The 113,101-nt window shown below is 39.7% G+C and overlaps 3 protein-coding genes and 1 long non-coding RNA gene across 8 annotated transcripts; 3 read left to right on the forward strand and 1 right to left on the reverse strand.

Annotated features, from left to right (window-relative positions):
- Positions 1 to 7,517: 7,517 nt before the first annotated feature.
- On the reverse strand, positions 7,518 to 25,774 carry lcat (lecithin-cholesterol acyltransferase). Of its 2 annotated transcripts, none has more exons than XM_061969901.1 (8): positions 25,671 to 25,774; positions 25,104 to 25,263; positions 16,185 to 16,341; positions 15,889 to 16,004; positions 14,113 to 14,208; positions 10,592 to 10,816; positions 10,319 to 10,514; positions 7,518 to 8,384 (listed from the first exon to the last, which is right to left on the reverse strand). In XM_061969901.1, exons 2-8 carry the CDS (start codon positions 25,252 to 25,254, stop codon positions 8,009 to 8,011), a joined length of 1,317 nt encoding a protein of 438 aa, XP_061825885.1. In that variant the 5' UTR covers positions 25,255 to 25,263; positions 25,671 to 25,774; the 3' UTR covers positions 7,518 to 8,008. The 2 variants fall into 2 exon arrangements, with proteins under 2 accessions (XP_061825885.1, XP_061825884.1); XM_061969900.2 differs by lacking the exon at positions 25,671 to 25,774 and adding an exon at positions 25,350 to 25,589.
- LOC133612473 (uncharacterized) lies at positions 22,143 to 29,331 on the forward strand. Its single transcript, XR_009816123.1, has 4 exons — positions 22,143 to 22,957; positions 23,741 to 23,845; positions 23,918 to 23,995; positions 28,938 to 29,331. It is a non-coding gene; the product is annotated as an uncharacterized lncRNA (long non-coding RNA).
- Positions 29,332 to 30,020: 689 nt separating this feature from the next.
- On the forward strand, positions 30,021 to 50,632 carry uba2 (ubiquitin-like modifier activating enzyme 2). The gene is made up of 17 exons (XM_061969898.1): positions 30,021 to 30,274; positions 34,867 to 34,950; positions 35,085 to 35,155; positions 37,831 to 37,895; positions 37,975 to 38,075; positions 38,196 to 38,317; positions 41,049 to 41,116; positions 41,234 to 41,355; positions 42,303 to 42,402; positions 42,567 to 42,718; positions 43,976 to 44,069; positions 44,146 to 44,258; positions 46,160 to 46,315; positions 46,563 to 46,659; positions 46,891 to 46,996; positions 47,088 to 47,230; positions 49,557 to 50,632. The coding sequence occupies exons 1-17, from the start codon at positions 30,134 to 30,136 to the stop codon at positions 49,763 to 49,765; spliced, it is 1,944 nt and encodes a 647-aa protein (XP_061825882.1). The 5' UTR covers positions 30,021 to 30,133; the 3' UTR covers positions 49,766 to 50,632.
- Positions 50,633 to 54,947: 4,315 nt separating this feature from the next.
- ca5a (carbonic anhydrase Va) lies at positions 54,948 to 86,888 on the forward strand. Of its 4 annotated transcripts, none has more exons than XR_009816121.2 (8): positions 54,948 to 55,417; positions 63,440 to 63,637; positions 67,097 to 67,215; positions 70,218 to 70,313; positions 75,815 to 75,877; positions 82,936 to 83,094; positions 83,185 to 83,704; positions 86,409 to 86,888. XR_009816121.2 is itself a non-coding variant. In XM_061969896.1 (7 exons), the coding sequence occupies exons 1-7, from the start codon at positions 55,273 to 55,275 to the stop codon at positions 83,353 to 83,355; spliced, it is 951 nt and encodes a 316-aa protein (XP_061825880.1). In that variant the 5' UTR covers positions 54,948 to 55,272; the 3' UTR covers positions 83,356 to 86,375. The 4 variants fall into 4 exon arrangements, 2 of the variants coding, with proteins under 2 accessions (XP_061825880.1, XP_061825881.1); XR_009816120.1 differs by lacking the exon at positions 86,409 to 86,888 and adding an exon at positions 85,518 to 86,375; XM_061969896.1 differs by lacking the exon at positions 86,409 to 86,888 and having other exon boundaries at positions 83,185 to 86,375.
- The last annotated feature ends 26,213 nt before the right edge of the window (positions 86,889 to 113,101 follow it).

Below are 113,101 nucleotides of genomic sequence, written 5' to 3' on the forward strand. Positions count from 1 at the left end.
GACTCATAGAGGGATTCAATATCAAGCATGTCGGGCTTTTCATAACTTGTTGGAGGTTCAATTAGCTGATCTGCACGGTCCTCCCCTGTGTGCAGATCGGTCAGTTTTCCTGAGGCTGTGGAGTGGTCCTCCTCGCTGGACAGTCACGACGTGAATGGCCTGGAGCATAGCACTTGAAGCAAAGCCTCTTCTCCCGGCAATGAGAGAAAGCACTGTGACTGTCATCTTTGCAAATAATGCATGGCACGTCAGTGAACCCGTCAACTCTGTTCTCAAGACACCTGGGTGGAGCTCGCTTCCTTACTTGTGACTGGTTAGAGGTCCCACACAGCAGAACCTTTTCCAACATAGCCATCACCTCCGCTAGGGGGACATACTGAGGGCTCTGGGTCTGAGGTGCCTCGTGACCACTGCGGTCAAGGGCTGGACTATGGCTCACCTCAGCTGCGTGTACTGCGATGTCCATCCTCTTCACAGTGTGTACTGGGGTAGTTGCTTTGCAGCTCATCTCAGCATGATACTCGTTCAGCACCTCCAGTACTTCACATGCTGACCATTTGTCGATAGTTTTGGATCTGAAAGTGAGGGCCAGGTCTTTGCATGGACAGTTCCGAATAAACATGCGAGTCACCTCCATTTCAGGGTTGTCCAGCGTCTTGCCATGCTCTCTCAGACAGTCAATGGCGAGGTCAGCTGCCCTGTTCAGTCTCAGCCAGTAGTCATAAGGGTCTTCCTGGTCTTTAGGCAAAGTCGAGTAAAAGTCAGCTAAGGGAACAGAAGAGTACCTAGTACAGCTAAAGTGTTTTCTAAGTAGACCATAAATCAGGTCGGGCTGAGCATGCATGTCAATATTACTGTTCCTAATGCCAAACTTCGCTACATCCTTAGCTTTTCCCCTCAAATGCATAAGGATCTCCTCAGCCTGCTCTTCGACTCTCAGATTACTCCTCTTAATGAATGTTCTCATCAGATCTTCCCATTCATGCACCTTAATTGAATCCGACCCATCTCCTACAAATGATGGTGGTTCCTTAACCTTCCTATGTGTGACAACCTGAACCTGAGATACATCAGACACATGGCTAGGCTGACTCAGTGTGCTTGTTACATCCTGTGTGAAAGTTGAAGCAGGAGTTACTGTGTTATTTGGCTGCATACGTGACATGATGCTATCAGCTAACTGTTGACCTATCCCCTGAATGACAGTCCTCATCTGGTCAGCTACACACTCAGAGACGCTACCAATAGGATTTGGTGTAGACGTGACTTGAGGCAAATAAGAGCTAGTGCGTTGGTTAGCTGCATTATGTACGCTAGCATTGGAAACTGCCTCTAATGAGGGTAAACTAACACCTGGGGCAGGACTATCAACAGAAAAGGGGATGGGAGTAGGCATACCCCTGCCTCTGCCAACTTGAATGGGTGTGCCAAACCGTGGAAAAAGTGGATTACTCTGAAAATACATGTTTCAAAAATGTCTGCCACAATACAGTACAGTCCACCCCACTTTGTGAAATCATCAATAAGAAAATGGCAAATAGAATCAAAATGATTAAACAAATCAGCAGTCTGTGTGACACGTTACTGCTATGCCACATAAAATGATCTGTGCCGCTGTGACACACTATAATGAGCTTCACTGCAATATATGCTACCCTTGCAAACTGTGAACACACAAATACTGTGAACTGATGGCTTCATGGAGCGATGTGGTAGGCAGGACGGTCACCGGTTCGACGAACTTGATAGAAGTCTCGAGTCACGGCACCAATGTAACTGCTGTGTACCCGTCCCGCCAAGAACCCACACACAGGCTGGATTGGATGATGTGGTTCTTTACTGGTAGCTGCAATGAGTGATCAGAACGCACATACACACAATATGTGGTTAGCACCTCTGCTGATTTCGATGTCATTAGCTGAGAACAGGAAGTCTGCCCAAGTACATAACATTTTCATATTTTTACAATTACATGAAATACAATTACAGATGTGACTTAATACAATGGCTTTTAACAGTATACTTTTTAACGTGTGTGATCGTATAGTGGTTTTAACTTCCTTTTATCTTTACTGGTATTACAATCAATTAAATACAAAATATTTTACTTGGTTTTTAACCAACATCATCCTTTTTTATATATTTATGAAATAGAACATAGAAAAATACAAAATACAATACAAGACATGACACAAATAATTAAATTGACTTTTAGCACCCTCTGGTGGTGACTAGCAAAAATGACAGACCACGTTGTTCGCATGTTAAAATGGCGAACAATACAAATTTAAATATTAACGTCTTGACACGTAAAACGCACATAGTGCAACAATTATTACCTGCAATGAGTGATCAGAACGCACATACACACAATATGTGGTTAGCACCTCTGCTGATTTCGATGTCTACAGGGGGAAAATAATATCGACTTCAGTGCAAAATAGTAATACATCTGACGTGAGCAACAACCAATTCAAAATGAAAATTCCACAACGTAGCATTTCAACTGCTATTAAATAACTGTGTATCTTACAATAAATCTCACGTAAACTTTAGTGTAATATATAATATTTTGCGGAGCAATATCAGAACGTGGCTTACCATTAGCAGAGAACAGGAAGTCTGCCAATAAGCTTCCGGTTTGCGGTCATATTTACAGACTTTCAGGTACCAGCAGATGGCGCAATTGGACCTCTCATTGCATAACAAACAATATACATATTTTAGCAGGAATTTCACTCAAATAATCAAAGTATTTCTTATACCCGTTACATATAAAAGAAAAGAATAGAAAGTACTTTATTGATCCCTGGGGGAAATTCAGCACCACAGTTCGCTCACAATAGACAATAATAATTATAAATAATATAATATAATATATGTATAATATATAAATAATATAAATATATTCTACATATACTCTACATTTAGGTGCAGTCAAGGAACATATGCATTATACAGTCTGATGGCTGTCGGTATGAAGGACCTCCTGTGTCGTTCCGTGTTGCATTTCGGGAGTTTGAGCCTTCCACTGAACGTGCTCATTCTCCCCGCAAGGTCCGAGTGTAGTGGGTGGGAGGTGTTGTCCATAATGGCTAGGAGTTTTGCTAGACTTCTCCTCTCTGACACCACCGCCAGAGAGTCTAGCTGCACTCCCACCACGTTACTGGCCTTCTCTACCAACTTGTCCAGTCTGTTTGCGTCCCTCGCTCTCAGTCCGCTGCCCCAGCAGGCCACGGCGTACAAGAAGGCACCCGCCACCACCGACTCGTAGAACATCTTCAACATCTTTGTGCAGACGTTGAAGGATCCTAGCCTCCTGAGGAAGTAGAGGCGGCTATGTCCCTTCTTGTAGAGTGCCTCAGCGTGTTTTGACCCATTCAGCTTGTTGTCCATGTGTACACAGAGGTATTTAGAATCCTCAACGATGTCCACATCGACCCCCCTGATGGAAACAGGGGTCGCCGGAGTACTCCTCCTCCTTCCCAGGTCCACAACCAGCTCCTTGGTCTTCGTCACATTGAGCTGGAGGTGGTTCTTTCCACACCATGTGACAAAGTCCTCCACCAGTGGCCTGTATTCCTCATCATCACCATCCTCAATACACCCCACTATCGCAGAGTCATCAGAAAACTTCTGAAGGTGGCAGGGCTCTGAGTGATAGTGGGATACAGGTAAACAATGGGGGGGAATCGGTCTAAGCCTGGGCCCTAGCAAAAGCACACATCCCTCTTACATGTGTGTAAGAGGGAAACATCAAAGAACACAAAAGACATTAAAAGCGCAGAGCTGATGCAACCAGCCACGTCTACATACAGCTATGAATAAAAAGTAAAAGAAACATACACACTCTGGTGGCCTCTGCGATGTTCCACGCCATCGTCTGCTGGGGTGGAGGGAGCATGGCCAAAGACAGGAGCAGACCCAACAAAGCAACCAAGAGAGCCGACTCCACTATATGTATATTACACACACACACCCGTATATACACAAACATAATTTACTTTAATATATCCATCCATCCATCCATCCATCTTCTTCTGCTTATCCGAGGTCGGGTCGCGGGGGCAGCAGCCTAAGCAGGGAAGCCCAGACTTCCCTCTCCCCAGCCACTTCGTCCAGCTCTTCCCGGGGCATCCCGAGGCGTTCCCAGGCCAGCCGGGATATATAGTCTTCCCAACGTGTCCTGGGTCTTCCCCGTGGCCTCCTACCGGTCGGACGTGCCCTAAACACCTCCCTAGGGAGGCGTTCAGGTGGCATCCTGACCAGATGCCCGAACCACCTCACCTGGCTCCTCTCGATGTGGAGGAGCAGCGGCTTTACTTTGAGCTCCCCCCGGATGACAGAGCTTCTCACCCTATCTCTAAGGGAGAGCCCCGCCACTCGGCGGAGGAAACTCATTTCGGCCGCTTGTACCCGTGATCCTGTCCTTTCGGTCATGACCCAAAGCTTATGACCATAGGTGAGGATGGGAACGTAGATCGACCGGTAAATCGAGAGCTTTGCCTTCCGGCTCAGCTCCTTCTTCACCACAACGGATCGATACAGCGTCCGCATTACTGAAGACGCCGCACCGATCCGCCTGTTGATCTCACGATCCACTCTTCCCTCACTCGTGAACAAGACTCCGAGGTACTTGAACTCCTCCACTTGGGGCAAGATCTCCTCCCCAACCCGGAGATGGCACTCCACCCTTTTCCGGGCGAGAACCATGGACTCGGACTTGGAGGTGCTGATTCTCATCCCAGTCGCTTCACACTCGGCTGCGAACCGATCCAGTGAGAGCTGAAGAACCTGGCCAGATGAAGCCGTCAGGACCACATCATCTGCAAAAAGCAGAGACCTAATCCTGCAGCCACCAAACCAGATACCCTCAACGCCCTGACTGCGCCTAGAAATTCTGTCCATAAAGGTTTTGAACAGAATGGGTGACAAAGGGCAGCCCTGGCGGAGACCAACCCTCACTGGAAACGGGTCCGACTTACTGCCAGCAATGCGGACTAAGCTCTGACACTGATTATACGGGGAGCGAACCGCCACAATAAGACAGTCCGATACCCCATACTCTCTGAGCACTCCCCACAGGACTTCCCAGGGTACACGGTCGAATGCCTTCTCCAAGTCCACAAAGCACATGTAGACTGGTTGGGCAAACTCCCATGCACCCTCAAGGACCCTGCCGAGAATATAGAGCTGGTCCACAGTTCCACGACCAGGACGAAAACCACACTGTTCTTCCTGAATCCGAGGTTCGACTATCCGGCGTAGCCTCCTCTAATATATAAAGATTAAAAACAAACATGATTTTGGAATTAAATCTTCATTATGCCTTGTGATGGAGTCACTAGGCAGCTGTTGTTTTTCAGGGCTAGAAGCTGGTAGCTCTCGTCAAATGATATGACACGACGGCATCTCTGACCAAGTTGCATGGCACACGTCCCAGGACAACTTCAGCCACTACTCTGACTACAAATCCTGCTATGTAGAATGACAATTGTAAACTCAAATTCCCTGAGGGCCCGCCTCAGGAAAAGCCTGATCCCTGCAGCTATAGCCGTCCTTAACAGCAGGCCCGGCCGACCTGTCTGACAAGCCTATAAATGTGTTGGTCATGTATGATGTATTTTTGTTATTTTAGTTTTGTGATGTGTAATGTCTATTGTTTAAATGTACGGCAGTGAAAATGAATTTCCCCAACGGAGACCAATAAATCTAAATCTAAATCTACAAGAGCGGATAGATGATTAGTTTGCATTCATGTTTTTAAGAATGTGATCAGTTTCCAATATAAAATATACATTATATTTTATTTTTGATCTGGCATGCTTTTCTTACTGTTGCTTTCTGATGCTCAAAGAGGAGTAGATGACCGGGTTAAGGTGGCGGCCGAATTACCTGCGCCCCAGCACCCAATGCAGCGTCCATTCATGTATGATGTCTATGGTTGGAAAGGTCTTCTGACATAGAAATGCTTGCCAAAGCTTTCTCACCTGAGATACACAATTTGTTGATAATGACATGTTAATATGTATATTTAAGTATTGATATTGTGAGTCTAATGTGGAATGTTAAAAGGAAGGTCTCTAAGTTTGGTTTACGGAAGGGACTATTGTTCACAGAAATATGTTTTCAACATGAACAGTGAACTCCCTACACAGGACACCAACCAAAGTCATGCTGTCAGAGAAAGAAAATAAAAGGGTAAACGTGTGAAGAAAAAAAAAAAAATATATATATATACGTATATATTCAAGGTTTCTATGGTTTATCCATTATACAGTGCTCAATACCGGGGTAGAGCGGAATATTTTGTTATGTTACAGTCTCATTCCAAAGTGGAATACATTAATTTTGGTCCTCAAAGTCTACACACCATACCCCATAATGAGAATGTGAAAAGTTTTTTCTCTAAAATTTTGCAATTTTATTCAAACTAAAAAACTAAACAAATCACACACACATTACTATTCACAGTACGTACGCAATAATGTGTTGATGCACCTTTGGCAGCAATTACAGCCTCAAGTTTTTTGAATACGATGCCACAAGCTTGGCTCACCTATCTTTGGGCAGTTTCACCCATTCCTCTTTGCAGGACCTCTCAAGCCCCATCAGGTTGGATGGGAAGTTTTCATCCAGGATGTCTCTGTACATTGCTGCTTTTAGTCTAGTCTGGGAGGTGACCAAGAACTCGATGGTCACTTTTTGTCAGAGCGACAGCGTTCCTCTGTTGAGAGAGGAGAACCTTCCAGAAGGACAATCTTCTTTGTAGCAATCCACCAATTAGTCCTGTATGGTATTGTGGCCACACGGAAGCCATTTCTTAGTAAAAAGTTTGCCAAAATACACCTGAAAGACTCTGACCACGAGAAACAAAATTATCTGGTCTGATGAGAAAAAGACGTTAGTTTTTGGCGTGAATGCCAGGCGCCATGTTTGGAGGGAGCCAGGCACTGCTTATGTCAATACCATCCCTACAGTGAAGCATCATGCTGTGGGGATGTTTTTCAGCGGCAGGAACTTTGTAGACTAGTCTGGATAGAGGGAAAGATGAATGCAGCAATGAACAGAGACATCCTGGATGAAAACCAACGCTTCCCATCCAACATGATGGAACTTGTGAGGTGCTGCAAATAGAAATGGGCTATACTGCCCCAAAAAAATGTGTGCCAAGCTTGTGCCATCGTATATATAAAAAGACTTGAGGCTGTAAATGCTACCAAAGGTGCATCAACAAAGTATTGAGTAAATGCTGGAAATACTTAAGTACGTAGGATTTTTCAGTTTTGTTTTACTAAATTTGCAAAATTAAAAAATAACTTTCACATTGTTATGGGGTATTGTTTACAGAATTTTGAGGACAAAATTGAATATAATTCCATTTTGGAATAAGCCCGTAACATAAATGTGGGGGGGGGGGAAGCATTGTGAATACTTTCCAGCTGCACTGTATACATTCCAGGCAGATTACATTTCTTAGGACTATGTTGTATCATACACAATGTCAACAAATTGCAGCTGTTTATCATAGATGTATTTGTGCTTGACAGTGTATAGCTTTCTTAGTTTCAGTAAGCATGTTTTACAAATAATGCTGTTGAGAACATTGAATTATTAAACACAACTAAAACACATAATTAAAAGGCCACATACAATAGACAATCTTTATACATTCCATGTTACACTGAAAAAGGAAAAAATACAAAAAAGCCTGACTGAAACTTTCAAAGTATAGTTGCAGTCTTAAATTTACATACACACGTGTATCTATGCCATCAATTTTAGGCCCTTACTATGAATCGTTGCTTCTCCAGGGTGGAAATACAACAAACATGTTCAATGACTTTTAAAAAGACGACTAGAGTGCACAAGTTTGAATTTATTAGAAATGTTGAGTATGTAAACATCTGACCACAACTCTACATAATCTGCTCGTTTACAGGCTTGGCGTCAGGTTTACACAGTTTGTTATACCTGCTCGCATTTTAGCAACAAGACTGTTTAACTCCTAAACGCTTGTTTCATTCTGTCCAGATCTGAGGTCAACCTCTTTGGGTGTTTCTGATATACCCTCTAAGATTTTCTGGATTTGAATAAGCACCTTTTCGTTGAATACAATATCCAGATGTGGCAATCCTCTGTACTCAGTGACGTGGACGGGCTTATTCTGCTGTCCCACCCATCGTTTGCAAAGACTCATGCTGCGTCTGTCCACCGTGTCGTCCCCGTCATCGTAAACAAAGTCTATGGGGTCTGCGTTGGGAAAGTGCTCGTCGTAAATTTGCGTCACTGCAGTGGGGATTCCAACGCCGTACATGCACCACACTTCTACACCAGGAGGGTGGAGCTCACTCGTCAGGTTCTTGGAGTCTTCCCACATGTACCTGAAACAGACAAGTGCACATCTGGTGGATGTTGACATTTCACTTTCATTTGCGGACTTAAAAGTAGAGTTGTTAAAAGTATCGATACCTGCTTTTTTCAGAGTACCGTACACTTTTACCTCGGCGGGCCAGTTCAATTCTCACCGCGTGATCACTGAAGAAAAACGTCAGCTGTCCCAAATATTTACTCATTCGTGGAAGGCTGTGATGAAAGCTAATTTGGTGCTTCCAGTTTGTCCTTGCTCATAAACAATGCACACTGCAAATTATTATTGCCACGAGTTACAATTTTATTTGCTGAGATAGGCTCCAGCACTCCCCGCGACCCCAAAAAAGGGACAAGCGGTATAAAATGGATGGATGGATTTTACATCATAATCTTAATTTTAGCGTGAACAATTATGTTGTCTATTCTAGCAGCTGAGATAGGCTCCAGCACCCCCCCCCCCCCCCCCCCCGCAACCCCGAAAGGGACCAGCGCTAGAAAATGGATGGATGGATGGATGGATGGATTCTAGTTTGAAAATGTTACAATTGAGAAATGTATTCAGATTTCCCCCCACATAGAAAATCCTGTTTAAAGATTCTGCAACATCTCGAGGATGATCATTTAAGAATTGCAAGTTGAATAAGGCTTGTTTTCGGAATACTTATTTCAATCTTATGCTATTCCAGCTATACAAATCTTAATTTAGGATGTCTTATCAAGTAAAATTAACTAGCTGTATGGACAGATAATTGTATTTATTTATCTAATTTATAATTTTTCCTAAAATGTATTGCTTTTATATTTTTTCAGCTCTTTTTTGCAGTGTAAGCATGGCAGCATAGCAAAACTTAACTCTGCTTCACAACATCTAACACGTGGTCAGAGAATAAGACATGGCAGAAATGATTTGTGATGCACTTTAGCGACTTGGTTGCTATATTTACTATGTAGAGCTACATATAACATTTTAAAGAAGTATATCTGGCATCATGCATTTATTCAGTAATCATACACAGGCGGTCATGAAATGATCCGCCACCACAAGTCCAGGGAGTGTGCATTACCACAGTGTGCAACCCAACCTTTATCACTTCTAGAAGTGCTAAGAAAACACTGCTTAGAGACAACATGTTTTAGCCTTTTCATTATCCATCCATCCATCCATTTTCTACCGCTTACTCCCTTTGTGGTCGCGGGGGGTGCTGGAGCCTATCTCAACTACAATCGGGCGGAAGGCAGTGTATACCCTGGACAAGTCGCCACCTCATCACAGGGCCAACACAGATAGACAGACAACATTCACACTCACATTCACACACTAGGGCCAATTTAGTGTTGCCAATCAACCTATCCCCAGGTGCATGTTTTTGGAAGTGGGATATTTCATCACAAATTACATGATGTCACACTACCACCATGATTTGATTTGATTTAAAATATTAACAATGTTTTATATACAGTACTTGCAGGCTCCACGCCACTGTTTTTTTTTTAGAATATTCAATCCTGCGGTATTGTTAGTTTCGATATACTAGGAGGCTATGGACCACTGCTGTTCACCTCTTGATACTTGCTTATACTGCAAGTTGTTTTCTGTGCAAACAGCTGTTGAAGCACAGCAATCTTAAATATTTGACTGATTGAATCAGTTTTAATAAAATATTGAATTTAAAAGTACATGGGTTTAGTTTTTCAATTTGAATCGTGGTATAGAATAAGTCGAGAATCGTGGAAATTAATGAGTATAGAAATTCTGCCATTGTCACAACCCACTTTAAAAATGTTTGATTTGTAAAATTGGAATATGAATTTCAAAACGCTTGACTAACGCGGGAGTAATTTAAATACTGCACAATAATTAATATTTCTTCAGTTACTTTGTTTGGCTTTATGTCTGCAGAACTATTGCCACTAAAGGGGCTGAAACTAAAATATGTTACTCTACCAGCCATCCTCAAAGTGGATATCTGTGAAGTAGCGCCGGTAGTCTTGGTAGGTGTAGTTAAAAGTTGGTGTGGAAAGGAAAACGTGGTCCTTCGGCCAGGTTTTCTCTGTTGGCAGCATCCATGGATTTGTTGTCGCCATCCTTTGCTCCTCCCGAATCTTGATGTTGGAAATCATTGGGATGCCGTCATTTTCACCTTAAAAGAAAGGCAACATGCAGTGAGAAGTCTCTTATATAGCCTTCTAATATATGACACTCTTTACTTGACGTTACCTGATGCCATCACTCTGAGGACTTTAATAGCGCCCCCCCATGGAGCTGCCAGGGAAATGAAGCCCCTGATATACTTGTCCTTCCAGGCCTGAGGCTGACTGTTGAGGAAGTAGAGGACATAGTGGCAGCCCATGCTGTGTCCCAACAAGTAAACAGGCTGCAGGTACTGATTATACATCTGCTCCACCAGTTCCTTCAACTTCATAAAGTACTCTGCATTCTGATCTGTCAACATAGTGAGGAAATGACATCTTCATTTATTGCATCATTATCATTAGAATTGTCACTCATGTCAAAATTGGAACATTTACTTAAATACATTAAAACATTGGTTCGCAAACTTTTTTCACCAAGTACCACCTTAAAAAAAACAAGGCAGATGTTTTATTTACCAAGTGTACTTAATTTTTTTGCCCACAGTTTGAACAGAAACAATGAATATATAAAAATAAAACACTGTACCTTAACCAAGTGATTCTTTGGCGTACCACTAGTACCACAGTGTTGCACTTAAAAGGCCCATTTACCGTATTTTCCGGACCATAGGGCGCACCGCCGATGAATGGTCTATTTTAAAAAAATCTTTTTTCATATATAAGGCGCATCGGATTATAGGGTGCATTAAAGGAGTCATATTATTATTATTATTATTATTTTCCAAATGTAAAACACTTCCTTGTGGTCTACATAACATGTAATGGTGGTTCTTTGGTCAAAATGTTGCATAGATGATGTTTTACAGATCATCTTCAAGCCGCTTTCTGACAGTCGTTTACGGATGTGTCGTTTTGTGGGCGGTCTTATTTACGTGCCTCACTTTTGGCAGCGTCTTCTCCCCGTAATCTTTGTTGTAGCGTGCAAGGACGGGTGTGGAAGAAGTGTCAAAAGATGGAGCTAACTGTTTTAATGACATTCAGACTTTACTTAAGTCAATAACGGAGCAGCAACAACCACACAGGAATTGTGTCCCGTGAAAAACCGTCCGACCGGAACTCTAAAAAAATAAAGTTCCTTGGGTGAATAATGTAAACTCACTACACCGGTATGTTTTAGCATTTTCATGGCGAGTTTACTGACAGATATAAGTAAGAACTTTACACTACTTTATATTAGAAATGGCAACAGCGGAGGATGAATGTCCCATAAGAAGATAGAGGGAAAAAAAGAAGCTAATCGACTACGGCGTTTTTCAGGATTTACACAGATCCCAAATACAGATCAGAAGGTAACAGAAGGTAAGAAAAGTTGCTTTTACATAATATTGCGAAACAAAATGGCAGATAATATGTCTTACCTTATACACACACCATAATAATACTTGTATATTTAATGCGCCGACAATCCTTCAAGTACGACTTTTCATAGTTTACCAAAGTCGTACTAAAACATTTTGATAGATTTTTGAGCGCCGTGTGTAATGTTCTATATTTTTAATGGAACATTTAAAATGTTGGTGTTTACTTGAGATCCATCATAGTGCAGGCTACACTTATCTCTTATGTTTGACTGCCATCTATTGGTCACACTTATCATTACACCATGTACCAAATAAAATAGCTTCGAGGTGGGTAAGTTCAACCAAACTTATTCCTTACGTTAGGCGCACCAGGATAAGGCGCACTGTTGAGTTTTGAGAAAAAATAAGGATTTTAGGTGCGCCTTATAGTCTGTAAAAAAGGTATGTTGGTTTCTATGAGGCAATTTTTCCTCTGGGGTAAAATGCAATATTCAACAAATGCTGATATGCTGAATGATAATCTGCTCATAGTAGGACTGCACAATCATTTACATTTTAATCCCGGTAATGATGTTGGCTGCCATTAATAATGAAAAGTGATCTTCTGCGATATTAAAATTCAAAAAGCAGGCTACTCTCCATATCAAACCAAGCCTTTTTCCAGTCCACAGTGGCAGGAAAGCAGCAGCGGCTCATCTTGAAGCCCCGTGAAGTAGATAAAACTGTTACCAAGTTTTGAGCAAATAACGTGCATTTCAAAAAAAGGTCCTGGATGACATTCTGACAATAATGGTAAATGGGTCGTACTTGTATAGCGCTTTTCTACCTTTTTAAGGAACTCAAAGCGCTTTGACACTATTTTCCACATTCACCCATTCACACACACACATTCACACACTGATGGCGGAAACTGCCATGCACGGCGCTAACCAGGCCCATCAGGAGCAAGGGTGAAGTGTCTTGCTCAAGGACACAAGGGACATGACTCGGATGGTAGAAGGTGGGGATTGAACCAATAACCCTCAGATTGCTGGCACAGCCACTCTCCCAACTTCGCCACGCCGTCCCCAATAGAATTGCATTTGTGTCCAAATATTGCGGTCTTTATTAAGGTAATTTAAACTCTGCAAGCGAGAAATAACATGTGAATAATCATGATTAATCTGAATTCACAAGTGATAAAAAGTAATGTGACTGCACTTAATACAAATAGTGAACAAAAACAAAGATTAGTCTTAAAATGTGCAGTGTATTTTTGAGCACAATAAGTGAACACATTTATTAGTAATTGCTGGAATGTGATATGAAGAAGGGGTAAGAGTAAATAAGCTCGGCTTCTTCCTGATTCCTTACAGATATGTTTAACTTTGAACTGACAACAATTGTAATGTGACTTTGTAAGCATGTTAAAAATAAACTACGACTAAATATATGTATAATGTTGATTTATCCGTTGTATTAGACTGAAGTAATCCCTCTTTGGTCAGAGTTAATTGGTTCCGTACATGACCGCGATTAACGAATTTCCACAAAGTAGGAATGAATGATAATTTTATTCACGCGCACACATATATAAGAAAATAAATTAAACCACTTAATATAGTTTATAGCTAGAGCATAAAAAAAATTAATGACCTTTAAAATAAGTTTTTTTTCTCAACACTATGAGAGCCCTGTAGACATGAAATAAACTTAATCGCCTTTACAATCTTTTAATACAACATATCGATGCTCCTAAGGCTGAGCCAATCAGTGGCCACCATACTGAACAGTGCACTCTAATTGATTTCGTATCCTCTAGAGACCATCCATTTTCTACCGCTTGTCCCTTTCGGGGTGACGGGGGATGCTGGAGCCTATCCCAGCTGCATTCGGGCGGAAGGCAGGGCACACCCTGGACAAGTTACCACCTCATTGCAGGGTTAACACAGACAACATTCACACACTATGGCCAATTTAGTGTTGCCAATCGCTACAGTAATATTGATATTTTTAATTCATTAAGCACATTTCATGCTTGAAAATGCTTAACTTTGGCCCAAAATATGTGGTCAAGCCACAATATTTGAAGCGGGGTGTGGCGAGGGGCGACGATATCCCAAGTACATTTCTGATCTGTGTGAAACACTGTTTTACCAAAAATTATAAATAATTAGGATTAATATTTGTGATTTCAACACTGATAAAAATAATTGTAATTATTTTGGCATCATTATGCAGTGCTGGCTCATACAGGTAGATGTAGTAAATACACTTCTGTGTGAACAAGGTTTTGACAACTTACTCGGAGTTAATCTCCAGTCATACGGTGCCCCTCGTACGGTTTCGTTTCGCTTGTAGCCAATGTTGACTAAATGCTGCACCATAGAGTGAAAATAACCTGCAAAACACAAAAAAAACATTTGACCTGTATGTAAATAGTATGGCAATATGAACACAGTGATTGGGGAACTGTACCAGGCGACTTTGATACAGTACTATGTTATCACGATACTTATATACTGTACATAGGAAATTCATATCATGCAAATACACCTTAATCTAACGTATTCATAAAAGTACAGAGTTAATGCGCACAATGCTAAAAATGTTTTTATGTTAATGACAGTATGGACACAATGATTGGACAGACCGCAAAATTGGGTAACTGTACCAGATGACTTTATATTGTTGGTTTACAGCGCAATACATATACAGTGCATCCAGAAAGTATTCACAGGGTTTCACTTGAAATTCATTTTTTCTTCAAAATTTCTACAGACAATACCCTATAATGACAACGTGAAAATGTTTAATTTTGCAAATGTATGAAAAATAAAAGACAAAAACAATCACATATACATAAGTATTCACAACATTTGCTCAATACTTTGTTAATGCACCTTTGGCAGCAAATACAGCCTCAAATCATTTTGAATACGATGCCACAAGCTTGGTACGCCTATCTTTGGGCAGTTTCGCCCATTCCTCTTTGCAGGACCTCTCAAGTTCCATCATATTGGATGGGAAGCGTTGGTTTTTATCCATGATGTCTCTGTATATTGCTGCAAAAATCTTTACCTCTATTATGACTAGTCTCCCAGTTCCTGCTGCTGAAAAACATCCCCACATCATGATGCTGCCACCACCATGCTTCACTGTAGGGATGGTATTGGCCTGGTGATGAGCGGTGTCTGGTTTTCTCCAAACATGACACAGGGCATTCACACGACCAGATAATTTTGTTTCTCATCGTCTGAGAGACTTTCCGGTGTATTTTTTACTAAGAAATGTCTTCCTTTTGGCCACTATACTAGCTTGATTGGTGGCTTGCTGCAGAGATGATTGTCTTTCTGGAAGGTTCCTCTCTCTCCACAGAGAAATGCTGTAGCTCTGACAGAGTGACCATCGGGATCTTAGTCACTTCCCTTACTAGACTAAGATGAATATAGCAATATACAGACACATCCTGAATGAAAAACAGCGCTTCCTATCCAACATGATGGATCTTGAAAGGTGCTGCAAAGAGGAATGGGTGAAACTGTCCTAAGAGTGGTGTACCAAGCTTGTGGCATCGTATTCAAAAAGACTTGAAGCTGTAATTGCTGCAAAAGGCTGTGAATACTTATGTACATGTGGGGGTTTTTTTTGTTTTTTTTTATTTAAATACATTTGCAAAAAAAAAAAAAAAAACCTTTTCACATTGTCATTATGGGGTATTGTCTGTAAAATTTTGAGAATAAAAATTTATTTATTCCATTTTGGAAAACATAAAATTTGGAAAAAGCAAAGTGCTGTGAATACTTTCCGGGACCACTGTACAGAGGAAATTCAGGATAACATGCAAACAGCTAAATCTAACTTATTCGTACAAGTATGGACTTAATGCACACAATGCTCAAATGTACTTATGTAAATGATAGTATGGCAAAATAGACAATGATTGGGGAACTGTACCAGATGACTTCATATTGATATTGGTGTACGGTGCACTAATTATATACATTCGAAATTAATAATCTAACCTATTTATACAAAGAACAGGGTTAATGCACACAATGCTCAAATGTATGTATCTCACCTGCTAACTTGTTATTGTCAAGAAACTCAATGGGATAGGTTTGTCCAAACCCTGGCACTCGCACCTGCACCCCCGGCGAGTTGAATGATTGCCTCGTTGTCCTGTTGTACACAAGCCTGAACACAGACATTTGTTTTCACAGCTCTAAAATTATTCTAACCTATGATATGTCAAATGTCTTGTCAGGGTTTTTTAACCAGTTATAGATTATTTGGGTTAAAATTTGGGGAACAGCGTAAACCCAAACAACAACATTATAAAACATGTACAATGTACAGTAACGTGAGCCAAAGTACCTAATGTTATCGATCCAGCAGTCTACACCGATGGGCATGAACATGTTGAGATCAATCCACAAGGGGAACCAGTGATCGGTTTTCCTGTAGCACATCCAATGGACAAGATGTGGCTTGTCTATCTTAGCTTCCAGACGGTTTCCCAAGTTTCCTGGTACTGGACAAACAAGTGCAAGGTGAGCATCCAATGTAAACATTAAATCCCTTTAGATATGCATTAATATAAGTGCTAGCTTTATAACTGAATGATTTAAATGAAAGAAAAAAAAAAATCTTTACAAAAACCCTAGCCAAGCCATGATCATGTGGCCCCATTAGTAGTTGTGAACTTTCCAGCAGGCACAAGACATTCAAACAATGTTGAGAACTTGTTGAATTAGGTCCTGAAGTTGAGCAACTCAAACGTCAATATGTGTATTAGCAAATTTAAAGTCGAGGGGATAGAAAAAAGAAAAAAGGACAGAGGGAAATTGCAGGGACAACAAAAACAACATCAGCAAATACGATATGTACAAATATGATACGAAAAAAGACAGCAAAGAAGCATTTACTGAAGTAGATTGTAATAACACAGAAATGACTAGGAACAGTATTGCACTAAAAATACCAATAGAAATACCACAATTGATAATGAATAATAATTCCCTCTTTTATCAACAATACAATTGTTTCAAATATAACAATATGTAATAATTTGAAATACAAAATAGCAGATAAATGGAGTGGAAGAAAGAAGTGAACTATATTAACCTTGTAAATTGTTATAGTAAAAATAGATTAAACGGGAACTGCACTTTTTTTATTTTTTTATTTTGCCCATCATTCACAATCAATGACGACGATGGATGTTTTTTTTTTTTTACATTTCAAATATTAAACAAACATTAAGTCCGCTTACAATGGAGCCTATGAGAACCGTTCTGTTCCGCCTATAAAGCCCTTAAAAAAAAACATCCAATCACCTCCATTAAGTTTTTCTTTACATTATGTAAGTATATGTAATGTAGTAACAGGCACATTCATAACATTTAATATTTACATATTTTAAACATACGCGGCGCCATTGGCGTTGTTAGGCCTATTTTAGGGGGGCTCAAGCCCCCTTAAAATATTCTTAAGCCCCCCTAAATAATTTGGTGTTATATTTATTTACTGTATTTATTTTTCCATTTTATTTTTTTTACAAATACATGCCGACATATTCATTATAAAGTGGCCCGAATATGAGTTTAAATAAATAATCATATAACCTGTCATTATTCACTCAATTTCCCCTCACTTCATAGCGTAAGGTAGAGAGCCCCTTTAGTGCGTCGGTATCCAATCCATTCCACTTGTTCATATAGAAAATGCCCACATCACTCAAAATCTAGTCCGCATTTTCTCTGCGACCTTGCTTGCGGTCCTTGGACTTGTTCATATAGAAAATGCCCACACCACTCAAAATCCAGTCCGCATTTTCTCTGCGACCTTGCTTGCGGTCCTGCAGTTGTACGAAGCACATTAGCACGCAGCACTGCAGAACAAGAACGTGAACGGATGCAAAATGGACACAAGAAACTTTTTCGAGAAAGTAAGTATTCATCACTGCTTGTAGTAAAATGTATTAGCTCCACTTTACACCAGGTCTGTGTTTGACAAAAAGTTACATTCCCGCTCTAAAACAATGCTGCTACTTAGTTAGCTAGTTAGCCTGAAATGCATCATGAAGGTCCTGGTTATTTATAAAGTTAAATGTGCACTCTTTTTTACCATTTGCTATCTTTGGGGTAACTTCCTTCTGGAGCATCAGCTGTGATTCTCACTTTACACATGGAGAACAGGAGCTGAGCTCATTCACGTATGACTATCATCAGTAGATAATAATAATCACTCCACAACCCCTATTGACCTGTAGGAGTCAGGGCAGAGGAGCACAGAAAGTGAGAGGGGAGAGGCCTCTACTGGAAAGGTGAGTAGGAGAATAATGATACATATACTGTAAATATATATTAAAACATTTTTTTTTTAATGGCTTATCGATAAGCCATTTGTTTTATTTATTTCTGGGTGGATCATGTTGCCATTTTTTATTTTATTTTATATATATATATATATATATATATATATATATATATATGATTGTATTTGTAATCTACTTTACAATTGATTCCAAATCTCAAAGTGCTACAGAATTACAACCATTGGCTATATACTGTGTAAACCTACTCAGTGGCCTAGTGGTTAGAGTGTCCGTCCTGAGATCGGTAGGTTGGGAGTTCAAATCCCGGCCGAGTCATACCAAAGACTATAAAAAATGGGACCCATTACCTCCCTGCTTGGCACTCAGCATCAAGGGTTGGAATTGGGGGTTAAATCACCAAAATGATTCCCGGGCGCAGCCACCGCTGCTGCCCACTGCTCCCCTCACCTCCCAGGGGGTGATCAAGGGTGATGGGTCAAATGCAGAGAATAATCTCGCCACACCTAGTGTGTGTGTGTGACAATCATTGGTACTTTAACTTTTTAACTTTAAATATATATATATATATATATATATATATCCTTATGTAACATCACCAGAATGATTGACAATTAGGAGGACCAATAGTCAACATGATCCACAACATCCTCTCGTATACCTTTAAGTCTTTCATTAATATACAGGTAAAAGCCAGTAAATTAGAATATTTTGAAAAACTTGATTTATTTCAGTAATTGCATTCAAAAGGTGTAACTTGTACATTATATTTATTCATTGCACACAGACTGATGCATTCAAATGTTTATTTCATTTAATTTTGATGATTTGAAGTGGCAACAAATGAAAATCCAAAATTCCGTGTGTCACAAAATTAGAATATTTCTTAAGGCTAATACAAAAAAGGGATTTTTAGAAATGTTGGCCAACTGAAAAGTATGAAAATGAAAAATATGAGCATGTACAATACTCAATACTTGGTTGGAGCTCCTTTTGCCTCAATTACTGCGTTAATGCGGCGTGGCATGGAGTCGATGAGTTTCTGGCACTGCTCAGGTGTTATGAGAGCCCAGGTTGCTCTGATAGTGGCCTTCAACTCTTCTGTGTTTTTGGGTCTGGCATTCTGCATCTTCCTTTTCACAATACCCCACAGATTTTCTATGGGGCTAAGGTCAGGGGAGTTGGCGGGCCAATTTAGAACAAATACCATGGTCCGTAAACCAGGCACGGGTAGATTTTGCGCTGTGTGCAGGCGCCAAGTCCTGTTGGAACTTGAAATCTCCATCTCCATAGAGCAGGTCAGCAGCAGGAAGCATGAAGTGCTCTAAAACTTGCTGGTAGACGGCTGCGTTGACCCTGGATCTCAGGAAACAGAGTGGACCGACACCAGCAGATGACATGGCACCCCAAACCATCACCCAACCATGCAAATTTTGCATTTCCTTTGGAAATCGAGGTCCCAGAGTCTGGAGGAAGACAGGAGAGGCACAGGATCCACGTTGCCTGAAGTCTAGTGTAAAGTTTCCACCATCAGTGATGGTTTGGGGTGCCATGTCATCTACTGGTGTCGGTCCACTCTGTTTCCTGAGATCCAGGGTCAACGCAGCCGTCTACCAGCAAGTTTTAGAGCACTTCATGCTTCCTGCTGCTGACCTGCTCTATGGAGATGGAGATTTCAAGTTCCAACAGGACTTGGCGCCTGCACACAGCGCAAAATCTACCCGTGCCTGGTTTACGGACCATGGTATTTCTGTTCTAAATTGGCCCGCCAACTCCCCTGACCTTAGCCCCATAGAAAATCTGTGGGGTATTGTGAAAAGGAAGATGCAGAATGCCAGACCCAAAAACACAGAAGAGTTGAAGGCCACTATCAGAGCAACCTGGGCTCTCATAACACCTGAGCAGTGCCAGAAACTCATCGACTCCATGCCACGCCGCATTAACACAGTAATTGAGGCAAAAGGAGCTCCAACCAAGTATTGAGTATTGTACATGCTCATATTTTTCATTTTCATACTTTTCAGTTGGCCAACATTTCTAAAAATCCCTTTTTTGTATTAGCCTTAAGTAATATTCTAATTTTGTGACACACGGAATTTTGGATTTTCATTTGTTGCCACTTCAAATCATCAAAATTAAATGAAATAAACATTTGAATGCATCAGTCTGTGTGCAATGAATAAATATAATGTACAAGTTACACCTTTTGAATGCAATTACTGAAATAAATCAAGTTTTTCAAAATATTCTAATTTACTGGCTTTTACCTGTGTGTGTGTGTGTGTATATATATATATATATATATATATATATATAAAAACCCAGACACCATCTTTGTAGTCATTTTTCTCCTGCGTGGACTTCCGTTTTCCTTTACAATGAGTGAAGCTGCACGAAACCTTGTGTCTGCAATTGTAAATAATTTAGTTTTTAAGTTTTGTGTTTCTTGTAGAATCCATCCATCCATTTTCTACCGCTTATTCCCTTTGGGGTCGCGGGGGGCGCTGGAGCCTATCTCAGCTACAATCGGGCGGAAGGCGGGGTACACCCTGGACAAGTCGCCACCTCATCGCAGTAGAATCCATATAAAGTAATATACATTAGCCTATTGTTAAAATAATGAAAAAAAACATAATTAAATATATTTGTTTTATTGTATAGTTACATTAATAGCTGTTGTATTATTATAGGATAGTTTGTTAAACATTTCATAGGATTTTCAGAGGGAGGAAAAACCAAGACATTTAATATAAAATGTAAAATTAATAAATACATTAAAAGAAAAAGAAAAAAAAAGGTTAAAAGCCATCGTCCCGGGGAGCATTTCATTTCGTCCCGTGCATTTTTTTTACCGTCCCCGGGACGACGGGACTACGTTAATCTCAAATCCTGGAAGTTAAATTTTATTGTTTGAATTATTTGTTTCAGCATTGCCCTTTGAAGATGGTCCCTCAGCTCTTTGACAGCTTTGGCTCTTTTTCAGATGAGCAGACGGACTCCAAGTTTTTCTTATTTACAGTATATATAAACGTTTCTCATTTCTATTCAGACTTCCATATATATTTTGATGCATTCTAAATAGTAAATAAATGCGACCAAAACTCTGTGCACAGTGGAGCCTATGGGAGTCGCTCTATTCTGCCTATAAACGCTTTAAAAAAACACCCAAACACCTCCATTAAGGTTTTATATACATGAAGTATATCGGGCATATTCATTATAACATGCAATATTTACGTATTTTGCTCATTTTAAGCATACGGTGGTGCATTAATTTCACATACGCATCACGCTTTTCCTTTCACAACATCACTGATTACTACTCACTGCAGACATGACAGCCAACAAACATAAAACGTCTCTCATTGGGGATGCCGACTGTTAAGATGTTGATATATTCCCATGTAGATGAAGAATTATTTAATCATAATCCTCACAAGGAAAAAAGGGGGGGTGGAACAAAGCGTCTTTTCAGGTCTTTTTTGCCATTTATGGGTCTAAATTGGCTGTCAAAGTTGACCAACTTCTCGGTCAATGTCCACATCATTTTACTATCAAGGTGAGAGGCATGATTTAATTTGCGAGCTCCGAGAAAAAAACCCACTGAGAACACTCAGCAGTGGATCACTCAGCTTGTGAGTCAATGAAGGACACAGCAAGCTACGAGAACTAATGTGAAATAATATTCAAGTCACAAAATGTACAGTGCAGGCCAAAAGTTTGGACACACCTTCTCATTCAATGCGTTTTCTTTATTTTCATAACTATTTACATTGTAAATTGTCACTGAAGGCATCACAACTGTGAATGAACGCATGTGGAGTTATGTACCTAACAAGGAAAGGTGAAATAACTGAAAACATGTTTTATATTCTAGCTTCTTCAAAATAGCCACCCTTTGCTCTGATTACTGCTTTGCACACTCTTGGCATTCTCTCGATGAGCTTCAACAGGTAGTCACCTGAAATGGTTTTCACTTCCCAGGTCTCATAGTTTTGATGCCTTCAATGACAATCTACAATGTAAATAGTCATGAAAATAAAGAAAACACTGTCACACCGCGGTGAGGGATGTCTTGTCTTGTTTTTTTGTCTTGTGAATTCCATGTTTTATTTTGAAAAGTAACTCTCTTCTCGTTTCAGGTCACTTGCCTTTCCTCTTGTGTTATCAGTCTGACGTCATCCCTGATCCCTGATTGTTTTCACCTGTTGCCCATTACCCCCATGTGTCTTATAGTCCGCGTCTCCCTTTGTTCTGTGCCAGAATGTCTCGTTGCAGCGTGCATCTCCAGCACCATGCCCAAGCCTTGTCTCGTCTTGTTTTGATTTATCCGGATCCTGAATTTTCAAGTTGGTATTTTGAGTTTCCCTTTTCTCCTCTTAAGCAGAGTGATTTTTTTGTTTGTAAAGTTTTCAAGTTGAAGTGGTGAGTTCAGTTTATTTTTTACAGTCTTGTCTTTTCATCATTATTGAGTGATTTTTTGTTGTTAATAATTTTGCTAGACCAGAAACAGTGTAGAAGTTTTATAGCCCATTGTTTTTCCCTCCTTCTGGAGCGTTTTTTTGTTCTTTAAATTTCATAGTTATATTCCTCGCTAGTGTAATTAGAGATTGATATTTTTGTTTCCTCCTGTGAGTGATTTTCTGTTTTTCACCTTTCTTTCAGTTGACAGAATTCATAGCCGTTGTTTTATTGCCCTGACTCAAGAGTGGAAAAGTGATCATTTCAAGATAAAAGCCTGTCTGATTGTTCTCCACTCTACATCTGAGTCCTATTTCTGATCCAGGCCTGACAAACACATTGAAATGAGAAGGTGTGTCCAAACTTTTGGTCTGTACTGTACATGGAGTATTGTTGATGGGCCCGGTTCTGGGGGTCCTGTTGCTGGCCGGCCCTTGTTCCCTGGGTACAGCACCTGGCTGATGATGTCAATATAGCCGCATAAGCTTGTTACTTCTCTGCGATCAATACGCCACTAAAAGTAGGTCCTCAACGTTAGTGCTTGTAATAACAATATCGCTAATACTTGGTTAATATTCAGGTCACGAAATGTAAATAGAGTATTGTTGGCGCCTTTTGGATATTTTTTAGTGGGTTATATTTTCGTAATAGACACAATGGGCCCCATTCAGCAATAAGTTTCAAACTTTTCCTCATATCTTTCTTCCTAAGAGTCCATTCAAATTCATGACGTGTTCTTAAATGGCCAAATTGTTACCACCTGCTGTTCTTAAGTTGCTGAATTCCAAATGGTTAGCGCGTGCATGTCTATCATAATTTGCATATAAACACACCCTTATTTCCCCAATATGCATATGTAAACACCCTTATTTGCGTAATTTGCATAGGTGAACACCCTTAACTCCCCATATAAGGGCACAATTCCGGCGGAAAAGCCGAACATCAGACACACGGAGAAAACACAAACCGATTACGGAAGAGAAATGTGTATTATCCCGCAGGGGAAATACATAATGTCAAAACGAAAGTTCAAGAAAGGGGGGACTGCTGAGGATAGTCCAAAGCGTTCAAATAAATATTCGTCACTTTGGGTAAATATGTCTACATGGTGGTGAAATATGCGCTCCCTCCCCAGGGCACGATCTGTGGCATCTTGCAGTAGCAGCAAGATGTTGGTCTTTTAAAGAGTCACCAATCACTAAATCAACACCCCGATAATTGATGATTGTGTGCGTACACGGTATTTGGAAATGTCTATATATTGCTCATTTTGCTATATGTCTGTCTGATCTCTATCTATATTATAATATAGGAAGGAGAGAGGCAGCGTCACAGGTGCAGCGCACGCTGCTTGGCATGGGGGAATTCCGCCCTCAATGAAGACTTCCAGGTTTGATGGCAAGGCGAACTGGGAGGCATTTCATCCCACTTCTGACACCAAGTCTGACACTCTTTTTCAACTTTTATTGAGCAACCTATACTAACACAGCTCAACTTATCTCGTTCTTTCCACACGCACGTCTATCCTCACTCCTCATTTTCGCAACAGCAACGCTTCCTCCTTCTTCGCCAATCACCTTACAGGCGTGCTACGTTCACAACAAAGAGGATGCAGGATAAAGTGACAGAAATTGACATTTTTGCATTGTATTATACATCAGGAAGTGTTGTGTAAGAAAGTGTTAACAATAAAACCATCAAAAGCCATCTGCTTTTGTATAAAGATAAGTTAGGTTAAATGAAAATATTATTATTATTTATCTAATGGTATATCAAAAATAATTTGAGCAAAATGTAATTGAAATATTGTCGTGTGGCCCTCCAGCAGTGCTCGGGTTGCTCATGCGGCCCCCGGTAAAAATTAATTGCCCACCCCAGATCTATATAGATAGGCTCCAGCACCCCCCGCGACCCCAAAAGGGACAAGCGGTAGAAAATGGATGGATGGATATATAATATTAATTTAACATTAGACAGTAGAAGTAAGGGAACTTGTCACACTTAAGAACAAATAAACCACCCTCAGAGTGCTCTGGAGCACTCGAAGATTTAGTTCTTACCTACGAACAAATCCCAGCTAAGAAAACATTGGTGAATACAAAAATCTCCTTAAAAACTTCATAAGTGGGCCTAAGAACAAAATTTGTTCTTAAGAACGATTGCTGAATGGGGCCCATGGCTCTCATCTGTTTCATCGTAAGCAGACTTTTATTTAAGTTTATTTACAAGTTAGAACACATTAAAAAGACGTGTTCTTGTCTCTCATTAGGATTGTGAATTATAGGCAAAATTCCAATCGTAACATTTATGTGTTTTTGGCTCTCCGCTGTCCAGTGGTAACTGGCATTTGCAAAACCCTCTGACGCCTCCGCCTGGCAACGGGCAGTCAGGCAAAGCAGTGACATTACTGTCTGAGGGTGTGCTTTTCACAGAATGTACTCTACAGTAGCATGCCTTATTTTCCTGAACAACAATGGAAAAAAAAAAGGCAGACTTACCTATAATCAGTGGTGGTGTGCTGTTGCCTGGGGCTTGAACTTTCGTCTCAGGAGGAAACACAACGTTGAGGATCCAGAAACATGAGGCATGATGAAAGCCCAGCAGAAGTACAAATGTCACAGAAGGCCATATTTGCACCAAAGAGCACATGTTGCTTGACTGGGGGGGGGGGGGGGGGGGAGAAGTAGAAATGTTACCTTTGCCACAGTCAAGTGATACAAACTTTTTAGCAGCCTCTGACACACCTGCTTTGTGGGATGGATGATTAATTAAACTGTTTGCTAATCAGCCCAGGCCGGTGACTCACAATCACCACAAACCCCACAGAAAAAGACAAATAAACGTGTTGTTTGATACCCACTGCCCTATTGATTTGTAGCTATTTATTTACACAAACGCACTGAAAATGATTGACCATGCCGGCCGGGTAGGAGCATATTGTACAAACGCTTCGGACACGGAATTGGGATCAACCATTGTTTACGTTTGGTAGCATTGTAGTTGACTTTATAAAAGTACATTTTACAAAAGTGTAATGTAGAAAAAAGATGTTTGAGGTGACTTACTAGAAAAGGGCTGCTATGTTGTCCTCTCGCTGGAGTCCAACAGACAATACGGAGGCGACGAGAGGTGGATCGACTACAAATGTCGACACTCAAGTATTATTGATAGATGGTCGATACAAGCGTGATGAGATCGATATTTTCTAGGTTTCTCCTGGAAACGTTTATTTTCACGTATAGTTGTGGTATATTGGTAAAAACTCAGGGGAAAGTTTTTGGAGGCAAAACTGATTTAAAAAAATACTTATAATGCTCTATTGACTTTATTTTTCTTTAACAATTGTATGTATTAAAAGGGGATTATTGTATTAATTATTTAGTTTATATTGTCACATTGTCTAATATTGTGGGACATAAATAAATATTGTTCTAATATAAGTTTTGATTACATTATTTTTGACTACCTAAAATCATTGATATGTGTTTTATTCTGATCATAATCATGATAAACTAATTGAGGACACAAACTAATTCAATTATCGCAAGAAGGAAAGAAAAAAATCAAGTACAAAGTATCGGTATTGATAACTAAAAACGTGCTGTATCGCTCACCTCGAGAGGCTACTCTGGATGAACCAACCACTTTCCGGTCAGCTGCTGTTGCCTTCAGGGTCCTCGCAAAATGTCCGCTATTTATCATCATGGATTGTGGAGAAAATAACTTTAAACAGAAACGAATAGAAACAACAATAATAGTTTGATTGTAAATAGGTATACATAAATATTTGCTTTAGAATTATGTCCCCAATAATTCAGTAACAATTAGTGTACACGTCAATTGACATTTTTGATCTGCCACTCTTTTGACTTACCCATACACACACACACCATTTTTGATTTGATTTGATATATTTTATTTAAAATATGCAAAAAACAAGAACAAGCCTGATCCAATACAGTGTTATAGACTTAACAGCCATTATAACAAAATGAAAACAATGGAGAATAAAAACGAAAAAAAAAAAAAAAAATGAGCAAAGGACTTTATTTTTTATTTTTTTATATTGTTTTTACACATTTGAAAAGGAGTGAGAAGAAGTTTACACTTGACTAGTTTACCATTAACTACTTTATCTTTTTTAAATTGTTTTTTAGTCTTTAAGAACTGTTTAAAAACATTTTACATATTGTTGCTATGGCTTTGTTTTCACGTATGCCAGTACATCTATCAGAGGTTAGTATAGGACAACAGTTTATAGTTCATTTACTTTTAAGTAGGCCAGATGACCATTGCATTGCATCATGACTTTATACTGGGGACTGACCTAAGCCAGCCTTAGACGAGTTTAAATCCAAAAATATGGTAGTCCAGAAATGCACAGCGGAATGGTAAAAAAAGACACATTTAATTGTGAATTGGTAACAGTGACGTGCGGTGAACTATACACGAGGTGAGGCATAGATACTTTTGGAGTTTTTTTCTTCTTTTTTTTTTTACTTAAATTCATATGTGCAGCTTTAATCATTGTTGATTTAGGTTGCACATTAGAATAACAGGAACAAGAAGGGAGTCATTCGCTTTCATAAAAATGTTATCATAATGAAATTATGCTATGATAAATTGGTCCAAAAAGTCTTTGATAAAGTTGTTATTAAATACTTTTTGGTCCCATTTGCTTTTAACAAAATAAATCAAGTATTGTGAGTGTATCTTACCCTTGGGCGCCGAAAAGGGGGGGGGGGTAAAGGAGACGGATTCTAGGGGCCCATGATGGAGGGGGGCCCAGAGAGGCCCCTAATGATGATGAAATTATAATACAGAAAAAATAATGACACTGTGTTGGGGGCCCTGTAAAGATTCTTTTCATGGGGCCCAAAATCCCTAGCGGCACCCCTGATCTTACCTTTCTGTATTTGTATCTGAAGCAGCAATAGCTATCCTCCATGGAAACGTACTTTGTATGATCACATTCATTTTGTCTTAGAGTCCGGTTTAGAGAAGTATTTAATCTTGGATACAGTATATAATCCTCCATATTGGCAGACACATTCATTTATTTCAATTTCATTCCAAGCAATAAAACAATATTTTTGCATCTGACAAAAAAACACCCACAAACGCTGGCTTACTCTAAAAAAAATGCCATGTTTGTAATAAATACATCCATCCATCAGTCCATCCATCCATCCATTTTTCTACCGCTTGTCCCGTTCAGGGTCGCAGGGGTGCTGGAGCCTATCTCAGCTGCATTCGGGTGGAAGGCGGGGTACACCCTGGACAAGTCGCCACCTCATCACAGGGCCATTGTTATATAGTTAAAATTTTTTTTTACTCATTTACTTTTAAGTGGGCCAGATGACCATAGCATTGCATCATGACTTTATACTGACCTAAGCCAGCATTAGACGTGTTAAAATCCAAAAATATGGTAGTCCAGAAATGCACAGCGGCATGGTAAAAAAAAGACACATTTAAGGGGACGGCGTGGCGAAGTTGGTAGAGTGGCCGTGCCAGCAATCCGAGGGTTTCTGGTTACTGGGGTTCAATCCCCACCTTCTACCATCCTAGTCACGTCTGTTGTGTCCTTGGGCAAGACACTTCACCCCTTGCTCCTGATGGCTGCTGGTTAGTGCCTTGCATGGCAGCTCCCGCCATCAGTGTGTGAATGTGTGTGTGAATGGGTAAATGTGGAAATAGTGTCAAAGCGCTTTGAGTACCTTGAAGGTAGAAAAGTGCTATACAAGTATAACCCATTTATCATTTAATTGTGAATTGTTAAATAAAAGGCCTACATTTTGCAGGGAAAATGTGTAATAGATAGATTCAATTATTTATTTATTTATAACCAACCAGTGCAATAAAGATGCGTTGTGTGTATAACAGTAACCTTAAAATAATTTATGTATAGCTATTATGCGCAATAAAATGGATGATACGAATTAAATAATCAAAAAATAAACACGGTGAGAGAGGGGTTAGTGCATCTGCCTCACAATACGAATGCCCTGGGTTCGATCCTGCGCTCGGGATCTTTCTGTGTGGAGTTTGCATGTTCTTCCCGTGACTGCGTGGGTTCCCTCCGGGTACTCCGGCTACCTCCCACCTCCAAAGACATGCACATGGGGATAGGCTGATTGGCAACACTAAATAGGCCCTAGTGTGTGAATGTGAGTGGGAATGTTGTCTATCTATCTGTGTTGGCCCTGTGATGAGGTGGCGACTTGTCCAGGGTGTCCTGGGCATGACGTTAAAGTGCATCCGGCAGTGGAAGCTCCTCTAAGGGGTCTTGAGGCACTAGGAGGTTAACCCCTTTACTACTGTTACCCCAGGTGGCCCTTGGCAAAGGCCTAGTACCTGACTGCCTCCTAGCCAGGGATACGGTGAAGACCTCAACGGCGGAGCAGGCGCAAGAAGGCACCCCCACATCCATGTGGGCCCAGTTATAGGGAAATAACAACCCAAGACCTCAACGGTGGAACAGGTGGAAGATGAATGCTAAACCTATGGAGCGTCACAACAGCTGCGATGGTGGAAGAAGGCTGCAGCAGAAAAGGGTCTCCAGTCGTCTCGGACTCCATGCCACTGGACCCTGACCCGGATCTGTCAAGGTTCGTGTGGTGACTGTCTGTGCACCAGTCTGCCCCCGTTAAACAAAGTCACGCACAGGCATCCTCCATAAAGGGATACACCCCTACCAGGAGGATCGTCATACTCGTTCGAGTGACCGCCGATGATGATGAACCCTAAAATTATTTATGTATAGCTATTGTACGCAATAAAATGGATGATACGAATTAAATAATCAAAAAATAAACACGATGGAAGAGGGGTTAGTGCGTCTGCCTCACAATACGAAGGTCCTGGGTTAGATCCTGCGCTCGGGATCTTTCTGTGTGGAGTTTGCATGTTCTCCCCGTGACTGCGTGGGCTTCCTCACACCTCCAAAGACATGCACCTGGGGATAAGTTGATTGGCAACACTAAATTGGCCCTAGTGTGTGAATGTGAGTGTGAATGTTGTCTGTCTATCTGTGTTGGCCCTGTGATGAGGGGGCGACTTGTCCAGGGTGTACACCACCTTCCGCCCGATTGCAGCTGAGATAGGCTCCAGCACCCCCTGCGACCCCGAAAGGGATAAGCGGTACAAAATGGATGGATGGAAAAAATAAACAAAGTCAACGTCCATCCATCCATCCATTTTCTACCGCTTATTCCCTTTGGGGTCGCGGGGGGGCGCTGGAGCCTATCTCAGCTACAATCGGGCGGAAGGCGGGGTACACCCTGGACAAGTCGCCACCTCATCGCAGGGCCAACACAGATACGTTTGTTTGTTTAATGGGGCTTCAAAAAAAACGTTCCGCTCCGTTGCCAGTGAGAGCGCTGTTGAGCCAAAATACAAATAAAAACATGCAGAGGAAGACGCGAGGGGCGGGGCGTCACTCCTTCAGTGGTGGAAGACAAAGCTAATCACTAGCGTCCCGGTGCTACGCTACAAGGCTCCAGCTTTGGTACGACCCATCCTCAACATGGTCCAACTTGTGGGTGCTCTCCGAAAGGAACTGGCTGACTCCCTCTTGACGTGCAAGGTGCTGGTGGTGGGAGCGGGAGGGATCGGCTGTGAGCTGCTCAAGAACCTCGTCCTCACCGGATTCAAAAACATTGAAGTGGTTCGTAGCACTCACGTTTGTTTCCCTCTTTAGCTATCATGCTAGCCCGGGCGCCGTTTGAGAAGGCGCAATGGCTAACAGGCTATCATGCTATGGCTTTGTGCTAGAGCTGACTCGCTTGTTGTTATTATGCTACAACTTTGTACTCGACTGGCTATCATGTCTTTGCACTAAAGCTGACCAGCTTGCTGTGATGCTCGGGCTTTGTGCATGAATGGGCTATCTGGGCTAGCCCTGACTAGCTTGCTATCATGCTAGGTCTTTGTGCAGCACTCTAAGGCTAATTCTCAAGTCTAGCCAGGAAATATGTTGTATGATAATTCTTTACACAACATACTCAAACAGATACGTAGAAACAATAACACGACGACAATATTATAAATACGCACACGCTGAGCGCCGAAAACGGTATTTGGTGCCACTAATATTTACCGAGTTAATCCTCCAATAAACTGGTTATCTTATAATATGTCCAATGTGTACATTAAAGTGTTTAGTGGATTAATATGCGTTACTAGTAGTGGTGTGATGGGTCAGGTCTTCAGCATTCACAGGGTTTGAGTTCATACTAATTTATAAAATATGCAGGATAGGTATAACAACAATTACCACCACATTACACTCTCAAATAATCACTAAACCGGCTAAGGTTATCCAGGGTAAATCCCACCTAACCTTATCCTTGTCCACACACAACAATGCCACCGTTTAAGACCCCCTCCGTCCGCCGGCGCAACGCTACCTAGTACGCATGCGCGAAAAATGCATACGTCATAGTCACCTCCAGTGTTGCTTTGTGTGCAAGTTCTTAAATTAAAATAGTAACTTATCTGAACAATATCCAGTGTTGTGGTATTTCACTTACCGTATTTTCGGACTATAAGTCGCTCCGGAGTAGAGATGCGCGGATAGGCAATTATTTCATCCGCAACCGCATCAGAAAGTCGTCAACCATCCGCAATCCACCCGATCTAACATTTGATCAGAACCGCATCCACCCCGCACCCGCCCGTTGTTATATATCTAATATAGACGATGCAAGGCATTAGTGAGGTTATAAAGCTTTTGCCTGTTAAAGAAAGGAGACTGATCCAATGCAGCACAGACATTCGCGTGCCACGCTGTCACGACCCAGACGCACACCAGTGCGCTATCATATGGGAGCCGCGCTGAGCGCACCTCCAAGCGCGTCTCGCTGCCGGCGACGGCCGGGTATATGGGCCCGACGCTCCAGCGCCATCCATTTTCAGGGCTAGTTGATTCGGCAGGTGGGTTGTTACACACTCCTTAGCGGGTTCCAACTTCCATGGCCACCGTCCTAGCTGCTGTCTATATCAACCAGGGTGAGCCCCACCCCTTTCGTGAGCGCACTGCGCGCGGAGTGACCCCTGTTACGCGCCCCCGGCAACAGGGGTGGCGGGCAGGTAAGCTGCGCGGGCGGAGCGCGCGGAGTGACCCCTGTTACGAGCCCCCGGCCACGGGGGTGGCGGGCAGGTAAGCTGCTTACTTGCTGCGCGTGACGCCGGCCGCGGCGAAGGCGGACGAGGCGGGGTGTCGGTGCGGTGAGCGCGGTGGTGACCCTGGACGTGCGTCGGGCCCTTCTCGCGGATTGCCTCAGCTACGGCTCCCGGTGGGGCCCTCTCCGCTCCGTAAAAGTGTCCATCTCTTCTTTTTTCTTTTTTTCTGTTGTGGCATATGCAGCAGGTGCCTGCTCGTTTTTCGTATGTGGGTAACAACATTTAACTATGTATATATATTTCCGAATTGGTTTAACTGCCACCCGCCTGAATCTATTTAAAATCTAATTTTTTTTAATTTCAACCACCCGACCCGCGGATAAAATCAAATTTTTTTAAATTTCATCCGCCCGATCCGCGGATAATCCGCGGACTCCGCGGTTGTGCCCGCAAACCGCGCATCTCTACTCCGGAGTATACGTCGCACCGTCCGAAAATGCACAATAAAGAAGAAAAAAAACATATACGTCGCACTGGAGTATAGGTCGCATTTTTGGGGGAATTTTATTTGATAAAATCCAACACCAGGAATAGACATTTGAAAGGCCATTTAAAATAAATAAAGAATAGTGAACGACAGGCTGAATAAGTGTACGCCATATGATGCACAAATAACCAACTGAGAACGGGCCTGGTATGTTAACGCAACACATCATGGCAAGAGTCATTCAAATAACTATAACATATAGAACATGCTATACGTTTACCAAACAATCTGTCACTCGCGATCGCTAAATCCGATGAAATCTTCCTCCTCGGTGTCGCTCCTGGTATGCCCCGCTAGCGTCCATTCTTTCTGCTGCTCGATCGCCGTTTTCTGGTGCATATTTCACTACGTCCAGCTTGTAATCTGCAGTATATGATTTCCTTTTCGGTGCCCTTCTCAGTTTTTATAAGTTACCGCCAACGTTGATGTGATCCATTTTAATAGCTCCGGCAGTAGTGTATAGCATATAGCAGTTAGCATTCCAAAACCCACAATGCACTTCTGCCATGACCCTACCCCGCCAAATTCTTATTGGTTGGCGTGTGAGTGACGATTGCTGACGTGTGTGTGACGATTGCTGACATTTGCTTCGTCGCTCACACGAATGAGATAAATAATATTATTTGATATTTTACGGTAACATGTTAATAATTTCACACATAAGTCGCTCCTGAGTATACGTCGCACCCACGGCCAAACTATGAAAAAAACGTCGACTTATAGTCAGAAAAATACGGTAACTGGAATCCAGTGTGCTGTGGGGCCCTATAGTAGTGAATCACACCTGAGCCATCATAAAGTAATACAATCTTTATTAGACACGTAAACAATGTGATAAACATTTTACATCAATCAAACTATGGATCTATATATCTGGTCAGGACGCTCCACTCTCTTTTTGCCTTCACCTTCATTGTCCGTTAATTTTTGGTGACTTTATATACTCTGGACCTAGACGTGGAGTCCGTGACATACATGGCGCACAATAACTGATACAGTCTGCTTTGCCAGTCCAAATGCATTCTCTGTTTCCCGTGGTTTTCACTCGACGGCCAGGTAATACAAAGCACACGCTACCTTTTTTATCACATGGAGCCCGCATTCTCGCTGACTCTCCTTCGACTAATGGACAAAGTTTTTCCCTAAGTAGAATCACAGCTGACCTGGACATTAAAAAGTTCTCTTGCCGTCTGAAATGTGTAGTAACTGAAATAGCTGCAATCACTTTCTCTTAAGGTATTCATGTGTAATTTCCACAAGCGCCTGTACATGTACAAGGAGGAGAAACACGGACATCTCTGGATGACTCGCCTTCATATTTCCAGTGGTTAGCTCCGAGTTACGAAACCGCTTTATTATGAAGCTGGCTGTGGCGCGTTCTTTCTGACGTCACTTCCTGTGGTGGGGCGCTGTCTTTCTGGCGTCACTTCCTCTCCGAACTCAGTTTGTAAACGATCAATGAGTCCATACAAAGCTAAGAGCCGGAGATTCAAGAAATACACGGCGCATTTACCCGTGTAAAAAATTGTCCGAGTAGGGGGACCTTGAACGATGGTTTAGTGTGGCTGAAACGGGGCTTAGACTAAATAATCATTCGTTTAATGCAGTGGTTCTTTACCTTGTTGGAGGTACCGAACCCCACCAGCTTCATATGCACATTCACCGAATCATTCTATAGTGGAAAAAAAAAAAATTCAAATTCAAGACAGTTATGTTTTTGGTAACACTTTAGTATGGGGAACATATTCTAAGTAACAAAGACTTAATTTAGAGTTATTTAGTTAGGGTTAAAGGGTTAGGGCCAGGGTTAGAGGGTTAAGGTTATAAAAAGGCCATGCCGAATAAGGCATTAATAAGTACTTAATAATGACTAGTTAAGAGCCAAAATGTTACTAATTTGCATGTTAATAAGCAACTAATTAATGGTGAATATGTTCCCCATACTAAAGTGTTATCATGTTTTTTTACTGGTGCACAAAATGAACCGTGCATGAACATCACCTTGTTCAAAGAACAAAAACCAACACAATGCATAAACTCACAACAAATTACACACCTGCAAATCAGTGTGACTTCTGCTGTTGCCGTATCCGTAATACGCCGATAGGGAGAAGTTTTTATTTACACGATAAGTCGGTGTGTTTTGACCTCCGCCAAACCCCTGAGCCCGACTCACCGAACCCCGAGGGTTCGATCGAACCCAGGTTAAGAACCACTGGTTTAATGGGTTATCCGGCTTAGTGTAGACATAGCCTAATCCATGCATTATAGATCTCAAACTAATATTTACATTTAAATAATTATTTAAGGCCTACCATAACTCAGGATCACTTTAGCTGCTAGTAGAACTAGTTAGTTAATTTAGTTACATGATTCAACCGGTATTCTGAAGTGAATACTTTGTGCAGCCCAGATTGGACCTACAGTGACCCAAAGTTAAATTGCATTCGAGTCCCCTGATATATGGTATATAAATAAGATATGCAAATGTATGGACCTGTTCACATAGTCTTGTGTGTAGCGATCGCATAAACCTCAGTGACACACTGGTGTGGGATTCATGATATCACACAATCATTTCTTTGCAGATTGACTTGGACACAATTGATGTCAGCAATCTGAATCGCCAGTTCCTCTTCCAAAAGAAGCACGTGGGCAAGTCCAAAGCACAGGTATGTTCACAGACACAGCTTAAGATGGAGTTGCTGCTCCAAGTCAAAACAGATCTACACCTTCTCTTAACAGTTGCTTGCATAAGTTTGTCACTGTAACTTCCCTTCTTGTGTTGTGTATGTATTTATTCCAGGTGGCTAAAGAGAGCGCCTTGCAGTTCTGCCCCTCTGCAAATATCACCGCATACCATGACAGCATCATGAAGTAATTCATTTTTTTAAATAAATCACTGTAATGTTTAGGGGTGTAAAGATTTGTATTAAATTGATTCGATATTTGTGGCTGCCGATACGATTCAGGAACGATCTAATTTGTTAAATAACCATTCGATCCAAAATGACTCAGTGATTTGAAATTGATTCAGTAACTTTTTTAGCAAAAAAACAAAAATCAAGCAGTGTGACAGTGAAATAAATACTAGATACTGGACACTGCATGTGGAGTTGACTATATTTCTGTTATTTCTTGTAAGGGAATTGTGTATACCGTATTTTCCGCACTATAAGGCGCACCGGATTATTAGCCGCACCTTCTATGAATTACATATTTCATAATTTTGTCCACCAATAAGCCGCCCCGGACTAAAAGCCGCGCCTACGCTGCGCTAAAGTGAATGTCAAAAAAACGCTGCGCTAAAGTGAATGTCAAAAAAACAGTCAGATAGTTCAGTCAAACTTTAATAATATATTGAAAACCAGCGTTCTAACAACTCTGTCCCAAAATGTACGCAAATGTGCAATCACAAACATAGTAAAATTCAAAATGGTGTAGAACAATAGCAACATAATGTTGCTCGAACGTTAATGTCACAACACACAAAATAAACATAGCGCTCACCTTCTGAAGTTATTCTTCATTCGTAAATCCTTCGAATTCTTCGTCTTCGGTGTCCGAATTGAAAAGTTGGGCGAATACGGGATCCAAAATGGCCGGTTCCGTCTCGTCGAAGTCACCGGAGTCAGTGTCACTGTTGTCCAGCAGTTCTGTGAATCCTGCCTTCCGGAAAGGTCGGACCACAGTTGTGACCGAAACTATCTGCCCAGGCATTTACGATCCACTGGCAGATGTTGGCGTATGTCGACCGGCGCTATCTGCCCGTCTTAGTGAAGGTGTGTTCGCCTTCGGAGCTGTGTGAAAAAAGCCACCCGGCCTCTTCGCGTAAACTTCCCTTAACCACTCGCTCATCTTTTCTTCATCCATCCATCCCTTCGAGTTAGCTTTTATGATGACGCCGGCTGGAAAGGTCTCTTTTGGATGGGTGGAAGTTAGCATGGCAAGCTAGAACCACAGTGAAGGATGACTTCTCATTCCCTGTGGAGCGAATATTCACCGTACGTGCTCCCGTTCCACAGTGCGGTTCAGTTGCTGTGAAATACGGTAGTAATCCGTGTGCGGATGGAGAGATTGCGTCTTTTTATGAACCGGATCGTTTTGTAGGAGCCATTTTGTGGTCTTTACAGATGTAAACAGGAAATGAAACGTACGGTGATATCCGCGCGTTTTTTCTTCTTCTTCCGGGGGCGGGTGAAGCGCTTCCTGTTCTATGGGGGCGGGTGAAGCGCTTCCTGTTCTATGGGGGCGAGTGCTTTCCTTGGCGGTTGCTTGCGTAGAAGAAGAAGCGCTTCCTGTTCTACCGGGAAAAAAGATGGCGGCTGTTTACCGAAGTTGCGAGACCGAAACTTTATGAAAATGAATCGTAATAAAGCGCACCGGGTTATTAGGCGCACTGTCAGCTTTTGAGAAAAATTGTGGTTTTTAGGTGCGCCTTATAGTGCGGAAAATACGGTAAATGAATTATGGATACAAACAAGCTACTAAATACAATTAATGGCCAATGCATTCACATCTTATTTAAATAAAGTGCAACCTACACTTTAGGTTTAATTAACAAGAGGAAACCTTTTCTGCTCATGTTTTTTCAACATTCAAGCAATTTTCAATAAAAGTACAGTAACCCACATTTTAACAGATTTACCTGCTAAATAAAGTTTCCCGACCTGGCCATGCTGTATCTGTTCTCCCCCCTGGCGTCACCGATGATGGACAGCGTCCTAGGTGTGCGGAAGCATGAATGTCTCCTCATCCTTGTTGGTGTTGCTTGCTCGCTTCCTAATTTACATAGCCTCCTTCACCCATCACTTCTCTTTCTAATGAAACGGCTTCTCCTTTGCTGCCAGTTGCATGTTGTTGTGTTCTGGAAGTCAGTGGGTCCCCATAACATGCTCCTGTTGTGTCATTCTCGTCTATTGTGGCTAAAAGTTGGGTTGCGGCTTTGAATTATTGTGTTGTCGTTTGTCTTTGTTGTGGCTTTTACAATGTGCTGTTGCTGAACATTTTTGTATGGTAATTGTTGATATTGCCTTGATGCATTTGCGTTTGTTTTGACCTTTCTCAGCTACCATAGCTATCCCCAATTTTTGTTTAGATGAAACACTCATTAACGTCACTATCAGTAAAAGTGCTAAACTTCATATAATGTCTGCAGTTCTTAAATCCAATATTTTCCTTTTTCTTGTATTGATAAAATTGTATTTTTCTTCAAGTCCGTAGCAATCTCAAATGTTGTTCTGCCAGTATTTGGCACAGGCCACAGCTGATGGGGTAGGTTCTGCCAGGTCTTCTGGACTGCACCAGGGGACATTGTCTGCTTTGATCTACAGCTGCACGTGTCATATGCTATGTAGTTCCAGTTGATAAAATCGATCGATTCCCTTTTAAAATTATCTTGGATTGATACCTATTTTCCGGAAAGCAAACTTTTTGAGCACTGATCGATATACTTGAAATTTAGGAAAATAAATCGATATATTGATCAATCATTACACCCCTACTAAAAGTGTATTAAGATGTCATTGAAAACAAATGTATTCCCCCAACAGTCCTGACTACACTGTGGAGTTCTTTAAAGATTTCATTCTTGTGATGAACGCTCTGGATAATAGAGGTACGCACGTCTGGACCCGTTTGACCTTTTTACATCCCTCTAAAAACTGAAGATATAACATTTGTATCTGTATCCTCAGCGGCCCGTAATCATGTAAACAGGATGTGTTTGGCAGCCGACATCACTCTAATAGAGAGCGGTACAGCAGGATACCTTGGTCAGGTCACAGTCATCAAGAAGGTATCTAAATTCAATCCCACCTTAAAATGTCCATTGACTGTCAAATTTAATCAAGCTTAGAGGTGTAGTACCTTGTCTAGAATAATGTTTAACATTGTTTTATTTCTCCTACTCCTTCAGGGAATGACAGAGTGCTACGAATGCCAGCCTAAACCCACTCAAAAAACCTTCCCCGGCTGCACTATCAGAAACACTCCGTCCGAGCCCATTCACTGCATTGTCTGGGCAAAGTATCTCTTCAAGTGAGTAGAATTCAAATAAAAATTCCAACTTTATTCTTGTACAGGGGTCGGCAACCTTTACTATCAAAAGTGCATTTTGCTCCCACTTCCACTGTAGAAAAATAGTTTAGAGCCACAAAATATAACACAGCTTTTTGTTTTATTTAGATTCAGAAAATGTTATTAATCCTCGTGGGGAAATTAAAGGTTACCTATGTTGATTGTAATCTACTTTTAAAACACTTCCTTGAGGTCTAGATAATATATATTGGATATGTATTGGTGTAAATTTTGCTCCACAGTCCCTTTTTTATAATCCATTTTTTAAGTCTATCTGTTCCCAGATTGCTAATGAAACCATGCCCTGCCCTTTCCAAAAGTATCATGATTTATCTTTTGAAAATATACATGGTTTAAATTGGGACTGGTAGATATGACTGATAACTTTCACGATATGCGGTAAGTGTTTTATATTGGTCTATATCGCCAATTTTTTTATAACGAAAATAAGGACCAGGAGTAAAATATTTTACATGTAAGCATTCTTATTTAAAATGTAACCTTTCTCTGATTATATACCGTATTTTCCGCACTATAAGGCGCACCGGATTATTAGCCGCACCTTCTATGAATTACATATTTCATAATTTTGTCCACCAATAAGCCGCCCCGGACTATAAGCCGCGCCTACGCTGCGCTAAAGTGAATGTCAAAAAAAACGCTGCGCTAAAGTGAATGTCAAAAAAACAGTCAGATAGTTCAGTCAAACTTTAATAATATATTGAAAACCAGCGTTCTAACAACTCTGTCCCAAAATGTACGCAAATGTGCAATCACAAACATAGTAAAATTCAAAATGGTGTAGAGCAATAAATAGCAACATAATGTTGCTCGAACGTTAATGTCACAACACACAAAATAAACATAGCGCTCACCTTCTGAAGTTATTCTTCATTCGTAAATCCTTCGAATTCTTCGTCTTCGGTGTCCGAATTGAAAAGTTGCGCAAGCGTGGGATCCAAAAATGGCCGGCTCCGCCTCGTCGAAGTCATCGGATTCAGTGTCGCTGTTGTTGTGCAGCAGTTCTGTGAATCCTGCCTTCCGGAAAGCTCGGACCACAGTTGTGACCGAAACTATCTGCCCAGGCATTTACGATCCACTGGCAGATGTTGGCGTATGTCGACCGGCGCTATCTGCCCGTCTTAGTGAAGGTGTGTTCGCCTTCGGAGCTGTGTGAAAAAAGCCACCCGGCCTCTTCGCGTAAACTTCCCTTAACCACTCGCTCATCTTTTCTTCATCCATCCATCCCTTCGAGTTAGCTTTTATGATGACGCCGGCTGGAAAGGTCTCTTTTGGATGGGTGGAAGTTAGCATGGCAAGCTAGAACCACAGTGAAGGATGACTCCTCATTCCCTGTGGTGCGAATATTCACCGTACGTGCTCCCGTTCCACAGTGCAGTTCACAGGAATATCAGTTGCTGTGAAATACGGTAGTAATCCGTGTGCGGATGGAGAGATTGCGTCTTTTTATGATCCAGATCCTTGTCGCGTAGTAGGAGCCATTTTGTGGTCTTTACAGATGTAAACAGGAAATGAAACGTACGGTGATATCCGCGCGTTTTTTCTTCTTCTTCCGGGGTCGGGTGAAGCGCTTCCTGTTCTATGGGGGCGGGTGCTTTCCTTGGCGGTTGCTTGCGTAGAAGAAGAAGCGCTTCCTGTTCTACCGGGAAAAAAGATGGCGGCTGTTTACCGAAGTTGCGAGATCGAAACTTTATGAAAATTAATCGTAATAAAGCGCACCGGGTTATAAGGCGCACTGTTAGCTTTTGAGAAAATTTGTGGTTTTTAGGTGCGCCTTATAGTGCGGAAAATACGGTAGTCACCTCCGCTATCAAGGCAGAAAGGAAACGTCAACAAAACCCTCAATGTAAACAAATTTAAAATCACATTGAACACTTTACAATAACCTCTTACAATTAGGTGCAAAAAAACGGCTGATTCTCTTCTCAAAGCCTTCTACTACTGTAATGGGTCACAGAATCCGAGGGAGAATACCATGCTGGTAAATCCAGGCCTTGAATTTGCCAGGAAGACCAGACTGGTCCACTTCGGCTAACTAGTTCTCCAGGTCTTGGTTGGTCGCTTCTATGGAAGCTGCGTCCTTTAGGCTGCAGCTGAACACCTTACCCTAGCTCTTTACGGGTTTCTCAGCAAGTGATGGTATTTTGGTGGTGCTAAGTGAATAGCCATGTTACATATTTTTATGAACATGTCTGTTACTACATTGTTTATAGACTTGCAGTGTGTATATAAAACGTTGATGGAGGGTTTTGACGTTGTCTTAGAGTGCTTTGAAGACTACAATGGTGACTCCTATTAGCCGCATCTTGCAAACGTTTTTTTATCATCTTTAGAATCCTAAAAAAAAAAGACGTGTGTTCTTGTCTTTCATGATAGGGAATGATAGGCAAAATTCCCTAAAAAGTGCACTACCCCTTTAATTGGCCGTAGTGTGTGAATGTGAGTGTGAATGTTGTCTGTCTATCTCTGTTGGTCCTGTGATGAGGTGGCGACTTGTCCAGGGTGTACGTCGCCTTCCGCCCGACTGCAGCTGGGATAGGCTCCAGCACCCCCTGCGACCCCGAAAGGGACAAGCGGTAGAAAATGGATGGATGGGTTATATTGCTAAAGTTATAGCAATTAATTGATTGTAAAAATATGGATGAAACTTACTTAAAATATTGTATTTCAGCCAGTTATTTGGAGAAGAGGATGCCGATCAAGATGTATCCCCTGACACGGCCGACCCAGAGGCTGCATGTGAGCTTTTCTTTTTTTTCTTTTTTGCAAAATTTACCAAGGAGTCTTTTTTTATACAATGTTTGATATTTTACGCAGTAAAACCCACTTTGTGGAATATGTGTTCCTTTTATACAGGGAAACCGGAAGAAACAGCAGCCCGCGCCACGGCTGCAGAAAAGGACGGAGGCATCATGCGCATTTCAACTAAGCAATGGGCCCGCACTAATAAATATGACCCTATCAAAATCTTCAATAAGGTACTAGTCTTTTAAAGCTGCTGTAGGTCACTGGCTCCAAAATTAAAAATGTTTAAACCAAAAAAGAACATCGCCAACGGCTAGCATATATCACCAATAGTAGGATGGATATTTGGTAAGGATCTTTGTCAAGAAAATTTCATTTTCAGCACAAACCAGTTTAAGAGCAGCCACACATTGCACAGGGTAACAGAACAGGACTGCTGATGGGTCGCCTTTTACCACACCCCATGAAAGGTGGGAAGAAGGTGGACAGATGAGTAAAAAAAAGTTGATCTCAGACTGGGCTCCTATGGGGGGTGGCAGTCTACGGTGAGGAAAATAAAACTTCATAGCAAATCACATTTACATATTACGACTTACAACTCGAGACTTGCAACGAATGATGGTACCAGCCACTCGGTGCGCTGTTCAGTTTTCGGTAGTACCACATGGGGTGAAGCGTCAAAGGCGTGTGATGGAGAGTAGAGTGCGTGCGTGCGTGCGTGCGGTGTCTTTTTTCCGTGGATGCATGTGTGTGTAAGCCGCGTGTATCTGTTATGCGACCTTGGTGCTCTCGCAAACGTCTCATTTAGAAGTTAAACTTTGTAAAAATAAATTGTCAATAAGTTGGCCTACATTAAATGATTGGTGTTCATGGCCGTCAATCTGTCTCGTGCTGGCATGCCTGCTGCAAAATGAGCGGATCTGAAAATGGGTGCTATGCTTGCTATATTGATGTTGAAACGGTGAAGACATACAACAGCTACCAGAACAGCCATGCATGTTAAAGGTTATTTTCAGCAATGTTAGGTGAATATTAAATATATTTATATTTATATCTGAACGTGTTAATTTCTGCATGTTGTTGGGGGGATTTTTACAGGGACATGTTTCCATGTCAAGTGAAGTTGTGCTTTCCAAATATAGTGACACAATGTGACAATTACGTGGCCTGTTTTTTGCAGCTTTTCAAAGATGACATCATGTACTTATTAACTATGGACAAGCTGTGGAAAAAGAGGAAGGCTCCTACACCACTAAACTGGCAGCAGCTGGAGAACACTGGTAGGTTTATTGTGGATACACCAAAATAGTGCTGGTGACGGTGTTTTACCATTTGTTGGCCGTTGGCAAATAACACAATAACCTGGTCTATTCCTTTTTATTATTATGGTATTTGCTTTGCAAATATTCTGTGTTTGAGTGACTCTGGCTATTGTTTGTTGTAGTGTGTCCTAAGGAGGATTCAACAGGTTCGGGTTTAAAAGACCAGCAGGTTCTTGGTGTTTGGGGCTACTGCAAGCTCTTCCAAGAAAGTGTGGATACTCTCTGCTCGCTGTTGGATGAGAAAGGGGATGGTGCAGAGCTCGTTTGGGACAAGGTAACACATTTCTAAACCTCTTACAAAAATGATTGTGGGAAAAAAAAGTCTAGTTCCTTGGACATTAAACACATTCTTGTCTACTTACATTAATGTTCATCATGTTATAGATTATTTTTTACGCAAACCCAAGTGTGTCAGTATTTAAACCCATGCAAAGTCCACTGATTTAGATTTGACTAAATGGATGGATGGATTTGACTACGGTACTTTTAAAGAAAAATCCTCCGTTACATCTTCAGTCAGTCACAGTCAACACATATCATTAACTGCATCAAGGGGGTCAAATGGTTCAAATGTATCTGTCAGGATTAGGGAGTTACATTCTGACACAGGACCCAAACGGGTATTTTTGAAACGAACCATACCCGAACCAGTACCTACAAATTGGAAAACATACACATGTTGTCAATGCTTTTTTATTTTTATTTAATTTTATGACGCGCAAGTTGAACCGTGAAGTGATTTAAACACATCAATTATTTTAACTAAGTATTACATTCCACAATATGAAATACAAATCACAACAAATTGGCATATTTATTTCAGCAATACAGAACCCAGAGACAACAAAACAACAAGGACCTGCCTGTGTTGTAATGTTGATGTTCAAAATTCTGGGGTTAGTGAATGCACCTTGTTCGCCATGACTGTAATTGGTGCATAATGCTTAGGGTTGTTGTTTTGGCTACTGTTGGATCTAAGGACTGCTGTTTGTGTGTTAAGGTCAGCAATAACGTTTGAAAATAGCATTAGACCCTGTGTGTCTCTGTCAGTAGGCTACATTACTCACAAGACTTGCACAATATCACCTTCAAACACTTGTTTCAGGTGGCTGAGTCTGCATTCATTTAGCACTGAAATAAATTAAGCTACTGAAATAGCAATTTTTTTCTGATCTGGTTATTGGCGTTTACATCGTCACCGGCGCCATTATGGAACTCTTGGCTGAACAGTGGTCCACATTGAAGGCTGTCGTCAACATTATTTGGCATTCCAAATAACTATGTGCCTCCAGAATAAAAATGAAAAAGTGCAGGACATGTTTGTAGAACCTTGTTCTATGACCATTTATTTCTAGTTGGTCTCGTTGCACAACATCAAATCTCCAAATAATAGCACAGAAAGGGCCTTTTTTTTATTAGATTATGACTTTTTGGATTTAATTCATCTACTCTATGTGCACCTTATTGAGCCATATTATGATGTGGTGTTTTGCTTGACTGATGTTAATTAAGCATTTGCTTGTCTTGTCAGGATGATCCTCCTGCCATGGATTTTGTTACTGCAGCTGCCAACTTAAGGATGCACATTTTCAGCATGAACATGAAGAGTCGCTTTGATGTCAAATGTAAGTTGGTTGTGCCACAGTTTTTGAAATGTCAGTAAAAGGGGGAAATATGTTAATTCTGTATTTGTCACATCAGCCATGGCAGGCAACATCATCCCAGCTATCGCAACTACCAATGCTGTCATCGCTGGACTGATTGTACTGGAGGGTCTCAAGATTCTGGCAGGAGAAATCGAATCCTGCCGCACGGTTAGTTGATCACCTTACCAATTATGCGTAAGACGTTTGAACTTTCTTTTTGCGCATAGATTTAGAGCTTGGATAGCTTTTTAACTGTATCCAGTTCGAGCTATTGTAAAATGTAGGGCAGTCTTTGATTAAATATTTTCATAGTCAAATCTGATTCAGCCATTTGTATGTAGTGATGAGCCACTGCTTGAAGAAAGTTAGCTATTTTGGGAGGAAGATGTAGAGGGCTAGTGGCACTTATTCTGTAATTAGGTGCAGTGAAGGAGGAGACAGAAGTACATACAGGCGATGTTGAGGTACTATTGCTAGCCTGATCAGTAGTAGTGGGAGCAGAAAATACAGCTGAAACAGTCAGCTGACCAGCAATAGGTTTTATCATTTTCCTCTGGTATTTATGCGTTCTTCTTTCCCTGCTTACTATCTCGTCGAAAGCAGCATGTATGCACAAACGCCATCTGAGCATAGTAAAATAGTGACTGCCAATCAAATGTTTTTTCGTCAACCCCAATGGACTATGTTGTTGATACATTACAGCACATCCTTTAAACCTTTAAACAGCATTTACACCAATAAGCAGCATCAAGCAATACTGTATTTTTCGGAGTATAAGTCGCTCCGGAGTATATGTCGCACCGGCCGAAAATGCATAATAAAGAAGGAAAAAACATATAAGTCGCATTTTTTGGGGAAATTTATTTGATAAAACCCAACACCAAGAATAGACATTTGAAAGGCAATTTAAAATAAATAAAGAATAGTGAACAACAGGCTGAATAAGTGTACGTTATATGACGCATAAATAACCAACTGAGAACGTGCCTGGTATGTTAACGTAACATATTATGGTAAGAGTCACTCAAATAACTATAACATATAGAACATGCTATACGTTTACCAAACAATCTGTCACTCCTAATCGCTAAATCCCATGAAATCTTATACGTCTTGTCTCTTACGTGAATGAACTAAAAATATTATTTGATATTTTACGGTAATGTGTTAATTTCACACATAAGTCGCTCCTGAGTATAAGTCGCACCCCCGGCCAAACTATGAAAAAAACTGCGACCTATATTTAGAAAAATACGGCAGCGTCTGTATCTTTAATTGTTGAAATAAAATCTGCGATGACTGGCTAGTTGTTTTGATAGCGGCTAAACTAGCATGTTGCGATACTACAGGCCATTGTGTCTGCTCAGAGGGTGGAAACAACGCTTGTGTAGTCTACTGACAACAAGGTTTCTTTTGCTCGTTACTATCATCTTTTTAACAGGAGTTGTACACAAAGTATTGATTATTATGGAGGAAATTCAGTGCGTCCCTTGGTGGAATGGATAGTGAGTTTTCTGCTTATTTTTAGATTTGAATGTGTGTTAGGTACACATCACTGTTTTTCTTTAGTGGGATGTCTCGTGACAGGCAGAAAAGTCTAGATTGAAATAAAACATTTATACATTCTTCAAATAAATGGGAATATATGACCATTCTGGCAGTCGGCATGCTAATGACAGCTGACATTGTAGAGTAAATGGTTTTATTATGTTTGTTGGCTCTTATGAAGTATGCAATGAGTGTTAATCAGTGATGAAGAAAAAAAGGCAAACGTTGTGATGCGTTATTACATGTTGTTATAAAGGTGCCTGTCACTACATTACATGTATATAAAACCTAAATGGAGGTGTTTGGATGTTTTTAAGGGCTGTATAGGCGGTATGGAGTGGCTTCCATTGTCTCTATTGATTGCCTTTATTTAATATTTAGAATGTAGAAAAAATAACATCTGTCGTCATGTCTCTCATAATTGTGAACAATAGGCAACATTTTTTTATTAAGCTTCTTTCTCTGTTCACAAATAAGAGGACTGATCATTGATCTTTCATGTTGGTTTGTCTCCTCTCCAGATCTTCCTAAACAAGTGCCCTAACCTCAGGAAGAAGTTGCTTGTTCCGTGTATCCTTGACCCACCCGTGGCCAACTGTTATGTGTGTGCCAGCAAGCCTGAAGTTACCATCAAAGTCAATGTCCACAAAACAACGGTGCTCTCTTTGCAGGACAAGGTGATATGATAAGATTGGCAAAACCCTCATGCTTATTGATTGCTAATCTAGCGACATTTATGTCAATGAGCTCAACTAATCCTCTTGACATAACTATTATTAATGCTCTTCTTTGTACCAGCTTTTTTGGTGGGTGGGTGGTTGAGTTGTCCCACTCTTATTTATCTCCTTATAATACCCACTAAAAGGGAAGATATGTACTATTCTCTGTTGTTTATTATTTGATTTCTTGTCTATCCATATCCAGATATTAAAGGAGAGATTTGGCATGGTAGCTCCAGATGTTCAGATAGAAGATGGAAAAGGAACCATCCTCATCTCATCAGAGGAGGGAGAGACAGAAGGTACAGAAGAATGATCATCAATCTCAAAGGGAAACTACTATAATAGCCATGATACATAACATGATGTTGTTGTCTTAAAAGGTTATACGAAATGATCACCTTGTGTTTGAAGATTTTTTTTTACTTGAACCATTTGGTACATATTTCAGTTGGATGATTCAGACAAACCATGCCTGCATTCACATTTATATCTACTGTGGCGGTTGATTGCTTTTTTGTCTCCCTTAAAAGCCAACAACAGCAAGTTTCTTTCTGACTTTGGAATTCGAAATGGCAGTCGACTACAATCAGATGACTTCCTCCAAGACTACACACTCCTCATTAACGTCTTGCACACGTATGTCACCTGGCACCTCAATTTTTTCTGCTGTTTTTTGTGCATCTCCATACATAACACTGAATATTTTTGTGTTTGGGTTCCATTGCAGTGAAGAATTAGAGAGGGATGTCGAGTTTGAAGTAGTTGGTGAAGCTCCAGACAAAGCACCGCAACCCCAGAGCAACAAGGAAGAGGTCAACAGCATCACCAATGGTAACAAGGACTCTGCCCAGCCATCCACTTCCTCTAAAGGTCAGCATTTGGAAACCTTTTGTCTTTTTTTCCATGTCTCACACACAGCAAATGTCAACAATACAGGATTGTTCCAGAGAAGGCATATTGCAATGGTTTAGAGGCAAATATACAAGCCAGATGGGTAAAAAAAACTAGCTGAATAAAAGAACGGAATGTGTTAGAATGAATAAGTAATCACTTATTGCCAACAGTCAATGAATGTTACGTATTACTTAATATTGTAGAATCAGTCATAATATATGTTATTTGTGCAGAGTTTTTATTGTTGACTTCAGATGCAGCAAGTCTTTGTGAGGTGTCTTTTATTTCCCTGTAGTCGCGATGATGTCATCTTTGGTATTTGTCAAGTTCCTTGATGACTTTGACAATAAGTACTTCGTCACCTGCCTGTCCTTGGTGTAGGTTCTTGATGACTTTAACAATAAGTACTTCGTCACCTGCCTGTCCTTGGTGTAGGGTTTCAGTTGGTGCTCAGAGACCTAAATGTAGTCTGCTTCCTCAGTTTACGTGTCTTCTTGGTGATGTCAGCGTTGCGTTTTGTCAGATGCTCACTGATCTAGACCAGGGATATTCAACTACATTGTTTTATGGGCGACATTTTCCAAAAGCAAAGGACGGGACTTCTCCCTTTTAGTATTATTCCTAATTTGTTTCTTCCGTAAAACCAGCGTCCTCTACAGTAGTCATCTAATTTTGTTCCATTTATTTTTGTCAGTTACAAGAGCGCTCTGCAGTTTTTAAAGACATTCTGCAAAATAGGTAGTCAAGGATCATCTCTTTGACAGCACTCTAGTGTTTTTAAGAACCTGCTGCAAAATGTGAGTCTCACACACGTGTTTTGAACTGAACTTCCAGGCCACCAATTAAATAACCCAAATTTTAAAGATGAAGAGAGGAAAGGATGTAAAATTTTACCTTGAGGAACACTACTAAATAATCTGAACAAATGACTGCATCTGAAGTAAACAAGTTACAGCAACGACTTGGTTAAATAAATTACATTACGGATAAATGTGGAACTTCCAAAAAGGAGAGGACTTAAAGCGGTGCCTTTAAAGAACGCTTCAGTTATGTAAATCAAACGTTTGGATCCCAGTGTTTTATGTTTGCTAGCAAAGTTAAAAGTTCAGTGCAAGGATCTGCCAATGTGTTTACAGTGGTCCAAGTTCCTCTATACAACAGGAATACTCAGGGTTTGTTTTTTTAGGAATTTGCTGCAAAAATGTTTTCTTTCCCAAGTTTTGAACTGAACTCGGGAGAGGAGGTGGTCTGTATGGTGTCATTCCCAGCTCGGATTTAAGACTTTGGTTCCTTTCAGCTGGACTTGCTGCCTCAGAAATGCCATTGTGCTTTTTTGTTGGTGAACTTTAATAACGACAATGTGTGAGGTGTGTGTTATTCCTTGTAGACCTTGGTATGCATGTTTTTTTTTTAAGAAAATGGAAATCTTTAGGCTCTTCAAGATTCGATTGATTACGATTCAGGGGCTAGAATTTCATTATAAATCGATTATTTATACATTTATTTACTATATTGTATGTTATAATTTTTAGGGGTGTAACAATGAATTGATATTTCAATATATTTATTTATATTCCTAAGATTCATCTCTGATTAGCAAGTTGGCCTTCCGGAGTATAGTATCAATCCAACATCGTTTTAAAAGGCAATATATCGATTTTATCAATACTAGAAAAATAAAACATTGGATTGAAGAATGGCAGACTTTACATCAAGTTTAGCACTTTAATGATCAGGACTTTAATGTTATTCAAGTCTGTCTGCCCGACACATTCAGTCATCAAAACAAGGATGGCCAAGAAAGGTCACAACAAATGCAAACGCTACAAGACAATATCATAAATTACAACACAACAACTTTCAGCCACAGCACGATTGCAAAAGCCACAACAGATACACATGCCACAACAGAATAATATAAAATAGCAACACAACTTTATATATGCCTTCGGTTTGATAAAAGTTAACACTGCACTAAACTTAATATTGGCACTGCTGGTTACATTTCTATGTAATATGAATTTGAGCTTAAATGAATTTCACAAGATTTATACATACCGTATTTTTCGGAGTATAAGTCGCACCTGCCGAAAATTTATAATAAAGAAGGAAAAAAACATAAGTCGCACTGGAGCCCGGCCAAACTATGAAAAAAAACTGCGACTTATAGTCCGAAAAATACGGTATACACCAAGCGCACCCCATACTGTCTTGAAATCAGTTGCGACCTGATGTTTTACAGATAGCTTGTATTTTGTTTTTAAACTTTAACATTTTAATATTCTTGTCTGACAATTTTCAGTCCTGGCAGATAACGATGATGTTATGTTTGTGGACTCTGACAACGAGGTCGAAGCACCGTCCAGCTCCGCATCAGTAACAAGCAGCACCAAGAGAAAGCATCCCGATGCGGAAACGGGCGAGGCTTCTACCAAGCGCCAACGGACAGATGTGTCAGGTGATGCAGCGGCTCCCACTGACGACGACGATGACATCATTGCTTTGGACTAACCCCACTGCTGGTTTTCTGGTAGCATCGAGAACTATTTGAAAACTTACCATTTTGTATGACGACAGACAAACGTAACTTTTCTGAAGAACTGTTAACTGTTCAAGGTTGTTTTGTGCTGATCCCACAGCCAGTTGTACTCCTACTTTCATACTCCCCTACCCTAATCACGTGTAAATATAGTTGACATTTGGAAATACTCAAATGTTTTGTTATTGTCCACTTCTAGTATCTTTGAAATGCATTGGTTGAGGGTATTAACAAAGGCTTTTTGTATTATGTTTGCTGTACTTCTCATACTTAAGCCCGGGGATGTATGCTTTGCCAATTTACATAAAAAGATTTAAATCAAAACATTTTCTTGTTATGTAATGTTTGATTGATGAATTTGACCAAAAACAGACTCGTATGTCTGGCGGATGCCTGCCTTTCTCAGTGGAACTCTTTGGCTTTGTCTCTGTCCTGCATTGCTATAGCAGAGTGTGTGCCATGAATGTATTATGTGCTTCCTACCTACGCTCTGTACATCTAACATGTAGGGCTGCAGTCATAAAGATACCATCCGTAAGGCTTACTCCTTTTGTGTTTTTAACTCATCAGGTATTACAACAGGACTAAAGTGAATACCTAAAAACTGCCTGTGGTTTTTGTAATACAAGCTCAGTGATTGTTTAAGTCTAGATTGTTTCAAAGGTTTCATATGATATTCTTAGCCTCATGTGAAGTGATCCCTTTCCTACTAAGCAGTGCAAATGGCGGTCCTCCCCAGTGACCAATATAATACTGTATTTGTGATCAGATATGTTGAAAAGGCCTTGAAAGCCTTTCTGGACCAATAAATAAGCATTTTTTGTTTTGTCTTAACTTTATTTTGCCTCAGCTTCATACATTGTTTCCTTTTACAAAAATAATATTGAATAATACTATGTTATTACATTGTTACATCTATACAATTAAAAACAAGAGCATTTTAAAAGGAAATATGTTTTTAAAATGACTGATTTTTCTCTAACCAGGTAGATCGGGGGTGTCAAAACTCATTTTTAGCTCAGGGGCTTCATGGAGGAAAATCTATTCCAACGTAGGCCGGACTCTTAAAATCATGACATAATAACTTAAAAATAAAGACAATTTCGGATTGTTTTCTTTGTGTTACTTTGGCCAAAAATAGAACATGTACATTTTGAAAATGTACATATCACAAATAATTCTCTTGACAAAACATGTCAAGTTAGTTAAAAATTCAGAGGGGAAAAAGAAAACACAACACAATGAACTTAGACTTTGTCTCTGTATCTGCAAAGACATAAAATGTAAGTCCAATTTAGGATTGAACAAAATAAAACAAATTTAGGTATCCTATCATAATTTACACATATAAATCCTGTGCTAACTCTACAAACGGAGGTAAAAAAACCATCCAAGGGGTTGAGTTACACTCTGCATCCACTTTTCTCTTTTTGACAGACCTTTTGGGAAAATGAGGGTGCCAAAGAAGAGGTAAAACAGCAGGTTTAGTTTCATTTGGGTCGATGGGGAAGAGCCTCAGCCATGCTTTACTGTGTACCTTTTGCTTGTGTACCGGGTATAAACTGTTTGCGTAACAGAATGGCTATGGCGACATCCAGTGGGCACATTTAGAACAGCAGCTTCTTTCTTTAAAAAAAAAAGCAGACTCATTTTTTCGCCAGCTGTTTGACATCACTGATGTAGATGATTAAACACAGTGTCTTTGCTTTTTTGTCAATGCCCATCTATAGAGCAGTGGTGCCCAAACCATTTTTAGCAAGGGCCACATACAGGAAAATTGAAGGATGTGTGGGCCACTTATATTTTGTTCATTTAAGACACTAAAAGCAATATAATTTGGGCAATCTACCTGAACAAAACACAACTTTGCTTTCTGTTAAAGGTCACAATTGGTCGAAACATAACTGCCACAAATTAATTTCCATGAAGTAGGAATCATTATTTATAAATCAAACATTTTCGTGGCTAGTGCATAAAAAACATGTTTATGACCTTCTAAATACAGATAGACATGAAATAACACCCTTTAGTCACCTTTTCACCAATGGCACCACCAGGCGGTGGCCACGGCTACCCCACTCCTCGTGGTTAGAGTGTCCGCCCTGAGATCGGTAGGTCGTGAGTTCAAACCCCGGCCGAGTCATACCAAAGACTATATGAATGGGACCCATTACCTCCCTGCTTGGCACTCAGCATCAAGGGTTGGAATTGGGGGTTAAATCACCTGAATGATTCCCGGGCGTGGCTGCTGCTCACTGCTCCCCTCACCTCCCAGGGGGTGATCAAGGGTGATGGGTCAAAGGCAGAGGATAATTTCACCACAACTAGTACCAATCGTTGGTACTTTAACTTAACTGGCCAGTGTGAATTGTAGTGAAGTGAATTAATTAACTCATATTATATATGTTCTACATATGGTGAATGTTTATATTCACTTTGGAGAAAGCAAACCACCAAGTTTAATTAAATAGTGGTATTTCAGTTTGAGCACATAACAAGATAAGGCCCTTTAGTTTGATATCCGCAAGTTGATTGGGTCACTTCTCATAGGAAAGAGGCCCTGATTGGGACTTCGGAATGCAAAAGTGATAACCATATCCTTGAGAAGAGACTACCTGTCTAGCTCAACGCCAACAATTAAGTTATGACTTGAAGCAGTTGTTTTTCAGACACTTACACACGAACATCTCCTTTTATGGTCAGGATGTGCTCTTCTGACCCAACGTGCACACACACACACACACACACACACACACACACACACACACACACACACACACACACACACACACACACACACACACACACACACACACACACACACACACACACACACACACACACACACACACACACACACACACAGACAGCAGGTAGGAATATAAGACTGGTGGTTTGGCTTCTCTCCATTTTAGGAGGCCTTCATTTTTTTCACCTAGGTTCCTCTGTGTACTGCAGACCTGTTTAATGACGCTCGCTTGCAATAAAGCAACCTTTGGTTCCGTAAAGGTGAAATACACTTCAGTAGCAGCATCAGTTGCATTTCATCTCAAATGCACAGGCAGGCAAGCCTCAGCTCTGTGCCTTTGCTGTGTCAGGTTCAAACACACACACACACACACACACACACACACGCACACACACACACACACACACACACACACACACACACACACACACACACACACACACACACACACACTCACACACACACTGGTTATCATCTGGAATAGGGACCAAGTTTTTAATCATCACTTGTGGGGACCACCCTTTCTACAGGTTGTGGAGGCATAAAATATTTTTGGTAAAATGTCCACTGCCCAGTTAGCTTATACACGTCTTTAAATCTCTGGATTGATGAAGTAATGTGCTGATCATTCTTACTGGGCATCCTGGGGAAAAAGAGTTAATATGGTTCATGTGGACCAAATTTAAATAATTTTGCATAATTCACACAAATTTGTACGTGGCTACTGAGGACCATTAAAAAAAAAAAAAAAGTTCAAATGAAATATGACATGATCCTCAGAATACAGCACTACAGCTGTCCTCTTATAGGAAGTTTCACCACTTAAATGTTAAAGCAAATCCTGCATCTTCTGTGACATTACTGAAAACTGCCATTTAGCAGTAATGAAGTTGTCCGCAACTCCAACTACCATATATAGAAGGATGGAAAATTCTGAATGTGAATCATACTTTAAGGTAATAATGTTTTATAATCATGCTGTATGAAAATGTCATCCAAAGGACCACTAAACCAGATTTTGTTTTTTGGAAAAATATACTGTATTAGTTTTAACTAAGGATGGATACCATACAGAATCACAGCAGCACTAACTCTTCCGGGACGCTACAAGGTGTGTGTGTGTGTGTGTGTGTGTGTGTGTGGGGGGGGGGGGGGGGGTATTTTGTAGCGTCCCGGAAGAGTTGGTGCTGCAAAGGGTTCTGGGCATTTGTTCTGTTGTGTTTATGTTGTGTTATGGTGCGGATGTATTCCCGAAATGTGTTTGTCATTCTTGTTTGGTGTGGGTTCACAGTGTGGCGCATATTTGTAACAGTGTTAAAGTTGTTTATACGGCCACCCTCAGTGTGACCTGTATCGCTGTTGATCAAGTATGCGTTGCATTCACGTGTGTGTGCGTACAGAAGCCGCACATATCTTGTGACTGGGCCGGCACGTTGTTAGAATGGATGAAAAGCGGACGTGACGACAGCTCGTAGAGGACGTTAAAGGCAGTGCTTTTAAGGCACACCCCCAAGAAGACTACGAGATATAATGACTGATGAACACCTTCGTTCGATAATGAAGGTTGCCTCAGCTCAAAGCCTGAGCCCCGACATTAATGAACTAGCATCCAAGAAAATATGCCAGGTATCTGGCTTGGGTACATCAGATTAGATCAGTGTGTTGCAAACTGAGCAGTTTAAAGTCCTGAATGGTTGGTTTATTCATTGTTATTTTATTGTCAAATTTATTAGCCTGTGGAAAAAGTTAATGTTGATATTTACCTCAGAAGGCTGCAAATAGAAAAGAGGCATTCCATTTTTATTTAAATTGTATTTGATATGCCATTGATATTTTTTAATTATTATTATTATTATTTGAAACTCGATTTTGCATGTCACTATAAAGTTATAAGCCTTGCTTGTTCAATATTCAATGCAAAACTTGTTTGGGTCCCTATTAAAAGGTTAATTAGTTCAACCTTGGCCCGCGGCTTTATTCAGTTTTAAATTTTGGCCCACTCTTTTTTTCGAGTTTGACACCCCTGACATAGTACACTTTTCGCTTAAATGACCACTAAATGGTAACACCCGAATAAGTTTTGCAACTTGTTTAAGTCGGGGTCCAAGTAAATCAATTTATGGCATAATGATGTCAAAAGACTGCCATCCACAGAACCGTATAGCATTTATACACATATTTAGTGTAGACTTCGAATAAAAGTGTGTATAAATAAAATGATTTTAAAGAATGTGATGATGTTGAGCCATCATCACTGATGACACTGACGCCCCTCGGTGGGTCGACGCTGATTGGTCCACACTAGAGACCCTCTCCCTTCTGATAGGTCCACACTCACGACCCTCCCCTTTCTGATTGGTCCACACTAGAGACCCTCCCCCTTCTGCTTGTGGACAAACACTGTACATTAGTGCTCAGGTCCCGTGTGTGTGTGTGTGTCATCGACTTTTCTATTTGCCTTTTTATTGTGAAATTCGCGACAAAATGACGCTGTAGCTTTACAATAACACTTTTATCTTTTCCCCCTCGGTATTTTTGTGGCAGCGCCTGAAAGCAGAAAGCAGACTTCCCCCGCCTTCTTGACACATTACGGAAGCAAAGACACACCAAGCTTGGCGTCTGACTGACAGCTAACTTTTAGCTAGTTCAGCTAACCTTTAGCTTTCACATTCCCGGGGAAAAAAGAAGGCGTCCCAGTGCGAGGAAAGCGCTTACTAAGGAAAAAAAAAGATGGTGATCCTGTCTTCAGTTATTCGACCTCTGGCTGCTCAGCTTCATCGACAGCTCTTCAGACATGCAGGGAGGAGTCAGCGGCTCATCCCCGTCCGAGGATGCAATCTGACGGCGTGCTCCAGTAGATTTGTGCTGTCGCAAAGTGAGTAAAATATTAAAATGTGCTTTAAACCACAATGTGTCACTATTGACTGAAAAACATGTGCAGATCATTGTAAATCTAGGTAAAATAATATTTTAAAATGAATGCCAGTCAAAAGGAGTTGCAAGTTATTTCCCTAATCTCTTTATCTGATTCTTTGTTTTTCAAATGCACAACTTCCTGTTACGTCACATGGTCTACTCCAGTGTTTTTCAACCTTTTTTGAGCCAAGGCACATTTTTTGCGTTGAAAAAATCCGGAGGCACACCACCAGCACAAACCGATAAAAATGATGCCAGTTGACAGTAAAAAGTCGTTGTCGCAATTGTCGGATATGAATTCAAACCATAACCATAACCAACCATGCATCACTATAGCACTTGTCTCAAAGTAGGTCTACTGTCACCACCTGTCACATCCCGCCGTGACTTATTTGGAGTTTTTCGGTGTTTTCCTGTGTGTAGTGTTTTAGTTCTTGTCTTGCGCTCCTATTTTGGTGTTGATTGTCATGTCATGTACGGATGTACTTTGTGGCCGCCGTCTGCTCCACACGCTGTAAGTCTTTGCTGTCGTCCAACATTCTGTTTTTGTTTACTTTGTAGCCAGTTCAGTTTTAGTTTTGTTCAGCACAGCCATCCCTAAGCTTCAATGCCTTTTTTTAGGGGCACTCACCTTTTGTTTATTTTTGGTTTAAGCATTAGATACTTTTTCACCTGCACGCTGCTTCCCGCTGTTTCCGACATCTACAAAGCAATTAGCTACCGGCTGTCACCTACTGATATGGAAGAGTATTACACGGTTACTCCGCCGAATTCTAGACAGCACCGACACTCAACAACAACACATAGTTTGCAGACTATAATTACTGGTTTGCAAAAAATATTTTTAACCTAAATAGGTGAAATTAGATAATCTCCCACGGCACACCAGACTGTGTCTCACGGCACACTAGTGTGCCGCGGCACAGTGGTTGAAAAACACTGGTCTATTCTACATTGGCAGCCACTGTGTGATGTTGCATCCTTTTTAATAGGGATGTCCGATAATGGCTTTTTGCCGATATCCGATATTCCGATATTGACCAAACCCTTAATTACCGATACCGATTTCAACCGATACCAATATATACAGTCGTGGAATTAACACATTATTATGCCTAATTTGGACAACCAGGTATGATGAAGATAAGGTCCTTTAAAAAAATATAAAATAAAAAATAAAATAAGATAAATAAATTAAAAACATTTTTGAATAAAAAAGAAAGTAAAACAATATAAAAACAGTTACATAGAAAATAGTAATTAATGAAAATGAGTAAAATTAACTGTTAAAGGTTAGTACTATTAGTGGACCAGCAGCACGCACAATCATGTGTGCTTACGGACTGTATCCCTTGCAGACTGTATTGATATATATTTATATATAATGTAGGAACCAGAATATTAATAACAGAAAGAAACAACCCTTTTGTGTGAATGAGTTTAAATGGGAGAGGGAGGTTTTTTGTGTTGGTGTACTAATTCTAAGTGTATCTTGTGTTTTTTATATTGATTTAATAAAAAAAATAAAAATAAAAAAACGATACCGATAATAAAAAAAACAATACCGATATTTTCCGATATTACATTCTAAAGCATTTATCGGCCGATAATATCGGCCTGCCGATATCTCTACTTTTTAACCATGCATGCTCTTTGCTGCAACATCAGAACCGTATTACTGTATGTGCTGGAGCTCTTGAGTTGAGCCATACAACCTCCCCCAGTTTTTCACCACACCCAATAACTGGATTTTCTTGTTCTCTAATGCCAGGCTTCAAACCTATTCAAACCTTAGCCTGGGCTGATCATATACATAAAGGATGACAATCAAAAGCAAAAATTAACTGCTTTTAGACTTAGACTTAGACTTCCTTTTATTGTCATTCAAATTTGAACTTTACAGTACAGATAAGAACAACATTTCGTTGCATTAGCTCATTGTTGTGCAGGATAAAAGTGATTGGTTGATTGATTGATTGAAACTTTTATTAGTAGATTGCACAGTACAGTACATATTCTATACAATTGACCACTAAATGGTAACACCCGAATAAGTTTTTCAACTTGTTTAAGTTGGGGTCCACGTTAATCAATTCATGGTACAAATATATACTATCAGCATAATACAGTCATCACACAAGTTAATCATCAGATTATATACATTTAATTATTTACATTATTTACAATCCGGGGGGTGGGTTGGGGCGGGAGGGTTAGGTTTGGTTGATATCAGCATCAGTCATCAACAATTATATCATCTGAGAAATGGACATTGAAACAGTGTAGGTCTGACTTCGTAGGATATGTACAGCGAGCAGTGCACACAGTGAGCTCAGAAAGCATAAGAAGTGAAGTGAAGTGAATTATATTTATATAGCGCTTTTCTCTAGTGTCTAAAAGCGCTTTTACATAGTGAAACCCAATATCTAAGTTACATTTAAACCAGTGTGGGTGGCACTTGGAGCAGGTGGGTAAAGTCTCTTGCCCAAGGACACAACGGCAGTGACTAGGATGGCGGAAGCGGGGATCGAACTTGGATCCCTCAAGTTGCTGGCACGGCCACTCTACCACCCGAGCTATACCGCCCCAAAAGAGCAGTGAGGTGCAGTTATAAATAAATAGATAACTGTACAGATAAGTATATTACACTTTTGCATATGCATCCACATTTATGTTATATTGTCTTTATCGGTATATTCCAGCGAGTTAATCCATTTTTGGGGGTAATTGAGGGGATTATTATGATGCGTTCAAGAGTCCTATGGCCTGAGGGAAGAAGCTTTTGTAGCCCTGATACTTAATCTTTACAGTTGTTAGAATCTAGCCACGTTCTTGTCAAAGGCTGGGTCTTCTTGGAAGATGTCACAAGTATTACTTTAAAACTGGTCACATGTAAGTGGTCTCACTCCCGCAAAATCGTTATCAATTGCGTATGTAAACAGCCCAAGTGGGTGCCTCAGTATCAGCGAGTTTCCACAAAAGTGAGCCCTGATTAATCAATATAATCAAATGACAGCAGTCATTTCTATGAGATTATTTTCTAATATAAGTGTTCTGGCCTACTTACAATGACAATAACAAAAAATATGTTTCATGAGCTGTGTACTAGTGTTGTATGTCTGGGTGGGGTTCCTGCTTTGGAAATAATTTGTACCCCTTTCAGATATCGCATTTAGTTCCCACTAAAACATTCACATGTTGCACAATAAGATGTAAACGTGTGAGTTTACAAGATGTAAAGGTGATGTTCATGCACAGTTCATTTTGTGCACCAGTAAAAAAAACATAACTTTGTCTTGAATTTGAATTTTTTTTTTTTTTTTTCGTCTAAAGAAGGGTTCGGTGAATGCAGATATGACACTGGTGGGGTTCAGTACCTGCAACAAGGTTGAGAACCACTGTTTTAGAACAATACGATCTGAAACGATTCAGTGAATTGAAATTGATTCAGTAACCTTTTAGCCAACAAAATAAATACTGGACACTGCAGGTGAAGTTTCCTGTATTTTTGTTACTTCATGTAAGGGAATTAGGTATAAATGAGTTATGTATACAAACAAGCTACAAAACAACAATTAATGGCCAATGCATTCCCATCTTATTTAAATATAGCGCAATCAACACTTTAGGTTGACTTAACAAGAGGAAACATTTTCTGCTCACATTTTAAACAGTTAAGCAATTTTCAATAAACGTACAGTAACCAAAATTTTTAACAGTAGATTTACCTGGTAAATAAAGTATCTGTTCTCTGCCCTGGCGTTGACATTGAAGGACAGCGGCCCAGGTGTGCAGAAGCATGTATTTCCCCTAATCCCTCGCTTCCTATTTCCAAAGCCTAATTGATCCATCTTGTGTATTTCTTTCTTTTTGATTAAATGAATTGTAGCTGAGATAGGCTCCAGCGCCCCCCCGCGACCCCGAAGGGAAATAAGCGGTAGAAAATGGATGGATGGAATTATCCATGGACGCCAGTTGCATGTTGTAGTGATGCGTCACTGTAACTTTTTCCGCTGTCATTTACCTTGTGTTAGTCATGTCTTTTCTGGCTTAAAGTTGTGTTTTATCTTTTTATTATTGTGTTGTGTTGTTTGTCTTTGTTGTAAAGCACCAGTTCCATTAGCAGCAAAACAGGCACAGAGCATAATACTACCCCCACCATGATTGACGGTAGGGTTGGTGTTCCTGGGATTAAAGGCTTTACCTTTTCTCCTCCAAATATATTGCTGGGTATTGTGGCCAAACAGCTACATTTTTGTTTCATCTGACATCACATGGACAAAGATAAGACCTTCTGGAGGAAAGTTCTGTGGTCAGATGCAACAAAAATTGAGCTGTTTGGCCACAATACCCAGCAATATGTTTGGAGGACAAAAGGTAAGGCCTTTAATCCCAGGAACACCATCCTACCGTCAAGCATGGTGGTGGTAGTATTATGCTCTGGGCCGGTTTTGTTGCCAATGGAACTGGTGCTTTACAGAGAGTAATTGGGACAATGAAAAAGGAGGATTACTTCCAAATTCTTCAGGACAACCTAAAATCATCAGCCCGGAGGTTGAGTATTGGGCGCAGTTGGGTGTTCCAACAGGACAATGATCCCAAACACACAACAAAAATGGTAAAGGAATGGGTAAATCAGGCTAGAATTAAGGTTTTAGAATGGCCTTCCCAAAGTTCTTACTTAAACGTGTGGACAATGCTGAAGAAACAAGTCCATGGCAGAAAACCAACAAATTTAGCTGAACTGCACCAATTTTGTCAAGAGGAGTGGTCAAAAATTCAGCCAGAAGCTTGTGGATGGCTACCAAAAGCGCCTTATTGCAGTGAAACTTGCCAAGGGACATGTAACCAAATATAACATTGCTGTATGTATACTTTTGACCCAGCAGATTTGGTCCCATTTTCAGTAGACCCATAATAAATTCATATAAGAACCATCCATCCATCCATCCATCCATCTTCTTCCGCTTATCCGAGGTCGGGTCGCGGGGGCAGCAGCCTAAGCAGGGAAGCCCAGACTCCCCTCTCCCCAGCCACTTCGTCTAGCTCTTCCCGGGGGATCCCGAGGCGTTCACAGGCCAGCCGGGAGACATAGTCTTCCCAACGTGTCCTGAGTCTTCCCCGTGGCCTCCTACCGGTCGGACGTGCCCTAAACACCTCCCTAGGGAGGCGTTTGGGTGGCATCCTGACCAGATGCCCGAACCACCTCATCTGGCTCCTCTCCATGTGGAGGAGCAGCGGCTTTACTTTGAGCTCCCCCTGGATGGCAGAGCTTCTCACCCTATCTCTAAGGGAGAGCCCCGCCACCCGGCGGAGGAAACTCATTTCGGCCGCTTGTACCCGTGATCTTGTCCTTTCGGTCATAACCCAAAGCTCATGACCATATAAGAACCAACCTTCATGAATGTTTTTTGTGACCAACGAGTATGTGCTCCAATCACTCTATCACAAAAATTAAGAGTTGTAGAAATTATTGGAAACTCAAGACAGCCATGACATTATGTCCTTGACAAGTGAATGCAAACTTTTGACCACGACTGTATATGAATACAAACTTATAGATACTTCATGACATTTTTACTTAACAGCTTATGCATTTGATTGTCGTATATATTTAGTTTAACAAACTGATAGATAACTCGCTTTGAAATTAGAAGTTATATTGACATGTCAATATATATTTTTTATCACAACAAATGCTTGGAATATTTTGTTGTAAAATAATAAGATAAGCATTTTTCTGTCAAAATCATTCAACTAAAAATATGAAGTCATTTATTAATGCAGATTCATTCTAGGCTTTTTTGGGCCATATAAAATGATCTGGTGGGCTAGATCTGGCCCCGAGCCTTGAGTTTGATAAATGTGCTGTAGTTCATCCTCCTTATATCCAGGCTAAAAAATATAAGGTTCTGGATCATCATTTGTTCTGAAGTCGTCTTTCTTTTGCCTCTAATGAAGTTTGTCATGATTATAGCGTTGTCGTTGAAAGGAAAAGCCAACGTCCTGCTACTACATTACATATACTGTATACTTACAGTGTGTGTACAAAACATTGATGGAGGTTTTTAGATGCTTTTTACAGGGCTTTATAGAACAACTACCATTGACTCCATTGTTATTTGGCTTTTGCTAACGTTTATTTACAAGTTAGAATGTATTAAAAAAAACATGCCTGCTTGTCTCACATAAGGATTGTAAATGATACGCAAAATAAAAAAAAAGAAGTGCAATTCCCCTTAAAAATAATATACACATTAACACTGATCAAACACACTGTAGTGAACAGATAAATAAAGGCAGGATACATCTTCCAGTCAGGAATGCACACTTTCAGCAACACACAGGAGCTCTTTCAAGCAGAGCACCTGTTTATTCACCTGTCCCTCCAACAAGAAGCACTGTGACCCGCCCCTTTCGATGCTCTGCCAATGACAAGGCTCTGTCAGGTTCTCCGTGATTGGTTGAGAGCCCATTATCAGCTAATAGCAAGTTTGTAAGTGTTTGAATTGGGAAACATTTGATTGTTTTGTAACGTGACCAAAACCCCCCCAAAAACAAGCAGTAGAGAGATAAGCCTATCTTACAGCTCAAAAACCGCAGGTTAACAAGATACCTTTAGTACCAGTTTAATTTAAAGGCATCATAATAAATTCTACATTTAAAACAATTCCTTACGGTCTACATAACCTAACATGTGATGTTGGTGCTTTGTGAATGCACTGTTCCGTGGGCTGTCTTATTTATGTGCCAAAGCTCTCCTCCAGGCCGAACCCCCTTCTACTGCGTCTCCAACTTGTAAGCCATGTTGTAGTTTTTAGCCTTCTACAGCAGAGGTTGCTCTTGTTATTCTGCAGCAAATATTACAGGCTTACTTTAAAACCATGTGATTTCAAACCAGATTCAGTAGCACAAGGAGAGTTTATATTTTGATGAAAAGCGCCTTTTATGACTGTAAGTTTAAAGTTTGAGATAAAACAATTTTTTAAAGTATTGCCATGTTGACCTTTTTAGCTTCCAGTTTTTTAACATCCCATTCCAGGCACCTACAGGACATACGGGTTTGTCTACTCTACTGCGGTGTCCTGGAGTTCACACAGTTCCAACTTGAAACAACTTGTTCAGTGTTTGAGGTTTTGCGATAAGGAACATTTTTTGATGCAGAGAAGAAGTGACTTTCACCAGCTGAATGAGCGTGAAATGCTTTGTTGGAAATTGATTTGCACCGTTGCAATAACAGAAGTAGTCCGCCTAATATCCATGGAGGAGTCGCTTAAGGCTTTTTAAGGAGATTAAGTCAGACCTGTTCTTAGTGTAAACCGCTAATAGCTGCATGATTGTAGAGGAAGTTGTTTCTTTGCTTAAAGATTGTTCAAGCGTGTGCGCTCACTCTCACAGCAAAGACACCGTTCTTACACTGAGCTTTCTAAACGCACAAGAGGACTTGTTTCCTGTGGATTTCAAGAGAAGAAGACAAGGAAGGAAAACACAGTTATGTGTAATTAAAAGTCCGGTCTTTTGACAGCAGACTTTTTGACCAGCCAGACGTTCGGTCTGATTCGCTCCCTGTGGAGAGCAGCTGGGGGAGTGCCAGGACATTCCGTAGGTCACTTTCTGCACAGCCGGCCCACTTTTCTCCCGGTTAGTCATTTCCTTTCAGGAATAAAAGGAGGGCTAGAAGGAAGTACAATTACTCATTGTGTACTTTTACGTTTAAAACTATCAGGCAGCTGTTGGACGGTGTCTTGTCTGTGACAAAGTGTCATTTTTCATAGTGTCTTTTTATACATTTTAAAATGGACTGTTTATCAAAGAAGGGCGCCGCTGAATACAACATGAAAAGTAAGCTTTTTCCTTTTGTGTTTGACCTGCACGTTAGTAAACCACTGATTTCAATGTTTTTTCATGCATTTATTTGCAAAAAAATCTGATAGATTTTGCTTTTCTGTCTTTCTTCCAACCCTCCTACCATTTTATCCAGTGCACCCCATGTGGCAGGGACCCCTTGCAGTTCCAGGAGGTGAACGCCAGTCTCCCATTGATATCGTCGTGCGTAAGAGTGTCTTTGATTCCCAACTGGAACCTTTGACCACTCGTTATGACCCAACCACTTGCCAGCAAATCTGGAATAATGGTTATTCCTTCCTGGTTGAATATGATGACACTACAGATAGGTCCAGTAAGTATACAAAGTCGTTTTTATCGGGTTCCAACTTAAGATGGGTTAGTTATGGCATGACCTTAAGGTTTCACTGCAAAAACTGAACTCTCAGAAAGATTAGACATTTGGAATCAAGACATAACAACATGACAATCTAACTTGCATAATTTAGCAAGCCACATTTTTCCTTCATTCAGAACACAATCTAAAAAGCCTCTGCAACAGAAGTTGGTAATCAGTGTTACACTGAGAACCGCAGATAAAACCACCATGTGGATCTGGTGACAGTCATGTGACTACTACGCTTCACAACCTTTGTAATGTATAGACTGTTTTTTTGTATCATTTGGTAAAGCAAAATAATAATTACTAGAGTACACATTACATCTATTGAAAACCCAGCAATTCTTATAACATATGTGCTTATTTGTGGAACAGAAATAGAAAACTCTTTGTTTATGTGACATAATGCAGTCTTTTGTTAAGACCAGTTGCACAGTCTAATAAGATGATTTACTGACAGTGATGTGTTTACCTCATTTAGCTCAATGAGAGTCACAACATTAGAGACAACCCTTAGTGACTACCATACTACGCTTCACAACCTTTGTAATGTATAGACTGTTTTTTTGTATCATTTGGTAAAGCAAAATAATAATTACTAGAGTACACATTACATCTATTGAAACCCAGCAATTCTTATAACATGTGCTTATTTGTGGAACAGAAATAGAAAACTATTTGTTTATTTGACATAATGCAGTCTTTTGTTAAGACCAGTTGCACAGTCTAATAAGATGATTTACTGACAGTAATGTGTTTACCTCATTTAGCTCAATGAGAGTCATAACATTAGAGACAGCCCTTAGTGACTACTACGCTTCACAACCTTTGTAATGTATAGACTGTTTTTTTGTATCATTTGGCAAAGAAAAATAATAATTACTAGAGTACACATTACATCTATTGAAAACCCAGCAATTCTTATAACATATGTGCTTATTTGTGGAACAGAAATAGAAAACTCTTTGTTTATGTGACATAATGCAGTCTTTTGTTAAGACCAGTTGCACAGTCTAATAAGATGATTTAATGACAGAAGGTCCTGAGTAGTCTTGGGTTCAATCCCGGGCTCGGGATCTTTCTGTGTGGAGTTTGCATGTCCTCCCCGTGACTGCGTGGGTTCCCTCCGGGTACTCCGGCTTCCTCCCACCTCCAAAGACATGCACCTGGGGATAAGTTGATTGGCAACACTAAATTGGCCCTAGTGTGTGAATGTGAGTGTGAATGTTGTCTGTCTATCTGTGTTGGCCCTGCGATGAGGTGGCGACTTGTCCAGGGTGTACCCCGCCTTCCGCCCGATTGTAGCTGAGATAGGCTCCAGCGCCCCCCGCGACCCCAAAGGGAATAAGCGGTAGAAAATGGATGGATGGATGGATGTGTTTACCTCATTTAGCTCAATGAGAGTCACAACATTAGAGACAGCCCTTAGAATGGCGGAGTACAGTTATACACCACAAATTACAACACGTAATAGTAATTGTTTAATGCATATGTATCAAAGCCAACGCTCGGGGGCCAGATGTGGCCCGCCTCATCATTTTGTATGGCTTGGAAATAATATGCTTCAATAAAGTACTTTATATATAATATATTTATTATTTCCATTTTGACTGAAATAAATACATGCATATACTTTAAACATTAATTTTTTTTAATAATGCAACACAATATTATTGTCATAAATTTACAGCCCTATTGTTATTGTACATTGCAAACATATTTTAATGTTAAAATAAAAATAAATACTTAAATATCTGCCTGACTTATGATTGATTTCAAAAGCAACTTATCCATCAAAATGTGCAGTGTAAAAATTATTATATATTTTACATAAAAAATTGTTAGGTTAGTCCCCAGAATATTACTATAAACAATTGTAGTACTGTTTTCCATTTACAGTTGCACACTGTACAAACTACTGTAAATGTTACAGTAAAATTCTGGCAACTGAGCTGTCAGGTTTCTAACATAAACTTTTCCAAAAATGTTTAGAATCCATGTTAAATATATAATCAAATGCATAGTATTTGTTAATGTAATAAGGTAAATCTGTATACATTTATAATATTCATGAATTACTCACTGTTACTGTTACTGCTCTTTAGATGCTGTAAATGTATTGTTGTCTTACAGTATTTCAAAGTAAAAAGTGTTTAGATTTTTGAAGGATATTAGAAGAAATTTTCATAACAATTGCCGAATAATCCCGCTAAAACTGCTAGACATTAATACCTTACTACAAACAAGACTCTTGTCTTGTAGTATCTTGGTTACATCACTGGTCACTTTAAGGGTCATATTATGATTTTTTTATACATTTAAAACACTTCTTTGAGATCTATATAACATGTAACGGTGGTGCTTTGGTCCAAATTTTGCATAGATTTAGTTTTAAAGACCATTTTAATCCGCTTTCTGACCATTTTTTCAGAATGCGCCTTTTGTGGGTGGTTTTATTTAAGTGTCGACGCTGTTCTCCAGGACAAGCCCCCTTCGACTGCGTCTCCACCCCATCAGCCATGTTGTAGTTTTTATGTAATTCATGGGATGAAAAAAGTCTATCCTGTCCTATCCATATCAAGTTTACTGACAAGATACTGTATACCGTATTTTCCAGAGTATAAGTCGCTCCAGAGTATAAGTCGCACCGGCCGAAAATGCATAATAAAGAAGGGAAAAAACATATATAAGTCGCACTGGAGTATAAGTCGCATTTTTTGGGGAAATCTATTTGATAAAACCCAACACCAAGAATAAACATTTGAAAGGCAATTTAAAATAAACAAAGAATAGTGAACAACAGGCTGAATAAGTGTACGTTATATGACGCATAAATAACCAACTGAGAACGTGCCTGGTATGTTAACGTAACATATTATGGTAAGAGTCATTCAAATAACTATAACATATAGAACATGCTATACGTTTACCAAACAATCTGTCACTCCTAATCGCTAAATCCCATGAAATCTTATACGTCTAGTCTCTTACGTGAATGAGCGAAATAATATTATTTGATATTTTACGTTAATGTGTTAATAATTTCACACATAAGTCGCTCCTGAGTATAAGTCACAACTATGAAAAAAACTGCGACTTATAGTCGGAAAAATACGGTAAGTTAGAACTAGCTTATGTCAAAATTCGGGAAAACGTCACAAATTGGGCAAATTCCAAATGGCTCGCATAGAGCAAGTTTGGATGAAGGCGAGATTGTATGATAAATATCTCCGCCATGCCTCCATGGGTTGAATGTATGTTTTCGGGACTTGTGGGCGTCCCAAATACACAAAAACGGGTACCAACAGGTAAGAAAAGTTGGTTTTGCATAATACGACCCCTGTAAAGGACAGAACCTACAGTGCGAGGATTGGTAAAGTGAACTAATCTATATCCTGTCAATTGTTGCAACAGCACTGAAAGGAGGCCCCGTGCAGGACACATTTAGGCTGTGTCAGTTCCACTTCCACTGGGGTGAGAGCAATGCCTGGGGGTCAGAGCACACCGTGGACAGAAGGTTATTTCCTGCTGAGGTATGCTACAATTTCTGTGACGTTAAGTGAAGTTTATTCGTTAGTCACTCCATTGGATAAATAGAAAGATCAGTGTATTGATTTTCCTCTTAACATGTATTGATCAGATGAGAATAAAAAGTTGTTCAAATGCACTAGTAGTGATCACTAACAAAATGAGTTGATATTGATGTCTGTGTGGGAAAATTGTGAAAAAAATGCATGCACTTAATGTAGTATCTATTTAGACACGCTTCAATTGAATGATATACAACTGCACAGAAAGTACAAATGCATGAAATAATGTGTGAATATGAAGATGAGATTAGGACTATGCTAAAACATCCATGAATTAAAAATCAAAACAATTCCATTGTTTATAGTTGACTCTGTTTTGGTTGAAGTAGTAGTACAGTACAAAGCTTGGTCTCCACAGATGAATACAAATGTTGTGGATGTGAGTACAAATCCCTGTAATGTTTAATGAATGATTAATGTGCTCTACTGTACTCAAAATGGTTATTTGAGGCGTTGGATCAAAGTGCTACTATGTGGGCAGTAAAAATGGAGTACAAATGCATTGTAAACAACTTCTCACTTCCTTTTAGCTCAGTTTAAGTGTTAGTCAGCTCAATTTCTTACTGTTCTCACACTCACTGCTGTCATCACAGCAGGCCGCTGTGTGTGATGAACAAATACTTGCCCGTCACATTTAGTTGTAAAAAAGAACTCATATGCAGTTTTCAGAAAAAATATTGCACATTAATCAAAGTAAATGTGTCACTGTGTCATGGTTTATGCCCTAATCCTGGGTTTTGTCGAATAAACATTCACACTCACATTCACACACTAGAGACAATTTAGTGTTGCCAATCAAACTATCCCCAGGTGCATGTCTTTGGAGGTGGTAGCAAGTCAGAGTACCCGGAGAGAACCCACGCAGTCATGAGGAGAATATGCAAACTCCACACAGAAAGACCCAGAGCCTGGAAAACGAACCCAGGACCTTCTTATTGTGAGGAACGAGCACTAACGACTGCGCCACCGAGCTGCCAATTTGTGAAAATAAGTGTTCTAAGACAAATCTCTTGCGGCACACCACAACAAAGACTTTGTACATCAGAATCATTACGTTACCGTAAATTACCTGTTGGTTCGATGGCTATTACGTTTTAATTTTGGAATGTTCTTCGGAGTAGCACGATTTGAGCTATTTCCAAGTAAAACACTTGTCTTTTTCTACACAAATTGATCGTAACTCTTATGGGCATAGCATACACATGTTAGTAATTTCACATCAAGGTTATCTGCTTTGTACTTGGGGCTGTGGTGTGTATGTAACCCCCCTTTCGCCCCTTCGGCTCAGTGTCGACACATATTGGCACCACAGGTATTGACCAATCATACTGTATGTGGCTTTGACAGGAAAAAAACCCGGATCATTCGCTAATTATCCATCACTATTGTCTACATTACATTATATACTTCTCTGCTAGTTGCTAAACTGGTAAACCAATTGTGCGTAGAGGACTCTTCTTTTATTTACAAGTGTATATTTGACCAATTCTCTCTCTGTATTTAGCTGAGGTGGGATTGCCGATGCTAAGAATGTCGTAACGTCATGTTTTTTCCTATCACTTAGCTGACTGCATGAATGCATATTCTCACAGAGGATCAAGTTGCAGTCCTGTCTGACAACTTTACATCCTCGTTCTGTATTCTATCCTGTTTAAATCATCAGGGTCAAGTCAGGCTTACAACTGGAAGAAACATAAAACATGTACCTAACCTTATGGGAGTCACATCAAGTATTAAATAAATAAATCAGCTAGTATTAAAAAAAACAATGTGTTAACTTATTTAAACTAGAAGAATTGCAACATATGTGTGTGTGTTTGTGTGTGCGTGTGTAGAAAAGGGCAGCACGGTGACACAGGGGTTAATGCATGTGCCTCACAATACGAAGGTCCTGAGTAATCCTGGGCTCGGGATCTTTCTATGTGGAGTTTGCATGTTCTCCCCGTGACTGCGTGGGTTCCCTCCGGGTACTCCGGCTTCCTCCCACCTCCAAAAACATGCACCTGGGGATAGGTTGATTGGCAACACTAAATTGGCCCTAGTGTGTGAATGTGAGTGTGAATGTTGTCTGTCTATCTGTGTTGGCCCTGTGATGAGGTGGCGACTTGTCCAGGGTGTACCCGCCTTCCGCCCGAATGCAGCTGAGATAGGCTCCAGCACGCCCCGCGACCCCAAAAGGGACAAGCAGTAGAAAGTGGATGGATGGAATTGCAACATTATACACGCACTGCACAATGAACCCATCTTAGTTGTGAATAGGGATGTAATGGTAAACGGTATAATGATAAAACGCGGTAAAATTCCTGACGGTTAGTAATACCGTCTAACTTTGTAATTACCGAAAAACCATGATTTAATAATGCATTTTAGGCAACACTGCTTACTTCCTGAAAACGGAGTCACAGCAGCACTGGCGCATGCGCACTAGTGTCATTTGGCTTGAAAATTATGGCGGACAAACTACACAGACTTTGTTCCGGAGATTTCCCCTCGGAGTAAACCGAGCCAAGCGCTTGGTTTAACTTCATTTTTCCTCGCTTTTCGGCGTGCGTTTAAGAGCGCACTGCTGTTTTTAGATGGAGACAGGTGTGGACAATATTGGAGACAGAAACACTTGCCCCCCACACCGAAAGTATACAGCGAAGAAGAAAACTATTTCATGTTGCTTTTATTTTCTCAATATTTAGATTTTTTTGAAAATGTTGAGCAAATTTAAAAATTCTGCAAAAATAATGATAACCGTGATAATTTTGGTCACAATAACCGTGATAAGAAATTTTCACACCGTGACATCCCTAGTTGTGGACATAACCATTACACCCTTGTTTTGCCTAATCCTGACAATTTATTTTGAAAGCAGAAGTAAAAAGGAGTTCAATGTTGGAGTTTATTACCAGTCTCGTATGGTAGCTCATGTTTGACTCGTGTGCCGCTTGTCTTCTCAGCTTCACTTGGTTCACTGGAACTCGGACAAGTACAGTCTGTTTGAAGAGGCAGTGATGGAGGAAAATGGACTGGCTGTTATTGGAGTCTTTCTAAAGGTATCACTCACACATGCATACAATGGTCTGATGATTTTTTAAGATTACCCCCTGCACAAAGACCATAAACAGTATTTATGGTAGCTTCATTTTGTTGACAGAGACAGAATAGCAACAAAAAAAATCCAGATAAAAGCATTACTATTAGGCTAGTATTCTCTTGTTTATTGCTCTTGATTTATTCCAGGCCTGATCGTGATAAATTAATCTCTGCAAAGTATAAATGATTAATTATAAATTGACTATTTTCGTAGTTAGAACATAAACAAATAAACAATGAAATAACACCGATATAGTCAGCTTGTAAAGGTTACTGTGTGGGTGTTACTGTATGCCATGTCTAGGGGGCTGTTTTACTTTTAAAACACATATTTTAAACGTTTTTTATGCTCTCGCTATTAAATTATTGCATGTATTATTAATAATTTCTACTTGACCCTTTAACAGCGATAAACAAGGGTTTACTGTATTACTCTTGGTTTTGGGAGTGTCTGCATAAATGACACAACAAACAAAAATGTATGTTCTTATTTACATAGTACAAATAATGTATTACCAAAATTTTACAAGGTATGTAAAGATTTGTATTTACTATGAATAATCATGTGCGATCAATAAACAAAAAGACGCTCGTATGCACCCACAATTTTTTCAAAATGTGAATGTGACTGTTTCTACATTACACCTAAAGTGTGTATATAAAACATTGATGGAGGTGTTTGGATGTTTTTTAGAGCGCCTTAAAGGCGGAATAGAGCGACTCTCATAGGCTCCATTGTTAGCTGATTTCTGCCATCGTTTACCTACTAGTTAGAATGCACAAAAAAGTATAACCTATGTGTGCTTGTCTTACATATGATAGGCAAAATAAAAAAAAGTGCACTTTTGACAGGTACTGAGGACATGGAAAACTTACAAGCAGGCATATTGGCGTGTGCATATTGCATGCAATAAGGCCTGTACATGTCTCTATCAAATGATAGGTCAGCAGATATGTAGTGTCCCAGGTATTTGATTTCATCACAGACATTAAGGATGTTGCCTGACAGTAAGAAGTCAGGGAAGTTAGTTTTGTATCCTCTGCACTCCTGGCAATCATACGGTAATTATACTCTTTTTTTTTGCATTGTATTTAACGTAAAAGTCTATTCCATACTGATAGCACACCTTCAACAAGTGCTGCAGACCAGCGTCATCAGCATACATCAATCATCAGCAGACATCTGGTGGTTTATGATAGTATTGCCCACTACACAAACAGTCCTACATTCATTTAAAAACTTAGATATAAATTATCCATATAAATATTAAAAAGACAAGTAGACAATATATTGCCTTTCTGCACACCATTGCTTACACAAAAAGGAGATGATACAAAGTTTCCCCATTTTACACACATACAGTAGGTTAGTGAGCATACCAAAACAACAAAATGCTCAGTTTATTTTGAAACTCCTTGAGTGTGAAATTTCTAAAATAACTTTTCATGATATTTTAAAACACGGGAACACTGTGGTATTGTGCTTTTTGTATGAATCTAAAAGTTCCTTTAAAGCAAATATGCACATATCTGTGCCAAGTTTGGATTTAAAGCCAAACTGGTTGTCAGATGTCAAAATAAATGTTTTCAGTCCAATCAATATGATTTTTCCAGCAACTTGGATAAATACTTCCCAGTGAGCTGATAGGGCGATAGTTAAATTTGCCATTTATCTTACCAGCTTTGTCTTTAGAGAGGAACTGTACTTATTTGGAATTGTGCCTATCCTTCACAATCCTTAGGAGACAAAAAGACAAAAGGTTTTCTTTGAAAATGCATCCAAAAACCGCCAATAGGTCTTCATTTACGTTCTGTAAGCCGTAGTGACATTGTTATTGTAAGAGCAAACACGGAGGAACTCTTTTTCTAGCGTAGTAACACATTGCCTTGCGACAGCATGCCACGGCATTAGCCTTAAGCTAGCTACGGCAAGAGGTAAGCTCGCTAATGCGTCAACTGCTGAATGGCTTTTGAGTTTGTAATGCACAACAAAATGCGAAAGTACACAAATCTGTACTGACTGAAAAACATTAACAATCATATTGCAGTATCTATAAAGTATTAGCCCACAGTTCATGTTTTGTTTGTACACAGCTAGCTCGACAGCGTATGTAATGTTGTTGTAATAATAACCATGACATTCTGCGTGTACCATGATCAATATTATAGTCACTCACTTGATGGACAGTTGTCCTCCTGATCCAGCTGGCAGAGGAAGTGTTTTCCTGTTGATTTTGGGTAAGCACGCCATTTATCCAAGCCCCACATTTACAGCGTCAAGTGACACTGACCTCACTTCCTCAACTTCCATCTGCTTCAACGTTTCACCCTTTCTTCGTTCTCGCTTCTATAACCAGCAGTTCATCCTCTGTATATTCGGGTTCAAAAAGATGATGGTTGTTAATCCTCATTTGTTCAAAAACAGTTGTTTTCGTATTCTGTTACCAAATCAGCCATGATTAGCACACTCATGCATTTGTTTCCGAAAGTAGGAACACACATTTGTTGCCAAAAGTCGGAAGTCAATGCTCTGGAAACGGAAATAAATGCGCTGAGGAAAGAAGGTCCGGTATTGCTTAAAATGACCAACATACAGTAACTATTGTTACATATTACACTATTGTTATAAATGTGTCTGTTAATACATATATATACAGTATGTGTGTGTGTGTGTGTGTGTGTGTGTATATATATATATATATATATATATATATATATATATATATATATATATATATATATATATATATATATATATGCGCAGAGGCTACTTTTATTCAATTAAATTTTTTTTAAATTTTTTATAAACCTTTATTTATAAACTGCAACATTTACAAACAGCTGAGAAACAATAATCAAAATAAGTATGGTGCCAATATGCTGTGTTTTTTATCAATAAAATACTGGAAAGGATGGAAATGTAGTTTGTTTCTTTTATCCGATTATTAATCGATTAATCGAATATCAAATTAGTTGTTAGTTGCAGCCCTAATATATATATATATATATATATATATGTATATATATATATATATATATATATATATATATATATATATATATATATATATATACATACCGTATTTTTCGGAGTATAAGTCGCTCCGGAGTATAAGTCGCACCGGCCGAAAATGCATAATAAAGAAGGAAAAAAACATATATAAGTCGCACTGGAGTATAAGTCGCATTTTTTGGGGAAATGTATTTGATAAAACCCAACATCAAGAATAGACATTTGAAAGGCAATTTAAAATAAATAAAGAATAGTGAACAACAGGCTGAATAAGTGTACGTTATATGACGCATAAATAACCAAATGAGAACGTGCCTGGTATGTTAACGTAACATACTATGGTAAGAGTCATTCAAATAACTATAACATATAGAACATGCTATACGTTTACCAAACAATCTGTCACTCCTAATCGCTAAATCCCATGAAATCTTATACGTCTAGTCTCTTACGTGAATGAGCTAAATAATATTATTTGATATTTTACGGTAATGTGTTAATAATTCCACACATAAGTCGCTCCTGAGTATAAGTCGCACCCCCGGCCAAACTATGGAAAAAACTGCGACTTATAGTCCGAAAAATATGGTATATATACATATGTATAAAGTGATTTTTGGTCCAGAACATGTTTTGCTTTATTCATTATTATTATTCATTATTGACGTGTTTTTTGCTACTTTATGTTGTATATTTTTTACATAAGGTTTCCAGTTCATTTTATCATCTATTATTACACCCAAACATGTTTTTTCTTTTACCCTTTCAATATCTACTCCATCTATTTGTATTTTTGTTTGACTTTCCCTTCTACTGTTACCAAGTAGCATTACTTTAGTTTTACTGAGATTCAAAGATCGTCTGTTTTTGTCAAACCATCTTTTTAATTTGTTAATTTCTTCTGTTATTATTTGTATTAGCTTTTGTGTGTTCTCTTTTCAACAAAACACAGTTGTATCATCTGCAATAATACTAACTTTAAGTCTTTTGTAACTTTAAAAATGTCGTTTATACAAAGATTGAACAATATTGGTCCAGGTATTGCTCCCTGAGATACGCCACAAAATATTTTCAGCTCTGTAGAAGTGTGTTTGCCTATCTTCACGTATTGTTTCCTGTTTGTTAAGTAGCTTCTAACCCAGTTCAAGACCAACCCTCTGATTCCATACCTTTCTAATTTGTTCTTTAAGATGCTGTGATTAATTGTGTCAAATGCTTTTGTCCAGGGTGTACCCCGCCTTACGCCCGAATGCAGCTGAGATAGGCTCCAGCACCCCCCGCGACCCCGAAAGGGACAAGCGGTAGAAAATGGATGGCTGTAAATGCTTTTGTTAAATCCATTAACACTGCATCAGCACATTTTTTGCTATTCATTGCATTGGTGATCTCTTCCGTCATTTCGATTATTGCCATTATAGTTGAGATGTTGCCTCTGTATTGGTTGTCTGAGTGTTTAGTTTTTATTTATTAATTTGTCTAATCTGTTGTTAAACAGGCAGCACGATGAGGGGTTAGTGCATCTGCCTCACAATACGAAGGTCCTGAGTAGTCTTGGGTTCAATCCCGGGCTCGGGAACTTTCTGTGTGGAGTTTGCATGTTCTCCCCGTGACTTGGGTGGGTTCCCTCCGGGTACTCCGGCTTCCTCCCACCTCCAAAGACATGCACCTGGGGATAAGTTGATTGGCAACACTAAATTGGCCCTAGTGTGTGGATGTGAGTGTGAATGTTGTCTGTCTATCTGTGTTGGCCCTGCGATGAGGTGGCGACTTGTCCAGGGTGTACCCCGCCTTCCGCCCGATTGTAGCTGAGATAGGCTCCAGCGCCCCCCGCGACCCCAAAGGGAATAAGCGGTAGAAAATGGATGGATGGATGTTGTTAAACAGTTTTAAAATATTTTTTTTAAATTGTGGAAGTAGAGAAACAGGTCTGTAGTTTGTAAACTTGTGTTTGTCACCAGTCTTATAAATTGGTACGACGTTTGCTATTTTCATTTTATCTGGGAATTTGCCTGTTTGAAAGGATTGGTTCCTGATATATTTTAAAGGTTCTGAAATCTCTTCAATAACTTTTTTTATCGTTTCCATATCATTTCCGTTACAATCAGTTGAGGTCTTGGATAATAAACAATCACTAATTCTTACAGTTTCTAGTATTTCTGATAGAAGAAAAATGTATTGAAAAATTGAAAAAAACAATATACATTTTTTTTTCTTAATTGCTGATTGGAAACAACTATATTTAATGTTGAATGTTATATGACTTTGCAGATAGCCTAAAAAGTTTTGCTATCCATCTCTGAATTTCTGTTTTGAAATGCAATGGCAGCCCATTGAGGCAGCAAATGAGGGGCCTGATTTCTCTTACCAAATTGTTAACTCTACTCCTGTCCACAAGCAACACAAAATGTCCAATTGTGCCCATCACTAAACAACTCTGCTCTTGTGTAGGTGGGGAAGAAACACGATGGCCTGCAGAAACTAGTAGACGCTCTGCCTGCCATCAGACACAAGGTCAGTCTGCTCTTTCACGCACGCACGTACACACACACACACACACACACACACACACACACACACACACACACACACACACACACACACACACGCACACACACATAAGAGTTGAGTGTGTATATAGTGATGTACACACACTTATACACACATAATTTTTGCGTTTTTTGAATAACATGGTAAGTTTTCCAGTGTAGTGACAAAATATATTACCATATTTTGTTGCCTTATCTTTCAATAGCTATTGTTCAGATGTGGAAATCTTTTCGCAGCATTTAGCAAATATTTTAACTTTAATTACCAAAAATATGGGCGTACCATATCAAATCTGGGTTTGCTCGTATTCTCTTATCAATTTAAGTACTTTTGTTCTTAGGGGTGGTATAGCTCGGTTGGTAGAGTGGCCGTGCCAGCAACCTGAGGATTGCAGGTTCAATCCCCGCTTCTGCCATCCTAGTCACTGCTGTTGTGTCCTTGGGCAAGACACTTTACCCACCTGCTCCCAGTGCCACCCACACTAGTTTAAATGTAACTTAGATATTGGGTTTCACTGTAAAGCGCTTTGAGTCACTAGAGAAAAAGCGCTATATAAATATAATTCGCTTCACTTCACTTCACGTGCCTCTGAGGCTGGAATACGTCCAGATCCCCTGGAAGGTGAAACATTATATTGCACTTCAAGTTTGGATGCAATGTACGCCACATGTAATAAAATGATAAAAGAAACTACCATAAAACTATCAAATCTATTCTTATCTCTTCAATTGAGATACCTGGAAACATGCATGGAGATGAGGATAAAAAGGACAATTATTCCCCTTTTTATTAACTATCAAAAATCAAAATGTACATCATTTAGGCCTACCTGCATTGTCTCTGAGTACGTGGAAAAAAAGAAGGGCGCAACCACGGCTTAAAACGCAAGGTGACCACACATACATATATACCAGTCGACTGCACATCTTGGGATGTTTGCGTAAGGGTTACACAACGATTTCATCTGGACTGTGAATCCATCATTGAACTAAGTGAAATAATTCAATGTGATGATCTTGTGTGATGACTGTATTATGATGATAGTATATATGATAGTATATATCTGTATCATGAATCAATTTAAGTGGACCCCGACTTAAACAAGTTGAAAAACTTATTCGGGTGTTACCATTTAGTGGTCAATTGTACGAAATATGTACTTCACTGTGCAACCTACTAATAAAAGTCTCAATCAATCAATCAATCAATGACTATTTAACAGAAAATACCCCCACACCTGTCCAAATATCCCCAAATGTGTCCCAATCGTTTGTGCTGCAACATTTTTAGTTTATGCCGTCAAGGGTTTTAAACTATTTTGAAAATACATTTTCTGACTTGTGATGTCATCCAGCACAATTTTTTTTCAGCACAAACAAGCACAAACAAAGCACAAACGATTGGTACTGGTTTAGGGAATTCTTGACATGGTGGGGGAGGGCTAGTTATGAATCATAATTTGTAGGGGTGTGGGAAAAAATCGATTCGAATTCGAATCGCAATTCTCACGTTGTGCGATTCAGAATCGATTCTCATTTAAAAAAAATATTTTTTTATATTTTTTATTTATTTATTTTTTCCATTATTTTTAATTTTATTTTTTTTATTTTTTTTTATTAATCAATACAACAAAACAATACACAGCAATACCATAACAATGCAATCCAATTCCAAAACCAAACCCGACCCAGCAACACTCAGAACTGCAATAAACAGAGCAATTGAGAGGAGACACAAACACAACACAAGGCGAGGCGAGGCAAGGCAAGGCAATTTTATTTGTATAGCACTTTTCATACACAAGGTAGACTCAAAGTGCTTCACAGCACAACATGTGGTACAACAAAGTGAAATGAAAGAAAATAAAAGCAAAATTAAAATGCAGACAATAAAAATAAAAACAGTGCGGACGTTAAAAGATTAAAAGATTTAGCTGAAAGCTAAGGTGAACATAATTAAAGTTTTCAGTCTAGTTTTAAAAGTAGTCAGAGTTGGGGAAAGTCTGATATCTTCAGGAAGTTTATTCCAGCTATTTGTTGCATAGTGACTGAATGATGCTCTCCCTTGATTTGAGTTTACTCTGGGAACCGCTAACAGATTGGTCTCAGAAGATATTAGTGATCTAGAGGGCTTATATAGTGGGAGCATATCGGTGATATACTTCGGCCCTAGACCATGTAGTGATTTATATGTGAGCAGGAGGATTTTGAAATCAATTGTCTGATGTACAGGGAGCCAATGTAAGGATTTAAGAATTGGTGTAATGTGCTCACATTTTTTGGTCTTTGTTAGAACTCTAGCAGCAGCAGACACAGAACAAACCAAAAGTAGTGAAACAAAAATGAATATTATCAACAACAGTATCAATATTAGTTACAATTTCAACATAGCAGTGATTAAAAATCCCTCATTGACATTATCATTAGACATTTATAAAAATAAAAAAAAAGAACAATAGTGTCACAGTGGCTTACACTTGCATCACATCTCATAAGCTTGACAACACACTGTGTTCAATATTTTCACAAAGATAAAATAAGTCATATTTTTGGTTAATTTAATAGTTAAAACAAATGTACATTATTGCAATCAATTGATTAAACATTGTCCTTTACAATTATAAAAGCTTTTTACAAAATCTACTACTCTGCTTGCATGTCAGCAGACTGGGGTAGATCCTGCTGAAATCCTATGTATTGAATGAATAGAGAATCGTTTTGAATCTGGAAAATATCATTTTTGAATCAAGAATCGCGTTGAATCGAAAAAAAATACAATCGATTTTGAATCGAATCGTGACCCCAAGAATCCATATTGAATCAAATCGTGGGACACCCAAAGATTCGCAGCCCTAATAATTTGTCAATAACCTAGAATTTATAATAGTTAGACCAAAAAGTTTTGCAGCACAAACAAGCACAAATGAATGGGACAGATTTTGAGAGATTTGGACATGGTTGGAGGGTTCGATATGAATAATAACACTTCAAAACTGTCAAAGCACAAACGACATTTTTTGTATCACAAACCAGCACAAGCGATTGGGACAATTTTCAGGAAATTTGGACAAGGTGTGTGTGTAGCATAACTTCACACAGGTGAATCAAAAAATATAAATAACTTAAAAACTATTAATAGTTAGACCAAACAATTTTGCCGGACAAACCAGCACAAACATAACATAAACAATTGGCGCAGGTTTGGGGAGATTTTGACATGATTGAAGAGCTAGTTATGAATAATAACACATTATTCCATAAAAACTATAAAATCCTTAATAACTTAAAAACCGTGATGTCACAAACAATTTTTGTTTGTGACATCACAGTTTTCTGCAGCACAAACATAGCACAAACAAATGCGACACGTTTGGGGAGATTTGGACAAGGTGGGGGGAGGGGGGGTAGCTGGATGACAACACTAATCAGAAAATTGATTTTATAATAATTTAAAAACAGTAACTGCATGTTCCATAATTTTTGCGCAACCCAAAAAAAAAGGCGTCATGGCAATCAATCAATCAATCAATCAATCTTTATTTATATAGCCCTAAATCACAAGTGTCTCAAAGGGCTGCACAAGCCACAACGACATCCTCGGTACAAAGCCCACATACGGGCAAGGAAAAACTCACCCCAGTGGGACGTCGATGTGAATGACTATGAGAAACCTTGGAGAGGACCGCATATGTGGGTAACCCCCCCCCCTCTAGGGGAGACCGAAAGCAATGGATGTCGAGTGGGTCTGACATAATATTGTGAGAGTCCAGTCCATAGTGGATCCAACATAATAGTAAGAGTCCAGTCCATAGTGGGGCCAGCAGGACACCATCCCGAGCGGAGACGGGTCAGCAGCGCAGAGATGTTCCCAGCCGATGCACAGGCGAGCGGTCCACCCCGGGTCCCGACTCTGGACAGCCAGCACTTCATCCATGGCCACCGGACCTGTGCCCCCCCCCCCCCCCCCCCCCCCCTCAAGGAAAAGGGGAGCAGAGGAGAAAAGAAAAGAAACGGCAGATCAACTGGTCTAACAGGGGGGCTTTTTAAAGGCTAGAGTATACAAATGAGTTTTAAGATGGGACTTAAATGCTTCTACTGAGGTAGCATCTCTAATTGTTACCGGGAGGGCATTCCATAGTACTGGAGCCCGAATAGAAAACGCTCTATAGCCCGCAGACTTTTTTTGGGCTCTGGGAATCACTAATAAGCCGGAGTTCTTTGAACGCAGATTTCTTGCCGGGACATATGGTACAATGCAATCGACAAGATAGGACGGAGCTAGACCGTGTAGTATTTTATACGTAAGTAGTAAAACCTTAAAGTCACATCTTAAGTGCACAGGAAGTCAGTGCAGGTGAGCCAGTATAGGCGTAATATGATCAAACTTTCTTGTTCTTGTCAAAAGTCTAGCAGCCGCATTTTGTACCAACTGTAATTTTTTAATGCTAGACATAGGGAGACCCGAAAATAATACGTTACAGTAGTCGAGACGAGACGTAACGAACGCATGAATAATGATCTCAGCGTCGCTAGTGGATAAAATAGAACGAATTTTAGCGATATTACGGAGATGAAAGAAGGCCGTTTTAGTAACACTCTTAATGTGTGATTCAAACGAGAGAGTTGGGTCGAAGATAATACCCAGATTCTTTACTGATTCGCCTTGTGTAATTGTTTGGTTGTCAAATGTTAAGGTGGTATTATTAAATAAATGTCGGTGTTTAGCAGGACCGATAATCAGCATTTCCGTTTTCTTGGCGTTGAGTTGCAAGAAGTTAGCGGACATCCATTGTTTAATTTCATTAAGACACGCCTCCAGCTGACTACAATCCGGCGTGTTGGTCAGCTTTAGGGGCATGTAGAGTTTGGTGTCATCAGCATAACAATGAAAGCTAACACCGTATTTGCGTATGATGTCGCCTAGCGGCAGCATGTAAATACTAAAGAGTGCAGGGCCAAGAACCGAACCCTGAGGAACTCCGCACGTTACCTTAACATAGTCCGAGGTCACATTATTATGGGAGACGCATTGCATCCTGTCAGTAAGATAAGAGTTAAACCACGACAAAGCTAAGTCTGACATACCAATACGTGTTTTGATACGCTCTAATAAAATATTATGATCGACGGTATCGAAAGCAGCGCTAAGATCAAGAAGCAGCAACATAGATGACGCATCAGAATCCATCGTTAGCAGTAGATCATTAGTCTTTTTTGCGAGGGCTGTCTCCGTAGAGTGATTTGCCCTGAAACCGGATTGAAAAGGTTCACAGAGATTGTTAGACACTAAGTGTTCATTTAGCTGCTGTGCGACAATTTTTTCGAGGATTTTCGAAATAAAGGGAAGGTGGGACACCGGTCGGTAGTTTACCATGAGGTCAGGATCAAGGTTAGGTCTTTTGAGCAGAGGATGAATAACCGCTTTCTTGAATGCTAGGGGAACAGTGCCAGAGGAAAGTGATAAGTTTATAATATTTAGCACTGATGGACCTAATAATACAAAAATCTCCTTGATAAGTTTCCCAGGAAGTGGGTCAAGTAAACATGTTGTTTGTTTTATCCCACTTACACGCTGTAATAGTTCCTCTAATGTTATTTCATCAAAAAGAGAGAGACTATTTTGTATTGCAGTATCCGTCGTAGATACAGTTGTATCTGTGTTCATAGAACCCAGTTGTAGCTGGGATGCGTTGTCTTTAATCTCCTTTCTAATGAGTTCAATTTTCTTATTAAAGAAATTCATAAAGTAATCTGCCGAGTGGGTGGAGCTATTGGGAGGAGTCCCTTGTTGGGTTAGCGATGCTACTGTACTAAACAAAAATTTAGGGTCGTTTTTGTTGAGGCGGATGAGATTTGAGTAATATTTAGCTTTAGCTAAGGTAAGCATGCGTTTATACGATATTAAACTATCACTCCATGCTTGATGGAAAACCTCAAGCTTGGTCGCGCGCCATTTGCGTTCCAACTTTCTACATGATAATTTATGAGCTCTGGTTTCCTCCGTAAACCATGGGGTGCGCCTTTTAGGGGCCCTTTTTTGTTTTAGCGGTGCTATACTATCAATGGTTTTGCGCAGGGCAAAGCCCACCTAACTATTAATTCACGACTTAAGCACTTTTGCTTGACTTATGCAGGGCGGGCTTGTCCGCATGCTGGACGAGAGAATACGAATAAGAGAAACGTGCGTAACTTCAAGCTCGTTAAAAGAACACAAAAGGTAAAATAGGGCCTCCAATCACTAAACAGTGACTTAATTTTCTTTATTTAACCGAATAAATAGAAAATCAACATTTTATCATTGAACTGAATACAAAGTGGTAGTTAAATAATGCAGTCATTAATATGCAAATATACAAAACAAGACAATTTATGATGCATATTAAACTCAGTACAGTGCCTCCAGCCAATTAATTTTTTTAGGATATACCGTACTTCAAAAGACAAACGCAATTCAAATTTAGCTGTTATTAAAAACATGATAAAAATGTTTTTTAATATGATTTTGAACCGAATGTTCTCCACATTCTCCGCTTACGTTGGCCCTTTCCCAATCTCCCATCCAATCAACACGCAAAACACATTTAAACAAAGACCAACCTTGGCAGAGAAAGCTGCACATAACCCCTGTATTTTATATGTATTTTAGTACAATGTTTATTTAACTTGAATGCTCATTTAATTGGGTTTGATTAATGATTTAAGTACAGTGTTTTATTTTCCTATATTCAAACACAGTGTTACTGTACAAACAGTGTATATAATGTTACTGTGGCCAAAAAATACTAAATATATTTGTTAAATCAAATCATTGCCTTGTTTTTAATGAATACTTGGGCCTACTATGCCACTGTATTTTAATGTTGGTTATAATGGTGGTGCTTGGAGAGCCAAGTGTTTTCTGAGGTGGTACTTAGTGAAACAAGTTATGAAAACCACTGCTGTAGATATATTAAGTATGATATTGTATTGTATAATTTTTAATATTAAAAAAAAAATGTTAAGATGTTGTGTGTCTGGCTGCAGGGTAGCGTGGTAGAGTTTAATAAATTTGACGCTGGCTGTCTGTTACCCGCCAACACCGATGAATACTGGACATATCACGGCTCTCTAACAACTCCTCCCCTCACCGAGTCTGTCACCTGGATCGTCATGAAGCAGCACATAGAAGTCAGCCATGATCAGGTGTGTCATTGTCTGCTTTGCTACAATTGTTTTACTTCTCTGCTAGCTAAACTGCTAACTTGAAGCTTTCGATGGCGTTCCTCCTTCAAGCTGGCCGTGTTCCGTAGCCTTCTGTTCACCTCTGCTGAGGAGGAGACCCAGAAGAGCATGGTGAACAACTTCCGCGTGCAGCAGCCTCTGCGGGATCGCACAGTGCGCTCCTCCTTCAGTCCTTTCCTGAAGGAGGCGCCGTCTGACCAAGGCGACCAGCACACACACTGACACCACCCAGCTTGTGTTCACCACCGTTACACCAAAACAAACACATGTTTTACACAGTACTTTATTTTCCTCTTTTGCTGACAAACAGTACTTTCATTTTAGGCTAGTTTTAACTATTGGATTAACTGGAGTAATTGGGTTTTTAACTAAAAATTTAAGATGCTTGGTGACTGGTAAATAGATTTATATCCACTTGAATTGTATTTATTTTTTAATTGACTTGACACTTTAATTAGTTGTAGTTTTTTTTATCAATCAATCAGCAGCTGAAGATAAACAATGGAGCTGCTAGTGGGGACTCAACAGCACTGTGTGCGGGTCGAAGTTGGTACTGCAATGGCACTTACAGGTAAGCGACTGTCAAACTCGTTTTTTTATTGAGGGACACATCTCAGTTATGGGTGCACTCAGAGGGCCGATTGTAACAACAAATAATATATGAATATAAATGTACAAGGAGTCGCTTCATTCTATAGTTGCTCAATTGCCTATGCATTTGATTATTGTATATATATTTTATGTACACTGTAAAAAAACAAAAAATAATAGATTTTGCAGTAAAACATTGTCAGCTTAGCCGCCAGAATAAAAATAACAAATTTAAATTTGGAAAAACTTTTTTATGGTAAAATTCCACAAATTTCAAAGTACCACTGTTTTTACTGTAGAATTCTGGCAAGTGAGATGCCAGTTTTTTCTAAACAAGTTTTTACAGCATATTACTGCAAGTAGAAAAACAGTACCACTGTTTTAACGGGAAAATTGTGGCCACTGAGCTTTTTTTTTCTATAGCAAAATCTGTTGTTTTTACAGCATATTACTTTTAGCGGAAAAAGGTACCATTATTTTTTTTTGCGGTATTATTCTGGTGACTGAGCTGCCTGATTTTTTTTTTTTACCATAAAATCTTTTGTGATTTTTTACAGTGTACAACTTGATGGATTACTTGCTTTGAAATCATAGGTCAAGCAGATGTTTATGTACCGTATTTTCCGGACTATAAGCCGCTACTTTTTTCCAACGCTTTGAATCCTGTGGATTAAAAAACAGTGCAGCTAATGTTTTTATTTTTTTTCGATAACCACCTCAATGTTTTATGTTCAATAAATAATTTTCATATTACACCGACAGACGCACTAAAAAGGTGTGATATTGTTTGTGCTATGGCGCCATCTTTTGGATGAGTTCGTTCACTGCAGGTGCTGCGGGTTGAAAATGTACTTTCTGTTTTGTGCCTTGAACCGGAGGTATAACAGTCAATAACGGTTGTGCTTGAAAGGATTCTTCATTCATCACTCCAAGTAACGTTTGTAAGTTTTACAGTATAACTAAACGATTCATACTTACTAAACCGTCACGTGTGATGTCTGTAGGAGTGTTTTCATGCATATTTGTACCTGCTAACATAATTTAATGAAGCTAGCATCGTTAGCATTAGCGAATATGCTAATACATTTACAAGTCTGTTCGTATTATTAACTTACAATGACGTTCTTTTTGTACTGTTTCAGTTTTGTAAATTCACCAAAACATCACTGTAGATTAATTGAATCTGTTTAGCTGATTGGAGAGTTACAGACACCTTTCGGAGACAATTAAGGTATGTAAATAAATATTTGCAAAATCTTTCGTACTGGCATATATCTGCGGCTTATAGTCCGGTGCGGCTAATATATGTAAAAATATTTTTTCTGGTGTGCTCTATAGCCCGGAAAATACGGTGTTTCTATCAACAAAAAAATGGTTGATAATATATTTGTTGCATTATTATATAAAAGTCTAAAATAAATGTCACTTTATGCAGTACAGCTTTTTTTCCTGTCAAAATGGAGCTAGCTATGAAGACAAAATATTTTATTGACACATATTATTATATGGCTTACGCGAGCCATATAAAATGACTTCGCGTGCCACACGCGGCCTCCGGGCCTTGACTTTGACACCTGTGCTTTTAAGAGCCAATATGGAGGTTTTTGCACCTTTTAATAGAATTTGGTTACCTGATGGGTTGATGTTTGACATGATCAAGGTACGAAAAATGTGACCGTAAACAGCACATTTAAACTTTTATACTGAAATGTGTGTCTTCTCTGTAATTATGCATACAATTATGTCAGGTTTGTTGGTATGTCATGCATTGTGCGTACATATTCATTTTACAGTGCCTTCAAATCTTTTCATCATACTTCTACGGTTTGATGGCTGAGAAGATTGCTCAAAAGAACTATTTTGCGTACAAAGAGTTATGTTTACTTTTGCAGCCGCAGTCATGTTTTTTTTATCTTTTCCACCACTCAAGGCCTGATCAAGTGTCGCTAGAAAGAAATCGCTGACCGTTCATTAGCATTTGGACTCCATGCTTTTCTTTTCAATCTAAATGTAACTAAGCTACTATCCAAACATAGCCTCCTTTGGTCCTTGTTGGCATCCAAGCGCGAAGACACATTGACTGGTTATGCAGTGAATCGTTACAATGTGTGCCTTTGGGAAGGCTGCACGCTGACATTGAATAGTTTGTGGGGGAGGGACATCTTTTTTTGGTATGTTTTTACAGACAATGTAGTACAGTACTGCCTTGTTTCATGGTATTTTATCATGTCAAACTACATTTAATGCCTGGATGCAATATAAATGCAACATAAAAACATGAATATGAGCATATTCTACTTGTTACACTGTGATGATTGTTAGAGGTTAAAATTATGATCTTTGTCAGATCTTACTGTACTGTATTGCTCATTGTAACGTTTTTAGGATGAAATACATTCTTTTTTCTTTACAAATCAAATGATTAAACTGTCATTAACATATACTGTATTCTTTTTATGATGCCTTTTATTGTCTGTTTTTACTTTTACTGCTGAATGCTGGTGTTTCCCAACCTTTAAAAAAGTACAAAACATAATTTCACCCAACAAAAATGTATGAATGGCAACGGGTGGATACACACATTGTGTAAGTGGAAATGCCTGTCACTATACATTGCTGCCATGTATAATAAACAGTCATTTTCAGGACAATTAAGTGAAATGTGATCATTTTTGTCTGCACAGGGGTTTGGAATCACTGCTGTGCAGTAAGTACACTTGCTTATTTGTTTAATGGCCAGTTAACATTCCTGTTCTGTGGGGGATGCTTGAGGCCTTTCTGCATGCTTCTTCTTTAGTCCAGCTGTGTAACCACCTTCTTTTTGAAGTCATGTGCACAAACTGTTGATTCAAGGTAGCATGTTGGTAACGATTGTTCAAGTCAACTTGACATTCATTCATGTGTCTTACTCTTGACAAATATATTCCTCATGAGGGATGTGAAATCATTATGTCTTTGTGATTTTGTTGTTGTACTCTTTTACTCATAATGCTTTGTCTTATTATCCAACTGAGTTTAAATGTGCAATATCCCGATAATGCGGGAGTGTTGGAGATAAGAATTGAAATATTTTCATATATGAATTATGTGGAGGTTAATTTGTGTCTTTATTACAAAAACTTTTTTGGAAACTGAATTTTGTAAACTGGATTTTTTGACTCATTAAATAAAAATGTGTGAGCAACATTAGTGTTTTAAAAAATTCAGTTTGTTAAAATAGTGTTTCAAAATTCAGTGTGTAAAAATGTTGTGAGAAAAAATTCAGTGCAGAAGAATTCATTTGAAAAAATTCAATGCAGAAATATTTTTTGCTTCAAAACTCAAGACCCACTTATGGTAAGTTGAGACTGAAGCACCTAATTGGTTGGTTCTGAGACAGAATCGATTGATTCTGTCAGGCTTGGACAAATTTTCTGGAAACAAGGACGTAGACGTGGGACAAGGCATGGACATGAACATGAACTTGGAACGCAAGACAGGCACGGAAGCTCGAGACAATCTGGCACAGAACAAGGGGAGGCATGGGCTTATATGGAACATGAGGGTAATGGGAAACAGGTGGAAACAATCAAGGGTCAGGAATGACGTCAGACTGGTGACACAAGAGGAAGGACCCGTGATCTGAAACAAGAGGAGTTGCTTTTCAAAATAAAACATGTAAATCACAAGAAAAAACCAAGACAAGACTTCCCTCACCGCGGTGTGACAGATTCAGTCTTAATTTACTTAATGGGTCTTGAATTTTGAAGCAACAAACAATTCTGCATTGAATTTTTCTATGATTTTTGCTCACACATTTTTATTCAATGACACTGTCAGTACAATTTGATGTAAAATAAAATTCAGTTACACAAATTCCGTTAAAAAAAGCTTTCATAAAAAACACATACTAACCCCCATAGAAATACTTACAAAGTTGTGTTAAGTGATATGATACAGTAGTACCTCGGTTTTCGATGACACATTTTAGTATAGCATCTTAGTTATAGTAAGTAATGTTTAGTGCCTTGCATGGCAGCTTTCACCAATAGTGTGTGAATGTGTGTGTGAATGTGACTTATAATGTAAAGCACGTTGGGTATCATTCCAGGTATACTAAAGCACTATATAAATAAATATTATTTACCATAGTAGGACCAAACATTACTGTGTGTTTAACAAACTAGTCTGTTTGCCAGTTATATTGTGCGGGATCAAGTACCCAAACAGAATCTCAGTCTTAGTCCCCCCCCCCCCACCCCAATTACAGTCAAAATAAATATATAATATAAAGAGATTAGGGTTAAATAGACAGAAACAATGACTGATAAATAGATGGCGGATATTGATAGAATATTGATGAAGGAAAGAAAGAAGAAAATATGTTTTGTAACAGGAGTTAAAAGTTTGAACAGTTCATATCTTAAAAGGATCCACACATGAAATGATGTGGAATGATCAAATTATGAGTTAGTACAATCTTTTTTCATCCATGAAATAGTTTCTTAGTAAAACAAATACACACTACAGTAGACAAAAGAGCAACATTCTATCCTATATTATACAAATATGCTAGATATAAATACATATGTATATAAACCTATTGTTCTTCACAGGACTCCACAAAGCAAACTAAATCAAAGTCGCAAAGAAAAAGTCTTTGACTTTTGCATCACGTTTGGTTTCGTTCCCGCGGAAACCTTTGAAGCCCCGTCGCACAAAAGGGATGTTTATTTTTGTCCCCCACCCAGACACCTGGGGTCCACAGGTCGTGTTGTTTATGGACCCTTATACACTGTTACCACAGCTGGGTGGGATACGGTTTTACATCGGATTTAAGAAGGAGCCACTGAAGCTCACCTTTTTTGTTGTGTTTGGCCACAGGGGAGAGACTCCAGTCCCCCTCATTGTATGAATCCATGAGGTCATTAGTTTAAAGATTCAAAGATAGTCGTTTTTTGTCAAATCATCTCTTGAATTTATTACCGTAATCTCTTCCGTTATTATTTTTATTAGCTTCTGTGGGTTCTCTCCTGCATAATATGCGGTTGTGTTGCAACCGCAAATAGTACTAACTTGAAGTCCTTTACTTTACAAATGTTGTTTATGTAAAGATTGAACAATTTTGGTCCGAGTGTTGATCCCTGGGGTACGCCGCAAGATATATATGGAGCTGTATTAAATATTTATGATCGTCGTACGTTACTACAATAACTCAACAATACATTCCTGAACAGTTACTATTTTTTTCTTAATCGGGACAAAATCAGCAAAAAGCCAGCGGACTGTTCTGATAATAACACACTTTACGCAAAGGGGTTGACCTAAATAATTAAAATACCTCGGTTTTCATTTACCCCGGTTTTTGCCAAATCTTTTTCTCGGTTTTTCTTTTCATATGGTCAAACATTGCGCTTAATAATTGCACTAGTTGATTTGCCATTCTTTGGAATCGTTGCTTTTTAGGGCCAAAGAAAGTTGCGAGTGACAGGACTTTGAGAATGAAGGTGGGAAACATTATTGAATTCAACTCATAGCAAAGTACAAAGGTTTGTGTCCGTGTGGCATCGCTAAGAAGAGTCTTCAATAAAGGTAAAAGTTAAATGTTCATTTATTCATTTTATTCGTCATTTATGTTTTTCACATTGTTTTCTGCATGTAAAACTATAAATATTCACTATAAAGTGTTTGGGTGTCTGGAGCAAAGTTGGATTTACATTATTTATCATGGGGAAAAAGTGCTTAGGTTTTCGTACAATTCGTCTGACATTTTGAAACGCAGTACGTAAACCGATCTACTACTGTACACGTGTTCTAAGAAACAATAAAAACGCGAAAAGTGAAATCAACAGTAAAATATGAATCTTTGAGATTGTTTCTCCTGCTAGGTAGTCATGATAACACCACCTTGCATCATCATATGAAGTACAATAATGATGAAGTCAGAGTTGTTTTGAGTAGTTTAATAAATCACTACCGTTTTGAACGCAACAGACGATAGAACAGCAACAAGACCAAAATGTCAACCATTTTAGAAATACTTTTGTTCATGAATACATCTTCTTCAAATAGGCGCATGCACGTCTGTGTGAGTGTAATAGAAGCCAGTCAACTTCAAGTAAAGTGTTGGCGATCCGGGAGACTGCCCGTTATCTTAGCTCAGCAGTACATCCATCCATCCATCCATCTTCTTCCGCTTATCCGAGGTCGGGTCGCGGGGGCAGCAGCCTAAGTAGGGAAGCCCAGACTTCCCTCTCCCCAGCCACTTCGTCCAGCTCCTCCCGGGGGATCCCGAGGCGTTCCCAGGCCAGCCGGGAGACATAGTCTTCCCAACGTGTCCTGAGTCTTCCCCGTGGCCTCCTACCGGTCGGACGTGCCCTAAACACCTCCCTAGGGAGGCGTTCGGGTGGCATCCTGACCAGATGCCCGAACCACCTCATCTGGCTCCTCTCGATGTCATAGAGGTCGGGTGCGATGTGAGCTGGGTGGCAGCCGAAGGCGGGGCACTTGGCGGTCCGATCCTCGGCTACAGAAGCTAGCTCTTGGGACGTAGCTCAGCAGTAGTTCTCTTTAAAAATCATTGCATTTTTACATTACTTTGCATTTCTATTTTTACGACTCATTAAAAGCTGAAAAATCCAATTTCAGATTCCTTGTGAATGGCTGGCAACCAGTCCAGGGTGTGTCGCCAATCTGTTGTCCAAAGTCAGCTGGGATAGGTTCCAGCCCCCTGTCACCCTGAACAGGATAGGCTATACAAAATTAATGTATGAATGAATGAAATTCGGATGTACTGTATTTATTGGTTCAAACTACGTGTGGATGAGTTATATATGGCAAACTGACAACTAGGGATGATACTCGAAACCGATTTCCCCGGTTGTTCGATAAGAAAAAAAAGACTCGAATCCCTTTTTGAGAACCGGTACCCGTTATCGAGACCACTATAGTAAAGAAAAAGAGTTGGTTCTTTATTCGAATCCCTCGGAACAAATCCCGTCCTGACCAGAAATGCCCCGTGTGACATCACAAGAAATGACGTCACGTAGCTCAGTCATTAGGCGCAGATAGCGAAAGCAGGAAAAAAATGGACCGGAAAAAGCGCTCCAAGGTGTGATAAAGTTCAAAACAAAAGGTATAATCCAATGAATAACTTTACAGAGAGATTCGAGCAGGGTACAAATACATGACGAACACTTTTACGACCAACCGGAAACATAGCAACCAGGCTAGCAACGCACCTCCTTTACGGCAGCTGTCGCAACGTTCTTAAAGCAACCGCAGCACATACATATATATACAACGCAAGTTGGGGCGGTATAGCTCGGTTGGTAGAGCGGCTGTGCCAGCAACTTGAGGGTTGCAGGTTCGACCCCCGCTTCCGCCATCCTAGTCACTGCCGTTGTGTCCTTGGGCAAGACACTTTACCCACCTGCTCCCAGTGCCACCCACACTGGTTTAACTGTAACTTAGATATTGGGTTTCACTATGTAAAGTGCTTTGAGCCACTTGAGAAAAAGCGCTATATAAATGTAATTCACTTCACTTCACAACATATATGACATGATCTCCCTTTTTTTAACTTTTGTTTTTCTTTCCTTGTATACAAAACAAAATCACACTGTATACGTGTTGTCTGTCTAATTATAAATAATGCAGACGAGGCGTGTTGGCTGAGTTCTTGACGTTTACTTTCTCAGCGTGCTTATTACCTCATTCTTAGCTGCCGGGTGACGACATGCAACAACACTTTTCGGGGCTACCACGCATGCTCGTCACTCCCGTTGCATGCTGGGTAGTGTAGTTGTTATATTCTCTAGCTCATAACATCTTCCCCCTATAAAGAAATAATGTTAACTCCATCCATCCATCCATTTTCTACCGCTTAGTCCCTTCAGGGTTGCGGGGGGCGCTGGAGCCTATCTCAGCTACAATCGGGCGGAAGGCGGGGTACACCCTGGACAAGTCGCCACCTCATCGCAGGGCCAACACAGATAGACAGACAACATTCACACTCACATTCACACACTAGGGTCAATTTTAGTGTTGCCAATCAACCTATCCCCAGGTGCATGTTTTTGGAGGTGGGAGGAAGCCGGAGTACCCGGAGGGAACCCACGCAGTCACGGGGAGTTTGATTGATTGATTGAGACTTTTATTAGTAGGTTGCACGGTGAAGTACATATTCCGTACAATTGACCACTAAATGGTAACACCCGAATAAGTTTTTCAACTTGTTTAAGTCGGGGTCCACTTTAATTGATTCATGATACAGATATATACTATCAGATATATACTATCATCATAATACAGTCATCACACAAGATCATCACATTGAATTATTTACATTATTTACAATCCGGGGTGTGGAGGGGGTGGGGGGGTGGGGGGGGGGGGGGGGGGATTTTGGGGTGTTGGGTTTGGTTGTTATCATCAGTCATCAACAATTGAGAACAGAGAAATGGATATTGGAACAGTGTAGGTCTGACTTGGTAGGATATGGACAGCAAGTAGTGGACATAGAGAGAGAAAGAGAGAGAGTGAGAGAGAGAGACAGAGAGAGAGAGAGAGAGAGAGAGAGAGATCAGAAGGCATAAGAAAAAGTATCTGCATTTGATTGTTTACATTTGATTATTAACAATCCGGGGAGGGTGTTAGTTTAGGGTTGTAGCTGCCTGTAGGTGAACTTTTATTGCGGTTTTGAAGGAGGAAAGAGATGCACTTTCTTTTATATCTGTTGGGAGAACATACAAACTCCACACAGAAAGATCCTGAGGCCGGGATTGAACTCACGACTACTCAGGACCTTCGTATTGTGAGGCAGACGCACTAACCCCTCTTCCACCGTGCTGCCTAATGTTAACTCAATAAAGTGTATTTCTTTTTTTAGCTTTAACTTTTCATTTTTTAGCAACTTTTCTCTTCATAGAATTTTCTTTTAATAAAGAAATAAAGTGCAAAAATGTCAAAGCATCAGAACAAACAGTTATGTCAAATAGCAGCAGAATTGCACTTTTTGGAGAGCTGTATTATTTTCAGTTTTGTGCCCAAGAGACTGATTTTATTTAACACTATATTATTATTTATACACCTATAGTGATCACAGAGACAGGTTGTTTTTGTGTTACTGTATATATTTGTTTTTCTGAAAAATCCCACTTAATATACTTTGGGTAACAACAGTCAATATTTATTTATTTTAGTTTATTTTTTTAGGGGGGTAACAGTCAATATTTATTTATTTATTAGATTAAATTGTTTTCTTATATAATAAAAGTGAGCTTTTGTCAAACCAAATATTGTGTTTTTTTTTTCCATATACAACAACCTATCTGGACTCGATAAGAGAATCAATAAGGAATCGGTTCGATAAGAGGATTCGATAATAGGCTAAAACTCGATAATTTCTTATCAAACATCATCCCTATTGATAAGATTATAATGTAAAATCAAGATGGACTGAAACATTTGTTTTGATTTAAAAACAAAAAAAAGAGAACAATTTAATTCCCATTCATTTGTTTTGGTACAAAACTTGCATCAAATTAAATTCTAATTTGAATAAAAAAGTATAACAATTGTTTCACATAAATGAAAACTTTTGTAATTGGGAGAACATGAAAACAGGTGTTTCACTTGTGTCCTATCTGCAAGTACACAATCTGTGTTTGTTTGCAGTGAACTTGTGCTTCAGCTCTTTCTGAAGGTGCATGTTTGTATTCCTGTGTTCTGTTTGAAGGGAAGGACCCCCATTGGGGTAACATATAAACAGGAACTTGGACCAACTTCTTTGGAGGTTTTTCCTCATCTTCCTAAACACTCCCTTGTACTTGTTATGTTTCACCCAGCATTGTTTTCCATGCAGGAAATACTTAGTTGAGGTTTATTTGTCAGTTTGCAGTATTTCACAGTGTCATGCATCTGTGTAAGTGAAGACTAGAGGGGGGCGAATTGATCCAAATTATCAATATGGATATATGGCTCTACACCTGATATCCACTGTAATGATACCAAGTACAAGAGCGTATCTAGTCGATACTACTATGATTACATCAATATTTTTTTTTATCGTCACAAAATCTTTTTTCTTTAAAAAAAAAAAAAAGTTGTATTATGTTTATAAACTCAGGAAATATGTCCCTGGACACATGAGGACTTTGAATATGACCTATGTATGATCCACTAACTACTTGGTATCGGATCGATACCTAAATTTGTGGTATCATCCCAAACTAATGTAAAATATCCAAACAACAGAAGAATAAGTGATTATTACATTTTAACAGAAGTGTAGATACAACATGTTAAAACAGAAAATAAGCAGATATTAACAGTAAATGAACAAGTAGATTAATGATCAATTTTTAAAGCTTTTCCTTAATAATTTTGACAAAATAATGGAATGAGAAATGACACAATATGTTACTGCATATGTCAGCAGACTAATAGGAACCTTTGTCTGCTTACTTACTACTAAAAGACAAGTTGTCTAGTACAGTGTTTTTCAACCTTTTTTTGCCAAGGCACATTTTTTGCGTTGAAAAAATGCGGAGGCACACCACCAGCAGAAATCATTAAAAAACGAAACTCAGTTGACAGTAAAAAGTCGTTGTCGCAATTGTTGGATACGACTTTAAGCCATAACCAAGCATGCATCAATATAGCTCTTGTCTCAAAGTAGGTGTACTATCACCACCTGTCACATCACGTCGTGACTTATTTGGAGTTTTTTGATGTTTGTTTGTGTGTAGTGTTTTAGTTCTTGTCTTGCGCTCCTATTTTGGTGGCTTTTTCTTTTTTTGGTATTTTCCTGTAGCAGTTTCATGTCTTCCTTTGAGCAATATTCCCGCATCTACCATATTTTTGGGAGTATAAGTCGCACTGGAGTATAAGTTGCATTTTTGGGGGAAATTTATTTGATAAATGCCTGGTATGTTAACGTAACATATTATGGTAAGAGTCATTCAAATAACTAAACATATAGAACATGCTATACGTTTACCAAACAATCCGTCACTCCTAATCGCTAAATCCCATGAAATCTTATACGTCTAGTCTCTTACGTGAATGAGCTAAATAATATTATTTGATATTTTACGGTAATGTGTTAATAATTTCACGCATAAGTCGCTCCTGAGTATAAGTCGCACCCCCGGCTAAACTATGAAAAAAACTGCGACTTATAGTTCGAAAAATACGATACTTTGTTTTAGCAATCAAGAATATTTCAGTTGTTTTTATCCTTCTTTGTGGGGACATTGTTGATTGTCATGTCATGTTCGGATGTACATTGTGGACGCCGTCTTTGCTCCACAGTAAGTCTTTGCTGTCGTCCAGCATTCTGTTTTTGTTTACTTCGTAGCCAGTTCAGTTTTAGTTTCGTTCTGTATAACCTTCCCTAAGTTTCAATGCCTTTTCTTAGGGGCACTCACCTTTTGTTTATTTTTGGTTTAAGCATTAGATACCTTTTTACCTGCACGCTGCGTCCCGCTGTTTCCGACATCTACAAAGCAATTAGCTTTTGGCTGCCACCTACTGATATGGAAGAGTATTACATAGTTACTCTGCTGAGCTCTAAACAGCACAGACACTCAACAACAACAACACATCATTTGCAGACTATAATTACTAGTTTGCAAAAAATATTTTAACCCCAAAAAAAATATTTGAACCCAAATAGGTGAAATTAGATAATCTCCCACGGCACACCAGACTGTATCTCACGGCACACTAGTGTGCCACGGCACAGTGGTTGAAAAACACTGGTCTAGTATGTTCACTATTTTATTTAAGGACAAAATTGTTCTTCGATTGCAATAACAAACATATGTTCAATGTACCCACATTTTTTTTTGTTAAAATAAAGCCGCTAATGCCGTTTTTTGTGATCCCCTTTATTTAGAAAAGTATCGAAAAGTATCGAAATACATTTTGGTACCAAAATATTGGTATGGAGACAACCCTACCTGGCTGCATGGATCATCAAATACCTCATCGGCAGGCCGCAGTACGTGAGGCTGCGTGACTGTTCTTCAGATGTGGTCGTTTGCAGCAGCCTTGCTACCCAAGGAACGGTGCTCTCACCTTACCCGTTCACGCTCTATACCTCAGACTTCAGGCAAGACTCCAACCTCTGCCATCTGCAGAAGTTCTCAGACCACTCCGCAGTGGTGGGATGTGTGTCTGTGGTTTTTTGTGGCGTGCAATACGGATGGGACTGTTTTTTTGTTGTATTTTATATTTTATTTATACAAAATTAGTGAGCAGTATGTAGTATTTATTACTACTTTATTTATGTTACTGTATGTAAAATCCTGCACTGCAACAACGTAATTTCCCCATTGTGGGTTAAAATAAAAATCTATCATATCCTATTTTATCATATATAAGAATAGATAAAAAATAGGTAAATACAACAGAAAATATACATTATAAACAAGTAAATATATGGAGCTCTTTACTGACGTAACTAAGGCAAAATATGTCACAATCCTTTCAAAACTTCATATGGCTCGTTTGGAAGACGACCAACATTGTTTTAGAAATATCTCCGCCATGACTTTATGGTTTGAGTTACATTTTTTGGGACTGAAGCAGATTGCAAATACACAATCATAGGTACCAACTCGTATGGAAAGTTGGGTTTGCATAATACGTCCCCTTTGATCTAACAATTGCATGTTTTTTTTTTTAACTTTCTGATGTTCCCTTTGATTGAACAATTTTTAAAAAATGGCCTGTTAAAAAGTATCAATATTGGCATCAGCAATACTGTCCCTGTACTGTCCACTACTCTAGACAAAGATAAAACTAGATTGGAACAGAAAACGTCAGCTGTTGTGGTCAGATTAAAAAGTCCATCAGTAATTCTGTTAGTATCAGATTTGGTATCCCACTAGATGCTTTCAAAGTGTCACACGACTCATACCAGAGATATCAGATTCTCTGGGAGAGAAGTTGGAGGCAGAGAAACAGAGACGTGTACCACACCCACACTTCAGTGACAATTCTGCTTTGGTAAACATTTTCCCACCAGTGCACAAATGTCTGTCATGACTGCAATTGTTGTACGGAAGTGGGCGAGTTCTTTGATATATTCAGGCACCCTAATGTGGGCGCCACATTGTCAAGTTCTTATGTCATTTCAACTGCCTGAACTTCAAAAAGACCTGAGTAGACGGTAGAGGATGCTTTACCAACTCAACTCGAGTACGTTTTCTTGTGTTGAATATCGCACCTCAAATATTAACAAGATCTTGTCAGGTTAGGATGATAATTTATTTATGCAAGCGGGATACTGTGGCACCAAATTACCACTAAAAGTTAAGGAACTTTAAATTCCTGGAAACTTTAATTCCTGCAACGATAGGTTCCTGTGGGGTTTACGTTTTCAACGCTAATAACTACACAAATGGTGTGTCGCTGACCACTTTTACAACATGTAACAAACTAAATAGTGAAGACTTGATATGTTTTACCTACTCTAGGGCTGTAACGACAAACGATAATAATGATAGCCGCGCTAAAACCTCTGATGGTTAGTATTACCTCTTTTAATTGAAATGATCGAAAAAGTTGTTTGAGAAAACTGTCACGGCCCGGGTGCAGTCATCTGTGCGCTGCGTTGGGCGCATCTCCAAGCACACTCCTGCGCGTGCCACTCCGGCTGCAGAAAGCAGCTGCTTTCCATTAGCACTCAACACACCTGTCGCTGATGAGCTCCCTGGGCTTCTTAAGCCAGTGCAGACCTGCGTTCCGGGCCAGAACGTAGCGACCTGTTACCGTACAGTAAGCCGTCATATCTAGCTCTATGCACGCTCTCTCTCTCTCTCTGTTTCTCCCTCTCCGTGTTCATTTGTCTCGTGTCCCTTGTCGTCTTCCAGCAGCATTCCCCCGTTCCCGCGTCACGAGCTGCGTGTCTCGTCTCCCCGTATTCCCCTGTGGTTCCCAGGCTGCCCCTTTTGGATCTCGACCTCCCGCCTGGACACAAACTTTTGACGCCTCGCTCCTGCCCTTGACATCACGCCTGCTCGCGGACCTCCGAGCTTGCCTTGCCCCTCTTGGACTTCCGCCTCTCTCTCAACACGCACCTTCAACAACTCCCGGTAACACTCAACATGTAATCACTACACATAGTCGCACACATATACATTTTGGTTTAGTTACACGCCTGCGATGAGGTAGCGACTTGTCCAGGGTGTACTTCCGCCCGATTGCAGCTGAGATAGGCTCCAGCGACCCCCCGCCACCCCGAAAGGGACACGCGGTAGAAAATGGATGGATGGGTTTAGTTACACGCCTCATTGCATATTGTATATATAAAATAAATAGAGTTAAAACGACGTTCTGCATTCTGTGCCGTCCTCTTCCCCTGTACCGTAACAAAAACAACTGTATTCAACCAATAAGCGTTTAACATCACAGCCCGCCCCTTAAAGGTTCCTGGGCAACTTTCCAAAGTACCTACAAGTGACTAGGAACTTGAAGGTACCTGTTGAAACTTTATTTATGTGGTTATTTTTTGTTTGAAATGCAAAAAAAAACAAAAAAAAACATTATTATACTGGGCAGCACGGTGGAAGATGGGGTTAGTGCATCTGCCTCACAATACGAAGGTCCTGAGTAGTCTTGGGTTCAATCCCGGGCTCGGGATCTTTCTGTGTGGAGTTTGCATGTTCTCCCCGAGACTGCGTGGGTTCCCTCCGGGTACTCCGGCTTCCTCCCACCCCCAAAGACATACACCTGGGGATAGGTTGATTGGCAACACTAAATTGGCCCTAGTGTGTGAATGTGAGTGTGAATGTTGTCTGTCTATCTGTGTTGGCCCTGCGATGTGGTGGCGACTTGTCCAGGGTGTACCCCGCCTTCCGCCCGATTGTAGCTGAGATAGGCTCCAGCGCCCCCCGCGACCCCGAAAGGAATAAGCGGTAGAAAACGGATGGATGGATTATTATACCAGAATAAATTAGAAAGTTTCTGCTGTGGAAAAGGCTTTTTGTTAAATGCTAGGTAAATAGTACTTGCTTCTAACAGTATATTATTCTGAGAAAAATCATCCTTTGCAACAGACATTTGTGGACATGCATAACAGGGCTATTTTTTTCTGACCTAAAAAACTCTGGCGAAAAAGACTCCGAACAAACAGTGCTCCTCAGGAGGATTTTTGAGAGCCAAACAATAGTGTAACATACCAATAGTCCAGATGTCAGCAACTCAACATGTTGAAAGAGCCATATTGGACCAAAAATAAAATATTTAAATCTGTCTGGAGCTGCAAAAAATGTAAAACCTTATATAAGTCTTATAATGACGGCAACACATGATGTGTTTGTATTAGCTTACTATCAAAATGACTATGCAAATCTTTGTTGATAGAATTTTTTTTTACATTTTTACAACATTTAAAAATATTAGTAAAACGGAGGTTTCTCAGAGGGTGAGATAACTCCTGGAAATTACTGTCTTAGAATGACCAAATATATAGATGTGTGTGCCCAAGTTAAAGGACTTCTAATGGATTTAACGTTTGCTGTGGTCTGGAACAACATGGCACACAAACAACTATCATACATGCAGCCAGTATTACATACAGATAATGTGTCATGAGACATGCAAATACAAATTAAATACACCGAGGATACAAGCAAATTAAATGAGCTCAAATATACTCACAAACAATGCATAATGATGCAATATGTACTAAATAGCATGTTAGCATCGATTAGGTTAAGTTAAAAGTTAAAGTACCAATGATTGTGACACACACACTAGGTGTGGCGAAATTATTCTCTGCATTTGACCCATCACCCTTGATCACCCCCTGGGAGGTGAGGGGAGCAGTGGGCAGCAGCGGCGGCCGCGCCCGGGAATCATTTTTGGTGATTTAACCCCCAATTCCAACCCTCGATGCTGAGTGCCAAGCAGGGGGGTAATAAGTCCCATTTTTATTGCAGTCATGCACTGACGAAATATGCCTAATTAGCACTCCAACAAGTCAATAACATCAACAAAACTCACCTTTGTGCATTCACGCTCAGCATAAACGGTTTGGTGGACAAAATGAGACAAAGAAGGAGTGGCATAAAACACGTCTTTCTGTGGCAGTATCGGAGAAAGTTGTACATGTAAACAAACTACGGTGTGTTCGAGGACCGCCGAAATTAGTAGAACAAAACGGCGCTCGCCAAATCCTCTCATCAGTGAAGCATGTTTAATATAAACCAGGGGTCGGGAACCTTTTTGGTTGAGAGAGCAATGAAAGCCAAATATTTTAAAATGTATTTCCGTGAGAGCCATATTATATTTTTTAACACTGAATACAACTAAGTGCGTGCATTTTTAAGTAAAACCAACATTTTTAGAGTATAATAAGTCTCTTATTCTTTTTAATAACATTGTTACTCTGAAGCTAACCAATAATAAATAAAACACTTCTTACCATTAATGCGACTTCTTGAACAGGTGCGGTAGAAAACAGATGGATGGATTAAAATACATGAGAATGTTTAATATTTTCAACATTATTGTGATTACCAGCGGAATTATTAATTACTTATTGTGTTAAGTAATGTCAGGTAAGATTCATCTGAGAGCCAGATGCAGTCATCAAAAGAGCCACATCTGGCTCGAGAGCCATAGGTTCCCTACCCCTGGTATAAACAGTGGGATTTCCAACAATTAAGAAGGTTTATGTAATATTTGCTCTCTTACAGAAACCATATTAAAACAAAAATTGTATTTTTTTCCACCATCTTTTCCATTTTCACAGATTTTTTAAAAAGCTCCAGGGAGCCACCAGGGCGGCGCTAAAGAGCCGCATGCGGCTCCAGAGCCGCGGGTTGCCGACCCCCGCAATAGTCTCTCTGGCCTTCTCTGGTTACAGTCATTCTTCAGTTATTACATAAAACCTTTTAGCTACTTTTTTTAATTTAAAAAATGTATCCTTTAGTTTGTGGCTATTACAAGGCGTGGGTTCCCTCTGGGTACTCCGGCTTCCTCCCACCTCCAAAGACATGCACCTGGGGATAAGTTGATAGGTACCACAAAATTGGCCCTTGTGTGTGAATGTGAGTGTGAATGTTGTCTATCTGTGTTGGTTCCACCTGAATGCAACTGAGATAGGCTCCAGCACCCCCCGTGACCCCGAAAGGGACAAAGCGGTAGAAAATGGATGGATGGATGGATTTTCAGAGAATATGTATTTTGTTTTAAAGAGATTTATTAACATTTACAAAATGACTACGTGGTATTTTATATTGGTCAATGCATTCTTATTTAGGGGTTTTGTAGAGGCACTCACATTGACTCCATTGTTAAAATTAGGATATTTGGGATTATTTTATCGTTTATTTTTGACTTACAATGCATGATAAAAGAAAAACGTGTGTTCTTGTCTTACATAATGATTGTGAATATTTGGTCAAATTAAAAAAGTTCAGATCCTCTTTAAGAAATGTTCTACATCCTGTGAATGTGCTGATGCTGAGGTGAAAGTGAGAAAATAAACACATGTCGGGAAAATGGCAATTTCAGCAAAAGTGGCTGGCTGGCTAACTTTTCAAAATGTGGTTAAAGCTCGTCGATGGTGAACTCAGAGATCCATATGTATTTTGTAAAATTATTTTAGGATTAGCTTTATTATTTGGGTTTAGGGGGCCCCCTGACTTGTTCTGCCACTGCTGGTAACAAAAAGCTTCTGTCCTGTCACTTAAATCTCATGGTCCGACGTCAATTATACATTTTTTCCCCCCTACCAGCCGTCGCACAAAAGGATACTTGCAACAAAAATGAAAATTAATGCCTTAAACCAGGGGTCACCAACCTTTTTGAAACCAAGAGCTACTTCTTGGGTACTGATTAATGCAAAGGGCAACCAGTTTGATACACACTTAAATAAATTGCCAGAAATAGCCAATTTGCTCAATTTACCTTTAACTCTATGTTATTATTAATAATTAATGATATTTATCTTTGTGGAAACACTGATCATCTTAATGATTTCTCACAATAAATATATATAGAAACATATAAATATCAATATGCAACACTTTATTTTTATATTTCCTCTAAGTGCACATTTTTCAAATCGAACATTTTCAAATGATCACTTCTAAGACAGTCTTGTGAAATCACAATATCCCATTTTAACAGTGACGTGCGGTGAGGTTGATGGCTGGTGAGGCACTGACTTCATCACAGTCAGATTTACAAACATATGAACCCTAAAGAGTATCTTATTCACCATTTGATTGGCAGCAGTTAACGGGTTATGTTTAAAAGCTCATACCAGCATTCTTGCCTGCTTGGCATTCAGCATCAAGGGTTGGAATTGGGGGTTATTAAATCACCAAAAATTATTCCCGGGCGCGGCGCCGCTGCTGCCCACTGCTCCCCTCACCTCCCAGGGGGTGATCAAGGGGATGGGTCAAATGCAGAGGACACATTTCACCACACCTAGTGTGTGTGTGACAATCATTGGTACTTTAACTTAACTTTAACTTTACACATACAAACTGTAGCACACAAAAAAGCACATTTAATTAAAAAAAACCTTATTATGGTCTTACCTTTACTTATAAAATAAGTCCATGAGCCGCTGTTGTGCTGGATTAAGGCACCCCCTGACGAGAGTGTTATATCAACTAAAGCCCTCACTTAAACTTTCCACGTGCAAGATTGAATCTATTTAAAAAAGTGTAACCGAGGGTTTATAAATGTCGCCTATACTGTATGAAACTACAAAATAACAAACACGGAGGCTCCAGTTTACACGAGGACCACTTTATTTACCTTCTTTCAAAAACTTCCGCTCCACTCCAACGTGTCATCACTTCCGCTCTTAGCGCCTTCAAAATAAGAGCTCAAGGCATGTACTGTATAACAGCGCATAACAGGAACTTAACATCACAAAGACGAAAGCCCATAAAAATAGGTTACAAAAGTTATTTAATAAGAAGCCAAAAAGTGCAAAAACAATAATGTTCGTGTTGGAGGAGTTGTGAATTAGGTACACCTGCAGTCTGCAGGTGTACCTAATGTAGTGGCCCTGCAGTCATTCACAACTCCTCCAACACGAACATTATTGTTTTTGCACTTTTTGGCTTCTTATGAAATAACTTTTTTAAATAGATTCAATCTTGCACGTGGAAAGTTTAAGTGTGGGCATTAGTTGATATAACACTCCCGTCAGGGGTTGCCGTGCATTCTACGGCGGGGGTGCAGGAGGTGAGCCTCAGCCAGTGCGTCTTTTGCAGCCGTTTTATGATCGCTCAGCACAAGAAATACGTTACACACATACAGTTGTTGACAAAATACACTGTACATTATATACCTCAGCTAACTAAACTATGGAAATGTATAATATAATTCATATAGCAATACGGTCTCACTGCACAGCAGACCAGCAATTAGCCGAGTCCGCAATCCATGGTGAGGCACTGAGTGACGTGCCTCAACTGGCTGCTGATCACCGCACCGTCTCTTCTCAGTATTTGAACGGCAAATGTGAAAATTCAGCGATTTTAAATAAAAATAATTTAAAACGGGTGAAGTTAAATGGAAAATAACTTTATAGTATAATCACTGGATACATATAACAATTTAATAAAAATTTTTAAATTTTTTTTCTTTCCATGATGGCAGGTGAGGCCCTGCCTCACCTGCCTCTAGTGACTGCACGTCACTGCATTTTAACTAGCTAGCCACTAACATTTTTTAACAAATCATGAATTACATTGCACCATGTTTGTACAAATAATAACTCATGTAAAATACAAAAGTCAACTCTCAAATTTTTAAATAAATCATGTCACACTTTGAACTGGACACCAAATCTGTTATCTGTTTCTTTGTCAATTAGTGAAGACCAAGACCAGCTTGCTAGTAAATAAATAAAATTAAAAAAATAGAGGCAGCTCACTGGTAAGTGCTGCTATTTGAGCTATTTTTAGAACAGGCCAGCAGGCTACTCATCTGGTCCTTACGGGCTACCTGGTGCCCACGGGCACCGCGTTGGTGACCCCTGCCTTAAGCAGTAAGATGCAGCAAGCAGATATCAGGAAATTCCTTCTCGATCTGCTGAACTTTATTGAGGGTATGCTTGTATTTCAAAGATGTTTTTCCAAAGGGAATATATATAAGTCATGTTTTATGAGAAAACAGTTCTTGGTTGTTTTTGCTTCAGCAAAAAGTGGTATTTTAAAAAAAGTTTTCACAAGCAAGATGAAGTGAGGAGTCGTGTGTAAGTGTGTGTCAAACTGCATCCAATGTTCCCAGGGGTCTTAAGGGTCTGTGAGAGCTTTGCGCTGCACCAAAAAGACAGACACACAGATCAAAATGTAGTTTGGACTCAATTCTCCTACATTCTTAAGGCTTTGGGGAGCCAGACAGAGTCTCCTTGAGCTAAGAATATCATATACGTTTGTCTTGTCTGAGCACGGGTTATATAAACTGTCTGCAGCCACGCGTGGGGCACCTGATGCATGTGTGAACGCGTATGAGCAGGAAGTGTGTGTGTGGAAGGATGGGCGTTAACTGTTGCGCATCGGTGCTTATCAGTGGTGCAGCACGTTTCTGTTGGTAACCCCGTGGACTGGCACAGGAAGACTGTGCCAGTGGCACACCATTGTGCTGTGAGAGATTGTGAGGTGTGCAGAGGGAAGTTATTTAATGCAGGGGTGTCAAAGTCATTTTAGATCGGGGGCCACATGGAGAAAAATCTACTCCCAAGTAGGCTGGACTGGTAAAATCACGGCACGATAACTTAAACATAAAGACGACTTCAGATTGTTTTCTTTGTTTAAAAATAGAACAAGCACATTCTGAAAATGTACAAATCATCAGTGTTGGGTTAGTTACTGAAAACCAGTAACTAGTTACAGTTACTAGTTGTCATGTCTGTGTGATCATGTTTTGTTTTAGTAATGTTCGGTTTTGTTTTTGGACTTTTTGTCCAATTTTGTGTGTTTTGTCACCATAGCAACCATTACTTTTCACCTGTCACGTCACACACCTGTTTCACGTTTTGAGTCACGCACCTGTTTTCACTAATCATGTCTGTAGTATTTAAGTTCATTGTTTTCAGTTTGTCTTTGTGGCGACACCATACCCCTGTCACACTCTGTTTACCTCTGCGCACTTCATGCCATGTCCAAGTAAGTTTTCTTTATTCATGCCATAGTTTGCAAGTTTTGTTTCATTGTTCATAGTTTCTGCCGTTGTGCAAGCTTTGTGTTTATAGTCAAGTTTTGTACTTCCGCCCTTGTGCGCGCCTTTTGTTTGCTTCTTTTTTTGTAGTTATAGTGTTAAAATAAATCATGTACTCCCCTTCACGCCACATCTGGTCCAAATCTTTTGCACCTCGGGAGAACAAACCACGCCACAGTCCAAGTCATGACACTAGTTACTTTATTTCAAAAGTAACTCAGTTACTAACTCAGTTACTTACACCAAAAAGTAATGCGTTACTGTGAAAAGTAACTATTTAGTTACTTCTTCTCCTTTTTTTTTTTAAAGCTCCCATTAATGGCCTTTTAGCCTTCATTTCAGTACTGTTATTGCACTGGAGAATAATACAATCTGTTGATCAACTTGACATGCAGTGCCTCTCCCTGGGACAACCATTCTCCAAATTTCTCCCGATTTCCAGCCGGACTTAAGGCACGCCCCCTCCCGGTCCGTGCGGATCTGAGTGGGGACAGACTGTCGTCACGTCCGCTTGGCCAACCAAAAAGTAACCACAGAACACTATACCGTATAGTCGTATAGTGTTCTGTGGTTACTTTTTGGTTGGCCAACGGTTTACGTTGTATTGCGCACCCCACTCCCCTCCGCTTCCCACACCCAGACACACACACACACAGAGAGCGCAGAGGAAGACTCAGAAGCACGTCTCTGCTACGCTGCCATAAAACACACTCAGATGCTCAGTTTCTAGCCGATACTACATAAAAAATAATGTAAAATAACGCAGTAACGCATCATGTAGTAACGGTAACTGAGTTACTGAATATAAAAAATAACGCGTTAGATTACTAGTTACCGCCGAAACTAACGGCGTTACAGTAACGCGTTACTTTGTAACGCGTTAGTCCCAACACTGGATTTGAATAGTTGTTTTGGGCAGTAGACGAGATCTTTGATCCAAGACACAACTTACATTTAACTAAAATGTTCTTTTCTTTGTGTTCGACAAAAGAAAAGAAGTGAGAATATCTCATACTTGCCAACCCTCCAGAATTTCAGTGCCTCTCCCCGGGTCAACCATTCTCCCAAATTTCTCTTGATTAAGGCACGCCCCCTCCTTTTTGGCCAACCAAAAAGTAACCACAGAACACTAGTGTTCTGTGATTACTTTTTGGTTGGCCAACGGTTTACGTTGTATTGCGCACCCTCCACCCCCTCCCCTTCCCACACCCACACCCAGACACACACAGAGCGCGCCTCTTGTGACACAAGAGATTCAGAAGGACGACACTGCAGCGCTGCAATAAAACACACTCAGATCTTCTGTTACTAGCCGATACTACATAAAAAATAACGTAAAATAACACAGTAACGCATCATGTAGTAACGGCAACTGAGTTACTGAATATAAAAAATAACGCGTTAGATTACTAGTTACTAGTTATAACTAACGCGTTAGTCCCAACACTGCAAATCAAGATGTTGGTTTTTTTTTTACACTTACATGTTGCCAATAATAGTATTCTATCTTTATTTGTCCTTATTTATACTTTCTCAATAAATGATGTGATAATGTGTTATGTACAACAAGGGGGACGGAGACGGCATGACACAGGAAGTCTCGCTCAACAGGGTTTATTGAGCTTGTGAGGAGTGAGTGGAGTGTGTTTGCTACTATGTGTGTGCATGCAAGATTATGTGCAGGAATTAACAAGATAGTATTTACCAGGAGTTTGTTGTTAGTGTGTGTTGGTTGTAGAGGCGAACAAGTCCAAAGGGGCTGGGCAGAAAGAGGTCTGTGATCCGAGCGTGAGGTCCGTGGGGTTGGAGAGAGGCGTACTGAGGTCCGGGTCCAAAGCGAGGGAAGTCGAGGATTGAGGGAGGCAGTCGGGGTCCAGAGGGAGATCCAGAGAAGTGAGGCGCACAGCTCACTTCTAAGGCGACGGAGAATACTGCGGGAACAGGGAAACGACAGGGACAAGTCAGCACAAGGAGCGAGGGAACAAGGAGAGCAGACACAGGAGAGGAGCCAGAGACGCGAAGCTTACTGTGAACAGAGAACTATGTTCCGGCGCTGGATCGTCTGCTGCGTTGGTCTTTATACTGCTGAGGCTCATCAGATCCAGGTGCGCTTATTGCAGATTGCCCGTGGCCGTATAGGTGCGCTGATTGCAGATTGCCCGCGGCCGTGTAGGTGCATGGCCGCGGTCTGAGCAGGGCGCGCGGGGCATCATAGGTTGTTTTTTTGTTTTTTTTACATATGTAGCATCATCTACAAAGATACAAAGAATTGCTATTGCGACATTTAGAACAGCTGTTTCTTTCATTAAAAAATTTCAGCTCATTTTTGTACTTAGCAAACTCATGCCGCGGGCCGGTTAAACCTGTTCGCGTGCCTGATCGGGCCCGCAGGCCGTACGTTTGACACCCCTGATCTAGACTGAGTTCATTAAAAAGGATGAGAAATCCTTCTGAATACACTTACAACTATAAGCGTATAAGATAATTAATATGACATTTCTGACCGAAACAATCCTAGAAAATGCTCTAAATCACACACGTTGAGCAGTTTATGTGGGCGTCAACTTCCTGCAGTCACATCTAAAGAGAGTTACTCGAGAACCGTGAATTAGTGTCATAAAAGTAATTACCTCATGAGCTTCATCCATGTTTTATAATTGGAATAACTTTGATATTGTCTGCTGATTTTCTCAGTTTTGATGAATGGAGTCATGGAGTTGTACTTGCTTTTTAGCCAATCACTTTAAAAGTAATGGCATAGTTGTTGAATTGCCACCTTCCGCCTCTAGAGGGAGACAAGGCAAATGAAACAGGGGTTTCTTACTGGCGGAACCCTTCAAGTCCATCCATACGAACCTGGACCTACAATTTAGGAATTGTTTAGGGCAGTGGACCCCAACCACCGGGCCGCGGCCCGGTACCGGTCCGTGGATCGATTGGTACCGGGCCTCACAAGATGTATTAAAAAAAATACAATAATAAAAAAAAAAATTTTTTTTTTTTAATTAAATCAACATAAAAAACACAAGATATACTTACAATTAGTGCACCAACCCAAAAAACTCATTCACACTCATTCGCACAAAAGGGTTGTTTCTTTCTGTTATTAATATTTCTGGTTCCTACATTATATATCAATACAGTCTGCTGGGATACAGTCCGTAAGCACACATGATTGTATTTTTTTATGACCAAAAAAAACCAAACATCCCCCGGTCCGTGGGACAAATTTTCAAGCGTCCGCAGTTACAAAAAGGTTGGGGACCACTGTTTTAGGGCACTTATATTTTGACTGGCACAGCTATTACAGACTTTATGGTACTTGTTGATCAGATCAGGAAATCTATTGACCAATTGCATGCGAGTTAAGCGCCACGTGATGCTACTCAACCAATCAAGTCATTAACATATTAAAATTAAAGAATAAAGATACAAAGATAAAGCACAACATTGTTTAGATTGAAACTGTCTCGCCCCAATCCTGAACAATTCATTCACTGCCCAACAGGTGGTAGTGAATGTTCCCTCAGAGTCTATTTCAAGATATTCCTTCTACTTTGTGTTTAAATCCAGCATATGATTTAGTTGGAGAGAAAGCAATACATTGTCACAACGTATTATCACGCTAACGTTCGCATGCTAACATTAGCATGCTAACTTCTTTTTTTTAAGCTAACTTTGCAGCCGTGCACCTTAGAGTAATATAACTTGATACTTGAAACATGTTAAAAGTGCTGTTTGCAACTTCCTCACAGTAACATTTTTCAAAGCAAAAATTATAACATATATATTATATATATTGCAATTAGAGATGTCCGATAATATCGGCCTGCCGATATTATCGGCCGATAAATGCTTTAAAATGTAATATACGAAATTATCGGTATGGTTTTTTTTATTTTAATTTTATTTTTTTTAATTAAATCAACATAAAAAACACAAGATACACTTACAATTAGTGCACCAACCTAAAAAAATCTCCCTCCCCCATTTACACTCATTCACACTCATTCACACAAAAGGGTTGTTTTTTTCTGTTATTAATATTCTGGTTCCTACATTATATATCAATATATATCAATACAGTCTGCAAGGGATAAAGTCCGTAAGCACACATGATTGTGCGTGCTGCTGGGCCACTAATAGTACTAACCTTTAACAGTTAATTTTACTCATTTTCATTAATTACTAGTTTCTATGTAACTGTTTTTATATTGTTTTACTTTCTTTTTTATTCAAGAACATTTTTTAAATTTATTTATCTTATTTTATTAATTTTTTTTTAAAAAGGACCTTATCTTCACCATACCTGGTTGTCCAAATTAGGCATAATAATGTGTTAATTCCACGACTGTATATATCGGTATCGGTTGGTATCGGTAATTAAGAGTTGGACAATATCGGAATATCTGATATCGGCAAAAAGCCATTATCGGACATCCCTAATTGCAATTGTTTATACAATTTATATTTTTCACAATTACATTTTTTGCCGTCCTGAATAAAATGATTGGTGTTTACGCCGTTCACTCACCCAGTCTCGCCAACAACAAAAGCAGCCTATGAGAAGCAACAAACATTTTGCAGTCATGTTGTTTTGACGGAATGACAGTTAACGCTAACTGTCCAAATTGCTATTATTAGCTAACAACACCTAAAGCCAATGTGCGTGCATGTGTTACATACTTACGTAATTAAATCATTACGTATGGGAAGCCATAAGAGGGCAGGATATACTGTGTAAAATACATAGAAAAGTTAGCACCCTCTAGGCATATGTGTAAATGTTGCAAACAGCCCCTTTAACTGTTAACATACTAGCATTTTTTTTTGCAATTTTGCAGTCGTACACATCGAGTCATATAATTTGGTACTTGACACATGTTAACTGTTAGCACGCTTATGTTAGCAGGCTAATATTTTAGGTAATTTTGCAACCGTTCACCTCAGTCATATAATTTGATACTTGCTAACCGCTAGCATGCTAACATTAGCGTGCTGACTTTTTATTTTGCTAATTTTACAGCTGTACACCTCAGAGTCAGATAACCTGGTACTTGACACATGCTAATTGTTACGTTGCTAACATTAGCATGCTAGCATGCCTGAAATTTTTGGTGGTGGTCAGGGCATTGGAAAAAATGTGACCACAGGCGTCAAGTGCGTCCACCGACTGGCGTGAAACCCGAGGTACATGTGGGGCAAGGGCCCATTCAACACTGCTTCGCAGCTTTAATTTTATATTGAAGTGTTAACACGTTTACCACTCTACATAACAGCTAACAGTAATAGGCTGCTTTGTTTGTCTTGTACGTTACAGGCACACATTGTGGTAATACTTTAAATTCTATGTAAGTGGTTATTGAGTTCCAACTGTCTGGGTCTCTGACCTGAAATTTTTGGAAAAAATAAAAAGGTATGGCACAGGGATATACGATAAACGGTATTAATACAAACCGCGGTAAAACTCCAGGCGGTTAATATTACTATTCTAAATTAAAGTGATCGAAAATAGTGATGGATAATTTCACTTTCAAAAATATAAATGTTTTGTAAAAACCACTTGTTAGATTTTTTGGTTTGAAAAGCGTAACTGTGAGTGAGTTTCAAACAGCTCCTTGGAATGAATTGAAATAGTGAATTATATTTACTTTTTCATTAGAGAAGAGAAGCGCATCACTTTGTGAAATTCATTATCTACATCCTTCAAGCTACATTTAAACCAGTGTGGGTGGCACTAGGAGGAGGTGGGTAAAGTGTCTTCTGCAACAGTAATGACTCGGATGGCGGAAGCAGGGTTCAAACCTGGAACTAGTGTTGTCCCGATACCAATATTTTGGTACCGGTACCAAAATTATTTGGATACTCTTCGGTACTTTTTGATACTTTTCTAAATAAAGGGGACCACAAAAAATTGCATTATTGGCTTTATTTGAACAAAAAATCTTAGGGTACATTAAACATATGTTTCTTATTGCAATGTTGTCCTTAAATAAAATAGTGAACATACAAGACAACTTGTCTTTTATTAGTAAGTATGCGAACAAAGGCTCCTAATATAACTGCTGACATATGCAGTAACATATTGTGTCATTTTCCATTCTATTATTTTGTCAAAATTATTAAGGAGAAGTGGTAGAAAATGAATTATTAATATACTTGTTCATTTACTGTTAATATCTTCTTACTTTCTCTTTTAACATGTTCTATCTACACTTCTATTAAAATGTAATAATCACTTATTCTTCTGTTGTTTGATACTTTACATTAGTTTTGGATGATACCACAAATTTGGGCATCAATCCGATACCAAGTCGTTACAGGATCATACATTGGTCATATTCAAAGTCTTCATGTGTCCAGGGACATATTTCCTAAGTTTATAAACATAATATACATTTTTTTTAAACGAAAGAAGATGTTGTGATGCCAAAAATATTGACGTAATCATAGTAGTATCGACTAGATACGATCCTGTACTTGGTATCATTATGTTAGGTGTAGATCCACCAACGGCGTTTGTTTACATTTTGACACTGGTGCGCTACGGTGTGTAGTGAAGCATGTTTAGCTATTCCTCGTCCTGCAGGGATGATACTTGTAAGAAACTTACTTTATTTGTCGCCATGGAGGCGAGGATTAGTGATTTAGAAGTAGCTAAAACTCTGCCGACTGCGGCTGGACTTCAGCCATGTCTTAAAGCACCTCTTCCTGAGGGTGTTTCAGTGTTATAACTTCACCTTTATCTTTAGTTTTTTAGCCAAAATGCGTCCGTTCTCCCTTTTCTGTCTACACACTGTGTCTGTTTGTAAGTACTCCGTGAACATGCTCCTCTGCTCGTAAACCAGCAATGACACGATGTGACGACGGAGTGTGGTGGACCAGTACTTTTCAGAGGCGGTATAGTACCAAATATGATTCATTCGTATCGAAGTATTATACTACTACCGGTATACCGTACCTGGAACCCTCAAGTTGCTGGCACGGCGGCTCTAACAACCAAGCCACGCCACCCCTGTTAAGACTTCACAACAGTATTTAATGTTTCTTCTGCCAAGAAGGTATATGGCGAGTTTATTTATTTTGTCAAAATAAAACTCGGTTCCAAAAAATATAGTGTGTGTATAATAGGGCTGGGTATCGTTTCGATACCAGTACCAATACCAGTACCCTTAAAACGATACCGATACCAACTGACTGTCATGATCCGTGGTCCGGATCATGTTTTGTATTTCCTGTTAGATTTGGACTCCTTGAGTTCCTGTTTGTGCACCTCTGAGTTTGTTTTGGTTGCAATGGTTGCTCATTGTGTTCACCTGTCTCTGATTAGTGCTCGCCCACTCACCTGCTTCCCGAGCACTAATCAGAGGCATTATTTAAGCTTGCCTTTGCCAGTCAGTCGGCCTGGCGTCATTGTTTGCTATATGCACCTGTCAACGTAAGTTTTCCTTGTCCATAGTCTATGCTAAGTGTTAGTTTAGCTTCGAGTGCGATCAGGCACGTTGTTCTGTCGGCTCGCTTTCTGTTTTTGTATTCCTTTGAGTTCTTGAGAATAAATCATGTTCTTACCTGCACGCTTTGTCCGTCTGCAGTCCTGGGAGAACGACCTCGCATAAAGATGCGACCCAAACGTGACACTGACTACTTCATTCGATATTAATCATGTGAAAAGAATGCAATGGGTTGCGTAATTTTCCCCACTCCTCCCCATTCAAGATTTGTACACGAATACATTTTGAAAGTGCTCAAATATTTATTAAATAACTGTACAAACATGTACAACAAAGTATTATTTCGGCTGTGTAATTAGCCAGCAAGCTAAGCTAGCGTTAGCTCACATGCCTACGACATGCCCAAAACGGTTTACTTGACAATACATGTTTTAACACACAAAGGATGAGTACTTTTAACATAGTAACCATTTATATTTTACCGGAAGTTATCGACGGTTGAGCAGTGTCCTGTAGAGATGACGACGACGACGATGCGGGTGTTGTAGAAGCCGGCTTTTTAAACACAGTACAGTTCTCCACCCTTAAGTTTGCTCCGTGCCTGATGAGGTGTTTAATCATATTGCTAGTATTCCCCGTTTTCCCTGAACTAATCTTGCCGCATTGCAGGCCCGGCCCTAACCAATCTGGCGCCCTAGGCAAGATTTTAGGTGGCGCCCCCCCACATCGGCAGTGAAGTGTAT

The sequence above is a fragment of the Nerophis lumbriciformis genome, linkage group LG10 (assembly GCF_033978685.3).
Source record: "Nerophis lumbriciformis linkage group LG10, RoL_Nlum_v2.1, whole genome shotgun sequence".
In the NCBI taxonomy this organism is placed as follows: Eukaryota; Metazoa; Chordata; class Actinopteri; order Syngnathiformes; family Syngnathidae; genus Nerophis; species Nerophis lumbriciformis.

Coding starts and splice junctions, on each gene's coding strand:
- lcat (XM_061969901.1), bottom strand. CDS start 25,254: ATGTGCTCTTTGGTGCAAATATGGCCTTCTGTGACATTTGTACTTCTG. Junction 16,342..25,103: donor CACACCACCACTGATTATAG/GTAAGTCTGCCT, acceptor TTGTTTGTCCAG/TACCAGGAAACTTGGGAAAC. Junction 10,817..14,112: donor TGACTGGAGATTAACTCCGA/GTAAGTTGTCAA, acceptor CTATGTTGACAG/ATCAGAATGCAGAGTACTTT.
- uba2 (XM_061969898.1), top strand. CDS start 30,134: ATGGTCCAACTTGTGGGTGCTCTCCGAAAGGAACTGGCTGACTCCCTC. Junction 38,318..41,048: donor TGGGCAAAGTATCTCTTCAA/GTGAGTAGAATT, acceptor ATTGTATTTCAG/CCAGTTATTTGGAGAAGAGG. Junction 46,997..47,087: donor CTCATTAACGTCTTGCACAC/GTATGTCACCTG, acceptor GTTCCATTGCAG/TGAAGAATTAGAGAGGGATG.
- ca5a (XM_061969896.1), top strand. CDS start 55,273: ATGGTGATCCTGTCTTCAGTTATTCGACCTCTGGCTGCTCAGCTTCAT. Junction 63,638..67,096: donor TGACACTACAGATAGGTCCA/GTAAGTATACAA, acceptor TTGTTGCAACAG/CACTGAAAGGAGGCCCCGTG. Junction 75,878..82,935: donor TGCCTGCCATCAGACACAAG/GTCAGTCTGCTC, acceptor GTCTGGCTGCAG/GGTAGCGTGGTAGAGTTTAA.